Source organism: Ischnura elegans, chromosome 4 (genome assembly GCF_921293095.1).
Source record: "Ischnura elegans chromosome 4, ioIscEleg1.1, whole genome shotgun sequence".
In the NCBI taxonomy this organism is placed as follows: Eukaryota; Metazoa; Arthropoda; class Insecta; order Odonata; family Coenagrionidae; genus Ischnura; species Ischnura elegans.
This window is the reverse complement of record NC_060249.1, coordinates 55,857,058-56,001,236: the sequence shown is the minus strand read 5'-3', so window position 1 is coordinate 56,001,236 and position 144,179 is coordinate 55,857,058. Positions and strand designations below refer to the sequence as shown.

At 38.3% G+C, this 144,179-nt stretch overlaps 1 protein-coding gene across 1 annotated transcript; it reads left to right on the top strand.

Annotated features, from left to right (window-relative positions):
• The first annotated feature begins 49,271 nt into the window (after positions 1 to 49,271).
• LOC124157528 (growth/differentiation factor 8) lies at positions 49,272 to 124,387 on the top strand. The gene is made up of 4 exons (XM_046532337.1): positions 49,272 to 49,499; positions 52,629 to 53,560; positions 115,615 to 116,024; positions 120,819 to 124,387. The coding sequence occupies exons 2-4, from the start codon at positions 52,771 to 52,773 to the stop codon at positions 121,200 to 121,202; spliced, it is 1,584 nt and encodes a 527-aa protein (XP_046388293.1). The 5' UTR covers positions 49,272 to 49,499; positions 52,629 to 52,770; the 3' UTR covers positions 121,203 to 124,387.
• Positions 124,388 to 144,179: the final 19,792 nt, after the last annotated feature.

Genomic DNA, 144,179 nt, shown 5'->3' with positions numbered 1-144,179 from the left:
GATTTACTGGGGGGTTTAAATTTTAATATGGTTGTCAAAACATAGGATGCACATCACACCTATCCAAAATTTAATCGAAAAAAAATTGTATAGTTAATTTAAAATAGGAAAAAACTTTAAATCAATAAATTCAACAATATATATTTTTATCACTTGTAACTATAAAATGCCATTAAAGTAATTCAAAAGTTTAAGTTGATTCTCAATGAAACAGCAAAATTTGAAACATAAAATGGAGACTACAGCATTCAATAAATTATCGAACTAGAAAACTAGAGCTTTGAGACTTCGCGGACCCGTTTGAGTATCCATTGTTTTCACGAGAGCCTCGAACACCAAATGACACTACAAAATTCGGTCGTAACGTGAAACATGGCCATCAATGCTTCTTTTGGCACTCTTGTCAATACTATTTCTGCCCTAGCGAGCATTCCAGAGGAGGTTCTCACAATTGTGAACGGAATTTCCTTCATTTGACCACAGTTATATTCCCGTATCGAACGGTCTTTTGTTTTCCAAGGACAAGAAAAAAACGTACTCCCTGATTTTATTTCCACCTCCGATTCGCATTAAAATGCAATAAAAAACTGCCACACCAAACGATGATAAAAAACGCCTCTCCTCGAATAGGGACGCAATTTGAGAGAGGAGAAATTACAGAGAGTACGTGAAAATGAATGGCAACCGTAGATAGAGGGGAGTTTGGGATGATTATTCAGTTTAAAAAAAATCAAACGGAACGCAACCCTTTCGCGAACGAATTTCGCCAAAAGTGGACTCGCCTTTTTTCAACAGCACCTCTGCGGGTCGCCCGTCCTCTCTTCAACGCACACACACACACGCACATACTGAGACCTCAGTCCTTCGACCTCAACTAATTTCTTTTTTGTTTCAGCGCGTGTGATTCGTGGTGGGCATTATTAAGAGCTGAGAAGTGAGTGGGAAGGAGGGGGGAATGAATTGTGTGTTGGTCAGGGCAGAGTGGGGGGGAGCCGTCCAAAGGAACCGCGTTGGTGGGTTGGGTGGGGCGTGGATGGACGGATGGTTTGCGAGGGGGAAAGGGTTCTCTCGATCGATACGAGAAACCGGGTTCGAAGGACGGCTGCGTGTGCCCGCTAGCAGGTGTCCTTTCTCGCGGAAGTGCGACCCTTAAAGTGAGGTGTCTTGGGAATGGACTTCTTAAACTTAAAAGAGGAGAGACCACGTGGATCTTTTGCTGGTTAGTAGAACAAGAGGTGATAAAATCAGGCGGATGTAAGAGCAAGTATATCATCCATTATGCATCATCCATCGAATTTCAAATATCAATCGATATAAGCCCATCCAAGAAACCATATTTTAGGAATTTGACAGAATCGGGCGATGTGTTAGTGAGAGCATCTTCTAGTAAACTAATTCTTCAAGAGGTGTGTCGATTGCAGGGGTATTTTCTGAAAATGGGGAGACCACGTGAATCCGTCGCTGGCTAATAGAAAAAGATATCACATAAACAGGTCGAAGTAATAGCAACCCAGCATGCATAATCCCGCATTCATCACCCATCGACTTCCAAATATCAGTCGATCTAAGTCCATCCAAAAAATCTTGTTTTAGGAATCTCACGGCATCGGGCGAGATGCTTGTAAGAGCATCTTCCAGTAAAATAATATCCAGAAAGAGTATACTACTTTCAGGGCCGGACTGATTACCCAAGGGTACCGGCGGGAAAAACTACCCTTAAAACAAGTGAAAATACATCTATGAGAAATATGTTTTAGGAAGTAAACAAAAAAGTTCAATGAAAAATATAAATTGTGCTTAAAATGTATAGTAAATTTATACAAACAATTTTATTCAGACGATCCATTTCAATACATCTCGTATTATCGTCAGATGAGTGAATTAGTCTCTACCCTACTTATTTCTCCTCCAGAGTATTTAAACGACATGTTTCGAGAAAAAGTCACCTGAAGGCAATAAAAAATGTATTGAAACTCTTCGTGTGAAGAAAGTTGTTCGTGAAAAATATTAGATAAGTTTTAATTTATAGTAATTAAAATTCAACCAGATTAAGGTTGGATCAACTCTATATATTACGATTTTAAACAAAATACTTTCCAGTTCTTCTGATGCCTGAGAAAATATGTCTGCAATTTTATATTTGTCTTCCTCAAATCTGACGGTGTTTCAAAACGCAAAGAAACTCAGGGCCCCGGCTTGTATGAAGGATTCCCCCGCCTGCCCTGGCCCGTCCGCCCCTGGCAAGAGTTTAGTCCAAGTCATTAAACATCATGTTCTTAGCTAAAATGTGTCGAAATTTAAGAGTGCCAGTAGTTATTTTTTTAGAAGTAGAAAATTTAATTGCGACATTCAGAACACACGAAAATAGCCATGTTAGGGTTATTCCGTTGCAATGACCGCTATCGTAATGCGTAGTTTATTGACCCATTTGACAACGGAGATAACAATTTATTTAGCCTCCCCACTGTATTATTTCCTTTACATCACACCAGAAATTACTCTTTATCACTTCTCACAAGAGGCGAAAGATTTAATCATCTGGGCTATATTATATTGTGCAATGTGTTCCAGGGATTACGCCGCAATCAATAAGGCGGTCATTGCATGCACCCCCGCTCAATGTAAGGGACTTTATCAGATCCTTCGTCATGTTCTCAATTAATAACTGTTGCACGAAATGCATGATCACAGCGCTATGCAACGATTATCCAAACTTCAGTAATCCATCAATGTCCTTCTTTCCAGTTATGCGTTTCCTTTTCTCACTTGGGCGCATTTAATGGAGCACTTAACGCTACTTGAACTTGGTGTAGCAAGATATCTAGCGTGCTATTCTCGTCGAATTACGCAGTGGCGTTCTGAATAGCAGCAGAAAATGTTTCCTCTAAAATGGGCAACAAACAATGATACTGTAAACCAAATATCTCAGTCTAATGATTTCAGATATTAGTTATGTAAATTGGATGCTTTTTTTACAAAATATTGACAGAATTCAAAGTTATAAGTACTTCTCCTACAGAAAAATAAGAGATATATTTGATTACCTGTGAATGGATTACAATATGCGTCTAGATAAAAAATACTAATTCCACGGAAACATTTCATTTTGGCTTGAAATTGTTGCGAAGTTAGAGTAGCGAAAACATTTATTTCACTCGGAGATTAAAACTGCGATATGCATACATTAGTTAAACTTACCGAAAAAATGAAAAGTTATCTGAAATGTAGGTGCCTTTAAAGGTTAAGCGCTTCCTTTGGAACGTGAAAATTTTCACATTCCCCACTTATCAATCCACTAACCTGCTTTGATTGTACTTTTTCCTGAACAATACGTAAGATACCGGTGAAAGATGCTCAGACAAGACTTTTTAGAATCCATTAATTTCGCTAATTACAACAGTAAATTTTTACGATTCAACGAAAATGTTGAGCACATCATTTTGAGGTTCAACTGCTAAGCAGTCTCAACCCGAGTTTAAGGACCTAGACAAAGATTTTAAAGGATTCATTATTGCCAGTTGAAAGCAGAGTAGGAGATTAAAAAATATGCGAGGAATAGTATAAAGTTTTTTCAATCACAAACACTGAAATGCATTGACTATCACGGGCAAGATGCGTGGATCAATGATGGCTTCATAAGTTGGGGCACATGCACTTAGTCCTCTGTTCATAACATACATGAAAAAAGCCATAAATCATTCTCTCAGCAACACGCATTACTTCAGCACATTGCCACTCGAGTAGTCCTATCGCGGCGGCGCCTCTTTCCTCTTCCCTTCCTCTCCAGCCCCTCCCCGGGTGATCGGGCGTATAAGTCACGGGCTTGGTTCTAGGCCCCGGTGTGTTGTATCCTCGAAGGGCCCCCCTGAGCCCTCATCCGCTGCCACTCGAGTAGTGAACAACATTGGTAGTAAAGAAGGTTAGGGATGAAACCGTCTTTGTCAGAGCCAACCACTTCCCCTAATCAAGTTCATTATTTTAAACATTGTCATCATGTTCTGTTCCACACACCATAAACTAACTTAAATATCGATTCGCAAAGCACGTGCAAATCTGAAGGGCAAAGGGAGGGCAAGGTGTAAGCAAAAGACCCATCACACTTTCTGAAAAATCCTGAGCAGTGGGGATAGGTAAGCTTTCCTGAAGTAATACATTCTGGAAAATTATACAAATATAATAAGTTTGTATTCGTATCGGCGATACTACCAACATCATTTAACCCCGCGGTCCTTATCAGACATGGTCTTAATACACAAGTTTTATATCATTGACACAGTACTTCAAAAAATATTTACGATATTCAACGATATTCTCTCACTCCAATTTTTTCAATCCATCCATTCGTTCGGAAGCTGCTCGGTACTTAGCTAACCTGAGTCTCTCAAGGTAACGGTGTAACAATATTTTACAGGTCTTGACCTCAAGGGTATTTTAATTTCCATACCCGTCAGATTTTATCACATCTTCATCTAAATGAAACAGAATTGCCGGCGCAAATTAATAGCCTGTAACCTTTCATGCAGTTGATATGGGAGTACGATAAAATGAAGTCCCCGGTGAACCCTTTAGGTCGTTATCTCACTCAGCTCAATAATTTCACATTAAGTCCCTTTCAATGGCCGCACAAGCACTACTTCACCTAATTATTGGTCGCATTTCGCAGCGTAATTTTCTTCTCCCATGTCACCCACTCCAAGAGATATTCGCTTATTTGAATGCCCTACTGATAATCATTTTGCAGACATTTCCCGGTGACGACATGAAACGAGTCCCAAATACTCTTCCCCATGTTTGTCGACTCAGTCCATCTTTCGTTTCTATTTACTATAGTAATAACAATTCAAAAGCCGCCGTTACTTATTACCGTCAAATTTACAAGTGTCAGAGTAATAGTATTTCTAAGCCTGCTCAAATAGCTTGCGACTACGATACAACATGATAATTTCGCGTAATTACAGATACTGAATAATACAGTAAAACGCTTCATATCACGAATTTGGTGAGTCTAATCCTTCCTTAAGGTACCCAACCAATGTTTATGAATCTGCAGTATTCTACTTTCAGGAAATATGTAGGGGAGACCGGGGTAATACCGAACGGCGGGGCAATACCGTGCCCCATAATTTTAGATCCGTTGGAGTATGTAGTGAGCGCTGGGAAGTGCTACTGCCTCTGCTACTGCGTAGCGGAAGGAAAGCGAAACCGAAGAAGACAATCTGGGAGCATCTGCCTTTACGCACGAGTATTTGACGAATGTTTTTCTGTTTTGTCAAGTTTTCTTATAATTTTTAAGACTGACTCGAAGTGAGGTAAGTAAAACATGTTAATTGTGACTATATTCTGAGTAGTGGTTTTGAATAGCCCATATCATGGGGTATTTTTTTAATACCAAACACAAGTCCTATATTGCTATTATTTTAGGTTAGGGTTGAAAATGCTGCGTCATGTCGTTTTGGGGCAATTCCGTACATCTTACATGGGGCAATACCGTGCAAGACGTAATGCGTACGTTATTGCCCCATTTTGAACGATAATGCCCCACATAGTATTATAACTTTTCTGAACAACTTGAACATTAAAATTCTTATGTGAATTATGATGGACCTTTGACTGTCTGAGTTACTAATCCTCTGAAATACAGGCGAATCTCGAGAGTCCGAACTCACGATAGTCGGAACGCCTCAATAATACGAACGACTTTCATCCGCCGTGTCGTCAGTTTGTCTGTACTAATTATGAATTTTCATACTTTAATGGTACAATAAAACATTTCATCATAAATAGAAAAGTATTTTCTTTATTTTTGGTTTTATGTCCTCTCACTTTTCTTCCAACAAAGATAGGGGGTCGGTATTATTTTAATTTCAATGTAAGGTAATATGCTATTTTTACTTATTTTGACGATGGAATAAAACTTTAAATAAAATTTTCCATCTTCCCCCACACATTTTCCCCACGGTCTTTTCAATTTCGTTAACCATCACCAGTTTTATTCCGAAGGAAATCGAATTTCCTTCAAAATAATATGATTGCCTCTTTCGTTGAATTTTTCAATTGAAAGGCAAATAAAAATGCTTAAGGGTAACCTATTACCGCGCTCTCGCCTAACATACTCAGTGCTGCAAACAGTCTATTCTCTTAAACAAACCCGAAGTACATTGATAACGCCTGTATTTCCCATTCAGCTAAACTCTGGCTGTTAATGTACTTAACATTATCCTTGCCACACACTTAACGCCCTATTTTCGATAATTTTTTTTATGAGTTTCATACAAGAATATTAAGCGTGCAAATAAGTCAAGCTTTATAAATTAATCTCTTAACATTTATTTTCGGAAAAATATGATTCACTTTCATAAAAACATAAAAACACCAAATTTTATTAAATATTAACCCAGTATAGCCTTGAAGATTTTGAGGAAAACGGATGAAGCCCATTAATTGACAGCTTCGAGTGAGATCGTTCTAATAAATCCTTGTAATTAGCTAATAGAAAACATTGAAAAATACTCTTCATTAATTAAACTGATATTAACTCTAGTCATGAGAAGATTATCTTTTCTTGACATTGTCTGCCATCAAAAGCGTAAAAAGTACCTCGGGTAACGGTAAAAAGTTACTGTGAGTAATAACTATGACATGTTTTACCCACTGACAGTTAAGTATTTTTAAGGAAGAAATTATGCAGTCTATCTAACTCCTTCCTTATTCAACTTCATTCTAACCGTTCCTTCTCGTTAATTAATTTTTATTACTACAGTTAAAATTACCTATAATTCTTGCCCTGGCATATAATACTTCCTATTATTATTAATAAAAAAATTGATTAGCTGAAAACATTCAACTGACTAACCTGATCATTTTATAAATCCTTTATCAGCATATGTCGATGTATTTTTTATTATTACAACACTGTTTTGATACCCAGTAAAATTTTAGCTTTTAACCCATTATTCCTCAGACTGTATGCAGCGGTTTTAAATTTGTTTTTTCGTATTTTCCAGTTTATTTTGGCCTAATTAAGATACATTTTCATTAAAAAATTATTTTCAACATAATATATGATTTTCATAATGTTGCGTTTACGCAACGCTGGGAAAATTCCGGCAAAAAAATTAAAAAACGAGTTTTTAAAACTTAGGTTCTATTTTTCATTTTTTATCGTGATTTGCATTCTCAACATCTTCGCCAGGAGTTATCAGTATTCCTTTGGATTAAATGCCTTATTCTGACTTGCTGGGGTTTGTCTTTTTTAAAGCGTTAAAGCATTAAGATTAAGTATATTAGCTCAGACAAAGAACATTTTTATCGAGTAGAGTCTTAAATAATTACATAAAGCATTAGAAAACGGCTATCGGCCTATTTTAAATTGTTGAGCGTTAAAAAAAAGCCAAACTAAGACAGCTTGAAATCATTTTAGCTCTACTCCAACCGAAAATAGAAAGCACTTCGCTAATCAACTTGAGGCTGGAAGGCGATACTTGGTGGAACTTGGTGACAGGAAACATAATAAGGATACACTTTTGTATGTTCCACAGAAGCTTTAATAACCGACCCAGGTTTCGACAGTACACTATGTCATTATCAAGGTGAGACATCATATCATAGACATAGTGTACTGTCGAAACCTGGGTCGGTTATTAAAACTTCTGTGGAACATACAAAAGTGTTTCTTTATTATGTTTCCTGGCACTTCACTAAATCCGAAAAAGTGTACGTTTCTTAACTAACAATCGATTTCCCTTCTTTTTCTATGAACATTCTAATCGGATTGAAAAACGATGTTTCATAATATTAAAAATATAAAAGATGCGAGAAAAATATATTACGTGGGCATAAAGATCACTGCTACCTCAAAAAATGGAGTAGACAAAAAATAAGAACTCATGGTTGGATGCCGAAAAATCAAGATTACTTTTCCCAATCCCAAGAAGTGATAAAGACACTTGGAAATCCCTTTCGTTACATTTGCGCATTAAGTTGAGAAGCAAAATGCTCACTATTAAGGAAAAATGTAGAATGAAAGAAGAAAATTCGAAACAATGCCTTCTGACAATAGGAAAGCATTCCAATAAGATTGAAGAGTAGTGAGGTTGGCTTCTTGCCTAGGTATGTCTAATGTCTGATATTTTCTTCAAATTACGATTGTTTTACATAATAATTATCTGAGGTTGGTCGTTTGAGTGCATTCGCAATTTCTTATGAATCACATTTTAAGCATATTTCTTTTTGGTAGTGACTAGTGAGGCAAGAACGATGACAGTGAAAAATCATAGTTGCAAGAAAGATCTGAGGTTTTCCCGGCGTATGATGTTGTTGAAATTATGTCGGGTTTCCCACCGGATAAGGTTCTCCATCTCTGCCGACGTTTCGATGGTCGTGTCGTCCATCGTCATCAGGGCTTAAAACCCTTAACTGTCAAAACGGTATCCTATATTAATTTTACAGTAAAAATATTTCCCAGAATAATGAAATGATCAATTGAAATTCAATTGAAGGATCGATCTTCCTCTACATGTATGTGCAATGAGGCTATAAAAAGGGTGAAAATTTTCAAATTCAAATTTCCAGAGCACAAGATCACTTATTTCAGACTTTTCACGGAAGAACGCCAGAGATGTACCAAGGTGATCTATAATATTACATACATAAATAAACACACGCAATTTGAAAAACAAGTCGTTGTCACAAGATGCAGGATATTTACAACATAACCTAACAAAAAGATAACGGTTAAAATGTATGAAATTGAGGAAAGTTTCGTGAAAATCGCCATTGTTCCTATAGGTCAAATTATCTAAGTGATTTCAAAATATTACTCAATTTGCAGATACTACTCCTCCCTGATATAGTATCCTGGAGTGAGCATCCTTTACATCCTTTCGGCAACATATTTTTTATTTACCTATAACATATTTTTTATTTTATAAATTTTATATGTATATATTTTAAAAATGTCCACAACGGTGTTGATCAGAGCACTTACTTATCCTTTTTGTATGTGTGCTTTTTCCGTTTATTTTATTAATAGAAAAATTTCAATAAGTTAATTTCTCTAAACGATGTAAGTTTCTCTTGTAACTCCGTCAGCAAAAATGTGAGTATTTATCTCTAGTTATGTGATAAAATACTTAAAGCATTTTACACATAAGAACGAGCCGGAAACGCCCAAAACGGAATTAATCCATAGGGAGTTACGGAATTGAAGGGGTTACAGGTTTTTCTAAATTGTAATTAAAATAAATGGAATAAAACTAATAAATATTACATAGTGAGACAACTTCGTTGGATGTATCATGAGGCATAATGGCCTAATGAAAGCAATCGTCGTTGGACGGGTGGACGGAAGGAAGGGTATGGGTATGAGCTACTTAGAACAGGTTATTAAGGACGTAAAAGAGAAGAAATACGTCACACCAATCTTAGCATTGTTGACGTATTATGATGATGATGTAGTGACATGGATATGTTAGCATAAACCCGGACTTTTTCGCCTAACTCCTTCGTTGAATCGTCTCTCAAGCCCTGACCGTCCCGCACGCTCTCGACTGAAGGGCGTGCCGCACCATTTCTCCACCACGAGTGGCTGGGCACGCTCCCTTCGACGCGGGGGAAACCCTTCCGCGTCTCCGCGTCTATATCCGCAGGGATGCATCCAACACACTCCTCCCCGACTCAACCACCCACCATGGCATGAGGAGCGCGACCGCGGGCACCTTCCGAAGGGCCCGCACTCCCACCCCTATCTCCCCTACCGCCCCCCATTCCTCCCCCTCACTCCCACTCCCTAGCCCCTCTCCGTGACCTCGCCACCTGTTGCCTCCGCCTGACGATGAGAGGTCAACCCGGTGCGCTCTGGCTGAGGCCGTAGGTTAATGGCGGAAGGAGCATGGTTGGAGGGGGATGAGGGGAAGTGTGGAGGGGCAAGAGCGGGTGGAGTGGGAGGGGATACTCGAAGGGGTGGGGGAGAGAGCGTTGGTTTTTTGGTATTTATCGGAAGCAGGACCTTGGGTGTCGAAGCGTGCTCGGGGTTCCACCGTGTGTCGGAGTGAGGGTGTCTTGATAAACGCCCGAGCTGCGGTGCAGTCAAGTGAGGGCCGGGGAGAAAATCAACAGAGGGGGCGAGCGGAATTCACATTTCATGGCGGCGCTGACGCATGCGACGAAGGCGCGCTGTCCAAAGGGGATGCGTACATATGCATAAAGGCAACCGCTGGCCAATCCCGACAATGGAGCAGACTTTGAATATTATAAGCAAGAACATTTAAAAAGTGGATTCCTTAGTAGGCCTGTGGAAATGTCACCCACGGCGCAATCAAATAGGTTCACAAAATTTCGCTAACTGCGATACTAGTAGCGAATCTGACGGGTAATTTTAGAAAAGAAATTTCACGGAAAAATAACCTTAATTAGAGGTGTAAGGAGTAAGTAATATTTGTGCTGTCAAATTTAAAACAGCAATTCCATACCGTAACTGCAAACATCACGTAAACATTTTATAGTAAATGTTGAGAATAAACGGATCGCTCTCACTTAATCGCCGCGATGCGGGCACATTTGAAAGCCGATTAAAATGCGCCCAAAAGGGCAACAAAAATCAAACTTCAACCTATCGGACTGGTGCCTTCTCCAATGTAGCCCCCTTACTCATGATAATAACGTCGAAAGAACTAGGATTGAAATACTTGTAAGCGAAAATTGAGAAAAATGTGACGGATGTACCTTGAGAGCATGTGATGGATGCATCTTGATGTTTTGGCGCATAAAATTGCCCATTTTAACTTATGTTGAAATTAAGTAATTTTAAGGGTGGACCATTGCTAACATTTACCAGCATCTAGGCTGAAAACCTTGATATCTAAGGCGATATTGAAGAAACCATTGCTAATTTGAGATACAGGATAGTACCAACGTACACGTCCTGGATAATACCAATAGTACACGTCCTGGATAGCATCCACTAATTCGATGCAAAAAAATATCGGCCGGGCGGGATTATCATGATATTGCTTTTCAGGTCATCATTAGTCAACAATACTAAGATTGGTTTGACGCAACTCTCCATTTCTTCTCCTACCCACCAGCCTTTTCATAGCGACGTATTTCTTCTCTTTTACATCCTTTATAACCTGTCCAATGTACCTCATTTGGGGCCGTTCCTTGCCTTTTTTCACTTCCACCTGTCCTTCCACGATTGCTTTCGTCAGGCCAAAGATGACTCATAATGTGGCCAACTAAGCCCGTCTTCTCTTTAGGGGTTTTAGAAGAATTCTCTTTTATCCCACTCTTCTTAGCATTTCTTCGTTACTTAATCGGTCGATCCATTTAATCTTCATCATTCTTCGGTAGCGCCACATTTCGCAAGTTTCCACTCTTGACTTCACTGCAGATGTCAACGTCTAAGCCTCGCTTTCAAAGAGAAAATTGCTCCATATTCTCCACCATAATACCCAATAATATAGTTTCCAGGATTGAACTCAATAAATGCGATATTAAAAAAATCTTTACAACTTGCAATAGAAGAAAATTGAAAGCCATCATCCAAAACTTTAAGCTTGTTTCAACAAGAAAAACTTCTAGCCACAAAAGGAAGCTAAATGATTGCAATAGAATTTTCGGAAAATAAAATGATTAGTTAAAATTCCTGGAAAAATTCAGTTCGAACTGTCGAAAATGGTATTTTTTTAAATTGCATACTACGCTCAAAAATTACTCATCAAGTTTATCCCGCAATAAGAAAAACGTTGGAGCAGTGAACACAACCATAATAATCAGTGGGCAGGAACAAGTGCAATATTTCTTGCCTATGGCCGTCTTATTTACAGTTCGTAATGTCTTCAGCGAACATATTTTTAAGAATGTTGGAAGACAACAGAAAAAGTAAGTCTGGCATAACACAAGCTACGCGTGAAAAGAGTAGAGTATAATTTTGGAGTAAATTTGTGAGTAAAATTCCTATAATATCACTTTTGTGAAATAATTAAAGATAGAATTTCTAGTCTAGCGTGCAGGAGTTTTCAAGGTTGCCAAATAACAAAAGGAAAATGCAGTTGCAGCTCATAATAATTATTCGGTCCTGGATCAGAATACCATAAATCCTTGCTAATAATCTCTGGCCCGCATCACTCCGTATTCATAATATTATTTAACGCCAAATATTTTTTCCAAAAGCAATTTTTAATTATAAAGATATAAAACCTTGCTTGATTTTGGATTCGATTACATCTTCAATCCACGGGGAAAAATACACCTAATCAACTTTTTACTGACTTAATGAGTGAAATAAACAGCAAAAAATGGATTCATAATCTTTCCTCCGCATTAAAGCAAGAGAAACATGTTTTTATTTACAAAGGAAGCAGTTTATGTATGCAAGGATAACAAATCATATTGAATTTCCTCATTCGATCACATTGTCTCCTTCAGAAAGCATCACAGAATTTTCCTTCGGCACAAGTTTTCCAACTCGAAGATTGACATCCCATTTCGACACCGGATATCCTTTGAAAATGTCGAACGAAAAGTCGAGAGGGATCAAAATGGGGATGAGAGGTTAAGGGGAACAGGTAGAGGATGATAGGGAGTGGGAAGGGAAGATTTAGAATTGGGACTTTAAATGAGCGACAATCCTATGACATTTGGCCCACTGTAGAGCGTCTCACGCACAAGATTACCATGCAACCAGAAAGCCTACACGTGTCAAAAAAATGCAAGGAATTTATCACAGCGGAAGAGTTACGTAGTCTTCTAAGAGGGTGGAAAGGGTTGAGAGTGAGAGAGAGAAGGCAACATCCCATGCGTGGGATTTGCATGGAAATTCGCCAGCCATAAGGTCATTTATAATAACAAAATAATGACGGCCCACGCTCCTGATGCCTCGAGTAGGTGATAATGACGATTCAGGTACGTCGATAATAGAGAAAGATGAAACGATAGAGGAAAAAAGGTACATGGGAGTAAGAGGCCAAGGGGGGGGGGTCTCGTGGGACGAATTAAGTGGTAGAGGGAGCGATAGTGGGGAGGATTTGGATTGGAGGCAGTGAGACCGTGAAAGAAATCGCCGAGGAGGAAAGGGCGCGAAAAAAATGACCGCTTTGAATTGCAAAGCGGTCGACCAACACACACCCGAGCAGAGCACGCTCATTTCTCTGCCCCGCGCAAACATACGCCTCTTTTGCCCACACACCCACTCGGTGGTGCGCAGAGAGATAATAGATCGCCCATCTAAGCGACGGAAATAGATTCAGAGAGTGGTGGTTTCATCCCCCTTTTGAATCTCAGATGGCCAGCGAAACGACCTCATTTCTCAGTATATATCTGCCTCCCATCACGGCTTCGATGCCTCCGACCACAAGCACGCCATTTCCATCGGCCCTATCCTCCTTCCCACCGCCTTTGCCCGCCAATCTCACCCCCTCGTCCTTCCAATGCACCAATCTGACGCCATTCGACACCGCCTCGCTATCCTACACTCGGCCCTTGGCGAACCCAAAGCTAGGGATAGAGATGCAACGAGGAAGGAAAGGGGGGAGAAGGCTGCGCAATCGCGCGGAATAATAGCTCCTCAACTTCGCACCATGACTGGCGATAGATGTCTCGGGGAAGGAAATAATTTGCGATTGAAGTGCTGAGGTGAGTATATTGGTGACTTGCGGTGGCAAAGGACTTGAGGCTTTCCCGGAGTAACATCTGCAGAATGGCCTTCGATCATATAACTCCAAGCGAATGCATAAATGTTGTAGTAAAATTCAGTTATGTTCACCAATTAAATGATTATTGAACAATTGCACTAACAAGTTTCAAGTAATCATAATTTTTTGAAATAATTCATTTCTCTCGTGTGTGCGATTCGAAAAATGCGTACGGGTGTTCGAAATGTCCACTTAGGTAAGGGAACGTGTAAAATAACTTGTCAAAGGAAGTCGTATTTGAAATTGCTACGGTAATAAGACAATAATAAAGGAGTAAATGGTATTCGTTTCGACCGAGAAAATAACTGACTAATTGGAAAAATACACATTTTCCCATTGAATTTCCTATGCGAGCAACACTTAAATAAAAAATCCGTGCTACCAACTAGCGGAAGATCGTTGAAGAGGCGACAATAAGCTGGAAAAGATTTAACTCAGTCACCTCCCTCATCTACAGGTAAATATCTCGTGTTTCTGGATAACTTCTTTGAACTCTGACATTGTGGCACACTCGGAGAATCCCGTCTTCAAGTGCATAAAAGGCGGAAAAGCAAGCCACCGAAATAATCCTTAGTTTAGGGTCCCAACACAGTGTTTGACTACAGTTAGCAAATATAGAAGTATAAAAATATAGCAATTTACTACGCCCTCCTGAAAATTAGGCATGATAAATATTGCTGATACATCGCAGTGTTAGTACAAAGCGTATTACCAAGGAAGCGACTACATCGAACAATTACTCGAAGCCTATGGATTTGTATTATTTTCGAAAATGGCTATTATTTTTATATAAAAAATTGAGCGCATTTATTACCTGCATTGACTTCATATATAACCTCAGTACAATTTATTTTGTAAAATATGTTCATACATTTCTGTTAAATATCTTCATTGTTAAATAATTGCTGTTAAATTGCTGTTAAATAAATTGAACAGCGATTTATGATGGCTATGTTTAAATAAAAACGTCCCAATCAAATCCACATTCTATCCGTATTGTTTAGAAAAAACTGTAGAAATTTTGTTCGAATTTTGTTGGACATTTGTTTTGTTGGAATTAAAAAAAATGAACACCGATGTAAAATAATGAAATTAGTTCGTCCAAAACACACGGAATAATAATTATAGCTACATTTTGGAATTGCAAAATAAAAAAACATGAGTTTTAGGCATATATTTGTATCGATGAATAGGTACATTTATATTATAGGCGTAACAAGGAAGATGATAAAAGCAGGTAGGGAAGAAATGAATCACACTCTAAGTTTCTTCGTGAATCTACGTTTCACTTTCAAGGATAGATCGAGGAAGTAGTGTACTTTCCAAATATGTGGCCATTGTTGTTTATTTTTAAACAACAACTCCTCACAAAATAATACACTGGCAAAACCTCTTCATTTCCTCCCTGTGCAAATACTAATTTCCATTAAGTACAAGCTCCAGAATTGCACTATGGCACTAACTCCAGTCGTCTGTGGTTCCTCTAATGTTACAGATTTTGAAAATATTGCAGAATCTGGAGAACGATTTTTAGCTATATTTATGTGTAGAACTTTTTCTAACTATTCTACATGTAAATATGCAGCTGATTTCAAAACTGTGTTAGCTTTTCTCTTTCTTCGTACAGCTCCTTACCTTAACCCATTTTAAACAATATCCACTAAATCCTCCGCTCTCCGCAAGGTATAACGCTATGATTGAATAATAGAAATTTGTCTCAGTATTCCGAACTACATAAATTCTATTTAATAATAAAATCAATATATATTAGCATTTATTTTGGTAATTAAAACCTTATTTTTCTTTGCAAGAATATTTAGTGCAAATTTTGGAACAAGGAGAGGCCATGATGTCAAAAAAGTAGGCACGATTGACAAACATGGGCAATTCAGAAACCTTAAGTTAGTCGAAAACATTTCATATAAGATAAAAATTAGCTAAAATTTTGCTTCTTAGAATTATCATTGATACCTACCGTTCTCTTCATCACATTTTTATTATTTTTTTTCAAAGAACAAATCCTGAGTATCGTTAAAATCTTAATTCGATAATATTTTTCATCGTCTGTGATCGCACAAAATTGAGTCCAAAATAACGCCACGAAAAGACTGAATGCTAGAAATGCTTATGTAAAGCATTAAAGTAAAGCAACTTCTTAAAATAATGTTACTCGGGTCAATTTGATTGAATACATGGGAGCGTTTGACCTCATATCTAAGTTCACGAGTTTGGATCTTAGACATCTCCCACATTAACCCTCAAGGAGCGAGATAGTACACGGAAAGAATCTAGACGCTTAAGTTGATCATAAAATATTCACATGCATGAGGTTTCCCCTCGGTGAGTCTTACCATCGCCTATGAAAAGGAACCTTCTCTACGATGCTCAACTGATTTTCTAGCATAACTACCTGTTGTCATTCTCTCAATTTTTTCTTCTGAGAATGTATTATTTTCGTTCAAGGTTGATCCAATATGGTGTAAAGTAGTAATCATTTTAAATTATTAATGATATTTTTTTATCTCATGCTCATTTAATCAACAAGATAAAATTATTTGTTACATAATTTCACAATTTCAATTGATTTAAACAAAAGTGATGATTATTTAAACTTTTCAATCATATTTAAGGTCATTTAAATGAGAACTTGGAAATGCATAAAATAAATTATAATATATCTTAATGTCCTGCCTCTATTATAAGCAACTTTCCGAGTTTTTCGCACAAAAATATTGTAATATTTCGATAATTTCATCTGAAATTTCAGATTATTCATTTGCTTCATGCTTCACGATCAGGTTTAACGAAATGTATTGAAGATCCTCAGTAGGTATAATGAAATAATTGACATGCTTTCAGGCGGGAAATCACGACGTAGTTTTGAGTAATTCTGAAATATCAAACTGGAAGCTAATAAAGACCAAATTCTGACAGATTAAACAGGAAAATAACATAGCATGAACTTAAAGTATCTGCTACTCTTACTGCGCGGATTGGGATACAAAAATAATATGCCTTTACCGTCATTATTATAAGATGTAAAGATTTATGTAAATTTTTTTTGGGCATTTTTGATTATCCATGATGCTGGTGAACCATTATATTGCAAAATCAAACTGTTAAATGACTATTTAACCTTTTCTCAAAAATATCTGTTTTTGAAAGTGATTGACATTATTATCGCCAGGTCATAAATTATAGAAGGTACTGGTTCACACCTAAAGAATTACCACAACTGAAGTAACTGGCGTTACCTCCTAAGAGCAGCTAATTTAACATCTTAAGTGTACTTAACCTTGGCTACAATTTCTATTTTTCTCTGAAAAAGGAAAATTATAGTAAAGAGAAAATGCAAAATTTATTTTAGGCGTTAAAATTTTCTCCCAGCAGCGGACACTTACGCAAAATCCTTTTAATGGTTGTATTTAGATATTAATGTCACAGAACCCTGACACGATAGCTCGATTCTACGGGCAGAACGAAATGACTTCGAATATCAATAATATAGGAAATTCTCGATTCCCCAACCTTTCCTAAAGTATTTAAGTATCATCCCAACTACTTGCCGCTCTTTACTTATTATGTTACTTGAAAGTTGATGGATGAAAAAAATTAGATTAGGGAATTTTTCGACAGTTAATGGAAAAAATCAAGGAAAGTTACTTGAGTAAAACAACAAAATTTTACTGCAACTCTTTAAATGACAAAATAATTGTTTTAATTGGAATTGAAAAAGGAAGGGAACAAAAAACATATGATAGGCGGACAAATTGTAATAAAACATGATAACGGCATGGTTAATGAAGTGATTCACCTCGCCTAGATCCATTTTACCCATCCATTTGCAAACGTCTTGGCTTCAAAGGACAGCATATGCCAGAAATTCTCGTTATTAATCTTAAAGGTTGGAAGGACAGTGAGGAAAAAATACCGAATCTTTCCTTTAATGCCACTCGATTCCTCAAATGATGATGATAAGCAGGAATTGAAGAATAATAGCATAGATAATTCGTCTAAGGCTAAAGGAAAGGTGAAGTAAACGGAAGAATTCAGAGAAAAAGCGCGGGAAAGTATAAATGCAGTGGTCATCGAAATGAGGTGCGGCTGCAATAAATCCCGCCAAAATCCTGTTTGGGAAACAAGAGGGTTTGCTACGTGGTAAATGAATTCACGTTCAGACATGAGCGTGAGGGTTTTGCATTCATATTCATTGTGAAGTGGATTGAAGGGCGGAAGACACTTGTGGGTTCTCAAACTGGTACATAGAGGATGCGCCGGAAGCGCCTGAGAAGCACCCATAGGGTGGATAATCTCGAATCTTTGGTAATAATATTCCCTCGAAAGTCTTTTTCCAGTTGTCAATTTGAGGAGTGGAAGAAGGAAACTACGATGCGCCTGACAGATAGAAGGGAAAGTGACAGGGTATTTAGTCGAAAAGGGAAGCTTTACGAGTCCATACGAGGAGGTTCGATAGACTTTTGAATGAATCAACTTACAATGTTTACCAAAAACAGAATAAAACGTGCTACTGGCATTGGCCATCTCGATATATGATTATATCTTTACTTAGCATCTCCATGACATACAACTATAAACCTTAATAATAGAATATTATGGTGTCATTGCCATCAACATTTAAAATTTTAAGCCGAGGATACAAGAAAATCTCTGGAATCTACAGGGATTTAATAATGACGTAATATTGGAATAGTTTACAAATTTGATGAAGTAATTCGGTCATTGCCAAAGTATGGGTGCCAAATTGCTAGGAGTGGTATACAGTCACGCCAAATGCAAGAGCGCAACATCAGGTTTGGCCCACGACTCATAAATGTTTCTAAAACTCGGCTTGGAAAAAACTAAATACGATTCCAAAGAAATGGAGTGTAAATCTCGAGTCTATACACCGCCAGAATTTCAATTATTACTCGCGGGATCTCACTTATACATGGGTGTTAAATCAACAAGTGTAATTTAGTGGAGGAGGAATGCAAATGGCAGCTTAAGTAAGCACAAGCACTTAAGGGCGGAATTATGCAGTAGAGTATCAGAAAAAAGAGAAAAATACAAACCAGGAGTCACGGAGGGCTAAGCGGAGGTGTGAGCTGGAGGTCGTGAATTCCCTGTACAAGCGGATACAGAAACAGGCGGGAAAGTACGCGAATGGTGGATCCGAAAAGGCGGGAAATCGCAAGACGATGAGAGAAGATGGCACGCGGATCGTAGGGATGCGTCGGAAACGTCAGATCTTTGATATGTCCCAGGGGAGGAGGATTAAACACCGAATAATGAGAGGAGGACCTAAGGTCAAAGACCTTTTGGTACTCCATCCAAAGCGAAGGAATCCAAATCTATTCACTGATACAATAAGTTGCCTCACGGAATACCTCGCCGTTTTTTAATCAAATGCGGAGTACGGGTCGTATTGAATGCATATCACGTCTCAGAATAAAAGAAAGCCAGTGAAAGGTACTTGAACTGAATTATAACTAGCTTGAAAAATCAAATGCGTGAAATAAATGGGAAAAAGTGCATCATACTAAGTAATTAAATATAAAATTTAAGTTAATCGACTACTATTGCCGCAAAAAAGGTAGAAAGCTGAACTTAAGCATTTGTATAAAATTCTGCCGGAGCTCCATAGTGTCGTGTCACATATGGTTTTACTCAGTGTTTATTCGACTATAACAAAAAATTATTAAAAACTGTTTAAACGTAAAGATATAGCTTTACTGTCAAAAGAGCGAAGAAAAACACGCTAAAACATTTCAAAACTTTTCATGCAAGGAAATGTTTATATTGTTCCTCTTACTTAAAATAAACCACAATGATGAAAATTACCGATTTGGTAGCGTGCATTGACGCGGGGCGATGTTTTACGTATTAACAATTTTAATGATTCATTGTTGTAGTCGAATAAACAATGAGTAAAACGATATATGACACGGCCATATGGAGCTCCGGCAGAATTTTATACAAATGCTTAAAGTTCAGCGTTTTACCTCTTTTGCGGCGATAGTAGCTATATTCAGGATTATTCATTTTTAAAGCTTTTCAAATGGATTCCTATTACTTAGAGCGGGTACCGACTAACGCAGCGTGGTTCTCTCAGGTTGTTATAGTAATTGTGCAAACTATGCGGCGGGAAAAATGTTAAACACCGGTTCCCAAAAATTGGTTGATATTCGGCTCCTTAAATGTAGTAAAATATCATTTTGGGCGAAGCAAATATTTAAAAATCAAACTATATAGGTATATGATAGAGATAGTGAGATATACTTCACGGTCAATTCACAGTTTTACTGAAGAAATATTAATCAAAAAAGATAAGTGTCTGTGAAGTGATACCATTTTCTTTCCATAATTGTGACTCCTGACGTCCGAAAACAATACCCTCAGTAAAATACAACCCGAGTTTTAAATTCCTTTGTGAGGCAATGGTTTTGTTCACCAATTTTATTTTAGTGCCCATTGAAACCCATTGAATTGGAGTTTAGGTAAATGACTTTGTTTAAACGTATTTTTGATGCCACAGAATGCATTTTCGACTAGTCCCCTTCAAGAGATTTAATATATACGTTTATGCACAATACAATGAAAAAACATATGAACACAATTTATATTTTTGATGCTTACAAGCTTCGAAATGTTCATTCACCCACGAATTCACTAAAATACTTATCTTACAGATTTAAGAAATTTACCGAGGCATTTTCTCTATCTCTTTGCCGTAATACGCAGGATTGTCCATATTGAGTGCCTGCAGCAACGCAAAGTATACTACCTTAATCAACCTAAAATTACCTTCTTAAATTGAGCATGTATGATCTGCTTTTCACGAGTAACAGAATTATTCCTAATTGATCAATTAAATTATTCCTCATTCAGGAAACAATCAACTAACAGTATAATATACCCTTAACTGATTGGGAAAAATTAGAGAAGACGGAAAATCATTTCCTTGTGCGTTATGAGATTGTTATGAGTTGCATAGTCTTAAAATGCATGTACAAGTCAGGAAGGAAATTTACTGGTTAACGGCAACGGCAGCGCCGTAAAGATACGAGTTATATAATACCATGCAATTCTTCAGAAATTCAGGCCTTTCAGATATGCTTTCGCGAGATACTATCACAACCCGAGAAATTTTTCTCGTATTGGGATAAGAAGCCATAGAATTTTAGAGAAGTTCAGATAAGTCAAAACTGCATGAGTAAAGAAGTGAGGCAAAGAAGGACGATGAACAGTCACAGAGGAAATGAAACATTGAATAGTTGAGAAGTAAAATCAAATCGTAAATAATATCCTAAGGCTATACAGATTTTTAATCATCTTAAAATGAAATAATAATGCATGAAATATTCCAATTTTTGGTGCACGAATATTGAAAGCTGGTCCTATACCACTCAGGCAAGCAGCAAGCCATATATAATAAAGCCAGACCGCAACATAGGAAAATCTCCTTTCATTTCCGACTCTATCACATATAGATGCGAATGATAATATAAAATGATAATTTCATAAACAGGAAAAGCTTAGGAAAATAGCACACCACCTTATTAAATGCGTAAATTGAAGAAAGAGAAATGCTCTCATTCTTAATAATGCGATTGATTTTGATGAAAACGCCGCCTTAATGTCCAATACATATATTCACATATATCAGCTCAAAATTCAGCATCTAAAATAAATGACACAAAAAACAATCTAAACATTGCAATGCATAGTAGATAACATGCCAAACATAGTAACTCTATATTATGGATATTTCACAAAAAATCATGACGTATCATCTATTAAAAAAAGGCAAACGGATGCCTGATCGCATTCACACGAGGGACAGAATTCTGAGCAATCCAATTTTGACTAGCAAATAGACCCACGATAAATGATACACTGCATTGCTATTCCTGACCTTGAGCTGAGTAAGCTTAAGGAGAAAACAACTTGAAAAATGGTCGCGAGATGGGCGCGCGGAGGAGAGGTTAACTGGCCGGTGGGTTGGGGCCGAACAGTGAAAAGAGAGACGAAGGAAAATGAGAGAGAGGCAGGTGGGCCAAACACGAGCTTCTCCAGAACAGTTATCGAGGAACACCAAGGCGCATAGCAACCAGCCATCTCTTCCGCCTTCTAGTGAATTCCCTCATAGAGAGATCACATGGGAGTATCCCCCCGTACTCCCACCCTTTTTAGCTTAATTTCCCCGCGAGAAATTGGCATCAGGAGGGCATCATGAAAGAGGTACATCAGATCTGCCTCAAAATGTCACAATATTTGTTTTTCATCCTGATAAAGTTAAATGCGATGCAGCGGTCAGCATGTAATAAGAGGATTATATAATAAAAACAGAGGCAGAATCAATGGAGATCGGCAAAAAGCGGAACCTGTGTTCTACATATATCATGGTTGTAAAATTAGTCCAAGTTACAAAAACGGTAGTGACTACAGGAGAGCAAAATTTGTTCATCCCATTTATCCCTTCCATAAAAGTCTCAAGTATAGACGAAGTTTCCGTTCCTTTCGATGTAGATGACAACAAAATAATTTTAATAACTGAGACCATTGACTCATATGCCCTGACCGAATGGCCGCACTAAAAGTAATTCTTAATTTATTCATGATATAACACAGGTTACTAGTGGAAAGTGAGCTGTGAAATATACTCAAATTAGTGCGTTGAAATAGAAGAATAGCAGAGACAAGAATTGTGAATCCTACATGCCACTGACTTACTCTGTAGTAGCATAGATACGAATAATGGCGTTTCGTCTCAGAAGTAAACGCGCCGAATTCCACTTCATAACGGAGCAATGTTTTTTATGTGAATGAAAACCATAAAAGGCAATTGAGTTTTACATCTATGAAGTTATTTCGTAAAATTTATTTCGCAAGAGACTGGATTTTTAAGAGAACTTTAAAAATCTTTGTCCAAAAATCAATCAACCACTGGACAACGACAAATTCCTTTGCATGACGAGCTATGCCAATATCCCACAAATATATAAATGCCGACCCCCAATAAATTGTCTCTCAAAAGAAAAATAATATAAAATTAAAACATAATGTTATTTAGCTGTGACGAACGAAAATCATTAAATCAGCAAATATTTTTCTTCGAACGATTCATAGTTTTCATCTAAAAAAAATATTGGAAGAGTATTCCAAGGAAGAGATGCATGTGACGCATTTCCGCCTCTGAAAATTAACATGCCAAATTGGTGATAAAATTATAACCCGTATAGTAGTGCCTGTGGTGGAGACAGAATGCAAAGAAGTATTCAATAGTTACTGACGTGGCAAGAAGAGTTATTATACTTTTCTCCTCGCTCACAGCAGATTTTATACTTGATAAGAGATCAATTGCACACTATGCATAAATTAGGCAAACTAAAATATTCCTCGTTCCGGGTTCTGTCATTTTTGGGCGTATGAATTATTAAATAGAGGACCGAGTCGATTCTAGGACAATGACCAAAGTGAGAAGCATGGTGGGTTGAGGGAGAAGAAAGGGAGTAGGGCTATCTAGAGCGTAGTGGGTTAGCTAAGGGCGTTAAAGGGGGTTGACAGCCTTCGCTCTCGTGATGGCGGCATTATCTGTTGCCAAGGGGATCAAACCGGAGGCGGTGGTTGGCCGCGAGGTTAGGGCCACGGTAAAAGCTGCCGCAGATAGCAAGACGCGAAGACCGAAGAGGAGGAGTGGTCTCGAAAGCGGAAACACCAGGTGCATGATATTCAATTGCAGTGCTCCAGGATGAAAAAAAAAAAACCTTTCGCGTTCTCTGAAATGGTCACATGGCAACAGAAATTTTTAAGCTCCCGCACAATGAGAAGAGTCAGTGAAGATGAAATATTTGAAAAAATAATTTACAATGGGATTGATAGTTAGGGTCATGGGTTAATTCGGCTTAAAATGGTTGGAATATTAACATGACCCGCAACTCAGGGTCACATATAAACTGTTAGAAGATATCATTCCCCTCCAACACACTGTCTAAGTATTTAGGTAGGTAGTGTGATGACTATGAGCTATTTACTACCCAAGTGCAACCTAAGTATGCTATCCCTGCACATGTTTTCTTTTCGCCCTGTCATCCGAGGGTCAGTAATGCATGGGCAAAATATGACATGGTGTTTTACTGCCCAAATATTTTATTTGTATTAAAGTTGATAAAAAAACTGACGGATTTCTTCCGCCGAAACAACCACAAAAACTGAAAGCCAACTCATTGTCTCCAATACATGATTTTATATGTACGGAGTGGTTCACATTTCATGCACTGTTAAATGTGCCACTTTAATTATAGTAGGGCTAGGATTCACATGAAAATATCCCCTTAAATAACGCAATAATATAGCTGATGCTATCACCGAAACGAACGTCGTATCGACGAATCAGAGTATATTGTGCTCTACGGATGGCCATATGTTTAACAGCATTGCATTCCCTTTAAATATTTCTTTCGTTTGATGGGCTCACACTAACAATTGGATGCTTTGTTGATCAAAATAAATGGCGACACTAAACCGTGAACAAAAACGAAACGGGAAAAGCGATGTAACCATATGATAAAATGCGATCCGTATCAGATTGCTCATCTTCACCGAAAAGTACTGCTGGAATTAACAGTTTCTTAGTCTTAATAAATATCACTGAACACAGAATGGGTGTGAGCTGAAACATTCACAGAATTTGAGCCTTGTGCATCGAAATTGAATGGGTTAAAGGTTTTTATTCGTGGCGTTAGTGAAAAAACCACTTGCATTGAGGTCATTGAGGGATAGAAAAAGGTTACCTTTTCTATCCCTCAATGACCTCAATGCAAGTAGTTTTTTCACTAACGCCACGAACGATTTCGCTCGCACAAGCGGTGCATACGATTTTATGCTTGGAGAACATTATTTCATCGTGACATTGTTTTATTAAATGTTAAATAGTTTTGCATACAACGGTACAGCTCTCAAAAGACGTAAATTTCTTATGTAATTACAATCAAGTTCAATATCTGGAAAGAGATTACTTGCTTCGGCTCAACTAAGATTACAAATAAAATTATGTGGTTCACATATAGTGTTTGTATTATAATTAAAGGTTAACATCAGCTACGGAAAACACTGATTAATAGAAATTTAATGCATCGCAAAAACTTAAGACAACGCATTGGGTTATTTCAGATAATTAGGCCACTTTTTTAGCTCAGAAGTCGTAGGCTTCTTTTATATCTATTATATATTTCGCTCCTAAAACTAATTTCAAGGGCAAACATGTCACTTAGAAAGTCAAGAGAGGGTGATCTTGATAAAAGATGGACTTTCTAAAAATACTCAAAAATAATTAAAATATTAGGATATGTGTGATATGGTAAATAAAACATACTGCAAAAACCAAATTTCATCCAAATGAACTTGTTTTCAATCCGTTACTTTGATATTAGAGTAACTTATCACTATATTCAAATGTGTATTTATATTACCCTGAATATTATTGCGAGTGAATATGCGTAAATTAAGTGCTACGTACCTTGAAAAAGAAAAAAATAAGCATGGGGATCAAACTGACCTCTGCCAGCGCCTTTAGGCATGAGAAAAATACGGCACTTCTGGTGCTAAGAGTAATAAAAATACATCGAACGTCAGTTCAGAAGTTGAGCACAATACACCCCGTTTAGCTGACATAACTTCTGCTTCAGTATAAAGTAATTTCTAGCTTCACAAAAAGAATACGTTTTAAACCTAAGAAACCTAAGTATAGAGATTCGGAGAAAACAACATTGTTTGATACGGAATTGTGTGAGGAAATAATTTGCATCATTTAAAAAACTATAAAAATTTTAATCAGAGGGTGACTTCCGGCGAACCGAAAGGTCCAGGGAGTGATGCGCCAGATGTCAAAATATCGTCAATTAGTGCCCCTCTTGAGCGAGTTAGGGAAAATTTGAGTGGCAATCAATTCTAAAGTCGATCATAATGCTGTACTACATGTTCACTCCCTAATTGTTTGCGGTAGCAGCGCAGAGAACTAGTTGTAGCTTAGGGTGCGGAATTCACCATACCCAGCATTAACTAAAAGCTCATTGAGTATCCAATGGTATCCGCATCGACAAAATAATATGGGAAAGAGTTATTAGCGGAATGAATGAAACTTTGAACAGGTTTTAACTCAAACATGTATTTCGACGATTAGAGATACCTACTCACGAAGCTCGGGAAAAGAAAGAAGAAGTAAGAGTTAGCAATATTCTGGCTTCAAACACATCATGTTTTATAAAGGAAACAGCCAAATGACTGCCCCTCAGAGAATTTGATGCTCACATACTCCAAATAAACCCTGGTGCTGGTACAGCGTGGCTCGTACCCCAAAACGAGTCGTTACGTTAAGGCCCATACCATGTATACTAGCAAAAGTCGTACGAAGAAAAAATCTTACATATCTTGAGACGACTCGCTTTCTTGCTGGGGTTACTCATAAGCACAAAAAATTTAACAAACAAAATAAGGAGAAAACGTTCAGAGTGTAAATAGAGATAAACCAACTGAGCCAAAAATCATAATCATGAATCACTTATTTAATGTCATTGGAAAAATGTTGAACCCCACCCTTGCAAGAGAGAGATCATTGAACAAATAGATATGTTTCAACAACGGATTTTTAAAATACATTTTAATTCTCCGTGAATATGATTAGATGGTTAACTGAAGGTTTCTGGAAACACAAATATTTTAGTTTTAAATGAATTAAGATGGGGAGCTACTAGGCTCGGAGGCTACGAGACAAGCTTTGATTGCTAGAGCAATAGATCTTTCAGTGCGACACGGAGAGCATCATCCAAAAACTTGGTAATATTTTTGGGCCCAACAGAAACGATAAATTAAGAGAGATATTATGCTGAACGGATTGGTAGAAGAATAAGATTTTTCCCCGAACAATGAAGGAATTTAACTTATTCTAGGTAGAAAACAGCAAACGCATTTATTTTTTTCTTTCATCTTCCTTTTCTTGTCAACGGACGATGCCCCCCCAACCCCCGCCACACGCCTATTGAGGCGGCTTGCTGGGTACTACGAGAGATGGTAGTTGTTTTCCAAAAGGAATGGTGCATTAAACTTTACGATATACGCTTTGCATAGTTAAAATGATAGCTGGTTGTAATTTTTGATAAAACTAAGATATATCGGTGTTTAATGTTGATTGATGTTTCAAGGACTAAATTAACAATCTTACGAAGCTTTAGCTAAACAGAAATAATTCATATAAAAAAGACAATAATTTTTAACTACAATCAATTATGAGTGTCTTTTCTTTCCGGAAATTTGAAATGAAGTTCATTCTCAATTATTGTTTAGGAGTATACGGCTGTCTTTGTACACCTCATTAAAAATTGATAATATCCCCTAAACCTTCTAAAGTACAACACAATAGTTTTAAAACTTATGAAATTTCTTTAAAAAAGAATAAAAACATAAATTAAGCAATTTAGCGTGTGTTATATATGCCAAGACATGCTTGAACTATCCACCAGAGGGAAAAAAGATACCAATATAAAATAAAGATAAAAAAGTAAATATGCAAGAGTTACGAAAATTTAATTCAAATAATGAACGAAATAACTTGAATTAAGATTAGCATACATTAAAATTAACGACAATCAATCAGAACGACAAGAGATACGGATTTATAATAAATATATTGGAATGACGAATATGTACTTAAAATATTGAGCTAAAAAACAAATTAATATCATGATGCATGATTACTGGACATGCAATGTTGGAAAGTTTAAGACAAAACATTTTTATTATAAAAAACACAAGGTCCAAATTTTTCATAAACTTCAAATCTACCACACTACCCCAAAGAAAAACAAACCATTTGGGTAAGTACGGTCAATGCAATACTAACACTGGAAATATATTCAACTATGAAAGGTAAGAATTATTTTCTTCTATCATCCTACGGCATTACGTCCATTTTTACCGTTAATGCTCGCATGTTGTGGATTACATTCAGCTACAGCAAACTAATCACGAACGCGCAGTCTAACAACCGTCGCACGATAATAACTATGCCCTACAAGATTATTTCGACGAGTATGGCCAGTTATCGGAGGGTAAGATCATGGGGAACCTTCGCCTTACATTCGCTGGAAGAACATGTTTAGCTACCATACATCTTTAAACCCATGGTGATGGAGAATGCCAAATTTAATTCTCTGATTCTCCGTCTACTTTTATTGAGTGGGAATAAGGCCTGAATAACGTCAGATTCTGGGGAGAAATAGCGCAAATAGCGTTTTTAGCACTGTGAGGCCGAATGAGGAACTTGCATGGGTCGTAGATTGCTCTAAAAACTATTTTGAATAAGTCAAATGGATACATTAGCTCGCAAAAATACCTTCAGTTTCTCCATTCAACATCAAAAGAAATTAAAAAATTGCCTTTAAAATCGAGAAAAATTTCTCTGAGCCGACCACTGCGCGAAGACACCCGAGCGTTGCCGAGGCCAGTCGTGACGTCATAGGTGCCTAAACAACCGTAGGGAGTAGGGAAATACGCTGAGCGCATGGTGTAAAATTTGTTTTGAGGGAGTATTTAGCCGCTCATCGTCACTTTATTTTGTTCTGTTATTCTTGGGCAAGTTTTCCTATTGCTATTGTGCCTAGATTATTACTTGGGATATTAATAATGCGGCATCGGGATGATGAAGTACAAGCGTTTCACTTCGTGTGTTTTGGTTATCAGAAAAATGGATGATAACGTTGCCACTCGTTCGAATAGTACACCTGAAATTCATCTACGTCTACATAATACCCCGCAAGCCGCCTAAAAGGCGTGTGGCATGGGGTGTTAGGACACCAGCCTTTTTTTAGGACACCAAAAATTGATGCCACGACCCTCATGGAATTTGTTAAGACAAATTATTGCTATACGTCGGCGGCAAATCGAGTTGTAAAAGAAACTTGTAATACTGGAGGATAACGATCGTAAGCTGTGCTGTTGACATTAGAGTAAGCTGTGCTGTTGAATTTGGCAACGCCGGATTAGCGGAGAAGGTAGTCCTATCCGTCCTACGGTACGAATTCACAGCAAAACAGTCTGCACACAATCCACATGTGAGATCGCGAATCGGTTCCGCTGCCAACACACACATAAGCTACAACCAACCTATTTCAATAATATAGGTAAATCCATAAACAATATACTAGCATATACCATAATAATATAGTGGGAAATAGGCAAATACTCTTATCAAAAACTGGATGTCACTATCACATTCTTATATTCATCAAGTACAACTTACAATAACAGAACTCGTTATGATGAATACAACTATTTATTCACTGATTTAAACCCTTAAATTATACCACACAAGTGACACAGGAGACATTTCTCACTACTATTCGTTGAAATAATGGAATAACAAACTTCACACACAGTTTTTATTTCAATAGCGTGTTCGTGAAATGTCATATCTACGGTGAACAACGGAGATTAGCACGCCACTGACAATTTTTACACTACTGTTAGACATTTATCGATAGCGTAGTAGCACCTTTTACAATTCAATCACGATGGAACACTGATAACTCATGGCCGATATTTTTCAACCTTGTCAAACTTTGTGCATTACAACCACTGGCACTGTGATTATTAGCAGTAGCTTAACGGGAGATGTCACGTTGAAAATAACACTATTTTGGCACAAAAATGTTCCTAGATGTCTCCAATCAGCGAGCAAAAGTTGCATTGACTGGAATTCACCCCATAATACAAGCACAGACAGTCCTAAACGACGAATTCTCCGGTACCTACGAATAAACGGATGAAGTTATTGTATATAAAAGCTAAGCGGACATTAGTAAACATCAAAATCGTTCTAATTACATACTTAAATGAATGATATGCCGTCGATAACATCAACTTACAATTAACGTATCCCCCTTCCAATGGCCGTGGCTCAGACTCCTACAACGATGTTATTTAGGTATTATCAAATTTTTGGTTTAACTGCTCCAGTTTTATATTTTATGCCCTTACTCAGATATTAATATTATAAATAATGCAAAATACGAGGGCTTCCAAGCCTCTATCGTCGGATATTTATCTTTAAATATAAAATAATCAACACGTCTAACAAACGAAGCTCTCACAACTGCTGGCAACTATTACAAACAATCACAACAATAGCTTCGCGTGATGTTTAGGCACCTTTGACGTCATCGAGGCTTCGTCGGCAGTGGCTTGGGGGGTGAGGGAGTTTTTCCCGCGCTTTAAAATTCGTTATATTTATCATTAAATATCTCGTGAAGGAAAACTCAGATTTACATGCGGTTTTCTTTGTTGTATTCAGAAAATAATTTTCTGTCCGCCTATGAAATAAAAAAAATTCATGCAAGTTCCCCATTCTACAGGTTAGCTTTGCGGAGGCCATGCAATCCGAGCGAGCGAGCAGCTGAAGAAATGACTACTATGAAATGACGATTATACCTGTGAAACACTACTGCTGTCCGTTTCGATCACTGTCATTATAGGATAAGGACCTTATTTTAGCAACTGCTAGATTAGGAGAGAAAAAATGTTATTTCAATGTACGTTTACAGCACTATCAATAACATCTCAACTACAATGTCAATCATTTATTAATACGGGAGTCCTTGCGGAAAAAAACTGCCTCACGTTTTTATCCTGGATTTTTACTCTGACCTCAACCTAACTGATAAGGGACATCAAAATATCCTCAATTATCGTCAATTAATATCGATAATAATATACGGGAACATCGGCGACCAACTCCTTCTCCAACATGTTTAGCACGCTTATTCTAACGCTTTCATACCCCCTTTTCAGCCAAGGCCAAGTTCAGCATTCCTTCTATTTTCTTTTTTTCGCCTCTTTAATGTCAAGGGGCCTGTTCAGACAATTTCGACTGCTAAAAAAGGCAGAATCCTTCACTTCCACATGCTTCCAAATTTGTTTACATAAATGTCGTCTTTCGTTTGTTTTTGGTCCAAATGAGATGCATCGTGCGACACCCCCGTCCCGTTGCATACACATTTTTGCATCAAAATTTTTGGACCAAACATTTGACCGTTGGACACCGGCTTAAGAGGTATGAACGGAAAAGCCTGGGCCCAACATTGCATTGAAGCTTTGAAATGCGCTATCTACTCTACTCAAGTTCTACTTATGTACTCCGTTCTGTAAAAGATATTGCATATATTAAATTGTAATCTCTTCCCTTTAGTCCTACTATTTTCGTCATATTATTTCCAAATACTATCATTGGTAGTATGCGAAAATAAGATTCTACGTAAAATTTATGGATCCATTTGTGAACTACAGAGGTTGAGAAGAGAAATTCAATTAGGAGACCAGAGAACTCTAGTGGGGAAATGACATTATAGGTGAAATCAGAGGCAGAGTGAGATGGTTTTTCCATGCACTGAGAAAAGAAGACGGAAGTAAGATGAAGGAAGTTCTAACATTAAACCCAGATAACCGTAGACCGAGATGGACCAAGAAAAAGATGGTGGGACCAGCTAAAATCTGATTTGGGGAAGATTGGAGCTTCAGAATAGGAAGCAACGAGCAGAAAGAGACGGAGAGACATTGTTGGTGCGACTAATTGTCAAATAGGACATAAATGGCCCAAATTATAAACAACTGAAAATCATAGACAAATCATGATTTTGCAGGACAATGAAAAATTGGAGGAAATTATCAAGTGTAATGTATGAATAACAGAATAATTTGCCAGTAGTGGAGCCCATTAAAATTGCTTAAATAAAATTATCGACCAATAGGCCATTAGAAAAATGTGACAAGAATGGAACACTTAAAAAGCGTAGCAGTTCTCGATTTGGCTTCGAACAAATCTATTTTTTCCCAAAACGCTTAAAATATTAGAAACCAAGGGCGATAAAAGATACTTCCCCAAATTTTTTTCGGAGGAAAATAAAGGCAATCGCTTTATTTAATTGTTGTATTAAAAAGGAATGATATACGTTTCCCTTATGCCACATTCTCAATATCCTAAAAAAGTTAAATGAATTTTTAAAATTGTCAAAAAAAGTTCATCGCCATATCAGAAAATCTATACTGTAAATTATTCAGGGCGTAACTTAAATTATTCTAGGCACTGTGTAAATTCATTCACCGAATTCTATTAATTCCTGAAATTCCATAGATGTACCAGAGAAAATAAATCCAACTTAGAACCAGAGTATATAATGCATGATTTATAAAACAAAATATAGTGATAACATAAATGCTTGCATATGGCAATTATCTATTTAATAAGTCAGACCCTAAATACCATTCCTTCCCTAGTTATAATGAACTTACAAATAGGTAGCACTGCCGTTAAATAATTTTCATTTTTTTGCACTCGAAATGATGTACATATAAAAATCATTGTATAGTTTGAAATGTATTTACCCGGAAAGAGAAAACAGAGGACCAAAGCTAAATATTACGGTTGCTTACGGATAGGGTGGTCCTAATATTGAAGGATATCTTAATCGCTTGAAAACTAGTCCTTATGCTATATTAAAATTTGTTATACTGTATGAGTAACGCAAAGTTTTCATGATTAAGAAATGGAAGGACGACAAAAAAAACAAACACAAATTTAATGATGACTTTACAAAAAACTAAACACGGAGACTAGCAGAAAAGATACGTACAATAAGCATAGCATTTTTACACTGAAAAATGTCATTAACACGTTTGAATAGAAAGATTAGGTACTTATAATTTTTGATGAAAACAAACTATAGCTAGGGGTACGGGTACCGCCACGATTAATGAAGACCATTGCCAGGGATGGACGATATAATAAATAAATATATATTAAAGACATATCATTAAGAAACTCGCTTTAATGAACTGTTTGGCACTAATTCGGCCGACAAGATGAAAACATATTAATACATACAGAAGTTAATACTAAAAAAAGATTGAAGATTTGATGTGATGAGAGACTACAGAAGGTAACAAATTTCACTTAACTTGGAAGTGACAATGCTTGAAATGAGGGATGGATAAGTAGATGGGAGATATGCTTATAATAGATGCTACTAGAAAGACAGTTGCAGAAAACCTATGAGTGGTTAACGAAAGGATTCACAAACGTCTTCCATTAAAAAAAACCTAATCAGAGAAGAATAGAGTCCTTTTACACCTGATGTTAGAAAATAATGATAGCGGCCAAACCAAAGTAAAATGAAACATAAAGATGCATGAAGAGCCATTGATCACCTGAGAGCATCGACGGGGAAGAGATATGTAGAGTATCTAGTCACAACATAATTACCTCGCAAATTATAGTGAAAGCTAATACGCAAAGGTGGCGAGATCAAAATATACGGCACTTTAAGGAATAGAAAAAATTGAATGCTTTAAAGCTTGTATAAATTGGAGCTAAAGTGGAGGGCTTGGATAAATAGTGCTTACTGAAATAAATAGGAACTACCTCACGGATCAATCATATCGTATGCGTCCGATACCACAGTCAGGGCGGCAATCACTAAGAAAAATATTAATGAAGCTCACAGTACTCAGTAATTTATTAACTAGACTGTAATTGCTGTGTTTTCGTATCTTTTACGTATTTTATCAAAAATGACATAGCATATGGGAGGAACCATATTGCGAGAAGGTATACATGAAAGTATTTTGGCATTATACAAATGTATAAGGATTGTACTTAAATTATCTCTCATCTGTCAGATTATACAGAAAGAATGAATTAATTTTCTAATCCCAGGAAAGGTGAAGATATTAAGCCAAAACATTCAGTTGATACGATATTATTCCAATTTTCACACTTTGGCTGAATACAACATACATAAATAAAAAATCCGAATAATTATAGGTTACAGTTTTGAGTTTACTTATTGAACTAATATTAGGCATTGAATTCTTCTTCAAGAAATAAGCTATAAACGTGCTAGTCAGAATACTACGCAAATCACAGTGCAAGATCGGGCAGATGTACCACCTTCAAAATTACATGAAATATACCCGATACCCATAAAAAAAACACTAAACACACAATCCATTGTGAAATTTTCGTACTCACAAATAAAAATCCATAGTTTTTTTATTTCGGAGGTTAATAAGATCCATCAGTCATCTTAAAGGGTAAATGGTTGGATATACTTTGGCATACTACCTGTAAGAAAAAATAATACCAGTGAGAAAATACGGAGATGTCTCAACATGAAGATATGAAACATCAAAAAAATTAATGATATTCAACAAATGGATGGAAGTGCAAGTTAAGCAATAAAAAATGATGGAAAAGTAATTTTAAAATTGAGGTACATACAATATGAATGAAAAAAGTAATTGCTAAATATAACAATGGATTTGTCGCTACGGTCACTCAACATAATGAAGGCAAGAAGCTTGCGGGGGAAGGTGTACGACGGACAAGGTAAAAAGGAATAAAAACAAAATTAAACTATTGAGGAAAAGAAATTAATATTACAGCAGCATCATACAACTTTTAGAAGCCACTGTACCACAGAGATAAGATAACCACCATATGAGTATATCAATTCGTTTATGCCGTTTCAACATAGTATAAAACTTTCACGGCGAACACTATAATCTCCTCACACATCTGCAACTGTGTATAGATAAAATTGATGCATAAATAGTTTCACATAAGTAACCGAAATGAAGTGACTAAAACATTTGATATTAATCTAGAGAAAATTAACCATAGAAAATCAACGGGTGGTGGAGAGAAAATATTCCTTTGCATTTATCAAAGCAGAGGGTAACTATTAACTTTAGTTTTGGTAAATATTAAATTTTCTCACCAACTACAGTATGCCTACAAAATTTCAAATGTTCTTGTACACATTATTTATCTAGGAAATTAAGGTACCAACTTTCTCCAACTCATTGATGGCTTCCTCTTCCTCCAATTTCACATAACCAGTATCCTTCGTGCAATATGGAGTGTGCGAATCCCTCGCCTTTTTATATCAATTCATCCACTACATATTCCATATCCTTCAACTAAACCTGAAGCCCATTATCATCTTAATTTCTCAGTATTCCTCGTGGTCCAACAATAAATTATCCAGAAGGCCGTTTTTGTACAGTATTCTTCCAATCACCGGTTTTAAGTCGTTTAGACTTTTCATTAAATTCTAGATGGAGTTACATTAGTAAGGAGATCGTGGTGGCTTAATGGCTATGAGCTGCTGATCGAAATGTCCTAGGGTCATTTCCCCGATTACGTATGCGGATATCAGCAAACTAAAACTAAAATCTTCTAACTTCACGGTGGCCCAAGAAATAATAGCGATATCAATTTTAAATATATATTTAGCAAGTGATCTTTTCCCGACACATTGGATATTGCAACTGCCTCCTCTACTTTTGAGGCTGTATTCCAGTACGGTACTCATTTCTTGACCCTGACTCAAACGCTACTCGATTGCCACCATGGTATTACGTGAACTCACTCGGGTTCCAAAGCTCACTCAAACTATTCTCTACAGTTGGTAAGCTGAGTCCTAACTCAAATTGAGTACCCAATTTCCAAGATGTCCGCCGCTGTCACCTCATAATTTTGAAAATGAATATCTCTCATAAAATGCGTCCATGTGTTATGTTCTACAGTAATGCTAGCTGTGACGAGCTGGAGACCAAGAGTTACAAGAGTTCAGGTATGTATTTATTAAATGCATTATTTTATACATTTTACCGCTGATGATATTCACAATTACTCTAGTTCAAGTGAATTGAGTTCAATCAGTTTCAATAATACAAAATATACCTAAAACTCAACTAGAGGCAGAGATCTGAAGCACTGAGGTAGAGTGAGCTTGTGTCGGGTTCTGAAATACCCCCTTACCTGGCCCCTTAGTCTTCAGTTTTCAGCTGTACACCATTCTTTCGTAAGAAAATGCCGAAATAGGATAAGTGCAGGACTGCAGCGAGGATAGCCGAGGGAAGAGGAACGCATCGGGGAGGGGAAAAGGAGGGGCCAAGGGAGTGTAAGCAGATCGGGAAGAGAAGAGCGGGGAGCGGCCCCAGAGGCAGCAGAGTGGAGGGGGGACCGAGGTGGGGGAGACGGACCAATGGGGGCGGATGCCGCGGCGGGAGGGGAGGGGGCAGGAGTAGGGAGGTGAAGAGCCGTTGGAGGCGAAGATTGGAAGGCATCAATGAATCAATCAGAGGCAAGTGGCAGGAGACTGATGGCTCAGTCACCTTCGCATCGCTGAACGGCCGATTTGAAAAGGGGGAAAACGAGGAGGGGGGTGGGGGCAAAGGGATTTGCTATGCAGGAGCGAAGGGGCCGGTACGAGGTTAACGACGAATCGTCACAGCATCCTAAGAGAGGACAAATATGACAGGGGAGGAATGGGGGAGGTGAATGGGCGTGGACAGTTCAATACTGTGGCAAAATAATTTCCAAATCGGATTGGCAGTTATTATGCGAGGGCCGAGGCAGGGTGTCCGGAACCCAGAGTGCATGTGCGATGGAGGAAAAGAGCCCCAAAGGAGGCTGGTGCGGGAGACGAAACATACGTCAGTTTCGTAAAAGTTTCAAAACGCACTATTTTATTTGTACTTCATCAACTGACGGCCATAGAAAATTGGTTTTCCGTTCCAGAAATTCTGGAAATCCCATTTAAAACCCTCATCTCAACACTGATTCTTATGGAAGTTCTAGTCAAAGCATAGGAAACATGTCGAGTACTGTTATGGCGCTAAAATCGGCTCAAATATGTAGTTGTACAAAGTATTGCCCAAAAAAATGGCTAATCCACATTCTGTGTGCTCTGATGATTCTTTCTCACTTCAATGGATCTCATCTATAATTGCGAAAATATTGTTATAAAATGCTTAAAAGGTATTTGGTTTCACTCACGATGTAGTGGAACTACCTCCTAGTTAAGTTTTTACGGGCTTACTCTCGTAGGATTCTAACTCATTAGTTAATTAAACTTTTAATCTAATAATAATTTATTAATATTTCCTGAAAGTAGTCAGTTATTTTCTGTGCTATAATTTTAGGATGATGCTCTAATTCATAAATTATCAAGCAATAATTACAATGCATTAATCCGGTAAGAGTCAATATCATTTTTTCCAAGGAAGGATAATTTGAAATGTATTATTTCCTCCGAAGGCTATTTACCAGTAATTTACAGCAGGTATTCCATATTGTGATATTGACATGAATATAATTGAGAAATAGCTCTTGGGCGCGGAAAACAAAAGGTAAGTAACATCGTTCATATTGTTTTTCGGTCCGGTGACAGATCCAGTGAAATGATGGAGAGGTCCGCTTCCGTCTCCCGTGGGCGGTGCTGGGCGTCTTACGTCAAGACGCTGTACGCTGAAGCGCGCTCGGTCGAGTCGACCACGTCCATTTCGTGGACAAGAATTATTTGTCTATTCTTGTCCGCGCGGCCGTTGTCACGGCAATGACACCTGGAGGTGCACCTCGGGTTTCGACACGAGAAAAGACCCAAGGGCATGCATTTCAATGGGAAGGGTCGTGAAGAACACACGCTCACCTATTGTGAATGGAAATCACTGATCCCGAATAGACAACTCTCATAAAACAAATATTTTGCTAGTAAACGTGACTCAGTCAACAAGGAAAAGGTAAAATCGAATATCTACTTCTTTATTCTATCAATAAATATTGGCTAAGGAGTACCAACAAAAAATCATCATCTATCGAAGTTATCGAAAGGAATCAAAATCGTATAATGAAATCAGTTTCCTTTTTCCACTTACGAAAATCGCCAAGCAAAGTTCCGCCAAAGATCAATAGATACTCACAACGGCTTTTTAAAAAACAAAATCAGACAAGCTAATGAAGCTCAATTTCATAAATTATCAAGCAATAGTTACCATGCATAAATTCGCGTTATTTTCCCAGACGGAAAATTTGACGCTTTTTTTAAATCCACAAAGGCTAGGCTATTTACCAGATATCTTCAGCGGATATTCAACATGTGGATATCCAATATGTTCACAGTATATCTGCTAATATTTCCGAAACACATCCAGAATGTAACTTGATTTTTATTGCAAATATTATTATTATTTTATGCGAAGTTTTATTATTTTTTTTTGTTCTCAAAGGGTTTCTAACTCGGGGAAGTTACTACTACTCCGGGGTAAAATCTCAAGTGTTCTCATAATATTTATTATAAATACACACATAATTAATTAAGAAATATTTGTAACACTGTCTGCCTCACTGATTCACGATTGAGAGCACAGATTTTCCCATGAAATCGAAAAATACTTACCGATATGCGGTAGTGCAATAGCTTTATTATCTGCAACATATTTTCTTGAAACTATGCTGTCGATCGTCGTAAGCATTATCGGTAGTGCTTATTAGTAATGAAATTGTCTCGGCAGCTTACCAATCTCTTTTTTTTAATTTCACAAAAAATACAACATTATAACACCACAATTTATCTCTTATGCAGAAGGTTCAAATTAAAAAAGGGGAATAACTACCAATCAAAAGACAGGTATTTCGCGGGAAGTTTTCGATGCCTATGAAAATGATATTTTCATCAGGGAGCTACAACAATTTAGATAGGAATGAGAAAACATAATTTCATTATAATGGCATTCAACAGAGCTTTGAAACTCCTTTTAAGTCAGTGGCGGTGGGTTAAAGTCCTCGCCTACAAATCTGTATGTCGTAGGTTTGAATTCGGCCTCGGTAGGTGGTCCCTGTCCAGGATATGAATGTTGGTGTTGTGCTTTGTTAAATCGGAATCCCCGTTGAAAAGGCCGTAATGTAATAATTTTGGTTTTAAGGTTTCCGCAGCGATTGGATACACTATTACATTCCATTTTCGGGTGTACGTCTGCGTGCTTAATATTTAACTCGGTGCTTGACAATAATGGACCAGTTTTCCAACGGTACGAGAGAAAAATATTTACATCTTCAGTCTCCTGACGACGTTCCCAGCAGGAGAAACGAAGCGTAGGGTTAAATATTAAGCAAGCAGACGTACACCCGAAAATGGAATGTAATAGTGTCGTAATGTACTGTTTACATGGAAGTTGAAAAAACAAAAGTTTGTCACGCAATATACGTACCAAATTTTAGCAAAAAAATAGCATTCAGATATGGTAGATTCCCGGAGACAGAACTCTTATTATCATTGAGGTGAACATTTTTTGTCCCAAATAGACGCCGAATTGGCAATGCCGCTGAACCATGCCTCTGTATCGGAGAACTACAAACCCTCTCCTTTGGGAAGGAGGCCATTCTATGTGCGATCGAAAAGGAGTGTGTGGCTCATCGAGGAAGGGAAGTGACTAGAAAAGTGATTTGTATGATGAAAATTGATTTTTATGACTGGGTGCGCATGAGTCTCGAAGTACGAAGCATTCTGTAACCGTCATTTCCTCCGCGGAAAGAATTTTTGTGCTTATTGCTAGGTGGGAGATGAAATTGAAAAGCCATTTTATCGCAATCATTGTATATGTTTTATTGAATGCTTGGAAATCCCTCCCGGTCGCGAGAACCCCGATAGATCCGTGATAATTTAAAGCTCATGGGTTATTTATTTTAGAAAAATGTGGAATCAATATCAATAAATTCCCTCCCTTACACTTATCCTCGCAAATTTTTTCAAAAGATCATGCTCCTCATCTGTAGAGGATTGATCTATCTTTCACAATAAATTTGAGGTTAAAACTAAGCTTTACTTTATTAGATTGGGGGAGGGGAATAGAATAAGTAACAATAGTAACTGGATAAACCAGTAGCTTGAATATTCTACTTACGTCAAAAGCTGATATGTATGAGTACACTTGGAATTAGCAGAGGAGCAATTAGATTGCGCAATAAAAATGCATACACTTCTTAGAGTTAGATTGGCACTAGCACTGCCAAGAATACTTGGACCCATGAAATGACGTAGAATTTGTAAAGTGAATCTAAAAATAAGAAAGCATTAATCCTAACACAAATTAATATCACCGGCCTCATTTTAATATCTATTTTCACAAAATGACTCGCTACATTTATTAAACATTAAGTTGGTTAACTTACATGTGGGAATGAACTCTCCTCGTGGCTTTTTATACTAAGGGCTTCCGAACCTGAGTTTGCTGTTTTTTTAATACTAACGCTATGGATTCAATGCCACCTGAGTCCTTGATGTAGCCGTATTTTACCCTTAAATCTTACAATGAAAATAACTTTTCTGGTTCGGACGGTACGCATACTTTAAAAGAGCATCTACTTCTAGCAATAATCAAATTCTCATCACGAGAAATTTTTAACAACGGTTTGTACGATGACATACATATATCCATGAACTCATTTATAGATCCTCTTCAGCTCTTACTGCATCAGCATTATTGCTTTAAACCTCCTGTCTCGCAGTATGAATTTCTTGCTCTTCCATTCCGGTACACCATCATTGCTTGAGCTGTGTGACAGAACTAAAAGGCTTGAAAGGTAGTAAGTCAAAACTACACCAAACTTCCCCATCTTTTTTTCATCCCAGGCATAGAAAAATTACCATAGATGAAATACACAACGCTGTCACGATCCATTCATTCCTATTTATAGCTACACATAGGCTTCAAATGTTCGTCATATTTTTGCAACTGTAGGATGAAGCTGAAAATTTCTGTGAGGGATCGAAAACAGTGAATAGCTAAAATCCCTAGCTGTTTGACTTGTGTAACGGCAAATGATTCGCATAGTTTTTCTTGTCTTCTCTTCATGATTTTGGCGTTATAGCTCGTACCGGAAGTCATCAGTGACGTGGTTGTCACAGATCGATTTGCATCATTCCATTCGACATAAATATTTTGAAACTGTCAGTCTTCGAGGTTGACGGGCAACATCTGACTTTCTGATGGCATCTGACTTTCAACATCTTGAGGGATTCCTCTTGATTCTCTGAGCAGGTTCTCCCGGAGGTCAGCGGTCAGGAGTTTACTGAAGTCGAGGCTTCAATTTCTGCCGTCAAAAATTCCTCCATACTCACGGTGATCTTTGGTCTGATAAAGATTCTTCCTCCAATTTTTTCAGTCGATTCCGTTTGCAGTCAGCTTCCTTGGTTTTAATTTCTCTTTTCCTCCAGTAGTAGTCGTCTCTATATTTTGTCAAGTTATTTTGAAAGTAAATGTTTACGCAATGTTACATTCTGTTATGCTATCAAGCTACTGCAGGAGATTTTGTACAAAGTAGCGAGGGAATTTGTGGGTCTATCAATGCTTCATTTAAATGGCAATTGTTTACTTCTTGTTTGTTTTCTCGTGGTTTTTTACTTTTTTCCTATGCCATACAAGCAGAAATTTCATTTTTTTATCAATTTAATACATCAAAACTCTTTCACGCATAAGGTTTACTTTGATCCTTTGGAGGTGATAATGCTTTAGCCAAGGCCATGAAAGGGTTGAGCTGCAATGATCCATCATGCAAACACAAGTGCTTCATAACGGAACGCGTTTGAACTATTCAACTAACTCCCAAGCACTCATAATATAGCCACGAAATGCCCATACACGCAAATAAAAAGGAGCATGAAGTTATTCTCACTTTCGCAGATAAGTAAAACAATATATATAGCAGAAAATAAAATTTTTCCATCCAGAATAGCTGACTATTTATAAATGATGAATAATCTCGCAATTTAGAGTGTATATTGTAGACATATAATGTTTGAAGCACGTTTATGGGTGATGGTGACACATCACACCGTTTATTGAAATACAATAGAGATTACCCAAGATAATGAAACAGTAACTTAACATATGGAAGTGTGTGAGTATTGTGACATTCACCAAGTTGTGAAATTAATGGGCTGCGTGTTTTAACTCCTGATTACCTGCTGAGCGGCGCATGTTATTGTTGACTCGTGGGTTTGTTGAACTCCGTGACTATAAGGTAGCGGCCGTGAGGTAAAGCTGTAGACCTAACTATGTGAATTATACGTTGAAATTAACGAGAAAACTAGATTGAAACAGCGTGGTTGATATTGGATGTGTAATGTTCTGAAATTTTATTAGCTTGCTGATTATAAACGAGGACCAAATATCAACACTTTAGGGTGGAATTCAGTTGATAAAACAGCGATCGCACGCATTCTCAGAGGACTACTGGTATTATACCATCTAGTGCTTCAATACAAAAATTTAAAATGTTTATCCCTCATATGGATTAATTTTCGTCAAGATCCAAAATATACATTCTTTCATGTGTCAACAAAGCCATATGGTATTCCGCGATTAAAATGAGTTTAGTGGATTCCTACCGGGAAGATGAAGTCTTGGAGGAAAGTGAAAAGATGACACGATTACTTCCGAGAGTAAGCATACGATCCCCACATAAATTACTGGCACCACTTTCACTCGCAAAGTACATTACTTATAAACAACTTGTATTAGATTGTGCTATTCTATTAGGCCAGCATGAAGATGAGTTATGATGAGATTTAATGAATATTTTATTATTTAACTTAACTTATTTAACTAATTTTTTAACTGAAGTATTTTATTTATAAACCTACCCCTCAAGGAATACATAAACCATTACATGTATAGAGGTCCCTTTTATCTCCCGGTTTCTTTCTTTGTATTTATTGCATTTGTAGATAGGTTTACATTAGCTCTCTCAGTAGGTTTTTGCAAGTTTTTCACGCCCCCCTTCTTGTGTGGGCGTTTTCCTGCAGTGGGTTTTTTTTCCAATAAGGACGACAGTCAATATCCTTAGGTTTTTCCCATGTTTGCTCTTTTCCCATGTTCCCATCTTCTTACACTTGGTAAATTGTAAATTTTTTAACTTATAATTTTATTTGTATATTGAAAATGGAACTTTTATGTCTCTTAATGTAATTTCTCTCCACGTAATTTCATGAGCAACTTGACAATGTATTTAACTGCATATATTTCATGCTTGACGAGATGTTAGATGAAGATGGGACTTTCTAGTCCCAATCTCGCCCAATAAAGACGTATTATTATAAAATAAACTGAAATTTCAGATCTGAGTGAACGACCCCATCGTCGTAGGAAAAATGGAGGGGAAGAACGGGGAAGGTAATAAGGACGGCCTCGGAAGAGATGCATGAAAGTGATGAAGGATGTAAAATAAAATAAAAATGAAAGTGTTGAAAGATTTGTTCATAGGATAGTAGAGTGGATTGACTGCAGAGCTCCGTCAAACTTATATGTTAATGAAGGCTTCTGCTAAGTGGTGTAGTAGGTATAGCTAAGTTCCCGATTTGTGCTCCACGTCGATTCATCTTGGTGCCGACAGTTTCGCCGGCGTTACAGCAGGCACCTTCAGGTTCGAAGTTTCAGACTGCTTTTCAGGCTGCGCAGTTTTCAGCTGCGCCTATTTTCTGATAGCTGGCTGTTGATGTTGATGCAGAGGTGGAAGCCGCTGCGCAGCCAACATCGACAACTAGTCCATGCAGCGGGGCCGATACCAAGGGCCTCACTCCAGAAGGTTGCTCGAGTCTTGGTCATGACTCGAACTCAACTCGCAAGCCACGCTGGTATCAGGAGACCTCACTCGAGTCCCGAAGTTCTGTCATACTATACTCGATAGAGGACGAAATGAGTTCCAACTTAAATCGAGTGGCCAGGTTCTAACATGTTCGCCACCGTCGTCTCACCCTTTAGAAATGAAATAACACCTGTAACAATACTTCCACTTCTGATAATGTACTCCAGTAAAGTAGTTTTTGATGACCGAGAGACCCTGAGTGACAAAGAGTTTAGCTAACTTTATTATTTTGTAAATTGAACTTGTCAACGTTACCACAATTTTATCTCAGGTGAGTTAAGTTGATGCTGTTTTATAAAATACGAACTATAGATAAAACTCAACCGAGATCTGAACCGAGTTAGAATGAGGACTCAAAATTGAGTCAGGTTCTGTAATAGTGCCCCAAGTCTGGAGAAAATTAGATCGAGAAACTCCCAATTTGCTCTCGCAGCTGTGATACACCCCAGATATTAAACTTTTGTGAGGTAAATCCTTAACGAATATACTAATTTTTGTTTCGTTTTGAGAGGTTTACTATTTTTAATAATATTTATACAAGGCTCAAAATATTGTGAGTTTTATTATTGCTAAATAATCTTTTTATTTTGGTTTTATATACTATTTTTGATGCCTATTACACATATAAATTCTAAAAATAAATTTTTAATCGTTAGTGATCAATGCGCGCCGCAGAGAACACATATGTGGACGCCGGCACTTTCCGCAAGACAGAAAAAAATACACCTCCCGCGATTTTATTTCTATTGTCAGCGCACAGGAGCATCATGTGATTATGGTTGGAATAAAAAAGTATTTTGAAATGCCTAGTAAGGAAGGCTATCTCGTGTCGATATTTCTAAGGAGAAAGAGAAAATGGAAACATTAGTGTCTGGATTATCAATCATTAAAACATTAAACAAAAAAATTTATTTCGAAAAATCAGTATTAAACAGTAGGACGGTTGGGTACTGCACAGGGTAAACTAAAGGGACTAATGTGCCAGAAAACCAAAGAAGCTCGAACATAAAAACAGCTTAGTCTCATATGACATGAATTCGCTCGTGTGTGACAACTCAGTAACTATTACTTACACGACCCTTAAAGAACCGTGGTATTTTATTCTCGACTTAAGTCAGGTGATGAAGAGGGATTTTTCATTGCCGAATAAGCGTATTTTCTGCAAGTTTTGTCGCCTTTAAAAGGGGACTTTTTGGCGTTTTGAACCACTTATGGACATAATACTCGAACACACGTAACTCAAACATGTCTCTTTACCTATCGATTACCCGCTTGAATATTTCAATCGCTAATCGCTTCGTAACATAAAATGAAGGCTAGTCACAATATATGTATTGTATATCCAGAAAAATTAAACTTAAGTCTTCCACTGTGTAAAAAAGAATAGATGAGCATCTTATTGGAAACAACAAATAATCGGAAACAACGTAATTTGGAACGTTATTAATTTCAAATGATATTTCCATATCCATAACATCAGTTGCTTTTTCCAGAGGTGGACTTCAATAATTACTGAAAGAATTAACGTTTCATGAAAAAATACTTCGCCAAGCATGTAAAACTTAATTCAGCGCAGTAAAAAATTCGTAATCCGTCCGCTACAATAATTTATTTATTTATTATGCGATTGCCTGCAGTTTTCTCTCGATTCCTTTACAAATATTGTTCTTTCACGATTAATGGAAACTGGACTTGATGACTTAAACTAATTAAAAAGATATCCAAACCATATGCAATGCCATTTCTAAAAAAATATTGATTACAAGGTTTATGACTATGATGGAATTTCATCAGTCAATTTCACACTTCCAATATGAGCAATATGAGAACGGCATGCCGCGGCATTACTAAAATTATTCAATTTTTCCCCATGAATACAGCTTGACTCACAAACGTAGTTCACTCTGTGCTATGCTCGTGCAGTTAATTTAAGGAAATCTACCGCCTATAGTTTCATTCAATGCCGCTAAAAATGTCCCGGCTACCGTTTAACTATGTACTTAATCCTTTCAATGCTTTACCCGTGGTTATAAAAGCATCGAAAAACTTTTATACGCACCTAATCGGCATATAATTATCCTTTAATATGTGGGCTGGGCAATGAAAGGCGAATTTATAAAAATACCACGATAGAAGAGACGCTATTCAATGATGATAAAAATATATATGATATGAATACCGCTGAACCGACATATTAATATGGATTAAATTATGCAAGTGAATGAAACCCTAATTTAGCATCTGTACGAATAAAACTAATATTTAAATATGATATAATGAAATGAATACGAACAGGCTCCGAAAATAACACTTTCACTTGAAAATTGATATCCAAAATTGCAAACACGTCCACTCCCGCTTATCACATTTAAGGCTCAGAATTGTATTTTAGCGAAACTGTTCTCACTCATATAAATATAGTTGCCCACAAACTTAAAGTACACAATAGGGTAGTTTCCTTCATCAAAGAAAACGAAAGTCATCGATTGCGATTCGTTATCTACCATTAGTGTATTCATAATATACATATTATTTGGTTTTAGAAATAGCAGTTTAGACGAATGGCAATGGTCAATTTTAACCTCATTTGAAAAAGGCCAGATTGGCGCATATGCGATGCCACTCCAAGTGACGTCACAGGGACCTAGTTTCTATACGAGTAGATAGGAGTTTTACATCGTCTGAGAATACCAATGCATGCATGAGGCACAGAGCTCAGGGAAACATGTCTTAATAACCACCTATTAAAACTGGCTAAGTTCGGAAAGTTTTCTTCGTTTGATAAGGTATTAATAATCCTTATTTAAGCCAAGCGCTACCAGCTAGCAGGGTACTCGGCAACCTACTAGCATCCTGCGTCGTATCAGCGCTCAAAGCCTCGCCCCAAGGTCACCTCACTTGTGGCAGCGGGAACCAGAACGATGTCACACGGAGATTTCCCGGCATTTATACTTAGCCGTCGCGTTTTCGCGCGCTTGAAAATTTTCACTTTTCATTTAATCGCGAAAAATAGATATCGCCATTTAAAAATCTAAAATCGTGAAATACGTACTCCAGGAGTAATAATCTTTCGATTTAGGCAATAAAAAATATTAGGAAACTACTCTATTACCTTCACAAATTTTCCAACGATCCCATTTTCTACCGATGACGCTAAAAAGCTTCAAGCGTGTAGCAGGGTTTACAGAAACATGGGAATACGGAAAGTCGAATAACGAAGAAATATTCATCTTTTCATTTGGAGAAGTAGCAGGGGAGATTCAGGTTCAAAAACTTGACCATCGTGGCCAAATTCCGCAACAGCAAAGCCAAAAATCAGCTGGACAGATAGGATAAAGCGATAGATAGAAAAGTAGGCTCTGAGAGAAGTCAGAGATAAGGTGGGGTTCGGATTCTCGACGATTCTAAGAATGGTGAAGGAATAAAATTTGTTGGAGCAGGTAGAAGCAGAATGCAATTAGGCTACGTTGCATTTGGGGGTTCGTTCCTCCCAGGGTGCACGGATGAAGATCAGGGGGCAGAGATAAAATTTAAGAGCTCAGGGGAAATGGTGGATTTAGATAAAAGACAGGGTTAAATACATGAGGAAACATCTCAGAGGCCAGGCAGGTGAAAGAGCCCAGAGACAGACAAGTGAAAGAAAAAATAAATTGGAAAGAGGTTGAAGAGGAAGAAGGAAATTTCAGGGGAAGAAATATTGGGTTAGAAGGGAGGCCAATTATTCGTAGCAAGAAATAATACAAGATACAGTTGAACATAAGGCAGCTTAAAATGGCTTCGTCTAAGTGACGAGAATTCCCGAAACAGAAATATGTAGAATTCAAATGTATTTGGCCAATTAATAGACGGAAAATACCAAGTGGTAGTGCCGGAGGATAAATATAATTGAGTAAATTCATGGCAAAGGAATGTGACTACGGTGTTTTAGTAAAGTAAAAATGAAAATTCAACACACTTCTCACGGCCGAAAGTTCTTCAGACATATAATCTTGTTGAAATTCCATCCAAATCAACCACACCGTTTCGGTAAAACTAAAACCTACCACCATAAACTCGAAAAAATTTCTGTATACATGGATAGGTGCCCCTAATAAAGAGCTGTAAATGAGAGGGAAGTGCACAGCGCTGGTATGGCGCTAAGTCATTTATTCACTTTCCTTCTACCAGGATTTTATCGGGTTCTTTCATGCTATTAATTAAAACTCTTATGGAAATTTCAACAGCTTGTGATTAGATATAGCAACATTATCTTATAACTTAATTTCATGAATAAGGAGAGGTCAAATGGCTTATATTGCAGAATGATAATGTTAGAAATAGGGGAATAAATTATTGAATCATTCTAAATCATACAAAAATGGATGACAATAACGAGTCCTGATTCACATGTTGGTGGTACTCAGATCATGAAGGCAAGAGAAAAAATATAATTATGAGCTTAAAATATCCTTGAAAATTTCCGAACTTTTTCCGAGTTTTTATTTGAATTTGAAGCATAATAATTCCAAAAATTAAAGGAACTAATGACCCAAAATGAAGACACAAAAGTACCATATTAATTTCACTCGTTGGAAATCTACAACCACTACACATATGTAGCGCACAGGTGAGCTGAATTAATTGAAGAGGTCGAGCGAAAATGACACAGGTCACCATGATATTCAAGAAAGTTTCATTACTTAAATATGTTCAGTTATCTTTTAAATCCTCATAAAACGTACATTAGTGAGTAATATAAAATTTACTGAATTGTCTATACAAATAGACCCAATGTATGTCATAAAATTCATCACCATAAAGAGTTCTACTTCACTCTAGAGAATAGTTCATAGGGAAAAATGCGAGCTTGTAAAGTGCTCCTATATATCACATCACAATAAGTGTTTGTAATCCAATGCTTTCTATTAAACTTGCGACAACTCATTTGATGTGAAAATTAAAGAACCAAAAACTGCGCCTCTCAGCCAATTTTAGAGAAAATTATTTTGTAATTATATTACGGAATCAACCAAAGTCAGAGACTATAAAATTAAAGGACAAGATGGACCAAGATAGCAGGGACGGCAAAGAGTCTAATCGTATTGTAAGGGCCCTATCCAACCGAATGGACACACTACTCCAAATCATGTGTAATTTACAATGGGGAACATAGACATTCAGGAAAGATTTAGGCAATTCAAATAAAAACTCACATCCTCAACGGCCAAAACCATCGAAGGCGAAACGAAGTACTCCCAAAAATTGATTTCCTCCCAAACGCCCGGAACTCTGCGTCAATCCTTTTATTGCCCCCGCTACTCAAACTGATATATCGCTTCTTTGAGCTTCCCAATTTCTAGATACCCCGACATACGTCCTCCTGAGACCCGATGCACGTGTCCTTCCCCCCCTCTCCTTCGCTCTCACCCCACGGCACGCCGAAACTTCCAGATCGGAATGAGTTTACAGGGGTAACACTCCAGGATTGGGCGCACCCCTGAAAAAGTTCGCTCTCAGCGAAATCTCAATTACAGAGATAAATAACCGCCTCTCTCCCGGATCCTTTTGTCAACCAAACAGCCTCCTCGTACTTGACGTCATTTATTGTTTCCCCAATATGTATATATAAATCAACACATGCACGGCAATGTGGTATCTCTCGACCAAGCCTCATCATTCCTCCGGTCCAACATTTTTTACACAGTCGAACCCTTCCGGCTCACTCCATCACCTTTCACCATAACTCCTCCTCCCTTCCCCCACACCCCTCACCGCAAAACTCTTTCCTCCCGCCCCCCCCCAAAAAAACCCACCCACAAACTTCCCCCTTTACCCCTTCTCCCCCCCAAAGAATCCTCTTTCATTCCCAATAGCTCCTCCTCCTGTCTTTCTGCTCTCTCTCTCGCCCTCTCCACTTCCTCCTCCTCCTCCCCACCCAAAAACTGCCCCCCCTTTCCTCAAAACCCCCCTCAATTCATCCTCCCTCCCACACGGCCTCTCCTCCCTGCGGGGGACGTATAAAAGCGGGTGGGTGGAAGGGATCCCGACCCAAGTTGCCTCCCGACACCGCCCGCCGCCGACTGCTACGATCAGACACACGGCGCGGCGCGAAACAGCGGATTGGTCGGTGGATTGGTGCGGCGTCGTCGTCACCCGAGGAGGTGTGGTGGTGCGGAGAAGACTTCCTCTTCTCCGGGTGCGAGTGAACCCCGCCGTGGGCCCATCTTCATCTCATCAGTTCGGAGCCCGCCTCTCCTCTCTCCCGCGCACTCTTCGGTCTACCCCGACAGCGTGTGAGTCATCTGTGCTTTCCCTCCCCGCCTACACGACGGCACTGGGCCAACCCTCACTTCTCTTCCCCCCCCCCCCAAATACAGCGCCGGAGACCCGCAACAAAACTTTTCGAGAGCGCATCGTATATAAAAAGGCACTCGATTAAGAAGAGGATCGGATTAGCGCGGTGGATAGTTATTGGCTCCTACTGCTAAGGGTCGCTCACGCTTGGAGCCGACTCCCCCTCTGGCAGCGTGGTCAACGGCGCGCCGGTCGAGAAACCAAAGGGGTTACGCTTTCCTATATTGCCGAAGGCATGGACGTAGTGTCTCGCGATGAAAGCCCGAGTTTAAAATGGTGCAATACTACAGGCAGTTGGATCCCTACTACTGCTCTTCTCAGTTTCGATTCTCGTAATTGGTGGAAATATTCTGCGGGGTCACTGATTTCAACTCGAGGTGAAAGATCCGTTCAGTTAAGAAGTTCAAACCGCAGTTCGTGGCGTTAAGGTCAGTTCGGAGAAATTTCGGAGCCAGTCTTCGACCCTTCCGATTCAATATATTTTATTTCCAAGACATAAAAATTATACGTTTATCATTGTGGGCAAACCCGAAGGAAGGTAATAATCATCCCAATTTTATTTCGTCCAATCTAACGATCAGATAGGAATTGCGACGAAGTTGCGATTTATTAGGCACGAGGAAGAAGGTCCGGACCCGAAAATTTATTTTTACCATCACGTAAGTAAGCAGGGTCTACCCAAAGTTTCTCATGACTCAGTTTGTGTGCGATTCGAATTCATGCATTCGTGTTGAAACACTCTTAATTCATTCGAATTGTGTGTGTTTCAGCACGAAAGTATTTACTCAAACGTTTCAAAAGAAGGGGCGGAAAGGGATAAAGGATTAAGAATTAATTTAAAGAATTATTTCACCGGTTAGAGTACGTGAAAACCATTCATTCCACGAGGCGAAAAAAAACTGTACAAGTCCACATCATATTTATTCATTCCCACGAACCGGGTTTTTTACTGCTTACAGTCGATATTAAAAATTTGACAATGACTGTTTGATAGCCGAAATCAGCGACGATGAAATAAATATTTTGTTGAAATGTTCAAAGTTTTGATTTCGCTCTAAAAATTCTTGGAATTTTTGAGTGAGTAATTTCTCCAATGTTTTCACGCGGCATACCGCATTTCCTTCTTCTCTGGTATGCTCCGAAAGAGTGATACTGCTGATCGAATGCGATTGGTAAGGGGAGCCGGTGGGAAGGGGAAGAACTTCCGATCGGATGGGAGGATGTGGCAATGGGGGAAGAAGGAAAGGTGCCCTGCTGCCTCGCATATGGCATCCTTGGGTGATCCCTGATCGGCCGGTAGGGCATGACGGAAGAGAAAGAGGGGCCGCCCCGAGGAAAAGGAACCTTCCCTAAGCGGTTCCCGAGAGGGTACTGCCCTTGACAACACCGACTCCTTTCGGCCTTTCGACCTCCCACCTAATATACACTACTCGACTCACCCCACCGCGCTCCCCACCATCAATATCCCTCCCCACACACATTTTAAAAACCTTCCCTCCCTAATCCATCCCTATCATCTCTTCTTCACTCTGACCTCTACCTGCGCCCTTTTTCGCCCGCCACCCCTTTCACCTACCCCTTTACCCCTCACTCGAACAAATCCTCATCAACCTCCACTCACTCACTCACTCGAGGCCTTCCGAACCCTTCCCCTTCAACGGAATCCTCAACTTCAGACTTCCATCTATTAAAAAAAACTTCCTTTCTCCTCTCTTCCCTTAAGTAGAACCATCTCCCACTGCTTCCCTCGAACACCTTCCCGGTCCGCCAATTGCCACCGCCACTCCAAATTGCTCTCGGGCCGGCAAACCCACCTCCTCTCTCGTCTCACGAACCTACCTTACCACCGTTACTAGCTTCACGGCCACCCACCCTTATATCTCCTTACCCTAGTCATCCTTAAGCCTCGGGGTGATCGGGGATCGGTATGGTGTTTGCAGCTAGAGTGATGGTTTCCCACCCAGTCGATCCGGGTTCAAATCGCACCAACTTTTCAGAGACAGCCCGATCCCTAGTTGAGTGCTAGGTGGAGGGCACTTCAAGTCCAGCACGTAGGATGAGACATTAAGCCGTGATCCCCTGGAGGCCTTCTTTCGTAAAGAGCAGGCTAATGTGACGACGCCGGGTTTCTCTTCAGCCTTCCATCTCTATCCTTTCCTCATGGCAAAAATGACCTGAGCTGTCGGTCGCCTCCTCATAATACCATACCGTAAGCCTCTCTCTACGACCCGTCCCATATCGTTAAAAAAATCAGCACATCCTAACATGAGGCACAACTCTCAATTCCTATCGTTTTTTTTTTTGCGAGCTCCGGACTGGTGAGGGGTCGTGGAGACGCTTGCCATTCGTCAACTCCGGAGGTGGTGGGCGGGGGATGAAAGGAATATGAATAAGATATCTTGTCGGGGTTGGGGGGGGGGGGGGGGTGGTCGTGGAGAAGTGTACCACCACAGTAGCCGCCACCGACAGGCATGTGAAATCCACACACACGGTGGTGTACGCGCGCGGCAAATCGATACATTAATTCATAGCGTGCATAATATCCCGCGTACATGTTTACCGGGAGGAAAGGTACTTCTTCACCGTGTCTCCGGAGGGTCCCTAGGCAACTCTTCCCTTGGCTTCTCCTCCTATCAAGTCAAGAGAGAGTGACCCGAAAGGGTGGGAGGAAGGAGTTCATGGAAGGGGGGTGGGTGAGAAGAAAAACACACACATACATACACAATTCCCTCCCCTATATACATACATACCCACCCCAAACGCCACTTCTCACCAAACTCCCACTCTCCCCTTCCTCACACCCAATATATATACATTCTCTCCCCCCTCCCCTCCCGTTTCGCAGTGCACCCCTCCTCCCTCCCTCGTAGGAGCGCGGGGAGGAGGAGGGTGTGCACCCTACGTGGGGCGGCGTGTGGCAACCTCCCCCCTTCCCCTTGCTATCGCCGCCTCCCCTCCCCTCCCACCCCCTCCACCACTCCCCCTCCCTCCCCTCCTCTCCACACTACTCTCTCATCAAAAGTAGCAGTCGCACTCTCACACTCTCCGTCTTTCTCTCTCCCTCTTAGGCACACGTCAGTCTCGCAGGGGCAACCTCATCTCTCTCTTTCCTTCTCTCTCTCTCTCTCCTCCCTCCCGAGCCATTATATCCACACCGCTCTTTCTCTCTTCCCTCGACCCACTCGCCTGCTCCCGCTTGTTAGTCTCCCTATGGCAATGCACTGGCTCAGTCGCGGCGCCAGCGGCCGGAGGGGCAGGAGCCGTGGCGGCGGCGGATGCGGCGGCCGTGGCCCTCTGCTCCTCCTCCTGCACCTCCTCCACTCCGTGCTGCTCCTCCTCTCGCAGTGGCCCACCGCTTCCGAGGCCGTCCACTCCCGGAGGCCCTCGTCGCAGACCCACGGGGGCGGGGCCGCTATCCTTCTGCCTCCACCCCCGTCCTCCACGCTCCTAGCCGCCGCAGCGTCCTCGCCTTCTTCCGCTGGCGGCGGCGGCAGCCACCGGGGGCAATACCTGCAGAGGGGACCCGCGTCGCACGCCCACGGCTCCTCCGAGGAGGGCTCCTCGGCGTCGTTCGTCTCGTCCGAGGCCGACATGGCGGTGGACATGCCGCCGCCGGCACTGCCCGCGCTCTCCCCGCAGCCAACGACGGCCGAGCTCGAGGCGGAGGGACTGTTGCCCCGCGTCAACTCTTATATCCCGTCCAACTGCTCCACGTGCCGCATGCGGCAGGAAATCCGCAACCTGAGCCTGCAGAACATCAAGGACGAGATCATCACCAAGCTGGGCATGAAGACGGTGCCGAACATCACGGGGCGGATCCTGCCCAAGATCCCGGCGCTGCACCACCTCCTGGACATATACGGCATGCAGGGGGACGACCCGCTGTCTGGCGGCGGCGGTGGGGCCGGCGAGAGGATGTTCATTCCGGGCCCGGTCATCTTGGACGAGGAGGACGACTTCCACGCGAGGACGGACAGGGTCATCGCCTTTGCGCAGCCCCGTGAGTACATTTGCGCGGAATACGCGCTCTTTTCGCTTTTTCCTTTATTTTTCTCGCGAAGTTTCCGTACCGTTATGCGGAGCCTTTTACAGCCCCGTAACGTTGAAATATTCGCGTATATATTTTGTTTATTATCGTCCTTCCGTTGGTGTATTCTCCATTCTATCTCGCCTTGCCATATACAGGCGTACAAAAAAACTACCAATCCGTAATAAACAATTGGTCTTTATATCCTTCCACTGTTATTCTTGTCTCCTCTTTTCTTCTCACGCTACGCCGAAGTTTACGTTCCGTTACGCAGGGCCTTAAATTACTCAATCGAACCGCGCAATTGGTATACCCGTTGGCAGAACGGCATTGTAATATCTTTCGCAATATTATTTCCCTGTCGGTCTTGTCTCCTAATGCAACACCGAAGTTTCCGTTCCGTTAAGTGGAGTCGCGGATTCCTCAATAAACAATTGTTACGCTCTGTGGAAGTGCGTCAATATCAATTATTTTCCTGACATTCTAGCGCTATGTGGACTGTCTCCTCTGGTATTGTAATGCCTTGCTCTGTATATCACCGTCCCCCGATCCTAAAGCAGGAATGGCACAGAGAGAGAGAGAGAAGCAGACAGGGTGTGAGTTGAGCGCCGTAACGTGTGTGTGATATTCACTCCGATGTCGTGGGGTTTCCCCGGTCGATCGGAGCCCTCTAGTTGTACACTTCTCGTAACTACGAGGTGTCAAATACGTATGATGGGTGATTGAGGGACATTTGGAGGGAGAAGGAAGAACAAGCCTTTTGATTCCTAAGGAAATTCCATCCACCACTGTTTTACGTAATTCCACTTGCGATGACATTGACGCAGAACATTTTTTTGCAACAAGCAACTTTTTAACCGTTACTGGTAATACCCATGCCAGTGAATAGCGAGTGAGATAGAGGCCTTAAAGTAAATTACAAACGCTAAAAATTATTTGGAGGTCTTGTCTTCCCGCCCCAACGAGCGTCGCGTTCAGGCACTAAAATCGCGGGAATGCTGCCGACCGCTCCGAAACTGGCCCCTCGACTGCTCCCAATTTCGCTGTCGCCAAGATGTCTGAGGAATAATTAAACACCTTAGAGTCAAGGTTAGCGAGAACAATCGGGAGATCTTGAAAAAAAAAACTTACCAATATCATGCTTTAACCGGCCGCGATAAATTCTTTCCCTTTCCTGCAGTCATTATTTATAAATTTAACAAATACAGGTACTAGAACTAAAGGAAGCATAGAAAATCCTAGAGAGCTAATATAAATGGGAAGCTGCAATTCTAGTATAAAAGCAGTTACGTAACATTAATCCCTATTTTATGAAGCCAAAAAGAAGACAAATGAAAAGTTTTACCAATTACAATATTTTAAGTAAACCAAGTAAACCATCAATAATATTTTAGAGGATTTTTACGATAGATGACCGTAAAAATATTATCATATGCTAATTTTATTGAGTATAAATCAATACCTTAGATTTCAATAATTTTCTCTTAATAATTTTGACTCTATGAATTTAAATAAATGCTCTTTAAATAAAAAATTAAGAAACTAACTTTTGATAGCATTGTAAAATATTTAAAACCAGTATTTGCTCAATAAATATCAATTAGTTCACACTTACTTACTAAAGTGATAAATTCGTTTATTCAACGATCGGTAAAATACTCCGACAGTGAATACACTTTCTATGAACTTCGTCAAAATGGCAGATTGCGTGACGAAAGCTTTAAGTATCTTTGATAAATTCTTCGTAAACTGCCGAGCTTAAAGATAAGCAATAGGAACACAAAACCAGGTTAACCATAAAAACAAACGAGGCGAGATGAAAATACAAGGTTTGCGTAAAAAATCGCGATTATTCGGAGATTATCAGCAATTACCTAAACTGACAGGCAAACTTCATGAAAGCGCTGGAAGGGAAACAAAATCCCCAAAGGAAAAACGAGCATGGCTCCTCAATAAAGTAGCCGCGTAAATATGACTCAACTCACTCGGAGGAAATCGCACTCGCGCGCACATTCGACTTCTCTGGACTCGGAATCACGATCAGAAACGAATAAGATGGCTTATTAATGAAGTCGCTTATCCCAGTTGCCACCAGCAACGACCGGAAAGCGGCGTTTTCCCAGTTCTTAACGTTCGTGTCGCCACACAGACTGGATTGTATGGCGTGGGATCGTGTGGATGGCAACGGCACTACGAAGCGAAATGGGGGTGGGGGAGGAGAGAAATGGGGTGGAGGTGTATGGAGTAGCAAAGCAGCAAGCGAAAGAGAGAGAGAGAGAGAGAGAGAGAGAGAGGAAGGGGGTGGAAAAAGTTGGGAGTGGATGGGGGAGAGAAAAAATAGTAGGATTGGGGGGTAGACGATTGGGAGGGGGGACAGTGGGTGGAGCGAGAGAGATAGAAAGAGAGAGAGAGAGAGGGCCGAAGACGAATGTGCCCCGGGGGAGGGAGGGGGGTTGAGGGTGGTGGGAGGTGGGTATGGGGTAGGGGAAGACTTGCGTGAGGGAGAACCGCTCATAAATCAGGTGCATGTGCAAGGGCTACTGCGAGCTTCCTTCCGGCGACGCTGGGTTCAGCGCACCCCTATACCCCCGCCCCCACCACCCTTCCATCTCTACACCCACCCACCCCACCCCCTCTCAAAACCCAACCCTTCGACTTATTTCCCTCAGCCCAACCCGTCACCCGCTTCTTCCCATCTCTCTCTCTCCGCACTGCACTCTTCCCCCACCACCATTCCGGCCAACCCGCTGCACCGCTTCCCTCCTTATCCATCCTAACCTCCTCTTTCCGCCTCCTCATCCTCTGCTGCACCCCCCATCCCCGATCGTCCCCCCGGATATTCTTTCCACCCTCCCACTTTCGTTCCTCAGAGCGGCTCTCTGACGCCTGACACCTCTAAAAACACACCACTCCTTCAATCCACCCCGAGTCTAGGGGAACACAACATTGCGAATCCTTTCTTCGATACTCCCTCTTCGGCAACGTCTTGAGACACGCACCGGACAGCGGAAGCGGTTTCGTGCAGCGCCAATACGCTCCGCCCGGCAGGTGTCTCAAAATTGCATCTGCCGACCCAAATCTGTCTAGATTCCAAGTCTTTCTTGAGCCGCTGGCTAAGATCTGTTCATTACAATACTTGGTCAAAGAAGAAGTCTAGTAAAACGTAGGCACTAATGAGAATAGCTCAAGAATGTAATATCGTTTTGCAGTGAGAGGATACGATTAATACTTTGAGGATTTTTCATGAAAGAGCTAAATGTAATTTGATCATTATTACAGCTGTGTAAGCGAATAAAACGTTAAAACTAGTGAAAAAATGAAACTATGGGTGGGAGAACCATAACTAGAATCATGTGCTATTAATGACGATTTTTAAAAATAAGATCAGAGCAAGAGCAGAAACTGTTTCGCGGAATCAAATCCCAAAATATTTTAAAGTTTTCTCTGCTCGGCGACTGGGCTAGTCATCGATATAAAAATTGCTTTTTCCAAAAGACAATCTTTAGCTAGAGAGTAAAGTATCCATAATATATACATATAAAACATTCAAGGACACAAAACGCCCGCAAATTTATGCGTCATTACTTTTCTATCTCCCCGAAATTTACATCATGTGCAAAGTAAAGGTGGCTGGTTCGTAGAGAAGGCAATAAATTTTAAGGCATTTGTATCACAGGATAAACTCCTCCTGGATTAAACCAGGTTTAACATATGACATTTGGTATTTTGCTTGCTTTGTAAGGCTTATATCCAAAACGATATCCATCTTAGTTCGTAAAATGAGCATTAGATAATGCCTCAGACTTCTCTCACACACGTTCTTAATATAACACTTGAAAAAGTAAAAGATTTCTTAACGTCTAAGTACCATGAAATGGATCTAAAAAAAACATAATGGCTGGGTTTTATGAACATTACATTTTATGTTTAAAAACTCTTTTGATTCTTTTGAACTCTCTTCAAAAAAACTTTTATGATTTCACTAAAAGCCCACAATGGCAACAGGTGTAATTTTCTATTTTATTTTTTCACTGAACAGAGCACGAAATCTTATGCAGCATTAGCAAATTTTTGGCAACGTGAAAATTTGCAGCCGAATTAATGTATGAGGATGAAATCTTTGGGACTCGTTCTTGCAAAATTTCGCCAGGACCGGAAACTGAACCTTAGACTTTTAGCTCACAAGCCAATTTGCAGAACTTATCTTCGGACCGTAAACTTCGAGCCTTGAGGAATCAACACCTGCTTACCTGAATTTCCTTCACAAAATAAAAATCGTGAAAAAATTAAGATTATTGGGTTGTTTGAAGATTAAGTATAGAGCATTCGTGAAAAGACCAAATATCCTACACTTTTCCGCATAATATGGAATTAGACGCAATGAAGACAAATTAATGCCTTTGATATTTTTCTATAAACAATACAGAATAACCTGTTTATTATACCGCAGCATTAAAATTCTAGATGATCGCCGTTAATTCTATAGTAGGCTATATTTGATGATAGATCAAACGTGAGACTTGTGGTACTTATTATTAGAAGTAACTAATATTTTTTATAACTTAAAATGCATTTTCCCTATTGGTTCTAAATAAAAAATAAGCCTTTTCCTCATTCTACAAAAATGGTTAGATACAGTGTGTAGATAATTAGAGCATATTTTTGCCTTATTTCATTTAATAAATTTAATAAATAGTTGTCCGATTAACATTGAAATGACCGCTCGTCATTCAAAATGGGGAAATATATGAGAAATAATTAAATTGAAAAGACCCCAAAAGGGGCCTTCATTCTCAAATAGCACTGTCATTAATGAACTACGCTGCAAACTGGTTTTGATTCACCGAAATCAATTGATGAACCCAAAATAAACAACACAAAAATGACATACGCTAGAAACTTGGCATAGCAATAATACGCCTCTCATACATTTAAGGAATTTACCTGCAGAGTGTCAATTTATTCAGAAATATAAAAAATAAATACATTAATGTCTACATGAGATTATAATGTTAATCTTATGAAGTTATCGACAGTAAATGATGAGAATACGAACGCTTGCGTACTGGTATTAAAACGTGTATTTACGAGCTACAATGCTTCGATAAGCTATCCTCATTCAATACAAAAATTAGTGAACTTACGTAACCTACATTTTATTAAATCAATAAGGAAATAGCTAAAAAATCTGATAATTAGATTAAACTTAATAAGATCAGTCAATTTTCCTATGGAGAATAAGTGCTTTTGAATTCATGTATTCACGATTGCATTCCCTTTCTTTTCTGATAATCAACGTTCTCCGATATTACCCATAGCGATTCCGACTAATTTACCATTGTGTTGTACATTCGAGTGCACATGTGCACAATACTGCGGTATCAGTAATGTATTAAAACTATAAATACCCTTCAAAAAAGGCTATTCGGGCTTCCAGCCGGGTGGTCTCCCCCCATTCTGCCCGGCTGGAAGCCCGAATAGCCTTTTTTGAACATATTCGCCGGGAAAGCATCAGATTTTACTTATAAATACCCTTGATTGCTGAAATCAATGGAATGAACTTTTTACTTCAATATTAAATTTTTTTAACAACTACGCAAACTTCGCTCCTAAAAAATGATAAGAGCGATTTGGATTACTTGTATAATTGCGTGAGGAGTAATAATGAATTCAAATTGCAATCAAACTTAGCTTATACGTACTGTATAATGGTTAATAACTTTTCCGGAAATATTTAGTACAAAAAAATAAAGCATTACCACAGGTAATTTACGAATTGAGGAAGATGTACATGGAATGCAACTCGCCAATTTTGCAAAACACCCCCTTACGTTACCACTTTTACCACTCTTACACTGAATTCTTTTCATCACCTTTGAACTAGGCCTTTAAGTTTTCATTCAATCCATGACCCAGTTATCTTCATTTCTTTTTTCCGGTAACTCAAAATCTCTCAATCTGTCAGTTTTTCATCATTCCTTTTTCATTTAGCAAAGAACTTTTCTATATCATCTGTCACCTCTCTATCTCCTTTAGATGCATTCTCTACTCACCACCCATGTCTATCACTTCATCTCTCCTCTTAACCTCTGTCAATCTCACATTCTCCATTCTTCACCATTCCCACATCTTGAACGCCTCCAGCTATTTCTCACTCTCCAGCCTCACCGACCATATTTCCGCTCCGCATACCGCTGAGCTCGGAATGAGACACTCCGCAAGCTTCTTATTTACAAACAATCTTCCATAAGTATCCTCTCATTAACTTTCCCTAATTCATAAAAGCCCTCTTTGGAAACGGTTTTCTTTTCCCGCTATCCTTTCCAATGCCAATTTTTTCCTGAAGTGGAACCAGTTTAAATTTCTTGGATTTAAAGCTTAATTTTCCTTGCTCTCCAAGCTCTGCAAATCAGCATGGCAATGGTTATAGATGGCTTTCTTGTGATTGCTCGAAAAGTCGAATTCCTCGCACTATTACCTAGAACATCCACCAGAGCCTACAAACCTTTCTCCATCTGGAAAATCAACGACAGATGATTAGCCAGTTTCACTGACCGAAACAACAATCCCCTACTTCAACACTTAACTTTTCCCTTGCCTCCCTTAATTTCTCATAGGTAATCACGTTATACAGTAAGGAACACGTAATAAACTATTAACATTACGACTGGTAATATAATAGTGAAATGAAGATATTTATTTTTACATATTCCTGAAAATTTTCATTCTAAAATGCTAGTAGCAGAGGGAATGCCACAAATGTGATTAAATACTTTTTAATCAGTATAGGGAACCGATTACGTGCTAGGGGTGCATGGGAAATTAACGCGGCATACTCACAAAACACAGCATGAGCTGCGGAGGAATTCTGAAGGCAATGTTAGTTTGGTAGCCAGAGAAGAAATGCTTAATGGCGATATCATTTAGTTCTTAAGCTCTAGAAATACTCCATGCATCATAGGAAATGTCATGTTTTGGCCCCAATCGTTTCTCTATTCAAACAATCAATCAAGACAAAGACATGTCTCGGCCGATTGTGAGTGAACAACAAGAACAGAAGCAATTCAACACGCATAGATTCCACTCACTCAGCACAAGGAACCGCTCCCATTCAGAGGCGAGGGTCGTTGATGAGGCACACGAATAAAATAAAGCACAAACATGGCCAGCACAGGAATTACAAAGGGAATTAAATTTTGGCAGCCAAAGTAGAGATACAAGCTGCGCTGGATGGCATACTGTGGCGGCCATAGATGGGAAAATAATTTAGATCTCGGCTTCTAGAAATATTTGGAAAGACCAAAGCAATGTCATCTATTGGTGGTTTTCGTTTCGTCGCCTTTTTCGGCCGTTAGGTTAAAGCATATTTGCTCATTCTTTGATGGTTACTGATTACGTAAATTGTTAGATTCTTGCATCGACAAATTTAAATTTAATTGAAAAGTTGAATAATTGTAATTTTAAATAAGACTGCTGACTAATATTTTTTCTAATAATATTATATAAATTTGCCAAGGGATATCATGTCCCAGAACTTTAATAAATATACGAGTCACTTATATACAGACTAAAGATAAAATTTGGGGAAATAATAGCAATAACGGACGCAACGTTCCACACACTCATTCGATGCAGGGATCCAGGCACGTTCCATGGCACGGGGCATGGGCGCGGTATTTTAAAAAACACTGCATAAGCATGAACAGTGGAGCATTTACAAAGGGAATAAAAGTTTGGCAGCCAAAGGGGGATAGGATTTCTTTATTTGTGGAAGCAAGGATCGGAAGGGGATCGGAGGGAAGAACGACATATGTGGGAGGGGGACGATGCCTGGGGACAGCTATGGAATGGTTGGGGCAAGAGAGAGAAACGCGTCAGAAGAGTTCTGTAAATGGCCTGAAAATAAGGCGACCGGAAAGGAAATCTGACGTCAATGAAAGCCTGAGAGCTTGGACTGATGCCGATCAGCAGGGGCAGGGGAGGGGGGAGAGATCAAAGGAGACCGACCCGCCACTTCCCTCGATTTCAGAATTGGATCGTGAGCATGTGGAAAAAAAAACCGAGCGTAAATTATCCCTTCAAGGGATACCGGGTTTAATGTAAATTCACAGAAACAGGACTGCGTGGAGCCGATCGAATGGGTCAATAAACTTCCGAGAAATTGGCAAAACAATAATTGATCGGTAAGAATTCGACACAGCAGTTTAATGGCCGGAAAAACGGTTTCCAAATGGAGGAAGGACTTCTTGAAATGGGATGCACCTCAAACTACATTTCGGAATGCAATCATCAATTTTTATGACCGTTGTTTATGGACCGGGAGTGAAAGTGGGGTAACGAACTTAGTAAGAAGAGTTTCATCTTCGGTTCAATTCGCTCAAATTACATCAAGGAGCTTTCATGCCTGTCCCAAGCTGATGCATGAAAAATGATGATCAAATCAATGGGCATTGGATAAATAAACACCCCCAGATTAAAGCGAACTTATAATCAGTCAAATCAGAATCATTTATAGAATCAGTCAAAGGAAGTATTGGCTCTTCGTTGAGGAAGTATTAATAATATTTTTCAAATTTCGATGGCTCATATTATGAATACAAAGTAAACATCGAAATCACTTAAATTGCCACCACTACGGAAAAATTACTTTGCTATTATTATTATTATTATTATTACTTTTCCATATCGGTGATTTCCGGCGAATGGGTGCTACTAACTCCCCATCATAAACCACTGTACGCCAAGAATTTCTATGGATGGACACAAAATCTTAAAGCGTTTGAAAAAATGTAAAACAGGTGCGAAAATATTTATCTATATTGCATAGGATTGTCTCGCACGCGGTTATAGGAGTAAGGTACGCAACCAATTCATATCTAACCGCTCAAATTTTCATTCCGATTATTGAGCGAAGGTAGAAAAATCATTGTAGTTTATATGTTATCGCATACGTGAATACAGTCCACTTTAGCTAGTGCTTGAACTTATAGAGAATTTTTTATATGACAGAAAAAAGGAAAATTTAAAACTCCTTGCTTTCATCATCATCACTACCTGCGCTTAATATGACGCAGCTTCCCACCCAATTCTCCCATTAGATAATCTTTTCATAACTACGTAATTATTTCTTATTGCTATCATTTTAACCAAAAGTTTTAGAATTATTTTTTATCGATTTCAAATGCTGTTTCCTGCTTATAAATAATTTTTGGGCACGAAGGACTACTATTCATATTTCCATCAATATGCTGCAAAATAAAAATTTTAAACAATGGTCCTAGCAACGGAAATATGATATTACATAATGAATATCTCATATTAATAACCTCAGGCATGCAAGGCATCAAAATGTACCTTAAATTGAATTTCACGGGCTTCATCATATGAAATGAAATAGTAAACGGACTTGATAGCGGCAGGTGTAATGTACAATTAGTAAAACACCATGTCAAAATTAAAAATTAAAATAAAGTCACTAAGTGAAGTTTCATGGACTTGGGATGATGACCATTTAATTTTGACTGCACTGCAGGCTTTATCTTCACCTGCATATACATACTGGCCGGTATTTTATTAAGCTCGCTGATTATATCGTTCTGCGCTGGATCCCACATGCTTGCCGCGCGTTAGAGGTGCGGTTTGATGGGTTGCGAAGTAGAACCACTCTTTCCCATCTTCGTCCGAGAACTTTTCTACAACATGCTTGGCGAATTCTAACCCTTTCCAGACTCTACCGCAGCTTTGTTTTAACAGATCCTTACGATAGGTTTTAAATTATCCTAACTTGTAGATGCTGACTTCACACTTCATTTCCAATGTGCAATTACGTTTGTAACCTTGGATTTGCATCGTTCATCGTAAATATATAAAACATCTCAGATCGCATCTCATCTTTGGTGGACGTAAGGCTTTGGAGGAGTGGGAGCAAAAGAATCTGCGACGGGGAGACTTCGGGCAGACGTCCTTATTGCGAAATCGGGGACGACCTCAGATATCTATAGTTCAGCGAATTATGTCTGAGTGTGCACATTTGCATGGGCAACTGTGTCTGGCCACTTCGACCGACACATGGGTGCGGAAAAACTCTGTTGCTACCGAAATAGCTTTTTTTCGGAACGAGCTATGCACACAAATTGATAACACTAAAAAATCTCGCCATTCTTTCCAGCTGCAAATGTGGATACTAAAACTTGGCCAAAATTAGGGGATAGAAGGATGTTAAATTTTCAAATTGAGTAAAATCGCACATATATTAGTCGTTGATGTTGTCGAATTATAGAGACGCAATTCCAAGGTTGTGTTCGCCGCAGTGCCTCCTATAGTTTACATAATTTAAAAAATTGTATCTCATGAAATGAACTAACTACTCAATCAACAAAATAATACAATTATTGTGGCAGAGGCAACAAATAGATGATTGTCACAACTAACCGTCGAGGCCTTATTGTTAACAATTAAAATTATCCATTAGCAGAACTAGGGTGAGGCGACACACTGGGCCGCCGGAAAATTATTCTAAAACTCCTATCCGAAAAAACAAATTACCAGCCATTTCATGTTACGTGGTTGCAATTATTGCACTTGCCATTACAATCCTTAAAATTCATAGAGAGCAATTTAAAATTAATAACTTCCCACTGCATTGCGGCGAGCATGATTTTCGGATTTCAGTTAAAACCTATATAATTTCCAATTTTTAGAACACTTTTTCTTCCCATAAGCGTTCATTTTAACAGTATACATCCTTATATTCACCTTTCTAATATGATCGGATGCCAGCCATTGGTATTTGTAATGCTCTAAAAATTCGTGAATATAATGGATGAGAACACCGGATTTTGTTGAAACTCACTGCAGTGAAGTGGTTATTAACTGCCTTCTAATGCAAAAAACTTTTCTTTTCTTAAATAATTCTTCAAGCAAAAACAGTAATAGAAACTGTCAGTTAAAATTTTTGAAGTTCATGATTCTTTCCCACACAACGGCATACCATTGGGTTATGAGGGCTCATTAAGGCCCAAAAGAAGATAACACGTTGGATAGTAGATTAATGACGGTTGATTTTGAAAAGAGCCATATATATTATAATTAATTTAAAAAATATAGTTTTAACATATCTTAATTCCATGGATGCCGTTGAATAACAAGTAATAATATAATTTCATGTGACCAAAATTCGTTTAATGAGCTCTTTCAGTACAAGCTAAATTATGCTACTAAAAACAGTCGATACTACGGAATAACAGGGAAAAAAGTAATTCCAAAAAATGCGAGGTAATGAAAAAAGTTTCACGATAAAGCTCAAAAACCTCATTATACCCCTTACAACATATAACATTTTTATTCTAATACTGAACCTAACCGAATTTTTAATCCTCTTCTTTCCCTTCCCCTTATAAATGCATTAACCTTACGAGCATTGTTAAAAAATAATTGAGAAAATAAAATAGTCACTACAAATAGAGGAAAAAAAACCATTGGCAATACCGTTGCCAATTATTTTTTATGTATTCATCCGATAAAACGTTACAATGAAATAGCATTCTTTGAAGGCTATTATTGGTTCCATACGACAATATTCATTAGCAATTATAGAGCCAACGATTTTCATTTTATTTTCTTAAAAACTTTTTTTACAGTGTGGTATCACCTTCAATTATACTTGATTGCTTCTCTTTGCGCTCAGTACGTCTGATACCATCTTAAATGCAAAACGAAACCACTCAATCAGAAAATACTCTCCACGAGACTCTCCTTAACTTCTCCCTACTCCACCGGAGCACACACTCCACGAGGCAACCAACAGACTCCCTCATTCCTCAACTCTTCAACCTTCACCCAACACGATTCACTGAAGACGACTACTCTCCTACGACAGTTCCCTGACGTCACCACTCAGCCGACGGCGACCTCCTGTCAGCGCCAGCGACACTCCTCGCAGTCAGCTGTGGCTGCTCGGCCATCCCACACCCTGCGCCAGCGAGCGAAGAAGAGACCTCGGCGACTCATAAACTTCTTCCTCACCCACAAGGCAGGCGGTTTAACTCACCAAAAAGACGTACCTGTTTTCTTCCTTCTTCTTTCAATCCCATGTGATCACAATGAATTTTTTAATGGAGAGGTTCAGTGGAGGACTAAATCTTTATTCAGGGGGTTTAGTTTTAGAATTTAAAGGTTTTTCGCAGAGAAGTTTTTCAAGAGACAATAGAGATTCATTTCGACCCTGTTTTTTCACTACTTAGTACGTCTCGTAATAATTTTTGTCTCTGTAACTGTTCGGTTGCGATCCTTATTAGCATCCTTGGCTAACTCTTAGTGAATCAGCACACCAAGGACCTATCATTACACGCAAAGGATCTATCTGCCTTATTTTCCTTCCTTCTAATATTAGCTGGTGGGATTCAATGTAGCAGGATTTAGCTAGGAGGTACGATGAGTGAAAATGATGCATAATACGCTGTCTCATGGCGTATGAAAGCAATGACTTATGCATCAATCGGTATGATGAAGAGATCAACGTGAGGTACAACAGATAAACTGGCAACTTTAACTTTCTGGCATTTATTAATCAACTGTACGTGATTCAATAGGATTTATTAAAAAACAGATGAACCGATCTATTAATTATTTGTATTTTCCAAGAATATTAATTCAGAAATAAGCATTGTGAGAGTAAGCATAATATAATCCTCTCGTACGCCCTTGTTTGCTTTCAAATTAATCTCATTGAAATATTAACCAAAATCTATCATCACTACGCACTTACCCATTGCAATATTATTCACAAAAATGATGGCTACCATAAACCTTCAAAGATGTTAAATTTGAGTGACTTAAATAATTAATATTTCTGTCGAAAGTTTCTTGAGCTGACCGATTTTTTCTAACATTTGGAGAACCTGTCAATGAAATCATTATAGTTTTTCCATTATATGCCTTCGTTAATTCAATTGGCCTTCTCATTCACATCACGATATGATTTAAAATTGCTTCCCCTAAGCAAAATTATTTTAAAGGGTGCACTTTTCATGCGAAACCACAGCGAATGACTTATGACAGCTGAAACGTAGATTTAAAGCTTTTTCGCCCGTTATAAAAGACATTCTGGAGAGACTAGCCCCACGGGGTTAAGGTTGTAAAAAATGACCACCAAGAACATTGCGGATGGAAGGTACTACAATTCCGATGGATGTTTGAGAGTTAATTTAGTACTCCATTTTCACCTTAAAATTACCCATTAACACAAAAACTGTTAATTTCACTCACGAAAACATATTAACGTCTGAATTATTATTGCAAAGACATAATATCTCACATTTTTCATAAAGGCAATCGCACTTAATCCTTCATTAATTCACAGAAAAAATTCATTAAAATGATGATTCTTACATGGCAATGAAATGAAATCTTAGGAGATTAAGACTGGTAAAACTACGGATTATCAAACCTTATTACACCAGGATAGGTCATCTTTAATACGAATTTCTATATCTCTTTAAGAAACAATCCCTTTAAGTCACTTACATGCACTTTCTTTCATTACCTCACCACGTAGTCTCATAAGTGGCAATTAATTTACCTTCTGTCTTCACCTGTTGTTCCGAGTTACCGTTGTTTGCACGCAAATTGTTCGAGAGAAAGAATGAGGAAATGGGTAAGCAAGAAAGAGTATAATTCGCATTCCCTGCATCATCGAACTATGCATAGCCCTCTTATTTTTCCTCCCATCGTTTTCATCGATTCGATTTCTCTGCCGAGCCTCCCGGCATTTTCGCGAATCTTCGCCAGATTCATCTTCGCAGCCCCCGCCACTCATCATCTCCATCCTCCACCCACTTACCTCCCGAAACGATTCCACTGCCATTGTAAAAGCTTCTCTCTCTCTCTTTCCATTTCCCCCCCCCCACCAACTCCCCTTGCCCTTCTCACTCTCTTCCCACTCAACCGACGACCTTTCGAGTCCCTGCCACTTCACCATCCATTCATCCGAAACTCTTTTAAATCCACAACGCCGCTGCAGTTTTTGCCCTCCCGGACGGGCCACTCGAAAGGAATTTCAGATTAAAGCCGAAAATTTCGAAATTAGAGGGAGAAAATAAAATATATATGAAAATGTGTGTGAGTGTGTATTTTAAAAAAAGTCACCAACTTCCGATTTGGCGTATTCGAGAAAAAAAGTGGTAATTAACTTGGCCGGGGGAAAATTTGATTAAGTGAAAGCACTCGTCGTGTTTGTTCGCGGAAACTCTTGCGAGCTCACCAAATCTCTCTCTTTCTCCAAATCCCGCCTCGTCTCCAACTTATCAATCTGGAATAAAATTTATTTCTGGAGCGGTTTTTTATTTTGCCTTTGTCGACTGTACGCATAGTTAATGTTTTCACGCATATTAATTAGAGCAAATCATTGAGTAAACTTTGTCGTAAGCTATAAATGAAAGGCAATAATGCTTACAAAGTAATCGATATTATTATAGGACTGTATTGAAAGAATAGTGAAATGTTTGAAAGAACAAAGATCCAGGATGACAGATTGTACTGAGTTCAGAAATACAACGATGATTCTACTGCAAAGTGGGACGGATTATGAATCAGTTTATGAACTGACTCCAATAGGTCAATTATTTGAGTCACTAGATGAAAGCGCGACAGTAAAAATGAAAATGAAAATTGTCACACGCAAAAAATACAAAGACGGTATCTTAAAGATGTTTATGACTAATACGCTAGTAAACAAAAACAATAGCGTCCATTTCATTAATATAGAGAGCTACTATTAGAGATAAGTGAAACTAATTATTCTTGTTCAAGCAAAGGTAATTACAATCCCAGATAATAAACGCAGCTACGCCCGAAGTTGAGAAACAGAGAGCAAGAATGAAAAGTTTCTGGATAAATTAGTAAAAAAACATGGCTTCACTTACGATTAAATTTCGACTCTGCGAGGAGATAGGAAGACTAAAACCGCACTAGTCAAAAATTCTAGATGAAAGAATGTCGGCATAGAGAACAGGGATAGCACCACTGAGATTCGTGGTGAGTGAGAGAAATGAAATGTGGTTAATCTCCTCTCCAAAAATCAGTCATATTAAACCAGTATTCATGGACAGTGCTACGCTGAAACGAGGTTTTAAGTTACTTTTGCTCTGCATAGCACATAAAAAGAATTACTTACCGTATTACGTTGCACGGCATGATTCACCAATATCTTAGCGAGTTGCTCTAAGAATGTATCAGCACAAAAAACTCTCTCTCTTGAAGCTTATCTCTTCTCATCATGTAATTCCTTATCTTCAGTTCCAAAATATCGTCCTGTCAGAGTAAATTTAAATACGTAAACACCTTCGTAAAAACGACAAAATTAAGTATGAGTGGATTTCTCCAACAGCTTTATATGGCGGAGCTGAGAATTCCCTCATCATTGCTCAATTGTAAAACATCTGCAATTAAATCAGAGGTATTTGACACACATCGTATTAAATTGCCGACAATTGGTTCTAAAAAAATCACAAATATCGGTCAATTCATTTCTTATCTACCCACTTGTGTAACTCTCTTTTACATATTGATTAGTTACCATGCGTATAATTATTGAAATGGAGCAAAAGGATGTGAGCGAAAACTGTAACAATCGAGCAACTCTTGAGATTTATGCGAGATTGAAATGTATCTTAAGGCCTGTTTACACAATACGTTAATACGTACGAGTTAATGTCTGTTTGCATGAATGATTTTTGTGGACCGGAATGGAACATGTACGAATGCACGAACCAAATTAGAACAGGTTCTATTTTCTGTGCATGCATTCGCACAAGTTGGGTGGTTACGCGGTGCATTTTGGCGTTCATTCTCGCGTTCATACATTTAGACATTAACCCGTACGTGTTAATGTACCGTGTAAACAGGCCTTTAAAGAAAATTTCAATCAATCGTAAAAATCAAAAAATCAATCGTACGGTATTTTGTACTCAATTGATTTTCACATTCTGTTCGATCTGTTGAGAGAGCTATGATTGCCATAGACTTTATTAAACATGGAAATTTCACCTTTCACACCAATGCAAGGTACCTTTTTAAACAAGTACTCAGCAATTATTTCATCTTTTTTTTAATTCTACTAGAGCCTCTTAATCTCGGAGTTTAACAGAAATGGTATGCCTAATTTACCTTTTCGTGTTATCTTTTCGTCTTCCAACGAAAGATCAAAAATATTTAAATTCTATTAAAGAAAATTTTAAAGGAGATAAATAACTTACTGGTACTCATTCTACATAGCTCTATACCGCAAAAGCTAAGGAAAAGTAATCATGTATTAATAACATCAATAGCGTATAAATATTATAACTTGAAGAGGGATCAATTTAACGTTAGGTTAAGTAATTTTGCAAAAGGAGATTCAATATTATTTTATATATGAAATAGAGATAAACATCGAATTGTTAATGAGGCACGATAGCCCTCCTTATACGTATGTATATGCCCCTGATTCACGTACAAATTTACATAAGTCCAAACGTAGTTAAGTTAACAAGGGAATTTGAAGAGGAACATTAGCACAGTGCGCTCTTACAATTGAAATACTCTCGAACATACATCGCGACGCGAGACGTGATAACTTCATTGGAAGGAATCGATTTCCCTTCTCGACAGAGGAAAGAAATTTAGGGAAAAAGACGGGGAAAAATTAATTCGTCCTCACGAGCGACCGCTACCACCGAAAAATCTCGCCTCCGCTCCGCCGGCCAGCCAATCCGGCATTCATTCATTCATTCGGCCATCCACTCCCACCCACACGCACGCCCCACCTCCACCCCGAGGAGGATGGAGAAACCACGGCACCCCCACCCCATCTCTCCCTGACCCTACCTCTCTCTCCCCCCTCTCTACATCCCCAAAAAACCGTCGATTCTGACTCTTTTCCGCCCCACCCCAACACTTTTTCCCCCGTCCCCCACTTCATGTCCCTGAAAAAAAACTCTTCCCATAACGCTCCCCACCCACGCCCACCCCTCTCTCACTCCAAAGGCCGCCTCCCCCCTCCCCTCCTTCCATGGCTTCCTACGCAAAGTTTCTCTCAAGAGATACCTCAACCTTCGGTCCTCTCTCTCTCACACTACTCCTACCGGACTCCCCGACCCCTCTTACACACACACACACACACTCACGCACACACAGGGTCGATCCAATAGTTTTCTTTTTTCCCCTCTTCTTCCCCAAACCTCCTTCATCGAGTTCACTGACCTCTAACAACTGTCGCCCCGAAACAACCCTGAAAAATCATATAACTCCTTTTCGGAGGATCCGCCGCCAGGCCGATTCATGATCCTCCATGGGGAGATTGTTACCGCGTGTAATCTCGAATTTCGGACGAGGAAGTTGCGAAGAGCTTCCAACGACCTCGGCGCGAAAGAAAAATTATTGCAGGAGCTGCATTCCCGGAGGATGGAAAACGGAAAGAAACGGGAAAATACGGAATGGTTCTTCGGAGGACATGTCCACCCTTCCGCGAAATCGAAATAAAGAGTGGTAATGTAGCTCCATCCCCAAAGGCTTGGATGTGCTGAAAGATAGCCTTGAAATAAGCTCCCTCTACTTCCCGTAGCAATGGACGGAATATCACCTACCGTACGGCATCATTTAGACTTAGTTGCGGTTTTTCGGAATTTAGATCCCAAGAATGACGTGCTGTATATCACCGTTAAATATAAATAAAAGATGTGACAATGTATGTACAAGATAGCATAAAATACCAATTATTTATGCGTAAGAAAAACAACGGCATACTACATGCCTTAACAGTACTTCTAGTAATTCAAATAGATGAATTTTGTCCACTGTTATTAACTACTATTTTCCTGAGTTGTCAATCAGTTTATCCCGCACTATTTAGTAGAACTAAAAATTTCAAAGCACAATTTTCTAAGAAAATGTTTTTCCGGTATCAGTTACCTCTTCATTCACAATATACCACACTAAGCTATTGCCACTTAGAGAAAACTATTCCCCCATTTACAGAAATCTTTATTATCGCATTTGTGCTTTAAATTAAATTATTATGCGTTCCTGAATTATTAATCCACCAATACTTCCAATATGTATCAGCAAAACACAGAAAATATCTGAGGAATGAAAAAGCTACCATCGCGTCTGTTGGTAATGGGACAACTTCAAGAGACAAGCAGTTTCTAAGTAAAACACTCTTTGCGATAATAGTTTCGTGTGTAATTAGATCAAGCAGGAATTATTACACGTAGCTTAATGAGTAGTCTCTTGGTAAAACGATTTACGGCGTTTATACGGGTCTCAATTCAGTTTTCTTAGTAATCCAACACTTAGTGGCTTTTTTAATGACGTACTTTTATAACCCCTATTTTCATTTATTATCCTGCTATAGTCATCTCCCAATAATTCCTGAAGTTTGTAACTATTCTATTTTTAAAGGCATGTTTTTCATCGTATTCTTATCATTATCTTCAAAAATTTTATGCCGCAATTGAATCAACCTCCAGCATCAAGTACCACCAACAATCAATGAAATCTAAATACGGAGGCTCATACAAAATTTTATGCATAAGAGTACGTATGTAAGACACTTTTGAGTCAAATTTGCGTCTTATTATGGTCGTAGTAAATCGAAATATTATCAACTATATAAACAAGTAAAATGCAGAGATCCTGGGGACGGAGTAATTTTTTCCCCAACTCAAACATTTATTCCACGCCCCGGTAAATGGTACACAAACACGAAACATGAGCAGTGATTATCTATCGAAAAACAAAAAACGCCGGATATTCCACTTTTTAGGCACTTCCGCGCGATTAATACTATCTCCCCAAATCTATGAGCAGGCTGAGCCGGGAGTTTGGAGAAGTAGGTATATCCCCCCTCACGGGACGATGATTATCTTCACCTTTCTTTTCTTGGGCCCAACGCATTAAAACTGGCCCAGGAGGTTGGAGAAGGGGGATGAGGGCGGGAGGTCTGTTGCCATGCTGGCCCATATCCAAGGATGGGTGCCAATCGATGGCACCTCCGCGACCCCGAACAACGTGGAATTGGGGCGCCTTGGCCTAATGTCCGTCACACAGCCATCCAGCAGTGTCCCACACGCACTCTAGAACTGGTACTTGAGTAGGTACCGAAATGGTGCTCAGGCATCCATCCGTATGGGCACTACAGCACCCACGTAAGAGTGTGCCATCTATACTCGAGTACAGGCATTGGAGTGCTCACACAGTACATAAGTACCGATGGCCATTTCCGTCGGTCGGCACTCAGACTTGATCTGAAGATGTGGGGAGCATAGGCTACAGAATTTCATGTTGAAAACAGCATCGACGCAGCTAAATCGAAAATCTTGATAAGAGCTGCTACCCATGTGTTTGTCTTCGTACTCGGATTGAGATAGTAACTCGAGTACACGTGTACCGAGTATTATGAATGAACCCAGGAACTGGCATTCGACAACCGAAACCTCCAGATCTGAGGCAGATTCTTGAATGGGTTCTCCATTACCTTTAAATACCGGTACAACATGACTACCACGGTGCCCTCAATGGTTCTAACACGAGTCCATCTGGCCCAATTCTATAAACATATATTCATATTGGTACCCACTCAACGACCTCATGGGTAAGGGGAGCCATTCACCCGAACAATCGCATTACAGTTGTAGAAGCAATTGAGGGCTTGCTAGGGACATCAAGTATACGCGTCAGTATGGTAGGGATTTATTACTCATCTGGGAATCCATGTACCTACTAATGCGTCAAAATAGTTACCCAGCAAGAGAGGCGCCCCCTAATCCCTTTGGGGATATTTGGCATACTCTGAATATCGCTGGAGGGAGCATTTTGGTGGAAAACAGATTATTTTAATCGAGTGTGAGTTTCGAGAAGTCCATTAACTGGACAGAGTTAGCCCAGTGTTTAGCATACCAGCGTTTACCTGTGTTAAATTTCTGTCATCGCAACAAGACATATTTCTACTTCTACTTCTACATAATACCCTGCGAGCCACCTCTAGGGTGTTTGGCAGGGGGTGATCAATCACCAGCATGCAGCATGCAATTGGACTCCCACATGCACACCACACCGTCCAAAAAACGTCACGCATACTAACAAATTATACTACCATATGCTGTTAGAAACAATAATAAAATTAAGAAACATGCATTAAGTTTTACATAGGTTAGTAGGCTACGCTACATGTCATCTAATCTATTAATGAGTTCTAACGCTGCCTTTAAAATATCTTATTGATCGTGGAATACAAGACATCCTGAGTATGTCTCATATGAAACATATGAGAAGAAGGTGAAGTTTCAAGGAAAGTATTAGCGGCGCCACTGCATTTATTGTGAAACGTGCTTGATTTATCATCACTTCCTAGAGCATCTACGCAAATACGTATACCAGAGTTCCTTTTCGGGTGATCTACCAGAGTATATTAACAACTCCCGAGTACATTTGGCGCACACTAACAGCCGACCCTGAATTCCTGATTTCATCGCTTCCTCTCCAAAAACCCTATCGCCATCCCATCACTTGTAAAGAGAACCAAACCATCGCCCAGACCTCCACCTCCCATTCCCTTCCAGCCTACTGACGTTCACCCCCTTCCAGAGAGAAAACCCCCAGCCGCCCGCCTTCGCCCCTCTCCCTCATTTTCTTCCCGCGGCCGCATCCGGCTTTGGGAGGCCGCCGCGGTGGACACCGCGGTGTGGACTTGGGGAGCCGTCCGGCAGTCCGTGGTTCAGGGAGGGAGTTAGCTGTTGCCGAGCAGTCTCTTAGAGTTATTATGAACTAGAACGCTCAAGGCGTCAGCACAATAGTCAACGGGTGAGGCCAATATTGAAATATGTGACAACAATATTATCCTCTCAGATCTTTAGGACATGTCGTTCCAAGAATATTAGATAGATTTCATAGTCAAATAATGATATATAGTGTATAACTTGATATTAAAATATGTGTGCCGTATTTTTAATGTCAAACGAATTCAAAAGTAAAATAAAAATATCTTATTACAAAATCTATGAAATTAATTGTTGCGCAACGTCCAATCATGTGTCCTAAACCGCCAAGCTCCAACGAGCATAGAAAATGCTCCATTGCAAAAGAGAAATGGCAAAAGCGAATGGTCGCAGAACTGTGTCGCAAGGGTCTAAGTAATCGAGAATCGTTACGACGAAGTTTTGATCATTCATGAAAGCTATTATCCCAATCATAACTCTAATTGGATCCATAAGGGAACGGAGAAGCGATATCAAGACGGATTCATATTTAATATCCAGGAAAAAATTCTGATATTGTTATAGGAATAATAGATTCAGTATCAAAAATATCCACAGTTCCAACAATGTTCTTGGACATGTTAACCTACTATTGTTTTTAATGCATTTTTTAATGCGCACATTCATTTCTTTAATAAAACAGCTGTAGATTCTCAGGGATTTATAGGAATGGATTATAAAGAACTTAAGTGTACAATCACTCCATGAAATATAATTTTTAATTTTATTTAAGACAAAAAGTTTTAGAGCAAGGCAAAATTCCTGGTTTAAAATGGACTAGGTATGTTCGATATGGCAGCTATGCATATTCAAGTCCTTAATTAAAGGGTTTCTTCCGTTCCCTGGATGTTATGCAATATCTATCGTTTTGGGATAATCGCTGCGTAGAGACAGTCTAGTGGAGAAAGTGCTCCTCTTCCTTATTTCTATAAATGTACTTTTAAAATATTCAATGATGCAAAACTTATTTTAGCATTATTATTCATCTGTATTCGACTCAGCAAGAGGCATGGACCGCAAAACAAATTATTTCATTAATATGGAGTTATATATGATGACCATACTTTCAATGTAAGGTTTCACTTCCTAATGAAGATAGGTAGCGTCCCAAAATGAAGCTGCATTGGCCACCTAATTACAAACACAATTGCGACACCATCTAAAAACCTATTGCAGTGGAAAGATTCGAAAGAAGAAATTTCATCTCCTCACTCTAAGGGAGGCTTTAAAAAATATATGTTGAGAGCAGGAGAGGCACAAGTAGCTACTGGGAATTTTGTGTCGTAGTTCAAGCGGCAATAAAATCCGTAGCATGCGTTATTTCCATAGAATGACTTATTTTAGCGAAGGAAGTGCCGATAATGGAGATCGCATGACCTACTATGGCCGCCTCAATCAAACCTCCTCTGCGAGGATGAGGCATGCGGTCACGTAAATAGTATGCGTACCTGCTGCTCGGCAGGTCTATTTTGATGACGGATAACACGCGTAACACTTACGCTATCATCTTGAAAGGTTCAGGTTGCCGACACATAGAGCACACTGGTCATCATTTGCCTGTGTCTACAATTTGAAAATTTTACCTCGGTATTTCCTTCAATGCGATTTTTTTTACACTTTTCTTAACTTGCTTCGTCTGTTTTCTTGGTGTTTATTTTTTCCTTATATATTTTATCCTGGTTACAAGTTGGCTTTACGCGTGTTCGATTGCATTAGGATTTGCTATTTCGAACTTTACATGAGGAAGGTTTTGGTACCTTAACAGCCTAAACTTAAAAATAAATTTATGAGAAATTATTCAAAAGGATTATAAAATTAATTTAAAATAAAAAATCATATTATAAATGAAAGGTAGAAAATAAATGTAAAAAATAATTTTTCTTCCAAATTCAGTAGACATGAAATGCAGTAAAAGCAAAAAAGTGTGGGTGCCAATTCTTACCTATGAGGCTCTTTTACATTCATTTCTAATAAACCTAATGAGCTTCTACGCTTTATTCACCGAGTGATGAAAACTTTTTTTTAACTTTTAAGTGCATTTTATGCTGTTTTTGGAAATATATCGTTTAAAAAATTCATTTTTTAATATTTAAAAAACAGTGAAATGTTGATAACGGTTTATTCCACACATTCTGATTATTTCAAAATGATACCATAACTATTAAACGAGGCTGAGGGAGACTTCCTCATATACACGCTCGAGCGGTCGTATTTTATTTTTTTATCTGTAATAGCTGGATACCTACTCTATAATCTTGAAAATGTTGAGGACTAGAGGAGTAGATAGTGTAGCCGAGTACATAGCCGTAATTTAAACTTGCCTAAGGTATAAAACTTTAACATCAGATTATCAAAAAGGAATAACGGCGTACCTATGTGGAATTTTGATAATCTCATTCTCGTGAAAAAGTTTTTACTTTCTCTTTGTTACTTCTTTTTAACGTCATTCCCCCCACTTCCATCCCAAATTACCCAACCATTATCACGTCTACAACACTAGTTACTATATAAAGCTGCTGCTTTTATTATTATGCACCTTCTTTTATTAAATATTTCGCACTAAATTTTTCGAATCGGAAGGTCGGGAAATAAATAAGTGTGGAAATAACTGTAAGAATGATTTTTTCGTGATGATTAAGTTTTAAATTAGAGATCATAATGTGGTAAAACTTAAATGCTGAAGACACGAGCAACTGTTGACAGTGGGCCTACCCTGTTGACAGTGGGTTGACAGTGGACAGTGGCTCTACATACCCTAGAAATGCAAAGCTGATTGAGTGAACATTAAATAAGCAATACGTGCGTAAAAAGAGGCGGGTTGGGAGGGAGTGATGCGTCCTCTTAAGTTGGAATGGTGGAGAACGGGAAGGAGATTTCTGGGAGTATGGGTTACGCGGCTTGCGAGGGAACAGCAGAAGAGGAGGTATGGTCGGTCAAACGTGTGAGAGAGAAGGAGAAAGAGAGACAGAAACAGACAGTGTGTGAGCGTGTGTGTGTGTTTTTATATGTGGGGCTTCGGTCGTAGGTTAGGCCAGCCGACGGGATTCCATTGCCGCCTCAACCCTCTCCCTTTATCCTTCCCATCAGCCCTCCCTCCACGTCCTCCTGGTGCCGCTCTCTCTCTCTGCTACTTACGCAGACCCTTTTTTATTCCGAATACACCACCACACCGTCCACAGCCCGACATCGTCTGGCCAAAATTCATCGCTCCTCCCATCCCCCTATCACCTATCAACCCCTCCTCTCCACCTCCTCCTTCCCTCCCTCCCTAAAAACCCGACGACTCCCGACCTAACCTCTACCCCCAATCCCTTCTCGAGGAATCGGTCCTAGCATGTCCCCTAACCGCCCCTCGTACTCATACACACACACACCAAAACATGTGGACACATGCTGGCGCCCCCCTCTCCCGCCGAGACCACTCACACAACAGTGATTACACCCCACGATTGTGTTCCCCCCTCCCTTTCTCTTAGTTCCACCCCCTCTTCCCAACTTTCCCCTCAGCCTCCAACGCCCGCTCGCCACTCTCATTTTGCTTGCAAACCATTGCGAATGAACGTACGACACATTTCCGAGAAAACCTCTTGCAGCGTTGCATGCAATTACTCGAGAACAAATTAAATTCTACGGACCGTGTAAGCAAGGAATCCTAAATGTCACTCTCCACCTCTTTACGTTGAGCTGACACAGTTAACTATCTCTCGTGGTCTTGTAAGAGTGTGTCTTAAACCTTACGCTGGGCATGGGAAAATACGGGGCCTTTTCTTCAGAATACCACTCCGAATATCTTTTGTAGGAGTTGGCACTGGCAAGTTATTTCCATTGGTCTTTAAGACTACAGCTAAATCCTTACTGTATACGCAGAAAGTATGGGTCGTCTTATTCTCAAATGGTATGACCTCGGAAGTAGGAATGATGAGAGTGAAATGGCTAAAAAAAATTACCATCATCATTGCAGAGCTTAGTGGTTCTATTTTACTTTAAAGTAAAGTAATTCTTAAAGGTGAAACCACGAATATTTTACTATAGCCCATCACTGTATTAGTGAGGAAAGTAATTCATGAAGAATTAGCAAGCTAACTTTTTCATTGCAGCTGAAAAGCGGAGGCATAGAGAGACAGGCTCATGTTAGGAGTCATACGAAATATTTTTAATGTATAATTTTAGTAAGGAAGTGAATTATGGTTGATCAGCGATAGACCTGAGTGAGCAGGAGTGTTTTAGACAGAATGCCGCCAAAAAATAAAGCTAATCAGTTACTACGGAAGGAGAAACGAGAGAACTAGTTAATACAAAATTACCAAAATGCTTTATTGAACTTTTCTAGTACTGAAGAAAAGTAAACATTTTAAAAGTATTATTTGACAGGAGAATTATTCTTCCATGCGATTGAGGCTTATTGCATATCGTTCAATAAACAGCCGAAACATTTCTTCGAACTTGATAAAAAAAAGATAGTTTAAATATAATTAACACTTATTTTTCCAAGTAGACGTTTGCACGGAATAAGATCTTAATGAGTTTACAAGAAGAAATCAATCAATTAAATCGGGCACCTAATAAAAAAGTTTTAATCCACGGAAGTGAAAAGGCCATAAATATTCATTTCGAAAATGAGCTTTTGAAATTCGGCTTACATTTTCAAAAGAAGCCACTTTATACGCAGAAATCCGGCTTATTTCAATCAACGAATTATGCTAATTGCGTTCGTGCGAACACATTTTTCCAAAGAGAAAAAAGAGAGATAGATAAAGTAAATATCGATCCTTTGTACTCACACAGGGCTCGTTGAAATGATAACGGCAAAGACTCCAGTTTTAGCATACCGCACCCCATCGCCACAGAGACGCGTCATGTAAAGACGAGACTTCTCCCCATTATTGAGTATTTTTTACTTCCGTTATTTCTCTCCGCAGTGGCGAGCAATGGTTCAATATACCTTCATACCCGAACAAAATCTCGGCTGCGGACGAGGAGACTGCAAAGAACAAGATTCTTATAAGGATTTTGGATACGTATCGGCCATGTATTTGTTTACCAGAAAAACAGAGTAAGGGCCATACCAACTCCAAACTCCCCATTTCCTCACAAAGAATAATTATAGAACCTACTACCTTCTTTATGAAAACATCTAGCTCACCTCTTAATACTTTCTTTCGTCTCACCAATGGAAATTTCGAATTTTCGTCCGCTGGTGGAAGCACTGTTGCAAGCCAACAGTGCTTCCACCAGCGGACCCCGCCAAACTCATTCCAATCCCACTTATCATCGGCATAGATGATATATATCTTCTTGTTTTTTTGATAAACACTTAATTTATCTTCCATAGAGTCCGTCATCTAAAGGAAATTTTAATCCAGTGTTATTACATTCTGCCACAATTATGACAAATTGAGTAATATTTCTGATGAGATTCCAACACAAACCCAAGTTATGAAGGCATACAAAATTGGTATGATTAATATTTTTAAATGATCGACGAGTAATTCCTTAACTTCTACTATAACCGTCCTATAACAATGTTAAGATCTCACTTAGTGAAACAAGCAGTGTAAATAAAGCAAATTTTCGAAGTTCTCATGCCAAACAGAGAGCAACCGGATATAAGAAAATAGCCAACATCTTTTTGAAACCGTAAAAACGGATTACACGTGGCCCAATTTTTCTAATTTTCAAGTCCCTTCTTATTTCGTAGTTTTCAATAGCTTTGATAATTGAAAATGATCTTATTAAAATGAAGCATCATAACCTTCACAAACAACGATATTTTTATTATAATTGCCAGCATATGCGAAAATAAAATTGGGTGGGCCAATGTTACTCTTACGTTTGGATAACTTGGACCACACTCATATTTTCTTACTTTACGACATTGTAAAATAACTACAGCCAGATAAATACTTTCATTTGTCGCAAAACCTTAAGACCAGAAAACCCTCACTGGATTATGATTGGAATTTTCAATAAAAAGCTTCAAATATTGAGCCATTGTTAGGCAAATCTCAGTATATAGCAATTCCTGATCGACAAGCCAGCATTTAAAATAGAGACAAACCAGGACACAGTCCTCCATAAATGTAATAATTCAGTAGAAAAATCACCCTTTATGTTAGTAGAGATTTTTATGATAAAATTACCAAATATTAAACGCTTAGGCCTATTTTGGTGCAAGAAAAAAGCTGGACAACGGTAGTTTGAATTAAAGATGTCGAGTCAAATTAACATTTCTGGAAAATATTGGTTGTAAGCAATTTGAAAACCACTCTAACTTAGGAATTCAGTCCTTCATAAATATTTCTGCACCAAAAGTCTCAAGGTAAAAGAATAATATGCTTGTACGACTATATGAGTGCTAAATATATCTTCATGTTTGCACTGAGGATGAAAAAAGGGTACTGGTCACTAATGGATGACAGATGATTTTGCTATTTCATGAAAACTACCGAAATAAATATATAATATAGTCCAGGACGGCAATTAAAATGATTCATCCGTTCTTTTAAATTCCGGTCAAAGAAGCACCTTCGAACATAAAACATATGATGAAAACCTCTTTCATAGAAAGGATAATGGGAGACATTTGATAGTAAGTAAAGAGAAGACTCATTGAACTCGACGGTTCATGGCTCAAATTTATATGATTTCATTGAGAGGAGACTCATTAATCGAAAAGCTTCCTATGATATCATTCACAACGTATTCCTCGATTTTAGAATCCTTTTCGCGCTAATTTGCTCAGCCCTCATCAGACCCGAAGGTCTTCTGTTTAAATCTATGAAGGAGGCACGTCTACACCGGCGTTTTAATCACAGTAATGAAACAAATAAGACTTTCAAAAATTTTTCATTCGTCGATTATTCGGAGTATGACTTTTCCTGCCATTAAAATTTTCATTTTAATAATTTGTATAGCTGTTTTTCACATCAATAAAATATCATTATATAGCTTAAACAAAGCCACTACGGCCCTAATTGTTTGAAGTGCAGATGGAAGTGTAGTGAACATTTCTAGGTTTCATGTTAAATATTCCCTTTAAGGACTATATAGATTGCGAGGGGAAATATAATAAATTTTCTTAATCAAATTTAACTTAACAGTCAGTTTTGGCATCCATTGAAGACGCCATAGAAGCTAAAAAAGAATAATTATTTTTGCAACATGCATCACAATGAACCGTATCTTTAGAGTCAACTTTATATAATTATTTGATACGAGGAGAAAAATCATTATAAAAAAGAAAAAATAACAATCAATCGACATAAAAGCTAAAATAAATCATTCAATAACAGCAATCAACTACCGAACATGTATGAATATTCTTTTCACCGAATATAGAGATTAACTTCACATGCATACACGCTAAGGTTATGTGCATTAAATTAAGGAAATTTTTTCCAGAAAGGTTATTTTAGATCTGAAATAAGTAAATGTATAAGAAAATGCTCTAAAACAACATACATGAAGCGGAATACCACTCCATTCCTATAACTAACTGGAATATTTTTCGGAATGAATAAACTAAATTAGAGCTAGAATTAGAATATAATTAAATAAACCAAACCGCGGTATTTTTGATAGTCGAGGATTGTAACCAAACTATGTGATTGGCGCATCTTCACAGTTCTTACGTATGCACCTAAGAGTTCCAGCAATTCCGGGAGCGAATCTCTGCGAGCAAGTTGCTCCTCTCATTCTCCCTCGACCCTATCCTTTCCACTTCCAATTATCCTATCCCTTTTTCCATCCCTTCTCCTCCCTTCTCTTACCCCTTCCTCTTTCACTCCCAACGATCTCTCCCTATTTTTAACCCCTCGTCGGTCACGGAAGCCCGGAACACGATCTGCCGCCTCTTCGCTTGACTCACGACCTCTGACGACGAGGGCCTGAAGGGTCCCCTAGGTGTGAAGGGATAATGGGGGAGAGGGGTACCATGGGAAGGGAAAAAAAAGGGTTCGCGGGGATAGAGAGAGGGGTGGGGTGGCTTAGTTATAGGTCCGGCGAGGAGGAGGGGAAGACAGTGCGTGTGGGGTGGGGAGGGTAGAATCGGGTGCGAGACTGGAGACGCCCTACTGAGCCTACTGCATATGTTCGGTGGTTTCCCCCGGCCACGGATGGAAAGGAATAAAGGAAGCGTCGCACCGTCAGCCTTGACTTTAGGCCACCCTCAAAAGAGCGTGCATTCTCCCCACCCACACCAAGCGGCTGCGTCGTGCGAAATGCAGTTTTGGTTCCACCCTCGTCAACAGACGGGAAGGTGGTCGACTTTCCTTGGGTTCTCTTCCCCCTTCATCCCACTGCAGTTTTTCTAACTATGTAACGACGCTGTTATACAAAACAGCGTAAACTTAACTTTCCAGAACAGTGTGCATGCATCATCAATGAAATCGCAAAGGACATAGATCCATGATATTAAATAATTTTTTTACGTATTAATGGGGAAAATTTTACTTTAGTTACAATAAAGCGCTGAAATTTACCTGGATACACAAATAAATGTCAACAACATCTTAAAAATTGAATATGCACAGATATTTCTCTTTAAATACGTTAATAAGCCAATAATCTAAATAACCACCAAATATCAGGCAATTTGCAGTCTTCTAGTAAGAGCCTGCTAAAGTTAGTACGATAGTATTTTGCACACACTTTTACACAACACCATTGCTTGAAAAAATGAATATACCATATCTATATTACCACTCTACATTTCCACGAAATTGAATATCGAGTTATAGCAACGCAGATACAAAAAAAACTACGCCGGAATAGGTTCTCCGCTGGGCTCATTCTTATTCAGCACACAAAAGGCCTTGCTTGTTCATCTAGGGATGCAAAAATCACTAGAAATTGCAAATGAAGGTCGTTTATACTTGGGCCGTACAGTGTGAAGCCAATTTTGATGCATATGCACCACAAAGTTATCTTCGAAGGAGTGACAATATTTCATATATATTGGACACACATTAAAACCTAACGGCAGGAGTGACGTAAAATGTAGATTTCCAATTCTACGAACCTTTACGGAACAAAAAGATGACTCAATAATATTCTTGAAGAAAAGCCCACATCATTTACATATTAATGCCCAGTGTAAACCTACACCAATAAAAGACAAATTCGCAGCCAAAAAAGAGAAAGCGCACCACGCGTGCTCATTCATTCAAAATTAAATTAAATCCAGGCGTAGAGAAGGATGGATATGTAAAAATGTAAGGAATCTAAGCACTCCATCACAGACCAAACACATTAGGACTGAGAGTGGGCACACAGTGACATGTTTGCCGTATAACAGCAGGGGGAGAGAGCGAGAGCGAGACATAGGTAAAGGTCAGTGGATCGGGAGATGAATCCAGCTGGTCTGGGCGTGGTGATGCATGTAGAATGGGGTTGGGGAGGCGCGTGAGGAGTGTCCATTGGTGAAGGGGGTGCGTGGTGGTGTAAACTGTGGGGAGGGTCATTAATGGGATTGGAGTTGATTCAAAGCCCTAAGTGGGGACGCGATGTGGCATGGCCGTGCAAGGGTCGTGTCGCCGAGGGAGGACGGGATCGTGTCCAGCGGAGGGAAGGTGAATAGGAGGCAATGGACAGTGGTCGCTGCCGTTGGACTCCTAACGACGAGTACGCGGGAATGGATTGATCTAACATGCCATACCACAGGGAAATCCTCCAGTAGATCGATCCGAGATTTTTATCTCGGATTTTTAAATTTGAATGGTATACTTCATTTTTAAATTAGGGATTTATTCATTTATTAAGGCTCAAGGGGAAGCCGAAATTGATTTAATTTTCTCACGAAGGAGAGGAGATGAAATTCTTTCTCATTCCCAACTGCCACTTCTTTTTCATTTTCCACGTGCCGTCAAGAAGTGAATTGTCACTCTTCTGTGTGGATAGTAGTAGAGAGATGTCATTCTTTAGCCAATGCTATAGCATTATATTTCGACGTATAAGCCTACCTAAAGAACCATTATTAGCAGACAGATCAACAGAAGTAAAGCTCAAAAGGTAACTTTTTAAGTAATTAGCGAATGATGTAACTGAAGTGAAATTACGTTCGTAACACGATCATGGCATGGCATAAAAGAGGCTCGAACCGCCGGAAAAGTTTGAAGTAAAAATATATGACTAAAAAATACATTTAAATTTTATGAAAGTCAAAAAAAGTTTTTGATAACACATCGGTGAAGTATTTGGTGTCATTCATGCAATCGCTAGCCTAAGTCCTTCACTGTCGAGAGAGAGTGAAGGCACAATATTATCATCAGGAAGTTTATTCAGCATACTTGCTAGAAAGCGCATCATTTGTTTAGGTGAGAATTAGAAAGCACACCACATCCCGCCAAGGTTCTTTTTTAATATTTTCCATTTTTTTGCTATATGACCGACGCTCATTTGAGACGCCGATTCCCATTATTATCAGGAAAAAACAAAATTTAGGAAATTGTATGAGGGCTGATTCGTTAAACTTCAGATAGAATGTTGATAAGCATAAGGTCTTTGGAAATACGATTTATAGCTGTCTCTGGTGTCTTTCAAACTAATGTAATTGAAGTTAAGAGTTCAATACTAAGGAGAATTCGAAGGATATTCTATTTTCCTTGGGTGAACCTATAATTTGGAGCGAAAAATTATTTCTCATTATAAAATATTGATTTTTGCATTTTAATTTAATGTCGAAACAATATAAGTTTATTTCTTAAATTAAATACAATTTCATGTATAGCGCAGTGATACACATACAATTACTAAAAGCAAAGTTATCATCTCGGGATTTGAAGTAAAAGAACACGATTGCAATGGAAATTGACGAGGACTATGAGGGTTCCCCAAAGTTTGTACCAGTTTATCGTAAATTGGAGACAAACGGGTAGGTATCGCCTTAAATATCATTATGAGAAAAGAAATCACAGGAGTTACTGAAAAAAGTAAAGATTAAAAATTGACGCTAATTTTTCGATTACTTTTGCTGATGCATTCCATCGTGGACGAAGGTCAAGAGCGAGGTACCTGCACTATGCATTAGGCATTTCAGTGGTTACATGAAATTGTTCATTCAGGGAGAAAAATTGAACAAAAGATTGCCAAATGTATTCCTTATTTCCAGATGTTTCGGATAATTTAGACTATAAATTTAGTATCCACCCCAATACTGACCATAATATTTAAGAAACGGGCATCAAGAAGTCCAAAGCGATGGAAAATAATCAGCTTTGCGTGTTTGTGGCCGTCATAACCAATCTACGAGGAATGCCAAGAACAATAAGGGAATCAGTACCCCATATCAGATGACATTGCAGGCCATTCGTTGTGCACGTAGCACGATTTAGCGCCCAAGTTAAACTATCATCTAATTACTTATATGATCTAATTACTAACTAGAACTAATTTCATAAACTATGGATTCAAAAAATAATTGAAATATTTAAACACTGTAGACATTATTTATTTTTACTTTTTACACAGAAATAGGCTAAAAAACCTTTGATTTGATTACTAAGGAAAGATGTCTATAAGATAATCAAAAATAATGATTCCATAAATAAACAATACTACTTAAGATTATCATAAAATCTTATTTTTGTGTTACAAAACCCATCACGTATTGTTAGAGTAGTTTTCTTTCGTCCCTCCTCCATAAAAATAATCAGGAAAAATAGATATAATTTTTCATTCCTACACATAATTGCCCATTGTTCACGGATATTACTCTTTTGTTTTTTAATAGTTCTACCTTAAAAATATTTTGTGATATAATGGTCAATGCATGCAATGGACTGTTTAAAATAAATACGGAATGCATATAATTAACTCATATGTTGAGCTCCTAACTTTCAACAACTTTTAAATAGTATCGAATTTACCAAAGAAACTTGATATACTGTAGTGATATACTAATTTTCGAAATGATCGTCTCATTCATAACAGCCCATAAGAATATTCTTTTATTCTTTCAACAGTCGTCATAATATGACAGTTTTCTCTCTCAATAACGGCTGTAAATGATGAAGAAACTTAAATAATTGGAAATTTGAAGACAAAGACACGTGTATGAACCCCATACACCAGACGAAAAAGAATCTGTACTACATTTCAGACAGTCATCGATTTCTAAACAGTTATTGAATAAAGAATCTCGTGACTTCAATAAACGGTTACACGCCGGATGCAGGTTAGGATAACATGGAAAAAGCCATATAAGTATGTGTGAATCCCAGTCTGTCCGTATATACTCACCTCTTTTCAGCTCATTGAAGGTAAAAAGGGAAAACTCTCCTGGACACCATACTCGTGGAACTTTTAAGGCCAAGTAACATCTCAATAGTCACGAATACTTCCACTAAGGAAGAAACTATTAAAGCAATAAAATAATAACGGAATCATTTAATTCCAAACACAGCCTATGCTAGAAAAAGAAAAATGTTTCATCTTACGTAATTAACAAAAATAATATCAATTAACACGATTCAAGCCCGTCCAAATTAATCTTTAAAAAGTAATTTTGGAAAAGATACTGGCAAGCGTGAACCTAGCGAACCTTAAAATTAACTTTGGAAACAAAATATTCAAAAATTTCAAATAGCAGGCCCATGCTAGTGTAATAATAATAACTTTACCAAACTTCTTGGTTAAGTGAATATGGAAAAGGAAGACTTTCTTTAAAATTCCGAAATTGCAAAAAATGTTGAAACAGGCAAGAGAATTTGAGAAATAGAAACAAATATTATGGTCAATTGAAGGTACAATGTATTCGAGGGTGTCATTGAACGTTGATAGCAATAGTATCATAAAGTAAAATATTTTTTGTCGCAACACGTTAAAAATGTAACCACTGTTCAGGCAGGACAACTTAAACAATATTATTAAACTCACATTCTCTCATCGATTTTCAAATATTTTATATGCACATGTAGTTCCTCTTGACATAAGGATAGGGCAGTGTGTCAATATTCAGTCACATTTGTTTTTTAGCTAATACTAACCGTCGAAGCCAATTAATTTAGCCCTTCCTTACTCAAATATGGAAAATGTGGAATTGTCCGGGAGTTGGAACCAAAGTCCAAAGCACAGAGTGAGCGGAATGCGGCTAGAAGACGGAGATTGTAGGAGATGGGACGAGTGGGGGGAAATGAGGGTGGACAAGATGCTTTTGGGAAGGGAAAAAATTGCTGACTCTCGCCGGGAAATCTGTCCCAGACGGGCCTTATACCCATAAATAGACGAGGAGTGGGGACGGCCTCTTTATTCCCCAGAGAATCTACGACCGAATTGTCCTCTCCTCCTTACTGAGCAGCCTAGCAACATAACCCGAGACTACTCCACCCCCTCCCCCGTCCAAGCGCTTCCATCCACCCTGGCGCCTAACTTGCCCCTCCACTCCGCAAATCCCTCTCCCATATTCCTTCGGGAATACTCATTGCCAACTACTTCCCAGCCACACATGCGCACAGACATGACTTTCTATTTTACCCCCTCCAACATCGGATCCCACATCGCATAATTCGTCATTCCGACTGCCTGGCAATCCTATCGAAATTGTCTCCAAAACGCTGCTAGTTTCTCCAGCAAGAGAGACGACGACTGCCCATGAAGGCGATGCGAAGGCAAATTCCCTCAACATGGAGTCTTTTCAAAATTTTCTTAAAAATCAAGATTCTCAACCATGATTCTGAAGTCCCCCAAAACGCTATCCGATCGTTTTCGACGTTAGGACATTAATGCTTTTAGAGAATGCAGGCAATATAGAAATTATTTCAGGAATCTTTCTTTAATGATTTAGTAATTTTAACCAAAAAACAGCACAGTCTCTAAATATAGCCTCGGTCATGAAGACGGGTTTATAGCCTAATTAAACCTCATTTCCTCAATACGAAAAGCATAAGGGAATTGGGAAACAATAGACATTCACTGCAAAAGAGCCATACTTCTATAATCGCGGCTGCATATAAAATTTCGTGACCAAAAATGGAAGGAATGCTCATTTATGATTACGTTGATTCTGGAGCGAGTTTAGTCCAGCATAAACACCAATTCAAATCATGACGAAACGACACAGGTGTTTCAAAATATTTTTTCCTAATTCCATGTAATTTCCATACAGTATATATAATTTTCTTAATTGCATATGATATTCCTTTTTATGTACCGAGAAATGCCACTCACCAAAGAAGTAGACAAGCATATGCATTTTCTATTTTTTCAATCAAATGACAGAAAAGGCAAAAAAATTCCCAACTTATAACTTCTATAAGTTTTTTCTCTCTTTAATACTAAGCCCAAAATCTAGTATAATAATGAACACTAAGACCAATCCAACATATTGAGGATTAAAATCATAATATCTTATCAATATGATAAGTTCTGAATGCTGTGAGGAAAATAAAATTATGAATCTCATAAGTTCTTGTACCTGGCGCGGCGCCGAGCTTACGATGTGTTTTGTGAGAATAAGTGAAAAATGGTACCTCGTTACAGATAAACGAAATCATAAAGCATAATAAAAACACCTATATTTCATCTATCCAGACTGGAGTGATTTTACCTAATTAAGCATTCTAAGTGACCCTTTAAAAATAATTGTTCAACTTTAGCAGTACTTGCCTCATCTCATTAGTTCCCGAATCCATTTTCCTTCGATAACATTTTCCACCCCAAAGAAACTGTTACCCCGGTTACTCATCCCCTTTCCAATCGATACACAGTTCTGCTCACAACACAAACTTCACTCTTCCCTTGCTATCTATAGCTTATATCCTTCTCCTCCGCCCCGTCAAAAAACGTCGACAAACTTCCCTCAAAACCCAGTTTTTCTCACCCCATTATTCATTTCATATTTGTTCTCCAGCAATATCGAAATAATAAAATCTTTATTCACACGCTGAGTAACAAATATCTATATGCTGCAGTTATGAAAATTATACACAGAAAACGGGAACAAAGATGAAAATTTAAACAGTTTATGTTATATATTCAGTGAATAAATAGTCAATTTTTCAACTGATGACATGCTACGATGGCTTTCATCATGGCATATTCATTAATAGCTCAAACTTTGCGTCCAAATTAGTGCAATTCACGATTAAGGGCTAAAGCAAGCTCGAAGAAGGCACCTGAATGTTTTCAGAGTCCCCTTAGCTCCCTCCGGCACCTGCCCGAGATTACAGCAATGGAAGAGCGTATCGACCCTCGTCGCAAATCCTCCGTCGCACACGCAATGAACGCGGAACAGGCGGCCGGCCGGCCGTTCTGCGGACGGACGGTGCGGCGGCGGCGGCGCCAGGCGCAAAAATGCCACCCACGCTCATGAATTCATTCAACGCTCCTCAAGGACCCGTCCCCATATAACGGAAAACGTGTGTAGTAAAAGTAGCCGCGCAAAAAGAGTCGAGTGTGTCGAATATATGAAGTCTCACAGTAACACGGTTCGGAAATATGATTTAAAGAAAGTAAATGATCACGTATTTCATGGCAAACATCCATGAAGCTGTTCACATGATTTATAACAAAATCATAATCCTAGCAACTTTCTAGAACATGATTAAAATTTCTTAAACTCTCATCATCAGTGCAAATCAAAACAGAAGAGACCAATGTGAAAAAAATAATCAACTTATCTGACGAGCAGAGTTGACAAAAATTTTATACTGGATTCAAATATTTCAATGGTACGTTAGGTATTCGTAAAATTATTTCCTGGTGATAGTACGTATAAAAATACTACATGTATAATTAATTATTCCTCATTTGAGTTAGTTTAAAAACGCTTTCGATTTGGCATAAAAGAGCTGGCGGTCAGCATTTTCATATTTAAACAAGGAATGGCAATTTTAGGAACGTACTTTACTTGATAAAATACCCTATTCACCTTTAATAACCATGCCAGGTCATGCGCAATATCGTCTCAATATCTGTTACAGTTACATTACATATGCATTATAAAATTGAATTGATTACAGCCGTTCATTAGAGAACAAATAAGTATAGTATTTCTATTATATTTACAATAAACTTGATTTTTTTGTATTTCTGACTATTATCTAAGGAATTTCCGGGGCCCACTTCTCACGCATTACATATTTATTCCGTTACCTTAGCGGTAAGGTTGTGTCTCGTGGATATTCTCCTTAGAATGCTAGAAAAACTAAGTCTACCTCGCATGAAAAAACGCCTACATGCATAGGCGACACATGAATCCCCAAAGCACGGCATTATAGTCATTTGAAAGCGCTAATTATTTATCAGTTGATTTCATTAAGTATTTCAATTTTCCACCTTCACAAATTTTATAGGACTGACGCTTAACATTTTCAGGTTCATTACGCTCCTACTATTTGTATAGAAATTGCATCTCCAATTTTGCACAGCTATTAAAATTTCATGTTAAATGCATTTCTCTAACCATCATGTAGGATTATGTATTAATTGATTCCACAAATACGAAATTCGCCAAAAATTGCAAACCATTGATTTATACACGTACGCGTGAAGTTTGTTTTAAGTATAATGTGAAGTATCACTGCCTTTTTATAATTTTATTGTAAATATTTTTCATCAATTCTGCACACAAAACTAAAGTCTTTGGACATAGAGGTTAAAATTATCTCTCTAAAATCGGTAACTGGGCGCCTTTTTTTTTACAGAAAATTGAATTAAGTCCCATTTTTCGTCAAGCAAACTGACTTTCGCGTTTTCTAGCGTTATCTCTCCTAGTGGTAAACCTAATCATGGATAAAAAGAAAATACAATAAAAACGTTACACAGAGCTACAGCTTTCACATAGCAATATATATTGGGGATATCAATATACCCAGATATAATTTTAAAAATCATCGATTCCCAGTTTCTCTATCGTATTCAAAGAATAAAATCAAATATTTAAGGAATTCCATTTAGGGAGAAAAGAATAGAAATCCTGAGATGGGTTGAATTTGGTCTCATAATATAGAACACACAGATCTTAAAAATAACACCATTACTTTCACTAAGGCGAAATTACAATTAAAATGTAGACAATAGTAGTAGTAATTTTAACCTGATTGTCTTTAAATAAATGATGATTCAATTTTATCATCCTGTACAGTTCGCTTAAGCGTGGTGGGTGAAAAAATGATTTTACCATATAATGATAACGTGGTGATTTATACATTACTATCGTTAAGTAATTAAATGCTGCTAGAGTTATAGTTATTACTGAAGAGATGAGGTCAATATAGCAAGGAAACCAGTAGGAATGCAGCCACTCATATGCACATAGATAAAGTGAAATCAATGGCTGAGAAGGATGGCAAAGGTGGTAGATGCTGAGTATAAAAAAATATCCCAGCTTCAATAATAGGACTAAAACTGACTGTTGAGAACTCTAGTAATGGACGCTCAGTTAAAGATAAACTACTCCAGGCGGTGAATTCTTCTCGGGTTTCCATCCGGGTGAGCTCCATCTCCATCGCTGCCGACGTTTCGATAGAATCCTTTTCTATCGTCATCGGCCCTGATGACGATAGAAAAGGATTCTATCGAAACGTCGGCAGCGATGGAGATGGAGCTCACCCGGATGGAAACCCGAGAAGAATTCACCGCCATAATACGCCGGGAAAAAGTGAAATCTTACATAAACTACTCCAGTTTACTACATCCAATATTTTATTTCTATACATCTTTTCCTAAAATGAATTGATAAGCATTACAAAATGAAAGCATTGACTGAATTACGAACAGTATCCCCACAATGGCCTAATATTTTTCCCTCGCTTAAACATTTGACTCATTTATGTAAATAAAAGTATGCAAAGCTTCAACCTCATTTACCTTTCATATTAACGCCACACATGAAGCAATATATCCACTACGACTTTGAAAAAACTTATGTTTCTTCATAAATGTTCAGAATTTTATTTCAGATAACTATCTCCCAATTTCTAGGTAAAAAATTAATTCCAATGACTTACTTCGGTTATCTCCCCTCGAATATTAGTTCGTATGAGTCGACTATGTATGTAGTTGTTCATCCGATAAACTTGAACATATGCATGAGATGGCGACGAAAAAGTGGCAAACTATGATACAAAGACTTTCGTTCAGAAAGCCAAAGTATTCTGGTAATGCAGAAATCTTAGCACCAACTTAATTTTGCACGATTCATAAAAAACCGAGTAACTGTTATTAAATCTGAACCGGCTGGAAAGAAACAAGAATAAGGAAAGGATTGAGAAAAGCGTATGCTCTGCTCTCATCGTTTTCAGTTTTCATTGAGAAATGTATCAATGAAATCCAATAGAAATAACAGAGACTGAAAATCCACGATGAAGAAACAAGTGCGCTGTGGTCTTCCGATGACAATGCAATCATAGCAAAAGTTGAGAGATCTTCAGAAACTTTTAATAAAAATGAAAAAGAAAATTGACAAGAAAATGATGAGAATCAAGGCAAAGAAAACCATGAGATTAACCTGCAGTGGATGAGGAGGTACTAACTTTGAACCAGAGCACACTAAAAGTGAGGAGTTCTGATACCTGGGTAGCGGAGTGACCAGTGATTGACGAAGTAAGAAAAAAATGTCCAAAGCGAAAAGGGATTTCTTCCTAAAAGGAGTTTTTTTAACTTGTAGGAAAGTAAGCGCTGAACTACGGAAGCATTTCATCACCTCTTAGATTTGTGGTATGATTTTGTTTGGTAGGGAGGAATGAACGATTGCAGCAACAGAGAAGTGAAGGTTGGAAGCTTGCGAAATGTGGGGTCACAAAAGTTCGAATAGATAGATGGATCGATTAGATGAAGTTCGAATACAGATGGATCATGTGAGAAATGTGGAACATCAGGAAGTTTAGGAGAAGAGAAAAGTCTTTTATAAACATTGAAAAGATGATGGGACGACTCAATCGGCCACAACATGAAATAAGATGATGCGAAGAAAACAATGTTTTAAGTACAGGTGGAAGGTAAAAATGGTAGAGGACAGATGAAATACATGGATCAAGCGATGAAGGATGCAAAACAGAAGAAATAATTGTGTGTTAAAAGACTATCTGACGAGAGAACCGAGTGGAGAGATGCTACAAACTAACCTTCAGATTGCTGACTGTTGATGGAGATGGTCGAAATAAAAAGTGGTGGCATGCCGATGAAAGGGTTAATTTTACAAAGTTTTATTTGTCTCCCTTCCGTACCTTAAAGACAGTTCACTGAAAATCAAGAGGCCGAGTAATATTTGTGGTCCCAATCAAATCTCTGCACTGTACGTCAAACAGCATAAACCATCCTCTTGAGCCAACTAAATCCTTCCAGGGTAGTCAAAGTGGCTGAACAAATGGAGGTAATTCGGATGATTCCGCTGCGAATCCCGGTCAAGGCAAATAATTTTTTCCTTGAGGAAAAAAATCGCAGGTCATATTAACTCGAAGGTGGGTACATGTGCGCCGGCAACTATTTCCTTGAATCACATCTATTTCGCCCGAAATTGAAAAGAATAGTTCAGACCCGTCGGTATCGCACCAAGGGGAAAAATAATCACACGATTTAAAATCAGGGGAAAGGTGAAATAGCATTATAGAGGGGAGACTGTAAAGGAGTATAGAGGGGGGAAAAGGACAGGGGCAAGGAGATTGGGCAGGGACTTTATCGAAGGCTAAGGGAGGTGGTAACGCCCGTCCTTGACCCTGTTCATGGCTGTGTGCCCCATCGAGGTCACCTGAAGGTGGGGAGGGACCAATTAAGAGCACAACACGCGAGGTTGCTACAACGTCGGCTTATGCATGGGTCATCCAGGAGCCCATATTTCTCTACCCTACCCCATTCTAATCACGTATTCCCGCGACTTTTATTTTCCTGCAAAAAAATAGAACCCGCCGACGCCTACCACGGAGAACCATCTACCAATATTTTAATTGCTATGCCCAATGTCAATTCGAATACACGTACATCGCCCATAGTTTCATATAAAACTGAGGTTTACTCTGATTTAAAGCAATTATAGTTATATCACTCCGGTGGGTCAATTATATTAATCCAATACACCACATTATTGATATCGCGCAATCGACGGATTGACATTTTCTACTTTGTGATATATATTTTCCTGAATTTCATATTGAGAAGAACTTTTTTGAATAATTTAAGAAAATCTTCTAGGAGATTTACGGAGTAATGGTCTGATAATATCATTCGCCTCATTAAATTCATTAACTGATACAGATGAAGCGACGGCATAATAGAACAACACGTTAAATATGTAGTAAATCTCCCTAAACACAATCATATCTAACATAGATCATGAATACTTGAAAAATTTTGAAAATACTTGAAAAACGGACCAAATAATGGGGCCTACTAAGGAAAAGGAGACTAACATGTGTAACAGTGAATTTTTCGATCAAGAAATGAATCAAACACCTAAACACAAGTGAGTATCAAGTAGAACCCAATCAAATGGCAGTAAAAATATTTCCATGGTACTGAGCACACGAGGAGTCCATTGTTATAACAAGGCCCCAAGTGTTAGAAGAAAAAAACAACATTGAGATTCCCAACGACTACGTGAGAAATATGATCTTGCGGAATTGAACAAGACAAAAATATGTAATGCCAAAGGGGTAGGAAATAGGCTTTAAAAACTGAAAAAGGGAATACTAAGAAAATATATTACATTAGGTTTTAGCCAAAGGTTTTCGCAGCTAAAAGTTTGATACCATAGCCTTCCTTAAAATTTACACAAGTAGGAACTCGGGTAATGCAATAAAATTTGAGTGTCTCACAAAGTAGAGTCATGACACCGAAGTTTGGACCACAGAGACCACCGAGGCAATCTTAGAAGAAGACACCATCTTATGACAACCATTACACGGAAGTATCCATTAAAACTTCAACTTATTATCAAAGTATGAAATGACATCTGAGGGAAATGCAGAAGGAAAGAAGGATATCCATTGATTTTAAAATGCACAAGCAAAATCTGATCCCGATAACGGATGTAGAATAATGGCTGGGTTTGCCTTTCCAAATTATATTTATGGTATTGTCAGGATTACGACATTATTTCCACCTACATTATAGAAAAAGTGCCGCTCATTTTTCGCTGAAATGTATGAGAAAATAATGAAAGAGACTTGTTTAAATTCGACCAAATACTGAACTGGTAAGCGAAGATACTTCAGAGTATTGACAAATGAGTGATTATAATTATTGCTGAAGCAAACAGGAAATGTAGCCCAAAAAAGTTTTAATTGGGTTACTACGAATACCAGCATGGAGACACTGCAAAGCTTCTGAATCGGCGGAGAGAGCCGACGGAGCGGGACTAGGGAGGAGGGCGGGACAGTCGGAGTGAATGGAGTGGAGCTGATGTGGGCAGGTGCTTTGTGACCGGAGGGGGGGTAAAAAGAGGCAGGAGGTGCGGGGAGAGGGTGAGTGAGGCGTCACGAAGTAAACGACGAGAAAGTGGAGGGGGTTAGGGAGGGGAGAAGGAGGCACTGAAGGGAGTAGAGTTAGTGAATGGAAGCCCATTGAAACGAAAAAGTCACTCCCAGCCAGTCGAAGTAAATGGGCCGTCCAAAGCGAATTAAAAGACAAGGATTTAAAGTCGTGTTGGACATGCTGCTGGTAAAATACATCAAGGATTGGGTGCTAAAACTCGTCAAGCAAAAAGAGAGGTCCAATCTCCTTCCAGGCGCGAGGGAGTTGGACTAAAATATACCGATCCTGGATACACAGTGAAGCCACTCTCTCATGTAAATACGGTACATATGTACGTATTAACGGTTCACGTAAATGTGTCAATAGGGAGAGGTGTAAATTTCAGTCAGAGGTAACCCGTAGAAAACTTCATATTTCATAATGGTTTTACCGCGCATGTATTCAAGAAAAGGATACTGAAATTAATGAAGCTGCTCGAGCAAAAAAAGGTGTAAAATGTTCACGCGACGACATACGGGGAGCAGTGAGATTCATTAAAATAACACCTAAGGACCAGTTCATCCCCATATCTTGGAAAATGCCCATCAGGGGCTAGTTTCATTGTATCCGGTCATAATTTTACAGAGTTCGAAAAACAATTTATTCTAACAGAAACGAAAAAAATGTACCCCGCGGTTTATAATTAACAATTTAACTGACCGTTAATCTCATTTAAACTCGACATACTGAATATTTCATTCATCCTCAACATTAAGACTGTCAGCCGGTAACGTTGATCATACATCAACTGACCTAATTTTAGGCCATGATTTATAATAGCAGCATCTCCCATGCAACCCAAGCCGTATTCGAAAAGTGTATGAGCATATATTGCGACTCACAGCATTAATGAGACCTGTGTACGACAAATTCGAGAGAAACATAAATAATTGTACTATTTAAGATGTAACGCGTGGTGAAGCAAAAAAATATGCCATTTAAATGAAATGTAATTGAGGAAAATTGAAAGATAATTCTACAGTATTTCTCCTCAAGAATTGCAAATATAAAAATAAATTAAATTATTTTTTCAAAGTGAACATAATATAGAAAAATTTCTGCTTGATGATTGTACTCGATGGTATCGTTCTTTAAATACGTTTTGTAACTTAAATACGTTAATTCGGCATTCACACTTTTGGTTTCTAACGTAGCTGTCACACGCGAAAGCGCTACTTTTTAAACAATGCTACTAAACTTAGCATTTAAAGTTCATTTTAAATCACATTGTCGCGGCGTAAAATTTTTATTTTACATAGCCTTAGATTGCTTTTCCCCGCCTTAATCTTATTCCAATCAAGTTTTTTCAGCGCCTCAATAAGCCAGAGAGCCATCAAAACTTCAGCTATCGTTATGATTAGCTTCCTAAGAGGGATCATCAAGATATACCCGAAGAGTCTGCGAGATAATCGCTTCGGAAAATGGAAAAATTGCAAGTTGTTCGGAAAATTGGAATTAATTTTACTTTTAGTTTAAAATGTTTTCACCAAATAAAGGTTTTCATTTGCGCCATGCTATTTGAAGGCGTATTTAGTTTTGAGGAAGTACCTTACTGAATTATTGAATTTTCATTGTTTTTGTACTTTCTTTTTCGTTTTAGATGTGATAGTGACAGTAAATATCGAAAATAGGCAACAAAATCATCTTTTGGTGGCTGCTTGCCGATGGCTAATCACTGTCAATAGTCACCTTGTGGTTGGTCGTTCAATTTTCGATAAAAGTTTGTCAAAAGGTCTCGATTTTCGAGCTACTACCATCGATACGCCTGCTTTCGTAATAGTTAACCACCTTTCAGTAGCTCACATCAAACAGGAAGAATATATACATACACTCAAAAGAAGATATACTCCTTCATTCATTCACACTATGCCATTAGCGCAAAATACTAATAAATTCATAGCTAGGAAAAGAAAGGGATAGGAACACATTATAGAAAAAGAACGAGGACAACGGCGACATGGTAGATGGAAAAATCCAGAAATCACGGGGTAAAAAATGCGGCCTGAATATGCACACAAAATGTAAAAAGAAACCGATACGCGACTCTGTGATAAATGAAGATGCATGGTAAAATTTTGTGATTGCAATAGTTAAAAATATTGTTAAACAATTTTTATGATATTAAGTCGTTATACATATTGATTTAAATGACAAAAATAGGCTACACGGAAATCGGGAATAAAAGAGCTCGTTTTCTCTTCGCAGTTTGCAAACATTCCGTTATAGGTTATAGCATTTTTACTCCACCATACTATCGAAAAATATTAGCACGAAAGCCTCCAAATTATGTTGCAACAAATAAGGCGTAGAATTGACTAGGCTAATTAAAAAATACGAAACTCTCGTAACGAGCGGTATCACGCACTATGATCAACAAGTAAATTTATCAATTGAAAGATTTTCTGAGGAAATTATAGCACACTATGATTTAAATGAAGTATATAGACTTCAGGTACAGTATTACTTTTCAAATTTCTCTGAACCCTGAATTATTAGGTCAATATACCCACTCATAATTAATGCTTTTACTACAGTCATGATTTTTATCTATGAACCTTAATTTAGCTATCGGTCAAAGCGACATTTATTTTTAATTTCAATAAGGACTTTCACTACGCTTTGTCAATCATAGCCAAAGATATTCATGGCAATTAAAGGATATTCTATTTGAATTTCCCAAAAATGTAGCCGGGAAAGCCGAAGTATTTTTCGTTAAGGGTCGAAAATGTGTAATTAGAGGAGAATATTTTGAACATATGGAATTAACATTGTTTTTGGGCAGGACATCCTTAGATCTCTCTACCGGGATTTTTTCAAACATCACTCCACCATATATAATTCCCCTAAGAATTCAAAAATTTAGGTAGCCGATTCTTACCGATGTACACATTTTCGATTATACAGTTTCCTAAATAAGATATAGATATTTTTTTACTAACTCCCAAGGTTCGTAAAATAATATTCGGGTAAAAAATGTTCGGGTAGAGGACAGGATTAAAACTATTGAAGCGTTCATTCTATTTTTCTGCATTCACCTTGAGGTGCTTTAATATCTCAACGTCGTGCAAACCTTTTCACACCTATATTTCTTCTCTTGAAATAATGCAGTAGACGTATATATTAATTGGCAGGAGGGAAGTAGGGATGGCAATTGAAACTAAACGAAAGTAAAAAAACCAGTAAAATTTCAATAGTTTCATTCCCGGGAACGAAATGTAGAAACGAAACGAAATGGATTCAAACCAGGGGAGCTAAACTACACTTTTGGTTCCTATCATCTCCAGACGCAGCGGTCATTGACATTTCCATCGCGGCAATGTGAAAAAATAGCAGAAACGCTCCATCATTGCCAACTGAATCGAAGAGGGTGTAAAAAACTGAATCTTATTACTTAAGAGCAAAAGATATTAAAGCCTAAAGCCTTCAAATACATTTTGGACGAATTTTGCCACCTTTTTTTTTACAAATAATACAAATAGTACCTCCCTCCATGGATGAGAAGTGAAACGAAACGAAAATATTTCGTTTCGACCCGAAGCGAAACGAAAACACGAGGCCTAGATTTAGTTTCGTTCCCGCGCGAAATTATATTCATCATGGAGTTAAGTTTCAACCCGGGACGAAACTTTACTCCTGGGAACGAATCTAAATTAATCGAAACTTTGCTGCTCATGGTTAAGTTTCGATCCCAGAATTTGAGTGGAGGGGGATAAGAGGGAATAGTTCCGATTCATTACGTTTGACATCCGTGTAGAGAGGCTGAAGCATTAAGCTTAAAAATCGAGTGGCCAGTTTGCTTTCACCGTTCTCTTGCTAGTGGTAAAAATATTAGTGTACCATGCATCTAATGGCGGTAGGCCGAACCTCTACTTGATTCAACCATACTTGGTACTCGGTGTGTGGGTCGAAACTAAACTGTTCGAAGGTGAAGCACGTGATCCCTCCGGTGCGAAACATTATCTACGTTTCGTTTCGTCCCATAGTTTTACTTTAGTTTCGACCGGAAGTAGTTTTGACTCCGATTTCGTTTCTACATTTCGCTCCCGGGAACGAAACTATTGAAATTTTACTGGTTTTGACTTCCGCTTAGTTTCAATTGCCATCCCTGCTTCTCTCCTGTCTACTGACATACACGTCTACAGCATTATTTCAAGAGAAGAAATATAGTTGTGAAAAGATTAGCCGACAGGAGAATTGAATGCAGAGCTGTGTCTAACCAACCTTAGGATTTGCTGACCAGAGTTGATAAACATTTTTCCAAAGTTTTAGGTACATGCAGAAAATGAAATAAATATGGTTTTACAAAATCTTCATTTAAAAATATGAAAAAAAAAATCGCTTTCATCTTTTTGAAAAAAAAAACGTTTAAAGTTATGGCTACATTTTTTTCAGTTTTTTTGCCTCAAAGTGATGAATGAGAAATGAGACAAGACGAATAAACATGACAGATAAAAATATTGATGACGATATCAGCACGTGTACATTTTCCAATATCATTCAAGCGCTGTGCACATTGAGCCATTATCCATTTCGAACACACTCTTAAGTAAAATCTTCTCGGGTAATATCGGTTGAAAAAGATCATAATCACTGAGTGAGGATCACGTATACAGGCGGTCCTCGACTTTCGTACACTCGACTTTCGTACAATTCGCACTTTCGTACGTTCAAAATTGACACCTTTTACTTGACTTTCGTTCGCTAAATTCGGACTTTCGGACGTTGGTCTGTAATTTTTTTTAAAATTCCCGCGATGTTTATTGCGCATCCCAACATTCAATTGTTTCAAATGGCAGTATATGCGAACAATACGAACGTATATAATAAAGGGAATTGTTAGTAGTTGACTCTAATTTAGGTGATTTATTTGGGAGAGAAACTGCCTGCTATAGGCTCCTTTATCAAGAGAAGAAGAAAGCCTTCATTAAAGATATTTTTCAAAAGAAGTTGACTAGACATCATCAAATGGCTCTCAATAAAACTAGTAAGATCTTCTTTCTAATTGTGTTTTTTCGTTTGAGTGGTGTTTAATTCATGTACACCTTCAGCAACGATATTGCACGAAATATCACCCGAATTCCGTTTGTCTTTTGTCTTTTTTGAATAACATGCGAAATATACGCGATCACGAATATATCACCTGCCAAATGTCGAATTTTGGTTTAAAAATTAAAAGGTATCCAGAGTGCGGGTTCAACAACTACATTTTATTATGCTTCTTGACATGTCTTTTTATGTATAGTGGACGTAATAAGTGGAATGTAAAACTAAACGCCGAGAGGAAGGTTCACTCGATAGCCTACGGAGTTCTTGTTTTTTAAACTTTTATTTGCATTTTCTGCGTATTTTCGAAAGAAATTAGATGATTTGAGGAGTTTTATTAACATATTATAAAAATTAAGTCAATTGAAATGAATTCCGTGAAAAAAAAGGTTTTAGTACGTATTTTCCGCTCTTTGGGAACGTAACTCCTAATTAGTATGGAAGTCAATGGTTCGACTTTCGTACATTCGACTTTCGTACACGTTTTCGGGAACGCATTGTGTACGAAAGTCAGGGACCGCCTGTACCCGGAAATAAACCATCCCTTCGAACGTCAATTGGGAATCATTTTCACTTGGCCGATTAAAAAGCAAATTTTCAAATTAAAACAAATTTAATACCACCTACTGTGAATAATGTAAATTATTGTTCTTTCAAGTAAATAAAACAATTTTATAGGCAACAATTGTACTTGATTAGATTTATAAAAAAATCATCATGCGAAAAATTCTAGTAAGAGCGTAATAGCTTTGTGGCTACAGAACTTGCCTTCTAACCCCATGATCCCGGGTTTAAATCGCTGGTGAATCCTTCGGGAATCGTAAATAAATCCTCGCGGTGCATAATGGCCTACAGAAAGGTACCAGCCCTCGAACCCTGATAGTGCGAATTCACATGCCTGGAGCAAAGTCTAGGATAATCTCTTCCCATATACATCCATGTCGACCTTCTAATTGTAAGCTTGTGTAAGTGAAAATTCATCATTATAACGTCGCGTCATGTTGACCTGCGTGAGTATACGGACCAATAACGACTCTTTTATTTATTAAATTAAGACTTCTAGATTTATTTACAAAAACTTGGTTCATTTGGCGAGAAACTTGGTTTGCCATACAAAAAGTGCGCCGTTTCCATGCTTTACTAAATCGGAAGGCAATGAAGAATCGCCGGAGTCTTCATGGATTGAATTAACCAAATCATTCTTTTAAAAATATATTAGTCACTAGAGTCACTTTCAGTCGTATTAAAATTGGATTGCTGTTGAAATTCGGATTGAAACAAGCTAAATATTTCTTTATAACTTGATTTACATCCAGATACACCATATACATATATCCTATCACACCATACGTATCCATATTGCGTTCACTCAATTTTCACTACAGAATATATTCTAGCGTAATAAAAAAACCATAGTCACGAGTCCATAGTCAATCCATTTAGTTACGGGCAAAAACTATAAAAAAATCACAACAATTGTAATTTGTTAATTACAAAATAAGGCATTTCGAGTAAAACTTAACGCGATTCCTGGTAATAATTAGCAATCTAATTAAAACACCTATAAAAATGTCCTCAAATCATCGACTAGGTACTCGCATCAATGTTTACACAATTCACAATTTATTTCATCCCCGTTAACGGTGCATAATTTTTCATGAGTCTAATGGGACAAATCAAAATAACTACATCTATGAACCTTTTTGTTCATGAAAATGAGGACAAATTTCACGACAAAGTCACTAATTCGACGGTGGTAAACTAATGGCAAATTGAAATTAAGTTTTATTTCACGTTAACTGGAGCGGATACGAATCATGAAATGCGTGGAAGAACACGAGATTTTACAACTTGAGCAAAATTGGTACATTTGCGGAATAAAGCGGTAGACGACGGAGCTATTATGTAATTTATGATGTCAGACACCTCCGTATGCTGCTAACCCGCCACTTTCATCAAATTCAAATTAAAATTTTTATGGTCGTGCCATTCTCATCCCATGACTCGAGTTCAACCCAGTTTACGGTATTTTATTGTTTAATCTCAAGAGTTTTTAATCAAGCCGTTCAAAATAAATATACACATAAACCTTTTCATCGATACGTTTTCATGTCAGGTTTTATTTTTACGGTGTCATCAGCCTTCATGATTTACAGGCCGAAGCAAAAGAGGCAGGGTCGAAGTAGTTAAATTTAGCGGAAGTGTACCACCATTCACGCAACTTGGTGGCGCGATGAATAGTTACGAAGGAAACAAGCGTATGAACTATGAAAAGGATCACCATGGCAGATAGAGGTTGAGGATTTACACGGAGAAGGTGAAAAGGGGAAGGAAGTAAGAGCGAAAAAGTGAAATTCTAGAGGCTAGGTGAGAGTTTGGAGCGGGGGAGACTGGCTGGGAAGTATTATATACATCGTAGAGAGGTGAAACACAACTTCCCTTTCACATTTCCCACAACGCCAGTAACCCAGCGATTTAAGTAACAGCAAGCAGGGTGGCAAAACGGATGGCACTCTGGCTGAATTGGCAACGAGTGTGGAGGGCAGTTTTCACGAGAGGTCGAGAGGTGATGGAAAGGCAGCTGGAATATATACTACGTCAAGCTCAGGTACGCGCCTACCTGAGTTTTAAATAGGAAAGGAAGGATTAGAGGGTTGGCGGAGGAGCGAAGAATAGCGGAGGTGATGATGTGAAGCTAGCCCGGAAAGAAAAACTGGTTAAATGGATGAAGCCGTGATGCCAGCTATGATACGCAATCTGACACTGTGAAGGGTTTATTCATAGGAGCATGAGGTAACTGCCTTTTCATTTCATGATTTATGCCCTCACCGAACGCATACTTTCCGAGTTTTTTTTAAGCAGATAGAGACTTCTTCAGTTAATTTTTTGGGTGCTCTCAAAGGTGTATTTCCAACTGATACAAATGGCTTATTTTATAGAGCAGCAAAATTATGACTTCAAGCATGAACATCAAATTCTGAGATGTTACAGGAAAAAATGCAATCGTGAATTAATACTCAACATCACTGAAGTAACTGCATCGACGTTCGATTGATATAACCTTAAAAATGTAATTTCCGTAAATTATTCCAATTCACGTGAAGTTTCAACTCTGCCTTCATATTTATCAATTGCATTAAAAAAATAAATAGGCCCTAAGATTACAACTGAAATGGACAGACATTTGAAACTATGGGGTTTACTACTCATTAAACTAACGGATGTAAATTCAACCACCTCTTTGAGTAAGAAAGGCCTTAAACCCAAGTAAAGAGATAAAAACCCAATAAAATTAATAAAGAAATAAAACATATTGAACAGCATAGAGTTGTATCATATTTTTGCTATTATTAAATATTATAGAAATAAATGCGATGTATGTCACAACAGGTTCAGAGGCGAAAATATTCTTGAAAAATATGGGGTTCTGGGGTGATAGCTAAATGACAATGAAGGAACCATAGTGAATCATAAATATATGGTGAAGAGATTACACATATTATGCTGATAAAGTGAGAAAAATATTCAGACAAGTAACCGAGCAGTCAAGAACAATACTTCAAGATTTTTGACTGCTGTTGCATTTTAAATTTCGGCTATCAGTAAACAGTTTTTACCTAAAAATTATGGCTGCCAACACTATACGAAAACACTTATCGTTCTGTCAATGCTTACAATGCATTTTTCCAATGCATACGAACGATTGGGTAAACAGATGCCCTTTTTTCTCGTACAACTTCAAGATTTTAACCTACTGTTCCGGTCTCTCAGGAATTAAGATTAACTACCTTCCAATTTTACAAAATAAATTCACTACAAAAATTTTCCGGGAGTGTGGTAGATTGAGGGGCAGAGCTTTTGGCTGCTGATCGAAGGGTCTCACAATGAGACTCAAAATCCGGGTGAAGTCATTGGCCATTTCAAGTACTCGAATTGCGAAGAAGCTCATGGAATGGTACTTACCATTACCAGGAAATGCACATTTCCCAGAATGCGTGAATTTCTTACACTCTGTGTTGGGTCCTACGCTGATCTCTTAAACCATCCATCGAATCGATTGTAAGCATATGAGTGAAGATTTGAGTTTCACTTACATTAAGAATATCTAAGATTGTCTCCGAAGAAGGACTAGCAATACATTTCTTTTACTGTGACGATCGTCGGTAATGTAAGTAAACATTTTGAATTATGCTCATCCCAGGAAATGTATGAGCCAATGTGTTCCATAAGAATATGTGACGGTTAGGAACAGTGTTAGTAATAGTTTTTAATTTAAAAAACACTCTTACTTACTGCAACGCCGAACGCCCACGCCGTCTACATCTTAGGTAATATTCATCCAATCAGTCTCCAACTGGATGTTTTTCTGCTGCTCCGCTCTTTTCTGTCTTTCTTCACTTATTCCAAACATCTCAGAAGTGGTCTTACCTGGGGTCTTCACGATATGTAGAAAGAATAGAAATATCGAAGTGAATAATATGGCTTTCTAAGGAATGTTGAGTGTATAGTCATCGTTGCCCTACATTTTACAGTACCTTGTACTCTTAAGTTGGATCTGGGTATTTATTATGGAACTTTTCCCAATTAAAGACAAAATTGTCTTTTTGAGAAGAGTGAATAACAAATCTATATCGTCAAAAATTTCTTTAGTAAATATATTACAGCCATTCGGGTATTTCTGGAGCTCTTAAGAAGATTTTAGAAAATTAAAAGTTCGAGGCGATTTTTCTTTTGTTTTGAACTACCTATTAATTCTAATAAGTTTCATAAACTTGAGAATACCACCACTGCCTTGCGAAGAAGTAGATGTTGCATTGATTTTCTGAAATCTAATTCTGTCCCGACACTGTTTCCCAACTCCGATCCAATTATTTTTCCTGGCCGTGAATTAAGTTCGTAATCACTCTTGCTGAGGAAATGGGCATAGCAACCGAGCATAAGCAAGGCTGGATTGAAACTGCCACTTGAAACGATTAAGGAGAGTAAGAGCTGAAGAAAACGAGTTTTCGATTCAATAGGAAGACGGCTATGAGCTTGCAACCCAACATTAAAAGCATTGCACTGAATATCTTAAGATTATTTAAATCCTAATTACTTCACTCGCACACGAATCCAGTAAGGAAAAATAAAATAAAAAATATAATGCCAAAGGCGTTCTGGCAACTGATGACAAGAAATCATTATTAGCAATAAAATTATTCCAAAGATGACTTACAACGCTTCTTTGTTTTAAATGACAATTTTAAGCCACAAGATGATAAAGATACAAAGATGATGACTCATCGACCGCTTGTATAAGCTTCTGAACTTCTTTCGGCATATCACTGAATATTTTACATAGATTAACTTCCATCTGAATATAGGTAAAGAAAATCAGCCACGCTCTTGACAATACAAAACTCATGTAAGCCGCTTTTCTCGAATGCTTGGCCCTCAATATCGGCCTACGTGAGGAGCACTGTATAAAAAAGTAAGATGAGTAGGACATGATGAAGTGAGGGCAATGAATCAACCGGTAGGGAAGAAGAGGGGTTAAGTGGGGAAACAGGGGCTGCGGTTTGGCAAGGGTCGTCTAGGGATTGAAAGACTGATGAGGTGGTTGGCCGGAGGAGGGAACACGGCGTGGAATGAGGGAGCTCCAAATAGTGAGGATGATTGAAAAGCAGAAGGGAGTGTGTTTCAATGATGCCGTCGACGCCTACCTTTCAACTGCCACCGGCGGCGGACAAAGTCATGGAAGCTTCCAGTAATCAAGGGTATAGATAGGATGGGGGATACCTATGGGAGACCTGCCCCAAGGCTTTTTCTCGAGAGGGCCACTGTGCGGAGGGAAAAGGGTAAGACATGGCCGCACGAGCAGCGGAGTGGAAATGCCGAGGGATGAAGAGTATAAAACGAAGATGCGGCCGGATCTAAAAAGGAGGAATAATGCTAATGATATGCGGAAAGGGACGAATCGATTGTGGGTAGGCAGGAAGGTAAGTTTAAGCCAGGAGAGGGGTTTATAAAGTGATGAAGATCATTAAGTACCTCAGGAGTCCTCAGATGCATTTCAATTTGACTTTTTAAGCTAACTTCCGAAAATAATGCTAAATAAGAAATACTGGTAAATAGGTATCGTAATTACCTTCTCAGTACAATTAAAAGAAGACAAATAAGTAAATAGGCAAAAACGTATTATATAATACAAAATAATAAGTAAAAAGTCGAATATGAATTAGGAATATATTGGGGAATATTCATTCGAATATTTACATATATGCACGAGCAATAGATTCATTTTTATTCCTATTGCTTGCTTGGCATGTTGATCTATAAATATTCTGTAAGCTTCGGCCATAACTTATGAAGCACGAATTAACTAAAAGTCCCTATTGTTTTTACAGAATTGCAATCCAAATCATTCAAGTAATACAAAAATTAAATATTTTAGTATAATAACTAAAAATCATTCCAAGATCGGCGATTTTAACAAAAATGTAAAGGCTTCGAAATCTTGACGTCAATATCTAAACCCGTAATTGAAATTTGATCCTTAACGTAAATTCTATGTCAATAAGTATCCCTTGAGCGAAGAATAGAATTTCATGAGGTCCCAAAAAGTCCAACATCATGGAGGCTATAGATGAATAATGGTTGTAGAGAGTGGAGATGGAACAGGGGTAGTAAGTGGCTGGGTGGTTCCCAGGGAGTTGGGACTAGGAGGGAGATGAGGAGGGTATAAAGGCCAGGTGCAAGGTGAGAACGGGTGGCACAGGGCCCCATGTAACAGGTAGTTTTTTGTGCCATCACCAGTTTGCGGCTGGGTAGACATGGTCAGGAGAAACGTCTCCCGCAGGAAAAGAGTATGGGAAGGGGAAGAACATAAAACAGGAGTAAGGGAGAGATGAGATAAAAAGGATAAGCTGCCGCTATCTAATGGCAGGTACCTGTCATCCTTTCCTTTCCCTAATGACGGAGAAAGAGGAAGATAAAACAATGGGATAACAGGACAGGGACTATCCAAGTTTTGCCGAAGACTTTTCGGAGGAGAAAGGTGCGCTTTCTCAACATTATGCGGAGAGGAAAGGGTGTACAATAGATTATTAAATTATCGTTAGTATACTTTTTGATCGTCAAATGTCAATATTGTAGTGATAAATAATTAAAATTCAGAGGAGCATGAGTTGGAGAGCCAATCTATTTTTGGCGCGCCTTCCGTTAATCCATTATCTTTAGATTCCTTGAATTCTTCGCCCGATTTATGGTTACGTTACACTCTGTATGGGGCTATTAGTGGCTTCTGACAATTAAGGACCACGAGATACCACTTGGTTAACATTCATGGTTCGAAAGAGGTTTTTTTCAAAGGAGCGTATCGGAGTGGTCTCATGTGAGAGGGGGCATAGGGTGTTACGAAAAACTTTCATTACTTCATATGTGGGGGTAGGAGGCCGTTTTACGTGATATGAGTGTGGTAAATAACCAAATAAAATAAGACAAACTCGTTTTTACATGTTCACTTTATCAAACCTAACACTAAAAAAAGGAATAATGCATTTATACAGCATTCATTATAGTGAGTGCGAGCGTCGATTCTGCATGGAAATCAAGTTTGGAGAAGAAAATATCATTACAGCATGTAGGTTTCCTCGATTAATATATTTTTCGCGCATACTTTCAATGCGATTCTTGGAACTAACCGCATATGTGAACATAGATAGGAAAACCTATCTTTAGAATGAGACAGACTTGATTCTTACCTTTGGAACCATCTAAATGATGGCAGGATTGACCATTATAATGAGACATTTATTTTAATTTAATGGTTTAAGTCACGGCAAAAAGCCGCTTCTTCACTAGAGGAATAATAAACCAAACGGAACTTTTTCACATGAGATAACTCAGTTTCATTCACCGAACATTGGTTCTTAAATACCAATTTATTCTAACCTTTGACGAGGGTCATTCATTAGGTCTCATTTCATCATCTATTTAGCAAGTGCGATGGGTGCCATCACAGGGGTGTTTTTTTGGGTTTGAGTTTCACTATCTTGCATTACATAAAAACATTGTACCCACACTACCAATGATTCGGAGTATGTGTAGCTGCTTATAGCCAATGCTGGAAGAAAGATATCATAATTCTTCCATTCTCTTTCATTCAGCATTGAAGAGTGATAATAACTTGTTCTATCAAACGTCAAAACAAATAAGGAAAGACGCATTGTAACGCGCTCTAGCAGCCGTCTTAATTAATACATTCCCGGAAAGACTACGACATGTTCGTGAGGTAGACGAATAATAATTTGTGAATACTTCTGCATTAAAATAGTAGATGTACCATTTCATAATATTGTGGCTTCCTTTAAACCACGAATAACAATAACTACTGCCAGTCATTCATGCTGAAAGTCCTGCAGGATTAATTAATTTAATAACCAAATTCCCTTACCTACTGTTATTTTTTTCAATAAATTGCTACTTAATTAGCAAAAACCAGAGGAGGAATATTTTTATTGCAATAAAGCGGCTGACTTAGATAACAGATTATTACAATATTCACCATACCATAAGGAACAAAACAAATTCTGGCCAACAACCAGTGATATAAAGATCGTTGATCGAGGTGCATTGGCAGACTGGATTATCAAATTATTCTGAATATTTTTTAAAGAACATGAATTAAAAATTTTCATTTAACAAAATAAGTAAAGTTCCCTTAACAACGACTAAACTCGACTTAATTTAGCGTAACAATGGAGTTGAACACTTTAAAAATTCGTGTACTGGTTCACAACAACGAAAAGCGGCGTTACTCCACTTGGGAGTAGTTATTAACTCAAAAAGCACGCATTTATCTTACTATTATTCATTGGTAAAGAGGCGTAGCCAGTAAATGATTGATTCTTACCTTTGGAACCATCTAAATGATGGCAGGATTGACCATTATAATGAGACATTTATTTTAATTTAATGGTTTAAGTCACGGCAAAAAACCGCTTCTTCACTAGAGGAATAATAAACCAAACGGAACTTTTTCACATGAGATAACTCAGTTTCATTCACCGAACATTGGTTCTTAAATACCAATTTATTCTAACCTTTGACGAGGGTCATTCATTAGGTCTCATTTCATCATCTATTTAGCAAGTGCGATGGGTGCCATCACAGGGGTGTTTTTTTGGGTTTGAGTTTCACTATCTTGCATTACATAAAAACATTGTACCCACACTACCAATGATTCGGAGTATGTGTAGCTGCTTATAGCCAATGCTGGAAGAAAGATATCATAATTCTTCCATTCTCTTTCATTCAGCATTGAAGAGTGATAATAACTTGTTCTATCAAACGTCAAAACAAATAAGGAAAGACGCATTGTAACGCGCTCTAGCAGCCGTCTTAATTAATACATTCCCGGAAAGACTACGACATGTTCGTGAGGTAGACGAATAATAATTTGTGAATACTTCTGCATTAAAATAGTAGATGTACCATTTCATAATATTGTGGCTTCCTTTAAACCACGAATAACAATAACTACTGCCAGTCATTCATGCTGAAAGTCCTGCAGGATTAATTAATTTAATAACCAAATTCCCTTACCTACTGTTATTTTTTTCAATAAATTGCTACTTAATTAGCAAAAACCAGAGGAGGAATATTTTTATTGCAATAAAGCGGCTGACTTAGATAACAGATTATTACAATATTCACCATACCATAAGGAACAAAACAAATTCTGGCCAACAACCAGTGATATAAAGATCGTTGATCGAGGTGCATTGGCAGACTGGATTATCAAATTATTCTGAATATTTTTTAAAGAACATGAATTAAAAATTTTCATTTAACAAAATAAGTAAAGTTCCCTTAACAACGACTAAACTCGACTTAATTTAGCGTAACAATGGAGTTGAACACTTTAAAAATTCGTGTACTGGTTCACAACAACGAAAAGCGGCGTTACTCCACTTGGGAGTAGTTATTAACTCAAAAAGCACGCATTTATCTTTCTATTATTCATTGGTAAAGGGGTGGTAGCCAGTAAATGGACAGTCATGTGTACCTTCGAAAACTTCCAAAATTGATTACACAATAGAGACACGGGCTGTGGCTAGGAGAATATTTAATAAAATATATTTGGATGGTATTAAGTCATGTTAATTTATTGCGAACGGTACTTAAAATCTCGCTGTTGAGTTAAAACGTCAATTTGCCCATTTTATGGTGAAATCCTACCTATTACAAAATTGGTTCGTCACTCTGACGCAGTAACATGAATACAAAAGAATGTGCACCACACTTGAATGGCCAAGAGCGTTCATGAATAATCTTCCAAACGGATCACTACAAGAAATACAGGCGGTGTCAGACGAAAAGGGCACCAACATAGGGGAATCTCTTGTTTATTTGATCAATGAGCGAAGTTTGCGCTGTTCGGTCCTGTCATGTTAGCAAGTAATAACTTATTTAGGTGAGTTAGGTCATTTGGTTGCATTTTCTGTAAACTCTAGGCATATATTTATAAGAATAGACGGCAATGGTTAATTATAATCCCTTTATGATTTCAAACTAAATGCTAAGTAGCATATTAGAATAACGTTTTCACGTAATTGTAGACCAAAGACGGCGATTAGTACATATAGCCTCCCATTTCTATATACTGATCGAAGCGACTTTTGTACAAATATTCCGCAATTTTATTGAATTATCGCTGTCTCTTAATCCCAGAACTATTTAAGATTTAATCCACAATTCACTACTCAGTGGAATCCCCCGAAGCATAAGAATAACGAACCCTGATTTATGATTCATAAATAACCTCTACTACAGGGGTTGCGCTACCAGAAAGATACAAAGAAATCTCACATAATCCTGTGTATAACATAAAATACACAGCTATGCTTTGTTCACCTTTTCTATTTCATGAAGATTAACGCGCGGGATCTCTTTGCTCATAATACCGTACCATGAAACAAAAAAGGGCAAATGAATCCCAGATTTGGATAAAATTTCTGAAGGATCAATAAATTATTAAAAACCTTCATCTCGAATTTAATTCCATTATCACGCTATTAACGTTTCTACGTATGGTTTAACATAATCTTTAATTAGAATTCCACAAATACACAATCATCTGAGAGAGGAAAGCGGCTCATCATCAAATACAATTTAAATAATGAAATTATTTGAGTCACATCCTTTACTTCACGGTCATGCGACCTTATCTCCTTTAACGCCATTATTTAGTTGCAAGTAGGCATTTCTAGTAAAGTCTTAATCTGTCAGTGTCATGCATGGTATTAATATAATTCTTTTCGTCGTCAGCTAATTAATATTTCCGAATATTTTTCAAGCAAAGAAATGTTGATTCAAACACTAATTAAAATTTCTATATCCTCAATACACAATTAAAAACAATATCAGGAACTCAATCATGTTAAAACGCTACTGGCAATCAATTTCATGGTTCAACATCATCTTTCAGGAAAATAAAAGAAAAACACTTCTAACCAGGAGATGTCAGCGAATGAAATCAAATCACTAATGTATTCAGCCATACCAAAACATCCGTTTATTTTAAGACGCACATCATGCTTGTGGAATATCCTTGGGAAGGCCACTAGCTTTTCCCCACTCCCACTCTCAAGACGTGTAAATCTAAGATTAGACACTTATCAACCGAGCATCTTGAAACACCTCGGAGAGAATTCTGGGCGTGGTCACCATCCCCAGAATAATTCCCGCCCGCCCGCCTCGAGACATTATTGCTCCCCGCCCGCGCGCTCCTGTTAATCATCATTTTTCGACCATTTTTCACGTACAAATACAATGATAATTCAAGCAACGCTTTTCAATGACAGAGAAAATTATCGCTTTAGCCATCATTTTTTATATCACGCGGTAATTTGAGGCGTCCTTAATGGTTATTGTGTTAATTACTATAAAGCTCAATGGCTTCGCCACAATATGAATTTATAATCGTGCGCTGATTGACTGCAGCTGCATTTCACGTGTTCATTGACAGAAAACCCTACGGCAATATGTGGTGGAAATAGCAACAGTTATCCATATAATTACTACTATCCTGACAATGGTGCCGCCAGAGACCCATCATTAATGCAGCCACGGTAGCAACCCTTGAACTTGTGCAGGAATAATGATCGAGTGATTCAAGCTTAAAGTAGGCGCCACCGGCACCGAGAGTGAAAGGGGTAAGGAGATGATTCTTTCGGGGAGAGAGGGGGGAGGTGAAAGCGGGGGTGTGGAGGCTGTCCCGGTTGCAATGGTCCTTGAGAGGGTGGCGGTGGGGAGGCGTGGAATTCCACGGGGTTCCTCACACCGCAGATGACCTTGCGATTCCACGCCCGTGAGGGTAGCAGGCGCGTGGAGTGAAGAGAGTAAAAAAGAAAGCACGGTAGCAGGAGTGGGGAAGCCACATGAGCTCATTTCGTATCGATATTTAGGCTATGGAGGCAATCGTCGAAGCAGATGCTCCCACAGTTTCCGAGTTTACTCCGCATTGTGCCATTCCTCAATACTACAGTTTTGCCGGCAAACCTAGCAGAAACTTTTGAACTGAAGATGATGGCGGGATTGCCTGCGAAATTGCAATTGACATTTCATTGCTACGATTGCAATCAGACATGAAATAACGCTGTGGAAAGCCGGAAACTATGAGCGCATCTACTACTCATCACGGAAGCCTTCGCAAAAACTCAAATCGTCAAGCGCGAGTGGACGGGAAGTTTGGGAAAGTAGCCATGCAAGTTTAGTTATCTATGATATAAAAGAAAAGGGGTACGGAAACATGAAAAGCCTAGCTGATAGCATATTTGCGCCTTACTAATACTCAGATTATTGACCTTTTGTGAAGATGATGGTAATGTGCGACCTCCCTTGTATATACTTCCGCAGAATTGATAGTTTCAGCGGCAGAAGACGTATTGTGAGTACCTCAGAGACTCTCCTTAGTTACAGGTTTTGTTAGGAAATGCTTCTCTCCAAATGATTTCTATGGGAATTAAAGTTATTGATGTTAGTTTTCGTTGCGTTGCTGGCTGAATGATCTTATTTGAAAGCAGGAGGCTCATACTTCCAGAAATGGGATTGCTCTTGAAAAACGATTATGAATAGAAAAATGGGTGACATAAATTGCTGCAAGCCACCGCTCAGAAGTTTGCTCCCCTATTTTTTAACACAAAGTATGGATTGCTATATCGTATACTGTGTATTACTCTTAAATCTTTTCACCCAAAATCATATTTTTATGGTGATCGACCAGAGGCGACGGGATATATGCGATCGAAAATGATGTCAGAAAATATGAGAAACATCAGCGGTTTACAATCACTCACCCACATTGAAAGCGATAGTCTTGAATTAGGTACAACTATTCACTACCGCAACTCTCAACAATAACTTTGCTTCTTATGCACAATGCTTTACAAAAGAATAATAAAGGCTGTCTGCAGGAAATGTGAAACTTATATTTATTGTAAAATTTTCGCTATTTCTTTCCAGTCGGGTAAATAGTGTGTAAAGTTTTCGACGCCTTCCCGAACCAGTCTATCCTTCGTTGTATCCACATTTACTTACACCTACAGATTGTTCCAGGATGAATCTGAAAAACTTCAGAAGGTGGTATGGGAAACATTTTTAAGCATCTTTTTTTACCAAAATCTCAATATGGGTGAGATTGCGCAGTCGTATTGTTGATACTCCCACAAAGCTTTCGTTAAATTATGCTCCAAGATTTATTCTTTTAGAAAATTATAATGGCACATTTTCATTTAACCATAATTATTTAATATCCTTGAAAATCCAGAGTATTAAATAAAATCTCGAAAAATCTGGATACCTGAGGAAAACAGTTGGTATGGTACTGCAGTGTATCCAAAAATGTTTGCGTTGCATTAGCTCAGTAACTAAGGAGTTGCGACCCCATGTTTAATACAAAAAATGCTTTAAATTGTACCTCGTACCACCTCCTGAAGTATTGCTGATTCCTCCTGAATCATCCTGTATAGTAATTGCTGGATTTTAAGAAGCAATCTCACTAAAAAACAGTAGCTTTGATGCCGCACCGTACATTGAGCCTATTATGAACACTAATTAAATATGATAACGTACACTCATAACTTTCAATTTATATTTCAAGTGCCAATCGTTCTCAAAAATGAGGAGTACATATGGATACTGGTACTTACATTTTTTAACACTAAATGAATTTATCATTGCCATTCAGAATAAAACTCATATAAAATTTGCTTTTTGCTTAAAAATGTTATTTCACCAATGGGAGAGAATTCATCATGAAAGCAGTTTCGCTTCGGAATCATTGGTACTAATTCACCATTTAAATATCTAGTATGTAACCATCGTTTCTAATATTTTTTCTTGTGGTAATCTCTCTTAAATTTTTAGCTTCAATGCCGTAGCGAATAATGTTACTATTAAAAAATCTTAATTAAATTGGATAAAATAAAAGCATTGTAAATTCTTTCTAAATCTAGGCATATGCAAGAGGCTATAATTCTTTAGCTACGCTTAGCATGCATGCAAGTCCTCACATCTTTTACAAGCGCAACTGTTTATGTCATTCAATATAAAACTCAGGCTCTTTCACTCCATTTGCTAATATTAGCTCACTATGAGTGAGAATTTTGCGTGAAAACAGTTTCACCGTGGGCACTTTTACCCCAGATATTTCTAGCGATACTATCAAAATCGTTTTTAATGAATGCCTCAATACTTTCTTTGCAGACCCTAGGCTGAGACATGCAAACAAAGCCGTGGAGATCCAATACTTTCGATTCTCTGACAAGACGACGAGGAACAAAGTAATGCGGGCTCACCTGTGGATTTACGCCAAGAGTTGGGGGGGCGGAGACGGGGAAGGGGGGACGACGGGCGGAGGTGACGTCACGGTGACCGTGTACCGGGTGCGGGAGGCCAGGGGCGGCGGCGACTCCCCGCAGCTCTCCATCATCCACAACTCCAAGGAGCGGGAGCCGCTCCCCGGCAGGGGCCGCTGGATCACCATCGACATCCGACGACTCGTCGTCGAGTGGTTCAAGTATCCGAGGGAGAATTTAGGGCTGGTGGCCCAAGTGTACGACTCGAACCGGCACCAGCTCGTAGTCACGGACCCGGAGGAAGATGGGGGCGGTTATGTGAGTATCTAAAAGACGTCCCCACCAGTGATTAACCTAAAACGATAGTAATCACAAGGCACCTTTATTGGGGCGAGATTGAGGGCCATATCCGAGAACGTTAAGACTTGATCTCAAACTCTAATCGGTCGCCACGTGGATATTGCAAGATATCACACGAATCCAAATGCTCGCTCAGGCTCCACTCCGCAGTTGATAGTCGAGCCCCGACTCACACTGAGTCGCTAAGTTCCAGGATGTCCATCGAAGTCGCCTCACCTTTTTAAATGAAACATCTCATGTAAAAATACTTCCAATTGTGATACTATACGCTAATAATGCTGGATTGTTTTTATGAAAGGGAGACCATTATTTTAGCCGACGTTTCGAGCTCCAACTCGTGGCTCGAAACGTCGGCTAAAATGGAGTATTTAACCCGGTGGAAATCCCGATAAACGTTTACCCACATTATTCGCTTGGAAAGCATAAAATCTCATGCCGTCACAAACACTCTACCTCAAGTGAATTGAGTTATTGTCAGTTTCAAAAAAACGAACTTTTACTCCAACTCGTCTGAGTTCTAACTCCGAGGTCGAGTGGGGACGCAAGATTGAGTCACACTCTGGAATACGGCCCATACTATTAGACTAGAAAACCTCGTCTTCCACCTAACCCCTCGTCATACAATAAATATGAACTACTCTGCTGTTCTTGACCACTGTTTTAATATGAATGGGATTATAATTTTAATGTTGGCCGATTAAAAATAACCAAATAAATTCACCAAACCTTCAAAATTTCAACCCTTGTCATAAATAAATTTGAGTTATTAACATAAATGTGTGAATGAAGAATACATCGCCAATTTGAAATTGAGATTTCAATGAAAAACGCAATATAAACGGTATTAAAACAATTTTCCGAGCTTCAAATAGAAAGATAGAAAGCAATGCCTTCTATACTAAAATATAAATAAAGAAATAAAGCAAGACACCATTTAAATATCAATTTAACCTCTGTTTGTAATCAGAATGGGTTAGAATCAGAAGTTATGTAACAATAGCTAGATTTTTTTTTAATTCTAAGGGACTTTTTAACATATGGTAACGATGACATTCCGATAGCCATTAATCCGTGGTTATCAATGAAAAATGATACATTCCATAATGATCGTAAAATACAATGTGCAATCGCCTAGAAAGGAACTGAATTTGTGCACTAGGGACTAAACTGATAGCAAAAATATATTGAATGTAAAAGAGAAGAGACATTTGAAATGTCTCAGAGACGATCAAATTCAAGGATGGAGTCAATGGCTAAAAAAGCTGAAGATAGTATAAAGCTTATACTATAAACTTTTCGTGAGTAATGCTTTGTTTCATAAAAATCGCTCTAAAAATAATAGACAAGGACCAAAAGGTATGATACATGGAAAACTAATATGTTCTTTCAGGAAAAAATACGTAACTCAAACTATTTTTTATCGTGTTCCGTTTCGTAAAAAATAATTCAACCTAATGTTTCAGGAGGAATCTGCAATACTTCAGGAAGTGGTAGGGTTGACAATTTTTAGCACTTTTTCCATAAACATGGGGTCGCAACTCCATCGTTACTGACCTAAGGCTACGGAAACATTTGTTTGGATGCACTTTACAGTTATCATGAAAACGGTATTTCTTAGGCATTGAGCTTTATCGACATTTTATTTAATAATCTGGATATATAAGGGCATTAAATAATCAATGTTGGAAAAAATATGTGATTATTATTGTCTGAAACAATTATTCCCAAAATGGGTGAGATTGTACAATCGTATTGCTGATACTCTCTCGATACTCTCGTTCAATTATGCTCAAATATTGTGTCAGACAATAATAATTGCACATCTACGTCCGATTCCAATTAATGTCTTTAAAAATCCAGTTTTAAATAAAATGTCTAGAAGCCTGGATACCCAAGAAATACTTTTTTCGTGATAACTGTAAAGTGCATCCAAAATATTTTTGCGTTGCCATAGCTCAGTAACGAAGACGTGGCGACCCCATGCTCATGGATAAATAATACTCAAATCCCTCTCCCCTACCACCTCCTTAAGTATTGCAGATTCCTCAAGAAACACCCTGTATAGTTTTTGGAACTGAGATGATTCCTAACCCTCCAAACCACTCTCAAGAGAAGAAAATGAAGGACCTTCGCACCGTTAATCATCAAATTATTCCAGCGCTCTCTTCGTTGTGCCGTTATCCATCAACACGTGTTTGCTAAGATTCGATGGAGACCTTCTTCAGTCATCCTTGCTCCACAAGAAAAGCGAAATTCCCAAATAGACACGTTTGCCGCGTATTTGACTAGGGGCTATGTCAGCCACGCCCATCACCATCCACGGTCGTTTATCTAACGGGATAATTATTACCTATCAACACTCTCCATAACAATCACCAGAGAGATGAACTGGAACGATGATATGAAGACAAAAAATGGGTAGAGTTTCCCGAACACAGAAAGACATAAAACCCAAACATAGTAACTGCTGCATAAATGAGCTGAATCCAGGCATTTAAACCAACTTTATTGTGAAAATATTGATGCAATAAAAATCATATCGAATCATAACAAGCTAATAGAATGATTTTCAATGAGTGAGCATTTCCAGGTTCGCCAACTGTATCACTACCTAGCCCACACAACCAGGGGTGCAGCTAGGAATTAAGTCTAGGGGGGTTTTAAGGCGCACTAATACTGGGGATTTTGTGGGTATGGAACACCCTCCAGGGGAAACGGAAGGGGCGGGGGCCCTCCCCCAGAAAAAGTTTAAGGTAAATGATTCAAAATGGTAAGTTTTACGCACTTCTGAGTGATATGTTATTATTTTTTTTTACACAATTCTATAAGTAATATTAATCCAATTAGGTAAAATGGATTAAACTTAAAAATTTCTCCGAGCTCTGGGGGTGTTTTTATCTCCCAAACCCCCCCCCCCTTGCTGCGCTACTGCAGGCAATTGCGAAAGTGTACTTAAGGAGTGGGAATGTTCAGTTACAGGACAAGTATGGCATGAATAACAGTTCGTCACCACAGAATACAATAAATAAGACTGGGTATCCATCTAAAATTGTCTAAAATACCAATCAAATATGGTAAATCAAAATGTAACCCGCCACGTAATTGACTGCATCAATCTTTGAGGGCTCATGAACATCGAATGACACGTAAAATTGAGTGTTGGTCAGCAATTATTACCAGCATCTCATGTAGTTTAACGTTTTAGACGCAACAGGGAGAAAAATATTTTTCCTTAATTTGATACAACTTCCAGGCCTTATATGTGCTCTGTATTTGTATAAAAGGATTATATCGAATTAAAAATTTATACAGAAAGATGCATCAGGCGATGACTTTTTCTTAAGTAAGAAACGATTCTAAAATATTATGCTTCACAAATAAAATTCAAAAGGTCTTATAATCGAATGCTAGTCACAGCATCTGCTGAACGATAATCGCCAAGGAAACCCGTTTTGCAGTGAGTGATGTTGAATTTTTATGACAGTAAATGGTTGTCTATTAACTCACATTAATCAACATTTTTTATATCAATCAATATTAATATTTTATTTTGTACTTACATCTTTTAAAACATATAATGAATATATCACTGCCATTCAGAATAAAACTCACGTAAAATTCGCTTTTTGTTAAATAATGTTATTTCACCATTGGGAGAGAATTGATAATGAGATATCGATATAATAGCCGAAAAAAATAAGAGGATTCAGCTGTTAAAGCCATCTTTCTATTTTTCCTTCTCTGGGTGTATGAGGAGCACAAAAAATTCAATTCATAATCTATTTAAAATATCTTGGTCCGAATAGCTTTTTGTACAGCTTATAACAGACGAGCAGCAAAAAAATCTAAAAGCGACGTGAATAATGCTAGATATTCTCAAGATAAAGGCATTTTTTGCAGGAAGGTGCATTAGATGGCTGCCATTAATATTGATTGATGTGAGTTAATAGACAACCATTGACTGCCATAAAAATTCAACATCACTCACTGGAAAACGGGTTTCCTTGGCGATTATCGTTCAGTTGATGCTGTGACTAGCATTCGATTACAAGACCTTTTGAATTTTATTTGTGAAGCATAATATTTTAAATTCGTTTCTTACAAAAGAAAAAGTCATCACCTGATGCATATTTCTTTCTGTATAAATTTTTAATTCGATATAATCCTTTTATACAAATCCTTTTATAATAATCTTTTCATAATCATTTTATCCAAATACTGACCCCTATCTTTTTTCCCTATTTATATCTAATCCTTAGAGCTAAACTGTGTCAAAATCGAATAGTAGATAGACAAGTATAGCATTGAATAGAATACTATTACCAGTTGTAGATGAAAGATAAATAAATAATTTAAGACAGTTGAGAGGTCATAAACATAGGGAATATTGAGACATGAGCAAGTCAATAAAAATAAACTTGTGCGAATGTAAAGTAAAATACATGATTTCATAAAAATTTAAGTAGCATAATTAGAGAGAAATTCACATGCCCTTATGATTGCCGAGACTGTGAATCTTGATTGCCGAAAGTGTTGGCAATATTTTTGACTCGCCAAGCTAGAGCTGCAAGAATTTTTTTATATTTTTTGGGTGACTTTAATTCAAAGAGCTGATTTTAGAGTCATTTTAAGAGGTGCTTATGAGTTTTAATACTGCTTAAGTCTCTCATACGAACTATTTTCAAAATTATTAACGACGGATTGTGTCAAAAGAATGGTTCTCCACTAATTTTTCCTCTCTTTTCATTGCAGATCCCTTTTGTGGAGGTGCACACGACAGATGGCCGTAAGCATCGAACCAAACGCACCATTGGACTGAACTGCATCGAGAATTCGAGGGAAAGCCGCTGCTGCCGTTACCCATTGACCGTCGACTTCGAAGAATTCGGCTGGGACTGGATAATAGCCCCAAAACGCTACGAGGCCAACTACTGCTCTGGGGAATGCCCATTCGTCTTCCTGCAGAAGTACCCTCACACGCACATCGTGCAGCAGGCAAACCCCGGGGGTACGGCTGGCCCCTGTTGTGCACCCCGTAAGATGTCCTCCATCTCCATGCTGTACTTTGACAACGAGTTCAACATCATCCACAGTCTTTTGCCGGGGATGGTCGTGGACCGTTGCGGCTGCTCCTAAGTGCGTCTGAGGAACAGAACCCGATGCGCTCCTGCAACGCAAATATAGACCTCGATTGCCAAAAAACATTATCAATGACTCAACGTTCGCGACACAAAGACGACTATGACCAAATGAAATGGAGTAACAAGGATGAGATGACCTGAGGCCTGAAAATTTTTCGAAAAAAAATGTGATGTAGGACCAAATAGCTATAAATCATAGGTATCATCAAATACTAAAAAATATGTAAGCTGAGATCTTTCTATATACGCAAGACAAGAGCGAATGTGATTAACTCGCCGTGGAAACGATGAGAGGAGAGCAGAAGGAACATAGTGTTGACACGGACGGTTTTTTTCTAAGGAAAAGCATATAAAAGACAATAATGAAGTGCATGCGATGGTGAATTGAGGACTTGTCAATGGTATGATAACCTATGTTCCTGACGGTGGTGATACTTAATCGCGGGTGTTTTCCCGTGCAGCAGGTCAGGACGCCGCTCAAAACCTCTGTCTCTCCAAGTGCAACTTTTGCTTCCAGAAGCCCTTTCCCCCTCATTAGAAAAACCACGTGTTGTAATTTTCCCGCGCCAATCTTAATCGATGACTTTATCTGGCGCTCCGTGCCCTTTCTCGATGGTGCTCACAGGCAAAGCTCGCCAACTAATTAAATGTTTTAAATTGCTCGAGGCACTGCAAGTGGGGAAGATTTTATCTATAATCTTGAAAAATGTATCCATTTCGCACCTCTGCAATGAAAAAAATCAATCACTGGTCTTCGTGGGTGGAAATAAGAAAACTTCAACCAATTAAAACAATACCGGTAAAAACTACTCCATATTCCAGAGGTACTATTATAGGGCTAACGATATGATACTGTCTTTTTCTAAAAAACCGCTGAATTGCTTTAAATGGTAATTTTACAAGACATTATTAAGTATCAAGAAAAAATCACTAGAAAATGGTTCGTTTACATTGCATTATGATTTTCTTAGCCTTTGAAGAAACGTAATAATTTTTGCAACATAGTCATCTTTTCCGGGTGTTTAAGACGAGAGTGTACACAAATATGAGGGCTAATTCTGATCAGGGCTATATTGTTAAAAGATCTAATATTTATTTCACAATGGGCTAAAGGTTTCTTCAAAACAAAGAGAGGTTTTTTACATCTGGCCAGGAATATTAATGAAACACATAAAAGTTTCATGAGTATTATGTTTTGTTACTCTTCTTCAACCATAAGTCGTCATGAAAATAATTCGATCGATCCAAAATAGTTCAAAAGTCAATGCGTCATTAAATTAAGCGAGGAATTGATCGCGTTCGAAGAGCATCGTTGGTTTGTTCACAGCATTTGATCTCTATTTTAACAAAAAAGACTTTATAAGAGCGCCGTTACATTGGTAGCCGTGCTTTGAAGGGATGCGAGTAACTGATCTGAAATGTTACGTGATGGGCGCTATTACGAGGGACAGGAAGTGCGGGCACATGTTCCCAGCTGGAGGACCGTGAAGGTGAGTCGGGCAGAGGAGATGTATCGGTAATGCTCAAGGGATTGTTCGAGAAAGAAAGAAGAGAACCGTTTTGATAGATAGTTAGATAAGTGGGAGAAATAATTTAATTGGGAAGACGGAGAGATGGAGTTGATAGATGCGGATGAAAACTTTTGCAGCCTTTTGGACACTGCAAAAGATGGTAAATCGTTATGGTACATGGCTGATGGGCGAAAATGAGTCATGTGATAGGTTAAGTGATGATGATGATAGAGCGTTAAAGGGATTTTTAAAAGGCTGGAATATCGAAGTATCGTGGCATGTGTTCAGGGCAGGTGGGGATTTTTTTTGAGAGTCTTTGGAGGATACGACAATGAAATGCAAATGATTTAAAATGCCGTCCGGTGTAAGAGTGTGTTGGGTGTAGAGGTATGGGCGGGGGTGGGAGAATAGGAGGAGTTCAGGGGGGCCAATTGGGAAAAGGTTAAGGAACCACTCATTGGAGACCCCTCTCTCCTCGCTTTGCCAAGTGAGTGCACACGTTGTGATATTATTTTAGTAGAGAGATTGTTTTCTAATCTCAATGAGATTGTGTGAACATCATATTTCTGTCCTTTTTCCTGTTTTATTTTTATTTTAAATTAATATTGTTTTGAATCTAAATCATCTCAAGACTTTAACATTTTTATCATGACTAGGGCAATACACTCAAGAGATTTAGACTAAAGTACTGCTTCATACAATACCGATTTCTTCCACGTGATATCCCAAAAGATTGATCCAAAGCTCACAGTAGGTAACCTGTATTTTTTTCTGCATATAAGTTCCCAAGAAGAAGAAATAAATGGTGAATGTGTAAAGAAAGACAAAAAAGGCTGATATTTACAATCAATCTTTTTTTATGTAAATTTATTGGATCTCTCTTTTCTGTATTTGTACGATGGTTGATACTGAAAAAAATCATGCGAAAAAAGAACCACTTTTTTCTTGAGTGTTTAAAAGAATTGAAGCATATATTTTGCTCTGACCAAACCGAACTGTGTATGGGATAAACCAGTAAAGTAATCAGAACAAGACAAAAACAATCATAAATTTAAAGAGCACGTTCAAACCAAGTGATCAAAATATTCGGTTTGAGAAAACAAATATTCTTGCGCCATTTCAAAATGTTAATTTTTCTGGAAAAAGTTTATGTATTTTGCCCTGATCATACATCAAAGGATCAGAAATTTTCCGAGAGACACTTTCCGTCGATTAATGTTACGTTTTTATCATATAAATGGACAATTTAGTTTTGGGAAAAGAGAAATGAAATTTGATATAAAATGTTAAGCATTTCTGCGGCTTAAATCTTAACTAATAAATCATTCTCATAGAATGCTACAGTGTAGTTTATTTTCAATTTTAATAAATATATATTTACAGTAACTTGACGCTAAATTTTTTTTAGCAAATACCACTTCAGTGAACGTTACGAATGGAAAAAGGGTTATGTAATGGTGGTTTGAAAATTATGGGAATGAAGAAATCGGTTTATCCCGCATGTACAGAGGAGTACTTCAAGAAAAAGTGACACAATAATGATGGCATGATAAATAAGTATTAGAAAGCAATACAGCTGTGAAATCACAAGGGGTTTCGAAGAGGCGTTTCATCCACTATTGTGATATCGAAGAAACATTAGTGAAATAAAACTTTTGTTAACAAATTACTCAGTTTTTTACTCCGAATATATACGGACTTGACCCAGTCTCACCACAAAAAACATTGACACAAGAAATGATGAAACATTCACCAGAATTGCATCAAACGTATGAACAGGTTTGAATGGGCATGGTTGTGAAACAACTCCTTTCCTCCTGTTTACCATTCTCAGGTAAATTTATCAGGAATCTAAATTGGAATGCATTCGTAAAAAGGTAATGGCGCCAACAGACAATCGTTGGCGGCATAGTGCATCGAATTTTAAGTATAAAAATACCCAATGTGTCGGTAGCTGTACTCATAGAATAATTTCAGACGCATTTCTCACCAGTAACGATCAATTACGTAAAAGAAATATCGAACAACTGCCCCAATAAAAGCTGAGCACAATGTAATATATAGTTGCGGTAAAGAAAAAGCAAGTCATTCGGTCAAGTAAAAGCGTTTATATGGCTGCATTTTCTTGAACGTAGATATTAATAGCGTATACCTATTTTCCATAATTACTCGAGGAGAGAAAATACAAGGCTTGACCGATGAAAGTATCCCCAATCTGAGCAGTATACTAGAGTCCATTTATTGGTTACACATGGTTAGCTGCACTGACTGACTATTAAATGAAAGATATTTTAAAGCAAGTGTGAAGACAAATATGTGCTAAAGCAATGGCAAAGTAGGGTAGCTATTAGCTTACCATATAAATTTGATGACATGCAATGATATGCAAGAAGATTAAATGGCAAAGAATTATAATTTCAAGTAGTTAAATTATATAAAATATGTAATTATACCTAATATATTATAAAATTGACAAGAAAAACTTTCCGATCCATATCACAAGAACGTACTACAACATGATTACTCTAGCTTATGCCAAATTTATCTGTAGACAATTATTTAGGATATTTTACAATGCAATATTGAAACTCTTTAAACGAGTAGTAATGAAAGTTTATAAAAATATAATGATAAATATAGAGTTGTCGCTATAACCCATCGAACCGAAGTGGTCGCAAAGCACTACATAATTTATGATGTGCATTAATTATAAACTAATAGAATGTTTGTGTAGATAGAACCTTGATTGATTTAAAAATTTGCCAAAAAAATAAGAAGGAACGCTTTAACCAAAATGTATGCATATTAAATCAAGCCAGTGCAAAAAATACTTTAAAACAGCTTAAAAAAAGTCCAATGATTTACCAGAATATAGAGTGCGAATGAAACCATCAAGTGTCACTGTATTTTGATTATAAAATGTAAATTGACTGAAATGGATATTTTTCCCACCACAGAAATTATTTAAAATAGAAATGTGTGGCGGAACTTGAGAGCATCCTATACAGAGTGAGACAAAATATCAAGGATTTCACATCCGAAGCCTCAGCTTCAAAGGAGAGACCAGTACAAAACATCATATCCAAAATTTTACTTAAAATCAGGTATTACCGTAATGTGAGCATTATTTCGGAAGAAAATTAGGTTAAGAGATAATACATTGAAAAGAGACACACTACTTCATCTATATATATTAAAGGACCAAATAACCTCGGGGACTGCAGAGATGCTGCAGTTGATATACATGACGGCATCGAGTACTAGTTACTCGTAAAACCTAGATGAACTACTTCAAGAAAGCAGATCAAACCTGTGAACGCTGAAAATGAATCAACACCTTCATTCATGAAAACAAATGTTTGCGACGGTAAGCTATACGAAGGCCATATAACTGAAGTATCATAAAGAACTTCACTCAATGAAACCTACTCCTACTATTACTACTGTAATTTGAATTTGAAGAGTAGAATGAGACAGCAATTTTTCAAGGGAAGAAACCGTGCCAATTAAGGAAAGGAACTCGGAAATATATGCACCTGCACCTCCCTATACCTCCTACCTTAAAATGAAAAACCTTTCCCTTCAAATCTCATTCTTGATCATATTTTGCACGCTCTCTCTCTCAACCTCCCTCCCTTGCATGATAATTTCAGCCCAACCCGTCCGGAGAGGTTAATGATATCGCACCGTACTTTGTTTTCTTCGGGATCGGAGGAGAGGGAGGAGGCGTGCGTGTCCGGGCCATGCTTGTACACCAACCACCCCCGCGACCGTGGGAGGGGAGCAGGAGACCTCTCGCAAATTCCAGCCCCCGCAGACTGGTACCTGCACGGAGGATAAAATGGCCCGACTCTCTCGACAAATACTCACTCATCCGAATAAAAAAGAAGGAAGATACGGGTGTGGGGGGCGCCGGTGGGGAGCCAACGGAGACAGGGTGAGGAGAGAGCCTTCGCGTGAGCTGTTTGTGCCGTGTACTACCGTGCGTGCTGCACCCTTGCGGCCGTCCCACCCCCTCCAAACCACCCCGACTCGTCCCGCAACCGCCTCTCCGACTCCCTTTTACTTCATGTACGCTTGTCCCCACCCACGGCATTCCTTACGATCAATCCCCGGGGGGTGGCCGCAGTGTGTCTACCACACACCACCACCTAGGAAGGAGGGGTGGGAATAGTAGTGACAAAGCTATTTTCATAGACTTCACGGTGAATTATCGAGGAAATAGAGCTAAACAGGATGGACTACAACTCACAAATGCCACACCTCCCGAAGCTTATGCTTAGATGACGCGACGTAAGTACGGAAATAACACACACTGCCGTGCTGCACGGGGTGCATTCCGGAATGAAAACGGTAACTGAATTAAAAAAATACATGCCCACCTAAATGAGAGAGAGTGTTCCCACCTACGGTGAAGCATAGATTCTCGTGCCGGAGGCTAAAAATTCCTCCTATCGATCCTACTTCTATTCTCTTCGAGGAGAAGCTTAGTATCTTTTGCCTCTTGATGGTTTTCAATTAAAAATCGCCATATGCACGGCAATGGAATATCCTCAAAGCCAAGACAATTATTACACTTCAATTTTCTCTTTCAATGAGCTCTTCATGTAAACACGTGTAAGATGCAGCATCGCATCGAAACAGCATTTTACATCTTATCAAATGTAACAAATTTTTAGAAAACCATCAAGTTTTTCCCCATCAGAGCAAGTCATGAGCAGGAGAAACTCATTAAACGAGGGAACTTAAACGCTTGCGAGACATCCGAAAAAATCTCGAAGCAGTTTACGAAGCAATTCTATTATACCGATATTGGCGAAGAATACTAAACATATGCATGCGTCGGCGTACCTTTTCTCCCACAGCTATCAAAAGAACCATTTATGAGGGAGCAACAATATTTTCCTAAATGGCAAACATGGTCAATCCTGCATTTACTCCCCACCAATCCACTTATATCTAGGGATCTGCAAATTTATTTAAAGGAAAATATATCATTCCTGTTTTTGGCCAGTGTGACACCATCTATAATTTCAAATGACTCTACCATTGAGAATTTGGTTCCAAAACCTCAGGTTGTTGAGCTACATTTTAAACCAGTCAACAAAGTATAGCCTTCTAGAAGGATGTACATGAAAAGAATAACCTTGCCCATAATTCAATTTCTAACTTGATCATTACTAAGATTTTGCCACACATTTAAACCATCAAGTTTGTGCCCCACGAGACATTCGAAAGAATCTTGATGCAGTTTACGCAGCGATAAGAGATTCAGCACTATTGCTACTTTCTGAGTCCATCATGACTAAAAGCACAATCATTTTAAATGCACAAGATCACCTCAGAATATTATACAATAAGTATAATACATAACAGAAAAAGAGCTACTTTTATAAGTATAAAAAATTGTAGTTGAAAAAATACACAACTTAGAGGTATCTCTTATAGAGATCCAAATGAATATCAGGAGATATCAACCCTAGTTTAAGGAATGGTATGAATCACACGTAAAAATATTCCCCAACGAGCTTAAGTTTTAGAAATAAATTCATTATTTAGTAATTTTGGATTCAATGGTAAGATGAAATTTTCGAGGAATTCAGGAAAATTCTCGTTCTTCATTGGAGAAAGCAATGACAAATAACGTTCACAAGGTGGTATAGAGTGTTCAGCTACATTAAGATAGAGCAATGAGTAAAATTGACTTTAGGAATATTTTAATTTACAAAAAATGGGGAAAAAATAAATGTTTACGAAAAAGTTTAAATTCGGGAAGATATCGCAAGCACTTAAAATAGTGCATAAAAATTCACGCGAGCCGATGATTTTAGCCAAAAAATATTCAGTGGCATTGATTTAAAGAACATCACGAACGCGAATTATTTTGGCGCTTAGCAATGCACGCTGGATAAAACCAGCCAGCAAAAGATGGATTGGGATGGCGCGTACGGCAGGGGAGACCAGTACGGTGTCTCATTGTATCCGACATGCACTATTGAAACCTTAGGTGGCTTTTTATACGCGCATCAATACGGGGAAGAGCAGAGTATTCGTGTACGCAGCGACACCCTCTGCACGATATTCCCCACTTCCCGCGACTGCCGACCCCCCCACCATCACCAAAAACCTCACACTCCCCACTATTCTACTTGCTATCCACTTTCCCGTCTCAAATAATCCTCCACACTATTAGGATAATTTAGTTATGTAATGCCACCGAGTAAATTGCTCCAAACGAAGAAGGTCTTGTTTTGACCGCTTTCAAACAAGCATTTGTGCGCGTTAAACGATAATCATTTTTATTGTTACAATTAAAGCAACAGAATTCATGGCGAGTTATTATAATTATTGGAATCTCTCAAGAAGAACGCCGAATAGAAACAAAAAAGTTGCTCCAAGCTGCAGAGTTAAATCAAAAGAAAAGGTTTCTAAAGCAAAATATGATGATGTTTTGGTGCAGATGATTTCAAACGTGACTAAGAAATGTAAGCCAAATCCAATTCGGCGAATACATGTAAGAAAGATACTACAGACAAGGGAGAAAGACAAGGAAATAAGAAGCTAAATAAGATGCACAGAATACCATTAAAAATATGGTATAGCCTATAATTATAATTATTAATCAAATTATATAATTATAATTATTAATTAAATTATATAATTATAAATTTTAATCCTTTTCTCTCTATTTCGACATTTTCCCGGAATTAAGCTAAATGGACTTGAATACGGTATTCACAGTTTTAGGGTTAATTAATGCCTCCACAATAATATATCCACAAAATATGTAAATAAAAAAATTCCCTCGTATAGTTCCCTATTATCAGTTCCAATTGAATAGTTCCCTTTTTTCCAATTAAGTATTTCACAAAAGTTTGATATCGCGAACCAAACCTTCGGTATGAACAAATAAATTGATTTATTTCTCATGATCCGACTTTGATCATATGGTAACATATTCAAGTGATATTAATCAATTTTTCATCAATGTATAAAACAAATGAGATACATATGAGTAAGAGCGCGCCTTAAATATATGCGTATACAAAAATTATAACTCTCACCTGCAAATATGGGAGAATACATATCACAAACATACACAATGCATACCACTGGTCTCCGAAAATGAATCAGTTTATTGGATTTGCACTAAGAGCAATTTTTGGCAGCGAAGATTTCTCGGGTTGCTCACCCATCGTCCTCAGCGATTCGTCGAGTTGCACATCAAAACGTTGGAAGCAGATGTGGAGGACCTTACCCGGTGTGAAACCCGACAAATCTTCACTGCGACTGTTCGCCGCAAAAAAAATATTACAAGGACAATTTTTATTTTCCGGTAGGAGGAGGCAGCGCATAGTTCAGCCTGTAGATGATACTTATATTTATACGATTTAGTAGTATTTTGGATATATTTGAAGATTGGGCCGCATAATAGGAATATGAAGAAGGCTCAGCTGACATTTGTGATATTCAAATGGAATACCGATTGGAAATTCACTAGAAGTCCTCAGGGAGACGAAAATAATGATTAAAATTGGAAATACTAGAATGCAGCTAATGAGAGTACATTATATATTCCCCGCATACAATGATATCAAAAGCGACGAAAAACTGTATAGAGGCACAAAAAATGAAGCATCACTATCACTTTCAATTTTGGCAGCAAGCAATTTCAAGCGGAGGAGCATGATGAAATAACTGTGAGTGAAAGTTACCTCTCAAAACTGGTACTATGGATAGGCGTGTCACTCGTTATATCTAGTACCGATACTTATATCAGGAAGAAAGCATATTGGTACGAAAAAACATAAAAACCGCCAACACCCAATACTTCTCTACCAATTTTGGTGATGAGTTCTAATTATAAAAGGTTTCAACCACTTACAATAACTGATCCATAAAAGACGACTGAAGACAATTGGGCACGTTAATTCACTTGAGATGTCATAAACGAAATTAGAGCCTACGAAATTAGAATTTTACTAACCACGATTTTTATACGTGTAGGAGAATCATTGTAATAGTTCATTATAAGATTCCAGATATTCATATCCAATGTGTAGCTAAATGATAGCAATTAATCAAGGGCAACTAATCAACCATGCGGGAGGACATATCTCCCTATTACTAATGAGGTCGATGCATACAAGGCCCTTGAAGGTGCACTCGAAGGCATGTACCCTTTCACGCAGATTAAATTCCACGGAAAAGAAAAAAATGTCAATTTATTCCATTAACTGTCACTATTTGCGCATTTACTGTCGTTATTTATCACTAAACAAAATTGAACCGGTACAATATAGGAAACTGCTATTGGTTCATTATGGGAAAATCCGCCATTTTGTCTTTGTTAATTCCTTACAAACTAACCATTAGAGTTACATAATCATATCTTCATGAAAACCGAGGTATATATATGTACGTTCAGCTAATAAGTAATACAGTTTGATTCCATTTACCTTATTATTGTTATTCTCTCAGCTACGCGGAGGAAAAATTGCTTTAAAACTACAAAATATTTTATTCTCTCACAGACAGACCAAGCTGGCGATTGGTATTTTGGCGTCTAGTACAGGCTAGTTGAAGCTGCGCACGATAGAAGTCTCATGACTCCGCGTCCTTCGGTTTTACCGAGGTGGTACAAATTAGGAACCGGTACAATATAGGCAACTCTCCCCTAAATTAGAGTGTCATGATGTTAGTTACATGGGACAAACAGGCAGATTCTTCAAGGATAGAGTAAAGAAGCATCGCTTGAATTCTATGAATTGTTACGATAACACCTGTTTACAAAGCACTTCTGAGGTTGTATTTATTTTAATATTTTATATAGCCGCGACATAGCCATTGCATAACTCCTATTTCGTTTCTCACTACCTATTTTGATCTCTGACCTTTCAAAATGCGGTAAAGCCTCATCTAATTAATCAATCACTAATCAATGCAATGACGATAGGAACTCAGCATCTATAAGATCGGTGGAATCGTACAATATAATATGATGATGATGTTTAGGAGGGATAAAGGGGGTAGAGCCTATAATGTTTCTTGCTTCACAGATTAAACGGTAACTTTAATCCCGATGAATAATTTCAAAAAAGTTTCAAATGGAGTGAGACCCGTTTCCTACGTTGAATTATAATTCTCACCATGCCTTACAATCCGTCTTTCTCAAATTATACCAATCGGTTCAATTCCAGACACTCCTCCCTTGTAATTTCGAAGAGACCTGCGTCTAAGCTTAGTCTGAAATTATAGGGTGCAAATGTTCAGCATAAATTCAAATCCCACATTTCACTCGACTTCCAGAAAAATTGCCCTCTGATTTTTTGACCTGCGATATTTTCACAGCCGCTATACTTTATAGTTTTCTAAGATGATTTTCTTACAGTAAATCAGGATTTGATTTTATTTTTCTCATTTCCCATCGATTATTTTGTAGATATATAATATTATTTTCACGCATATTCGCAAATTTACACTCAAACATGGAATCGTGTAAATACATTTTTGCATCCGTGAATGTACTATGTGTGTGATGGAAGTAATATGCTGTGCTTCGTGTTTTAGTTGAAATTCGAAGGTATAATAGTAGGACATTTAGAGAATAATAAGAAGAGTTCCGTAAGAATTTAGACTCGCGATTGCTCCATGAACGTAATGACAATAATTTTCCGGTGGGATTTAACGAAGGTTCCCATTGAAGGTATAATATTCGTTCTACTAATAAATAACTGCAGTCCTATCCTTCCCATAGGCCCTCCGTTCTCAGCTTTTGGCCTATCTATTAGTAATAACATTATTCCAGTGACATAGAAGTATCACCAAATATTCAAAACTAGGTTTAGAATTAAAAAATTTAAAGAAAGCAATATGTTTGTTTGAAATATCCTAAATAAAATTAAAAGTTCTATCCTTCCTCTGAAGTATACTTATAATATAATGGAATATTTTCACTTATGCTTTCTGAACGCATTCGACCGTAAATTCCGGAAGTTTCCAAAATATCTTATTTTTTTGCTAAATTCTTTGAAAAGCACCGACGAAATTGCATGCTTTCGTATCTAAAAGAGCTATCATTATTTCGGCGTCTGATACGGTCCCAAACATTTTACTACGTCCTAACCACTTTTGAGTTAGTCCAACCGGCCTTTATTTCAACAGATGGCAACTATTGCCCACTTCCTGAGCCATTACCTTCCCCGGTATTTATGTAAAGATGTCAATCCCATCCCGATTGGCACCCGCTCAACTGTAAACGACTGTGCACCTGTACCGTAACTACCTATTTACCCTATACATTTAATTAGCCCTTGGTCTTCTGCAGCCCTCCACACACATCCCTACAAATATCTTTCTTTAAACATTTAATTATGCCAAGTCATTTCGCTGCATTGTCTGAAGTTACCTCAGTAGAGAGAAATCCTTGTTGGCGATGAAAATAGATGTATACGCAAAGGGAAATATCTACATCAAAGAGGATGAGAGCAAAGCCAGGTTCCTTGATCCCTAACGGACTGGAGCTTTGAGGTCTGGACGGCACGCGAAATGAAGTTTGCTCGCGTGATCCCCGCTGAAACGCCACTCCACGCATGTGTGACACCGCACTCTGAGGCCACTTATCCCCTCCTCCTCAAAGGCGCAAAGCTTTCCTTCGCCGCGACCGCAGCTTTGCACCCATCTTTCAAGTCATTCGCCCTTTCCACCTCATGGACTTTTAGGTTGCACTCAGATCTCCCCTAGCCTATTGTCTAGGTCCCAGCTTCACAGTGAAAATCTGATACGATTTTGAAACACTGAACTGTTCCTATCATTGCAAAGGGAAAAATCCCTGGATAATTCTTTTTACAGGATAATTTTCCAATTTTCTAGGAACATCAAATTCGGTTTCGCTAGTGTTAAGGTTTCGCATCGCATTGCTTTAATGACAGCGTTGGACTTCAGCCACCTAAAAACCCTTCCTACTCTATCCTTACCCTAGGAAGCGTCATCGGGCTCTCATCGCATACCCGTGTATTTTCGAGTCTGAGTGAACGAACCCACTATACGACTTTAACTGATATAAAATATTGTATATAGAGAGCTGATGATGTGGAAATTTCACCCAAATCAGATTCTTTGTTAACATAAGGGCACTATTTTAAATTATAACCAATGACGATTTTTGGTTATTTATTTAGATATTTGATAGACGATTTTTGATTATTTATTGACGAAATTTATGACTAAAAATGTAATTACCCATAATACAAGATTTCATAACGTGTAAGATTCAACATTTGCGAGTACTTGAATGAAGGTCTCTCATGTTTTCTTGGGGTAGCATCTCCGTGCCTACCATCGTTTCAACAACTAAGATGTGTTCCCCAAAGCACTTTAACTAGCTGATGTATGAGACTCCGTCAAAATTGCCTAATGCTTTATTTCCGACATGTCTTCGTGATATGTATATGCATGATAAATAAATGATACAATGACAATATACGTGAGCAGCAATAACAGCATTTAGAACGACAACGAAGTGAGTTCACGAAACGTTGGAAAACATGGAACAGCTAAGCCAGGATTAAACTAAATTTACCTCTTATCAAAGAATATCTTAGTTAACACATAAGGAAAATATAGCAAGAAATGTCACAGTATTCCGTAGGGTGAACTCTTTGAAACCTCGATCAAAGTCCCGAACCATTTCAAAAAGTTTCATATACATTTTAACTACGAAAATTTATGGTAACTTTGAGGATACGCAAAGAAATAATCGCTGCATGATGATAGATACTCATACAATAAAGAGGAAGGTCCGATCATGGAAAAATTTTTTCACACATGAATGACATTGTAAGGCAATAATGAATACCTAGTGAAAATTCTAATTGAGTACCAAGAGTATTCGGGGAGATCAAATTAAATGCTTGCCGAATAAATTTGTTTACATGCACTAAGGAGTGACACATCATTCACAAAATATCGAAAAAAAACAAAGGTATAACAAGATAATTACTAATTTAGGAAAATTTCAATAGCAATTGGGTACCTGAAGAGCGGATGAAACTTAAAATAAACGATTGTAACAATTGGTGCGAGTTATGCATGGCATGAAGGTAGTTGTATGGCATATATTCAACTACGCACATATGCAGGGCATGTAGGTAGTTTAAATTAGTGAGTGGGTCATGGAAGAGGGTTAAGTAGAAGTCCCGATTACAAGGGCAAAAGGCAGGAGCAAACTCGGGGCGTGAGATTTGCTGGGGAAAGCCACACCTGTAAGGGATAAAGAGGGTCTTAAAGAGTATCCAATGAGGCTAAAGATTACGATTGCGTGAAAGTAATAATCAATGAAATTAGCGTGGGTGAGGTTGGACTTCAAGAATTCAGCAACCTTGAGGAAATTAATAAAACTGAGCAAGTCTTCAAGGCCTAGCAGAGGCTTTAAATTTACTGTAGCCCAACCTATACGTTGCGTTGGAATTAACCATCACGGTGCTACAATTGCGCTCGACAAAACCAGGTGCTAAATTTCCGGTAAAAATAAAAGTGAAAAACAGGAGAAACGAGGAAGAAAAACGTTAATTTCATCAACATATTTAATCCGGAATTAGGGAAGTTAAATGTTAATAATCCACCGTTTTACCGCAAAGTCAACACACTGTTTTTGGTCCTCAAGGAGATAAAGTATAATTTTCATTTAACTAGATATATCTGCTATTCATAAGATAAATGAACGGTGTAATGCTATCATTTTTTCACCTCAATTTATTCCTCATAAGAGAATCGCAATCAATTACATAATGAAAAAAAGATAATATATGTTCTACACTTCTCACAGAAAAATAGCACCATTATAGTCTTCCACTGTGTCTTAATGAACAAATATTAAACGATTTTTAACACATGCGCTCATTGATGAAGAAGTTAAAAGAGTCGCCATATTGCCAAGCACTCTATAGGCTACCAAGAGGAGAGAGAAAAAGGCAATCGAACCAACGCCACTTAACTTATACGGAATCAGATAGGTGAAAGTAGTGAGGGCTTGCATGACAAACGTCTCCGGTAGGAGGAGGGCGTAGACAACCATGCTCGAGGAATCGAGGATACAGTACAGGGATGCGAGGGGGTGGGTCAGTTAGCAGGGCGAAAGGAGTGGGATGGAGAAGAATGGGGAGGCGCGTGAGGAAGGACAGGATGATGTGCAAGCGATGGGTGGGGTTTGCAAAGGGAGAGAGAATTGATGGTGTTCTCAAAAGGAGAAAAAAGGATATTTCCCTCCCGCCAGGGCCAGGGAGGGGCGGCGACAGATCCGTGGAGGGGGTTACCAAAATATGGCTTCTAAATCGCTAATTCGCATTACTTCTTTTTTCTGCCGGAGGGGAGGATTTCCAACTCCGAAGGTATACTCTATTCCTTCCCCGATTCGACCGCCTTCCATTCCCCACCTCCCCGCCCCCGCATGACACCCTTATATCCTCACCCCCAGTCCCTTTGCAACGGTCGCCACGCCGCGCACCCCTTCAATATATGCCACCACCCAACCTTCCAGCCTGGCTAGCGGATCTGCGGCACCCCAGGGCACGGCACATACACCACGTGCCGAGAACGACAAATCTCTGCACCACCGCACAACCGCATTTAGGGATCGGACGTCGATTCAGGGTTGTGTCTCCCGGAGGGGCAATAGGGGGGAGGGGTACAGAGTAGCTCCGCCTCGGAATGCCATTTGGAATGTAAATAAACATTGCCCTCTGTCGCTATTGGAGTGCACGGCACCAGTTGTTTGCTTTGAGGTCAGAAAACGTCTAATCGTCGATCTCGCCGACGACGACCTTAACCTTATGCACTCATATTTTATCGGGAGCAAGTAAAAGGCACATAACACAATTCACGTTCGTTTCACGCGGCCATTCACTCTAACTCCCTCGCATAGGCTTATCTTTTGCAGCAACTGTAACTTTAAATAACAATTTTGGAATGCTATCTCATATTTACACTTTCCTTTCATTTTCCTCATTTTGCCTATGAGTATAGCGCCCCGCTTCAAGCAACTCCGTAGCTGTGCAGCTTTTAAAAATACCATTGTTTGGCAACCAATCGCTTGTTCATAATAATTATCCTTCCAGCATTTGAATTTCATTGTCATAAGTGTCAAGTTCAGAGTGTCTGTCACTGCCAATCCCATTCCCAGTCAACAAATTCAATGTCTACAAATTTCATTAGTCTCTCACGATTTTATTTAGCCATTCTATCCTCGGTCACGCTCACTTACCCGCAGATTCAGATTTACGACGAGTAATGTATCAAATATACGGGAATAATAAACATCAAGGAAAATTGAGAAGAGATATCTATGAGAATTAAATAACAGCATAGACACGATATTCAAAATTACACGGCTAAAAAAATACCTAATTTCCATCTGATTAAATCGTTGATTCAATCGCCAAATTTTCTGCCGCTATATCGACTAAAACTATTCAAAAGAAACACCATTTTGACGGAACGACCTTAACTGATAAGGATATAAATTTAAAGTGCGCAAAACTAATGAATTAACAAGAAACTGGCAAAGAATTGCTATTAAAATTGATGTGGTAAAAAAATTATAATGAGAGTTTCAGTGTCCATTACGAAGGCATTGTTTCGCAGCGGACTATGCACCGAGATAGGGAGACGCTTTACAATGGCATTATTTGTAAATAATTCCCGAGATCTCCCTCGCACCCAAACTTCCAGTTAAAGAACAGACAATCCTTCCCTCTAGTGACCAAATGATGCAAGGATCTTGGCCTCCTAGGTCTCATTCGCTTTGTTCACCATTTCACCATCTCATTTCCCTTTCATCCTCTCCCATCTCAGGGACTACTCAATCGAGATTTCGGAGGATAAGGCACGTGTTCAGCTCTCATGGAGCTGATGTCGAATAAGAAAGTCAAGATCGACCTGGATTTTGATGCGACATGAGACAGGGCTTAATTCTTCCATTCATTAACAGAGAGAAAGTGGTGTCGAACAATTGGCAAAAAAAGAAAACATTTCAGCCGACTCAGAACATAAATTTTTCTCATACAACTGCAGATATAATTTATCATCATAAATTACCACAATGTCATCAGAAAATGTAGGTACACGGCAACTGTATAATATCCAAACCGGTTGTACTTAGGTAGTGACCAATCGTACAGAATACAATCACTGTAAAAAATTCAAATACAATCAAATTATAATTTGAAATAATATACCAAAATCTAATAGGAAACATAATTTTCTGAATTAATAGAAATGAAAGACGCAAATTCTGATACTTTTCCTATAAAAAGCATAAGTAATTTATATGGAATACATTTCCGTGAGGGGGTGATCACGATAGCTCGTTAGGTTGAGTAAATTTTAATAGTCACAACCCATGATAGTTTATAATAAAAATAAATTTGATATTTAAAAATTAATAAATCATTTTGGGGGGCCGGGCTCCTTGAGCCCCCCTCATAGAAAGCCCTGCGTAGCTATTAATACCTTGTATTACAGACTAATTACTAACTGCCACAACTACGACCATTTAATGAATCACAGGATCTTAAATAAATGGAATGGCATACGTTTTTCTTCGCACGTAGCACCTTTCACACATTTTCCAACCAGTTCAACCTCGAGCGAGTAAAATTTCTCCCGCGAGCTTTTCTGAGAGCAATAAAATGCTTCACAAACGATAAAGTAAGTAATTATTACAAAAAAATTAGAAGTGACACGTTCCCAACAAGAAAGACATTCTTTTCGGCAGATTACGGTACTCAAACATAATATTTACGATACAACGTGTTCAAAATCTGAGCCAATTAACTAGAGAGAATCTGGACCAGATATTGTTGATAGATGGATGCTCGTTGAGAACCCGTCGACCAGGAAGAAGACTGGCCTGATGGCAGACCGAGACGAGACCAGCCTCATAAGGTCAGGGGGTCAGCAGAAAAGGGGACCAAGGTCAAACGAATCACTTTGAGCAGTTGGGGGGTAAAGACTGGACAGAATGAAGGATTTGGATTATTAAGAGGAGGATAACCACTATAATTTCGGCGCTGGAACAGGGGAAAAAATACTAGTGAGCGTCCTCTAAGCAGGTATATTGACACTTGATTCTCATCAGCCGACAGTTTTCAGTCAACCTGACTTCACATTTCATAGCGTCCTATTATTTTGTCCCTTCAAAAAGATTTACCTTGTTTCTAATATCGCAGCAAGTGAGTAAAAAAAGGCAATCAGGGTAATTATGATTACGGCGAGCTCGGCCAACGTCTCGAGATAACATTTGTACAGAGGCATCCGAAAGAACTTAAGAACAAGATGGCAGGAAACGGTAGACATAATTTTTACAATACAGGTGACTCATCGCCTCTTGCAATATAACTTCCATGCTATAAATCCGTTCTAAACAGTGGCGTGCGTGCATTCACTTCAATTAACCCATCACACCGTAGTACTCTGAATGACTAAGGTGATCCTATTCGCGTACTTCACCCAGCAACAGCATGATCATACGTGTCTTTAAAACTGAGTTTGCATTCCATGTCATTAATGGATGCATTCCGTGGAAAGTATGGACAATGAAAACCTCAATTTTGTCAACAAAGTAAGATAATGGCGTTCTAAGAACAAAAAAGAGAGTCGTGACTATATTCAAACGGGATTTAATTTGGAAATAAAAGTTCCGAACACGATGCGATCCTAATTAGAAACAAAATAAGTACTCTCACTTGGAAAAAGGGAATAAAAACGCCGTTCACGCACCCGGTTTGAACTGCTTCACAGAATTATTGCATGTAGAATGAAAACATATAAAATTACATTTCAGCGTTGAAAACCTGGAAAAATTCGGATATATTACAGTCAAGCATGCAATATGAGTATTTACTAAGAAATCGGAAATTTCAATAAAGAATAAATTTAAAATATTGACTACAATATTTATCCACTTGTTCGTTTTCAATTCGTCATTACCGCATTCCAGTGGATTTTTTATACCATTTTCGAACGAGAATAGTTTAAGTTAATGGAAATATCATTCAGAGGCGCTGACGATATAGCAGCTTTCTTGCCCCTCAGCTAAGCCAATTTTGCTTAAATAGCGGTATCAAAGCCCATGATTATTATTTAGATTTGTTTTATTACCATGATGCCATTCAAAAACTGGTTCTGCCAACGGTGAGGCGTCATTTTGGCTTCACAGCGCAAAGCGCCATTTTTTAAATCAAATTTTTGAGGAATCGTTTCAACTCTCCGATTTACACTCAAATAAACATTATTTTATGACAATAAACGACTTTCAAATTTATTTCAAGCAATTTAAAGCCACTCGAAACAGTAAAGCTCTGGAGAAATGAGCTACTTCAGTTGACATATGTTATCCAAAAAAGAAAGTTTTTATCAATTTTTACTAAATATTAGATTTTTAGTACATTTAATTATCTACTTCTCTTTTCATGCAATATAGATTAAGAAATTTCATGCATTTTAGATTTATCAGTAAATATGCTTTTACAAATTAAACCAGTTATTTTTGAACTTGTGAAAATAACCAACACACTTTTCCCTTCCGAGTTAGATACAGCACAAGGGCTCAACGATAGTCGGAAGGTAATATTGGCTTATTTACTAAAGTTCCCCTTATTTATACGTGCATACTTCCCAATACAGTTCCCCCATTATAACAGCATTGATTTAACAAAATATCTATGCTGCTTCTCCTTCTAATGCCTCCTTCGACTCATTACGCATTCATTCATGTATCCCCGATATTTATTTTATGCTCACCTAATTTAACCTTTTTTTACGGTATGTTGGCCCACTAAACAATAACTTCACTAGCCACAGCCTCTTCCACCTCCTGAAGCACTTATTCACATTTTGAATTCATACTCGCTTCCGCTATCACACATGCAGCAGAATGCAGCCACACTAACGACCCTCCTCCATTTCGTATGCTTCCATTACTGAACCATTTATTCCAGATTATATTCATTGAATTACAGATTCCACAAAGCGCTTATTTACGACTTAAGCGCTTAATCCTTACGCCCATTTAAAAAATGCATAAAAATTAAATTTAGACTTCAACTGTGCAAGCATCCGTTCCTCACCGAAAGCAGAGAGCAAATTTGGCAGAGCAGAGAGGAATGTAAACATTTCTTCATATTGAAAACAATAATACTTCAATATTCTACGAAAATGGTGTAAACAAGTTACAAAAGCTAGTAATAAAATGATACTTTGATGTGTTCCTTTAAATTATGGGTCTTTATGCGTTACTTTTCTCGGGAATAACTTCCTGCACGCTAATAAAGAATTGAATAGGAAATGTACCAACCATTTCCAAAATTCGGATTTGGGTGCTAATGCGAAAGGAATAATTACCTTGGTGCCACAAAAACATTTTTCGTCAAATTTTCCCCAAAGGTGAGTGACATTATATCTCCGACACATTGAATTTCATGATTAAAAATGATGAAATCCCATTAAACCTTCCAGAAAAATAAATTAAATAAACAATACAGCTTCAGCTGCCACAGCTGGTAAACATGAATTACGAATTATACTGCATAAAAATACTATAAACCTGCTTTTTATCAGTTTCAAATATAGTTTTCGTGTTGTCATATGAATAAAGACCACAAAAGCTATCGTAATAAATCCCATCATCAGAAAAACGAAGTCTGAATTTGTGCTGGATAAGATGGACGATTTTATTACTAATTAAAGTTTTCGGCAAAAGGCTTGAGCTTGCGTTGGGAGAATGGAAGAAAACGTTTGCAAACATTTATTTATGAAGGGTATACGAAATATTACTTCGCTCATAATAACTGATTTTTTTATAACCGCCTTGGATAGTTTACAAATTGTATCCATCAACCTAGATATTCCTAATAACATCTTCTCATTACTCCAGTGTGAAGTAAAAAATGAGCTGACTCGGAACGCCTTAATATTTTTATTTTTCGCCCAAGCGAGAATGAATATTTCACGAACAACAAAGAAAGTTAATACTCCAAAATATCATTCTACTTATTCAAAGTATGATAAAATCAAAGTATGATGGTTTTTACATTTAATTCAATATTAGCCTGATTTCAGGAGAATGACTACGAATGAAAGAGTGTGTGGTTTTACGGCATCTTGATGCATGCAAACGTTATGCGTGTGATGGTGTTGTGCTTCCTTCATCTTTGATCAAGTCAAATATAATGAAACTTATATATTATAAAGATATATATATATTGTAATCACAATTCAAAAAATAAAGGATTTTTCTTCAGCAATGATATTTAAATAAAGCAGAAGTAGTCGCGGGACCTTTAAAGCAATGTCTGAAGAGGCAGCTGCTCCGTAACATAAAATACGTAATTTTGTTCAAAAGATACTTTTGTTTTCCGATCCAAAACCAGTCAGGAGAGCCACGGAAGGAATTTTGCCCGAACACCATTTAATAACGTGCGTCATTGAACATTGAACACTGTTCGCAGTTCCTTAGGGGCAAAGTTCAAAATTCTTAACTGTTTTCAATTCATCCAGTAACGACTTTGGTCAACGAACAAAATATTTCGCTTAAAAACGGTTAATTGTTTATAAGAATATTTTCACACCACCCTCAAACCTCAAAAAATACTTAAAAAGGTTTAATACCCATGATTCAAAGTGCAAATACATAACAAATAATTTAAATCTACATGGTATCCCGCAAGCACCCACGATGACCCACAAGAATGTGGCAGATGGTACTATGGCATGTCCAAAACGTAGGTCAATTGTTGTGCTAGGCATACATATTTACAGTATGGCCGAATTCAATCGATTAGGATATAGTTTTGAGGGAGATGCCAACATGTCATTAATACTTTTACTTTATTCCTGCTACAATCATAATAAATTACGTTTCCTTTTTGAAAAAGCACACTCTCACTCTACACTATGAGGTGAGGAACTAAGAACTCATTGGCTGTTTTTCCGCTTTTACTTCGCAGTTATGTGGATTCTCCGCATCAATCCATAACTTTTGATGAAATATAGATTCATCACTACACTACAGAGAAAAAATAACAGGTAAAAAAATGGAATTTTGAAGATAAACGGGCTCCTACGCGGGCAAAGATGTTGAAATTGGCCGGTCAAGTCACGGCGACGATATTTTGGAATGTATAAGGAACTATCTACACCGATGAATTGGGAAAAGGAAAAACGATAACAGAATAGTATTATGCACCGTTATTGCAACGACTGATGGTGCAAATCAAGTATAGCGCCCTCATTTGAAGCAGAAAAATTTCTTCCTTCAACAAGACAATGTACGGTTGCACACCTGTTCAGAGTCAATTGCCAAAATTACAGAATTTAAGTTTCAATTACTACTCTATTCACCTTATTCACCATATTTGGCCTCTGGTGATATTTTCTAATTTTAAAACCTGAAGAAGATCGCCCAAACCAAGAGATCCCGAAATTCTACTTTTTGGACGGCTTAAAATGCTTGGAAAAATGATTCCAAATTTTACATGGCTGAAGGAAGGCTTTAATGAAAAATACAAAAAAATGACCTAATATAATTTGATTTTTTTACCTTTTTAAAGACTTATTGAACGACCTAGGTATATTTTCTATAATAAAAGTCAATCCACTTTAATTATCACCAAATAGATTAATATCTATGGATTTTTACGAAAAAATATGCTATAAATTGAGCTTTCTGACAATGAAAGTAAAAATCCTTAGTGAAAATTGAAAAACTCTTGTAGAGTGAAAAAGATTTACTGCCGGAAAATTTATCCCAATAATGGTAGGTATCATCAGAATCACATTTCAGGCACAATAACTCTTGCATTCATCGTGTTATCGCTGCTTACTTGCCTTCATGCACACCAAGACTAAATTATTTCAATAAATTCATCAACTGTCGTTCTTCACAAATATAAATCTTTAGAGAATACTCGTTTAAAGAGGATTAATAAAAACTACTCCTAATTTTGTCCCTATAGAACACAACCATTCATTTAAACCTTTTTTTAAATTTGGTTGAGAATGGTCGTGCTATCCAAGCCCACGATTGGATTGAAAGCAGCATTTGGTGGGAAAACAAATAATTCAGACAAAAATTTTAAATAATTCTTTTAAATCTAACCGGTTCTCTGGGTAAATAATGAATAAAAACGCATTTGCTCAAATGACTCACTTTTAGCTTTTTATTTTTCTAAAGCGGTTTACCAAAGTGATACCTAACAAAATCTTATTTTCTCTTCCGTACTACAATTTCAATTATAAGAACTTAATAGTGGGCAAATCTCTTAGACTGTATTTAAAGGTATTCACGGATCTGAATGTATACGGGCCACGATCAATAAGTAGAAAATACAACCCAGAAAGATGAAATATTTGTTGATTAAATGTCAATCAATCATTTTACTTAAAGGATATTCTGTTGACGAACG

Bases quoted from the DNA above. Each gene is read 5' to 3' on its own strand.
- LOC124157528 (XM_046532337.1), top strand. From the start codon at position 52,771: ATGGCAATGCACTGGCTCAGTCGCGGCGCCAGCGGCCGGAGGGGCAGG. The intron at 53,561-115,614 runs GTGAGTACATTT...CTTTCTTTGCAG, and splicing joins CATCGCCTTTGCGCAGCCCC to ACCCTAGGCTGAGACATGCA. The intron at 116,025-120,818 runs GTGAGTATCTAA...TTTTCATTGCAG, and splicing joins AGGAAGATGGGGGCGGTTAT to ATCCCTTTTGTGGAGGTGCA.